Source organism: Hordeum vulgare, chromosome 3H, assembly GCF_904849725.1.
Source record: "Hordeum vulgare subsp. vulgare chromosome 3H, MorexV3_pseudomolecules_assembly, whole genome shotgun sequence".
Taxonomy (NCBI): Eukaryota; Viridiplantae; Streptophyta; class Magnoliopsida; order Poales; family Poaceae; genus Hordeum; species Hordeum vulgare.
The window spans coordinates 161,944,157-162,088,335 of record NC_058520.1 but is presented as its reverse complement, the minus strand read 5'-3'; the positions used below and the strand labels follow the sequence as shown (position 1 = coordinate 162,088,335).

At 43.0% G+C, this 144,179-nt stretch overlaps 1 protein-coding gene across 1 annotated transcript; it reads left to right on the top strand.

Annotated features, from left to right (window-relative positions):
* Window positions 1–39,825: 39,825 nt before the first annotated feature.
* LOC123439732 (expansin-A8-like) lies at window positions 39,826–41,092 on the top strand. Its single transcript, XM_045116417.1, has 2 exons — window positions 39,826–40,054; window positions 40,133–41,092. The coding sequence occupies exons 1-2, from the start codon at window positions 39,826–39,828 to the stop codon at window positions 40,759–40,761; spliced, it is 858 nt and encodes a 285-aa protein (XP_044972352.1). The 3' UTR covers window positions 40,762–41,092.
* The last annotated feature ends 103,087 nt before the right edge of the window (window positions 41,093–144,179 follow it).

Sequence of the window (144,179 nt, the reverse complement as noted above, 5' to 3'; positions counted from 1 at the left end):
GGCGGCGGCGGGCGGGGCGGCACCGAAAGCAGGGGAGAAAGTGGACATCCCGTCCATGGTGTTCTCGTGCTGGAGCAACGACGGATCTAAGAGGGAGAGGGAACAAGGTGAGGAAGAGAGGGAGGGATTTGACAATGATGAGTGGAGGGACTCCCCAGATCACTAGAAAAAAAGCCAGAGCCAAGCCCGTCACACCGAGGATGAGTGGTCGCAGGAGGATGCGCCCGTCGGATCCCTTCGACACCGTCGTCGTCCCGGTTGCCGGAGAGCTATGGCCAGCGTGGGGAAAGCCACCGCAAACCCTAGATAGCTCTCGATCTGTTGTGGGTCAGGAGGGGTGGCGTGGGAGGATGGAATTGGCTAGGGGCGATGGCTTCGGCAAGGTGTGAGAGGCGGCAGCATCGGCCTAGATCGAGGAGAAGGAGAGAAGGGGGAGGGGAGGGGGTTGCGTTCTCGACAAGGAAGGGGTCGAGGGAGGAGACAGAGGGAGGAGACAGAGGCGCTGCGCTAGGTTTAGGTAGGAGAGGTGAGTGTTTCGTGGGCCCGTGGGTTGGATGGACAGATGGATGGATGTTTGACACATCATCGATCCATGCCATAGCAAATTCTACCAATCAGAATTAAGTTGATATAAATTTTTTTTGTTTGTTTCTCTTATATTTTACCGTCTTATAGTTTGTTAAAACGACCCAATATTTGTCATCATGTGTGTATCTTGTTATGACAAGCAATGTTGTCAAAGAGATTTTACATTTTCTTTGCACAAAACAATCATTTTCCATTTTCGAAGTGCCAAAAAACAGATTTTTTATAAAGAACCTACCAAATCTTTGTTGTAAAAATGGAGCAATTCATTTATTTAAAAGATTAGACCATATATTATGTACAATTGATCAAATGGTTGCCACTCAAAACCTTTCTATCCACCTCTCCTCAAATTGACAAAATTCTACCGATTCAGCAGGAAAGGGGTCAAATTTGCACTAGAGGTGTCTCATAGTTTGTTCATGATTTTTCCCAAAAATCAATTTTAGGCACACAAGTAGTCATTTTATCAAAAATCCAAGAATTCTTTTGTAAGATTCCACCCATAGCTTTGAACGGTCATGACTACCGTTTGACATCACTTAAAAATTGACATACCAACTACAAAAAAAATCAAACAATTGGAAAACCTTTGCATTGTGTCATTATATGTGGTCACCTTCTCAGTAAAAACATTAAACATGTAATGCAATAATTATTTTTAAAAAGTGTTCTCATGACCTATCATGTGTGAAGATTTATGGCTTTCAAGCCAAATGATCAATCTTACGGGCACATTCATGGCATAGTTTGTTCAATTTATCTCTTATTATGTACAAAGGTGCATTTTGGAATGGAAAACAATGTTTCTTAAGGATGTTTTTATTTTCTTTGGACGAAAAATTCATTTTCCATTTATCGAGTGCCCAAAATGAGTTTATTTGTGAAGGACCTATCATATATTTGTTGCAAAATTGGACCACATAATTTTTCTAAAATACTAGGCCATATTTAATGTAAATTTGACCAAATGGTTGGGTGTCAAAAGATTTTATCCACCTATCGTGAAAAAGACAATTTTTTGTCGATTCAGTTGGAAGCGGGTCAAATTTAAACTTCACCTATATTATAGTTTGCTCTTTCTTTTTCCAAAAATCATTTATAGGTACAAAAGTATCTATTTTATCAAAGAAACACCAAAAAATTTCCAAGATTCAACCGCTAGCTAGGAACGGTAATACCCGCCGTTTTGACCGCATTCTGAAATGAGCATGAAAAAAAATGGAAAACCTTCGCATTGTGTCATTATATGTGACAAAGTTACCAGGTAACATAATAAACTTGTAGTATTGAAATTATTTGAAAAAGTGTTCTTAGAAATGAGCTATCATGTGTGAAGATTCATGGCTTTCAAGCCAAATGATTAATCTTATGGACCCATTCATGGTATAGTTGGTTCAAACGATCTCATATTGTGCACAATGGTGTGTATTGGAATGGAAAACAATGTTGCCTAAGGAAGTTTTCATTTTTTTGGACGGAAAATTCATTTTCCATTTTTCTAGTACCCAAAATGAGTTTTTTGTGAATGACCTACCATATATTTGTTGCAAAATTGGACGAAATAATTTTTCTAAAATACTAGGCCATATTTAATGTACACTCAACCAAATGGTTGGGTGTCAAAAGATTTTATCCGCCTCCCATGAAAAAGACAAATTTTCGTCGATTCAATTGGAAGCGGGTCAAATTTGAATTGTAGATGCATTATAGTTTGCTCTTTATTTTTTGCAAAAATCATTTATAGGTACAGAAGTATCTATTTTATCAGATAAACACGAAAGTTTTCCAAGATACAACCACTAACTAGGAACAGTCATACCCACGTTTTTGACCGCATTTTGAAATGGGCATGAAAAATTCAAAAAAATGGAAAACTTCACATTGTGTCATTATATGTGACAAAGTTACCAGGTAAAATAATAAACATGTAATACGGCAATTACTTTTAAAAAGTGTTCTAAAAAATGAGCTATCATGTGTGAAAATTCATGGCTTTCAAGCCAAATGATCAATCTTATGGCCACATTCATGGCATAGTTTGTTCACATGATCTAATATTGTGCGCAAGGGTGCATATTATAATGGAAAACAATGTTAATTAAGTAAGTTTTTATTTTCCTTGGATGAAAAATTCATTTTCCATTTTTCAAGTGCCCAAAATGAGTTTTTTTGTGAAGGATCTACCATATATTTGTTGCAAAACTGGACCAAATCATTTTTCCAAAATAGTAGGCCATATTTAATGTAAAATTGACAAAATAGTTGGGTGTGAAAAGCTTTTATCCACCTCTCATGAAAAAGACAAATTTCTTGCAATTCAGGTGGAAGCGGGTTAAATTTGAACTACAGCTACACTATAGTTTGCTCTTTATTTTTCCAAAAAATTATTTGTAGTTACATAAGTATGTATTTAATCTGAAATACATGGTGTGGTGGCAAGACACCGAGGTTTTAATGGTGGGCAAGGGGCCCAACTCCAGAGCGCGTAAACTGGCATGCCAGCCGCGTGGTCACCGCTTGATCGTGGTGTTGCCACGCGTTCTGGGTGGACTAGGCATGTCTAGTGGGTTGGACACTCCCTAGGTAGGTGTTAGGAAGAATAATACAATAGAAGAATATCACGAGTAGAAAGAAGTAAGCTCAAACATGAATTAGCAGCCAAGTGTTTTATTAGCGGTGAGGGAAATGCACATGGACAATGGGCCTAAATTTCGGTTGAGGATGATCACCTACTAAGGAGACTCTCTTCGCAAATTTTTAGCTCAAATGGATGATCGTGGAACTTGCTTTATAAAGTACCACACTATACAGACATATGGATGTTCAAGCTGGGATCACATGAATGACTGGATTAAGCAGAAACTTGGTGGAAGATGTTCATTTGGGCATATGAAGGCATTGTTCAAATTTTATACCTTTTTGACATGCCAAAGTGACACTTACTTCACAATGTGCCAATCTGGACACAAAATGGTAATTGAAACTGGGCTCACATAGATGATTGGATTGATCTGAACTTTGGAGGAGGATGATAATTTGGGCACATTAAGGCACAATAAAAATTTCATAAACTTTTGGTAAATAAAAATTGTACTTCCTTCACAATGCTCTCCACTGAACAGAACATTGGGAAAAATATTGAGGGAAACTTGCTAAATTAAATGAGCTAAAATTTGGTAGAGGGAGGTTCTATGGTTAGTTTGATGCCATGGTAAATTTCCATCAACTATAAAGCAATATAAAATGTAGCTGCTTCACAAACTGGAAATATTAGCACAAACAAAGATTGGGTGATGAGCTCACATGAATTGTTAGATGGGGCTAAACTTTTGTGGAAAGCTATGGTTTGGGGATATAGAAGAGGTGGCAAAAATTCAACTAATTAGGATATTCCTACCTAGTACTTCCTTCACAAAGTTGTTAGCTGAACATGAACTTTGGAAATTTGCTGATAAAGATTTACTAGGAAAATGGGGATAAAAATTTTCATAAGGAAATGATTTGGATAGGTAAGAGTGCCCAAAAATTTTGAGGGCAACCAATATAATAGAAATAGCACTTCCTTCACAAAGTGCTATTCTGAACAGAATAGGAAAATGAATATTGTTGAATTATTTTCGAACTATGGAAGGAAGGGTTTTCACATATTTGAGGAATATATGATCCAAAGGATTTATGAGAATCTTTGAAGAATTTTTGGAATTACAGAATAGTATTTTCTTCACAAACTAGGGCAAAAAATGACACATGGACATGACACGTAGGCAAAACTGATGATGTGATGCCTAGTCATAGCTATGACCATCTATATTGGTCGTAATTAGCTACAAATTAGGCAGCGGACCAGGGCTATCTACTTTACGACCATTTCTCGTAAGGAAATTACGGCCTTTTTTGACCAAATTGGTCATTATGGTTTGGGGTTGGAGCCTCCCGAACATCTTACGACCAATTGGTCTCAAATGGTCATAGATTTACGACCATTTCAGCGAGGGTCACTGCCAAAAGGTCACAAGTTGACATATTTCTTGTAGTGTCACCTAATGTTTATGAACAAAACAAAGCTTTCACTAAACGTATTACGGAAGCCATGATAAAAACTCATTAAGAGAATCTTGTAATAGAGGTTTCAATACATGGAAAATTGCATGATGAATGGGAACCTAATATTAAAATTAAGCTTCAAAATTATGAATGTAATGCTTTGTGTGATCTTGGTGCTAGCGTTTCTACTATACCTATATCTCGATGTGATGTGCTAGGACTCACTGATATAAATGAATGTTCCCTCAACTTGCACCGAGCAGATTCCACCATTAAGAAATCATTTGGTAGAATAAATGATGTGCTTATTTCGCTAATAGAACTTATGTGCATGTAGATTTTATTGTGCTTGATATAGATGCAATCCATCTTCTCCTATAATACTTGGTAGGTCTTTCCTACGAACTTTAATTGTTATCATTGATATGAATGAAGCAAACACAAGATTCCAATTCACGTTAAAGAAAGGGATGGAACACTTCAATATGAAGGTAATTTAACCACCTTATGAATCTATTATTAGGGCCACTTATGGAGTGAACATGAAGGATGATAACACTTGAAACAATGCATTATTCCCATCTAAGGCCATAAAACAATAGTGCTTGTTGGGAGGCAACCCAATAGTTATCTTAATTTTTTTGTTTCTACTTTTCGTTTTCGTGTGGTAACACAATTTCTTCTACTGTAGCAATTGTGTTTTTATGCTTTAATTAGTGTTTGTGGCAAGTAAAGCCTTTGAGATGATTAGGATGATAATAGAACTGATCTTGTGTAAAAACAGGATTTTTTGCGCCCAATAAAGAATTTCTGTGATATTACCAGAACATATTTTTATATAAACTTTTTTACACAATATTATTACAAAAATTTCACAGGGTTTCCTATGCTTTTAGTATTTTTAGAGTAACAATAGTATGGTATTCGTACATACCATTACATTGTTCAGTTTTAGACGGATTATGTTTTTGCTTGCATAGTTTGCTTGTTTTATGATGCTATGGATTCTATCGTGGGGTAAAATTCATGAAGAATTACAATAAGTGCCTAATATGCAATAATAATATATTAATCAATTTATAATAGTACCCTAAAGTTATGAAATGTTCATTATACTATTATACTAACATATCTTCTGAGGTTTGTGTTGAGTTTTGTGTGCTGGAGTTTTCAAATTTTGGGTGAGAGAACGATGGATAAAGGAATAAGGAGTGGTAAGACCCTAAGGTTGGGAATGTCCAATACACCCCAAGGTAATATTCGAGGAAGACCCAAGCGTCTAATCTTGGTCATCCCCTCTTTCGTCTACAACCTACGATTATGTCCCTTGAAGCTATACTTTTATTTACCACATGATATGAGTTTTGCTTGGAGCGCCATGTATTGTAGTTTGTTTTTATTTTAGTTTGTCACAATCATTGTTTTCTGGACACACTCCTATAGAGAGAGAGACATATTTTCATCATAATTTGCCAAAATAGTCTATGTGCTTCACTTATATCTTTTGAGCTAGACAGTTGGTCTAGTTCTTCACTTATTTCTTTTAGAGCATGGCGGTAGTTAAATTTTCAAGAAATAGTTGCAATATAATGCTTAACTTAAATATATTTGTGAGTCAAATAAATATGAATGGTAATTTGCACATGTTATAAGACTAATCCAAAAAGAGTACGCCCCACACCATTTTGTTGGGGTTGGATGAACATGCCACCATGGTAGGACATAGTAGTAGGCGATTGGCGCTAGATGAACATGATCCTGACCGATCAAGGAGTCCATGTTGGTTGGGGATTGATCAAAAAGACCCCGTGGAGGTCCTAGGCAGTTGGTGCTGGATGAATAGTAGACCACGGAGGCTGTAGGAAGTAGATGGTGGATGATGGGGTTATAGTCCTAGGGTAGGGTCATAGGTCTGCCCTATAGGTTCTACCCAAGGACTACCCTTCATAGGGGACAAGGCCCTTCGACAGTTCCGACTGAACTAAGGACGCCCCCATCATCGAGTCGGGGACGATCCACTCGGAGCATATCTAATGTACCGACTGGAATCCACTCTGCACATCGTAACCTCCCAGGAGGGCAACGGTCATACGTTTTCATACACCATAACTAGCATTTAAGGCTTACGTTACCAGTAACGCCAGCGTTTACTCGCCACTACTCCACCCCTGTCCATCGGACCATTATGAAGGGCAGCGCACTCTATATAAGCCGCCCTTCACCACTGGTACAGGGGTTGGCACTTGCTGTAATCCCTTAATACACTCGACACAAAGCTCCCAAGAGCACTGAGACGTAGGGCTTTTACCTCCACCGTAGAGGGGCCTGAACTCATACATCCTCGCCGTAGCTAAGGCCCTGCCCATATACTTTCGTACCCCGTACTTCTACTATCAGACTTATACCCACGAAAGTTGGCGCCCACCGTGGGGCAGGCGTCTAAGCGACTTCCGGCGAGTTTGCGATTTCATCTTTTCGTCATGTCATCCGGCGGAGATCTGTGCATGGGTCATGAGATCCTCTTCGGTGCACTCTCCTTCATCGTTGATCATTCGGCATGGCTTCAGGATGCGCCCCTCGACATCGAGACGCTTCCAAGTCATGGGGCTACGCACTTCCGTGCCAGTTCCTGCGGCGTTCTTCTTCTCCAGCCATCGACCCCGATGTCGATCTTCGCCCCCGTCACGCGCTGCAACAAGCGATCCGGTCGTTCGCGGCTCCAACGTTGGGTGCGACACGCCCTAGCGCGACAAAACATGTCCTCCCAAGTGGCGGTGCTCGAATCGGTTGTGGTCCCGCGGTCATCCCAGTGCTTGGAGTCAGTTCCGACTAAACTACCTTCCGAGTATCAAGGTCACGGGCCTGCAGCCGAAGTACTCATGGCCGATTACCACGAAAGTCCCTCCGGGACTGGTCGGAATGAGCGTGAGATCGGAGAATCATCCGGCGCTCGTCATCAGCACCCTCGTTCTTCCAGTCGACGCGCTCGCCAGAGCAACGTCGAGGTGTTCCGCACACCCATCCTCAACTTGGCTGCAGCCGCCAGGATCGCTGATTCTCTCCAGCCGACTGACTCGGAGGCTGGTAGAGGAATCGAGCAGATCCGTGCCTTGTTACATATGGCGCAGCAGCAAAACTCGGCGGTCTCCCAGTCGCACAACAAGATCCACAACAGTTCCGTTCAAGCGAACACACATTGGTCAGTTTTCAGTCCGGGCTCTCACCAGCGTCACAGAGGGGGCAGCCTCTGGAACGATCGTTCTAGGGACCAGAGCCGGAATCTGCTATCCATTCGGTCTCATCCCGAAGATCGTCGCCGTTCGCGTACTCCTCCGCGGAGTGGGCCTTACGGACCCCGGCATTATGATGATCATCGTTCGGGCGGTAACGCGCATTATCAAAGGCCTGATGCAAGAGGGTATATCACTCAGAAGAAGGTTGATAGAAGCCGAGCCCACCGTGATGGTCACGATAGAGATCATCCGAGTGGAAGCAGGACCGTTGTTTATGGTCCCGAGTGTTTCAGTCGGGCCATTCGCTCGCTGACATCCCTCCCAACTTCCGATTAGCGACGGGAATCAGCAAATTCATAGGAGAATCCAAACCAGAAACTTGGTTAGACGACTCCAGAGTGGCGGTCCAGATCGGTGGCGGAGATGACCATGTCGCCATGAAACATCTCCCACTGATGCTCGACGGTTCGGCTCGAGCTTGGCTAAACCAGTTAGCTCCATCAAGCATTTACAGTTGGGCAGATCTGTCCCGAGTCTTCATCAGGACCTTCGAGGGTACGTGCAAACGTCCTGCTGGTCTCACAGAGCTTCAGCACTGTGTCCAAAAGCAAAACGAGCCCTTGCGCGATTTCATCCAGCGCTGGACAACCCTCTACCACACGGTGGAGAATGTTACAGAACACCAAGCAGGCTGCGCCTTCAAGGCAGGCGTTCGGTACAGAGATCTATACCTGAAGTTTGGTCGGACAGGCGACATCTCCATGAGCAAGATGATGGAGATAGCCATGCACTATGCGAATGGCGAAGAGGAGGACCGCATACGTAGCGGCAAGCATAAGTCAGTCGCCGACGGAGATGGGAGCAGCAGTCGGAAGCAGAAACAGAAAGCCCAATCCACTCCACAAGCAGAGGCGGCAGTCGTTACAAACGCTAAGTTGAAAGGCAAGGGGAAACCACAGTACACCCCCAAGAAGAAATAGTCAGGAAATTCCATCCTAGATCAACCGTGTCCAATCCACACGAAGACAGATGAAGAAGGCAATGTCATATTGCCGAAACATACCACTCGGCAGTGTCGCCTCCTGATCCAAGGATTCGGTGAAGGACAGCCGAGTGAGAAAGACAAAGAGCAAGATGATGAGGACAAGGAGGATCCGTTCCCTCAAGTCCATGCAACGTTAATGATTTTTGCTGATGTAGAAAGCAAAAGTCGACTGAAGCTGGTCAACAGGGAGGTAAACATGGCAACCCCATCCACTCCCACGTTCCTCATGTGGTCACAGACTGCAATCACTTTTGATCAGTCAGACCACCCAACACACGTACCCACCCCAGGGAGGCAAGCTCTGGTCGTCGACCCGGTGGTGGAAGGAGTTAGGCTGCGCCAAGTCCTCATGGACGGCGGCAGCGGCTTGAATATCATGTACGCCGATACTCTCAAGGGAATGGGCATTACGATGTCCAAACTTAGCGAGAGCAGTATGCAATTCCATGGAGTCGTCCCAGGAAGAAAGGCCAAATCACTCGGCCAGATTGCGTTGGATGTCGTTTTCGGCTCTGACAAGAACTTCCGCAAAGAAAAGTTAACATTCGAGGTAGTAGACTTCGAGAGTGCATACCATGCCATTCTGGGCCGTCCGGCATACGTACGTTTCATGGCCCGTCCATGTTACGTATATTTGAAGCTGAAGATGCCTGGTCCCAAAGGCGTGATTACTGTCACAGGCAATCGGCAGCGAGCCGAGGAGTGTCTGCAGCAGAGGTCAAGAATTGCAGACCATCAGATGGTTGTACTCGAGTTGGATGAGTACAAGAAGATTGCCGACCCCGCCGACCTGATGCGTTCAAAGAAGCCAGCTTCCGAGTCCGCATTCTAGTTGGCGGGAGACACGAAGAAAGTAAGCATCCACCCGACGGATGCCACCGCCGCCCCAACAAACATCTCCACCACCCTTGATCCAAAATAGGAAGCCGAGCTCATCCAATTCCTCCGTGAGAACTGGGACATTTTCGCATGGAAGCCTGCTGACATGCCAGGTGTACCCAGGGAGTTGGCTGAGCACTGACTGTATGTGGATCCTGCCGCTCGGCCCGTCTGAGAACGCCTGCGTCGGTCCGCCGCGCACAAGAGAAAAGCAATCGGAGAGGAGGTAGCTAAACTTCTGGCAGCCAACTTCATTCGCGAGGTACACCACTCCGAGTGGCTCTCTAATGTTGTCATGGTGCCCAAGAAGGAGAAGTCTCTCCGTATGTGCATCGATTTCAAGCACCTTAATAAGGTATGTCCGAAAGACCACTTCCCGCTCCCCCGCATTGATCAAATCGTTGATTCGACTGTGGGTTGCGAGCGCTTATCCTTCCTTGATGCCTATTCGGGCTATCATCAGATCCGTCTGTATGGTCCAGATGAATTAAAAACATCTTTCATCACCCCATACGGGTGCTTCTGTTACATCACTATGCCATTCGGTTTGAAAAATGCAGGAGCGACTTTTATGCGAATGATCCAAAAATGCCTCGTAGACGAGATTGGTCGAAATGTGGAGGCATATATGGACGATATCGTAGTCAATTCATGCAAAGGTTCCGACCTGCTGACTGACTTGGCAGAAACATTCGCCAACCTACGTAGGTACGATATCAAGCTCAACCCAGCCAAGTGTTCATTCGGCGTTCCCAGCGGGAAGTTACTCGGTTTCTTCGTTTCTGAACGAGGGATCGATGTCAACGCCGAAAAGATCGGGACCGTTGTTCGAATGGAGCGGCCGGTAAGAGTACATGACGTACAAAAGCTCACAGGTTGCCTAGCGGCTTTGAACAGGTTTATCGCTCGACTCGGCAAGAAGGCGTTACCTCTGTACCGACTCATGAAGAAGTCGGATACCTTCGAGTGGACAGACGAAGCCCAAACTGCATTCGACGACCTCAAAGCCATGCTTTCCACCTAGCCGGTTCTTACTTCCCCACTTAGTAAAGAACCCCTTCTTCTGTACATCGCGGCTACAAATCAAGTCGTCAACACCGTTCTCACAGTCAAACGCAAAGAAGAAGGCAAAGCGTACAGGGTTCAGCGGCCAGTATATTATGTTTCCGAAGTCCTGACTCCTTCCAAGTAGAGGTATCCCCATTATGAGAAGCTTATTTATGGGATCTACATGACTGCAAAGAAGGTGGCTCATTATTTCCAACACCACTCGGTATCTGTCATATCTGATGCTCCGTTGTCGGAAATTCTCCACAATCGGGACGCATCAGGCCGAGTGGCAAAGTGGGCAATGGAGATGCTATACTGCGACATCAAGTTCGAAGCCAAGAAAGCTATAAAGTCTCAAGCTCTTGCTGACTTCATAGCAGAATGGGTAGAACAACAGCAACCGACTCACATCTACTCGGCTCATTGGACCATGTTCTTCGATGGGTCCAAGATGTTGAATGGCTCCGGCGCCGGCGTAGTGCTCATATCCCCGAAAGGTGATAAACTCAAGTATGTGTTCGAGATCCATTTTGATTCTTCCAACAACGAAGCAGAGTACGAAGCTCTCCTTTACGGGTTGCGCATGGCCATCACACTCGGCGTCCGTCACCTGATGGACTATGGCGACTCAGATCTAGTGGTTAATCAAGTGATGAAGGAGTGGGATGTAAGGAACCCCACCATGACTGCATACTGCAATGCAATAAGAAAGCTCGAAAAGAAGTTCGAAGGTCTGGAACTTCACCATGTTCCCCGACTGAAAAACCAAGCAGCAAATGAATTGGCAAAACTTGGATCCACACGGAGACCTGTCCCAAGTGATGTCTGCCTCGAGCACCTACACCTCCCCTCGGTAAAAGAAGATTCTTTTACACAGGAACCGGTGCAACCGAAAAGCTCAACAAATCAGACTGAAGTCGAGGTTCCCGCTATGGTTGACCTGATCATGGAGATTCTGGCTGTCATTCCCGAATGGACTGTGCCATTCATTGCGTACACCCTGAGGCAAGAGTTACCGGAAGATGAGGTCCAAGCTAGGCAGATCGTTCGCAGGTCGAAGTCCTTCACCATCGTTGATGACCGGTTATACAGAGAAAGTGTTTCAGGCGTCCTTCAGCGGTGTATCTCTCCTGAGGAGGGTCGGTTAATTTTGGAAGAAATTCACTCGGGAACCTGCGGCCATCATGCCTCCTCAATGGCAATCGTCGCCAAAGCATTCAAAGCTGGTTTCTTCTGGTTGCAGGCGAATGAAATGGCAAAAGATATAGTCGACCATTGTGAAGGTTGTCAGTTCTATTCAAACAAGTCCCACAAGCCAACGTCCGCGTAGAAGACAATTCCCCTTTCTTGGCCATTCGCCTTGTGGGGATTAGATACAGTCGGACCATTCAGAATAGGCCAAGGAGGATTCACCCATCTGCTGGTAGTAGTCGACAAGTTTACCAAGTGGATTGAAGCCAAGCCAATCAAGAAGCTTGATGCCCTTATGACCATCAAATTTATGAGACACATCATCACCAGATACGGGGTTCCACACAGCATAATCACCGACAATGGCACAAACTTTAACTCGGACGAGTTCAAAGGTTTTTACGCAGGCCAAGGTATCCGAATGGATTTTGCATCCGTTGCGCACCCCCAAACAAATGGACAAGCGGAGCGGGCGAATGGACTCATTCTTCAAGGGTTGAAGCCTCGACTCCTGCGGGAAGTTGGACATGCCGCCGGCGCATGGGTCACCTGTAGCGACCCGACTCAACGAGTCTAGCCTCAGGTGTTTCCGTACCATCCCAAGATCATGCTGGTACACACACAGTACATATTGTATATATTCAAGAGTGCAATCACACAACTTTATTAATCGAAATCTCATAAAGAGTACTTTATTACAATAAAGGAGTACAATAAAGTGGCTGAAGGCCATCTCATGAGATTATCTAACGAAGACTAAGCGGAAGCATCAGGTAGACGAGTCCATCCGACTCCAAGGGCATGTCGCTGAGCGTAGAACCGTAGCCTCACTCCTGGTCGGAAAAGTAATCTGCAACATGATACGTTGCAGCCGTGTAGGTCAGCATATTGAATATGCTGGCAAATCATCAAGAGAGGGAGTAAAATAATAATCATCTATCTCTACATGCATATTTGGCCGGTGGAGCTAAGTTTTGCATAAAGCTAGTTTTATCCTACAACAAAAGGGTTTGAAAGCAAAATTTACTACAATGTTTGTTGTTAACGAGATGGTTCCGCCAACCAGTTCTCGTACCCGAATAGTTGTTAACACCCACATCATTATTAAGTTGTGTCGAGAGTTCAGGGGAAATTCAATGCCTTCGGCTCAAGTTGTCCATGACCGTGAACACGGCTAATCGATTAGGTTGGGTACTCTGCAGAGTTTTGCACACGTTCCCCACAAGATTTGATCGCCTCCGGGTTTTTCCTCGCACTTCAGGGTGTTTGAAGACCGGATGATCAAAACATGGTCTTTCAACGGGTCCCTCTGAATCCCTGTCGGTGCCCATCCATTCCTATCGTTCGTCTACATCTACTAGCACCGCCTGTCCAGAGTGGCCGCGTTGTCCAACCAAGCCAGAGCCCATAATGACTTGTGGCTGTGCAGGTAAGCCTTGAGTCTTGAAGTCTCCGTCCGTCTCTTTGAGCCTGGGTGAAGCTTTCCGCAGGACGACATGGCCTCTCCAGCATCCCGGGCATCCACTCGGTTTTCCAGGGAGCTGGTCAACCGTCCTTCACCCAGTGTTGCATTGCATCCGAGGTCTTGAAAATCTTGTCTTAGTCCGGTCTTGGTTATTATATCAACCTTGCATCACTCGTGGAATACACTCAACTGAGAACCCGTCTACTTAAGCATAGCAACTATAACATTGTCGTCCCGGGGCCAAGTATCGGGGTGTTGGTGTTCCTACCACATGATACTACACCTATGACTAAAGTTTCCAAGTACCTAGGCAGCATGCAAATAGGGCAAAGAAGGTGATCTACTATGCATTGAAAACATAGGTAAAAATAACATGATCAAAGATGACTTGCCTTGACGATAGTTGTCCTGCTCGAGCGTCTCTAAGTAACACGCTTCGCACTCCGGATGATCTACCGATACAAACACAAAGCACACCATAAGCAATTCAATCATGCCACGAGTAAAAATAACATCACATGCAATGATTTGCAAAAGACTACGCAAAAGCATTTATCACGCGCCGGTATGGCAGAAACTTGTTTCTGTTGAAAACACCAGTAAAAATACTTTAAAAAAATCTGAAACTTCTACCACAGTAAGATTTTATCACTAGAAAACAGATTCAAAATGAATCAACTCAATATCATTTTTCAAACTCCTGGAATAAGCAAAACAGTGTTTAAACTAAATCTTCTCTAACTTATATTTAAAAATTTAAACATAGACAAATTATATGTTTTTAAAAAATAAAGGAAATTTGTGAGCTACTGGAAAAAGAATCAATGTCATTGGACGTAGGGATAAAAAGTTGTGGCCAAAACAAGATTGAAAGTTTCTGTTTTTGAAATCTGGACAGGAAGTTACAAAACTGCTAGTGCTAAAGAGAGGCACACGTGGCAAGTTTCTACTGGCTGTAGTGGCTGTTTGTTTCGTGACTTCGGGCAAACGGCCTAAGTCTAGCAAAGTCGTCGGTTAATTCATAAGTGACTAGAAAAACCTACTGGTTTTATGAGAATAACCGAAGGATTACTAGTGTTCTAATCCTAGCCATTGCATGGAGATCTAAAGGCTAGGAGGGATTGCATGCAATATAGAGAGAGAGGGGGGAGGTAGCTACCTGCTGCTGGAGGTGTTGCACCGGCGAGAGGAGAGTTGGCCGGCGGGGAAGGAGGGAGTAGCTCCGGCGGTGGAGACGTCGGGCGGCGGGGAGTGGTTCCTCCTCCGCGGGGAAGAGGCGGCGGTGGAGAGAGAGCTCGGGGAGGGCTCCTCCTCCTGGCGAGGCCGAAGTGCAGCAGCTTTCGGGCTGCTGCTGCTCGCGGCGGCGGCTAGGGCGGCGGCGGGGTGAGGTGGCGGCGGCGGCTAGGGTTGGGGAGGGGTGGCGGTGGGGAGGGGGTTTATATAGGCCTTGGGGAGGGGTGGCTATGGAAGGGGAGAGAGAGCTTCGTGAAGGAGATCACGGGAGAGTAGGGTCGGTCTCGGTCTTGGTGGAGAAAGGAAAGAGAAGGGGAGGGAGAAGAGGAAGGGGGACGTGGGGGAGAGGGGGTCGGGCAGGAGAAACAGAGAGAGAGGGAGGCGGTGGGGTGAGGTGGACAAGGAAGGAAAGGGAGCACGGGAAGGAAGAAATTGCTGGAGAGAGGAGATCGCGTGGGGGAGAGAGAGGAGAGAATAGAGAGAGGAAGGAAAGAGAGGAAAGAACAGGGAGAGAGAGGAGAGAGATTACGTGGGGAGAGAGAGGAGATTGGGACGTGGGGTTCGGTTGCATGCAGGCTTGCATGCTGGGATTGCATGGCTCGGGTGGCGGCTGGGCTGAGCCACTTTGGCTCGGCCTGGCAGGTTTCCTTTTTTTTTTGAAAAACAAACTAACAGCAGCAAAAAAGAAAAAAAAGAAAACAGTAAAATATATTTTCCTAGCTAACAAATACTAGAAAAAAATAGTATGTACTAATATATATATATACACTAGAATACTTAGGAGAAAAACTAAACAGGAATATATACAACTAATATATATATAATATATATAGGAACCCTAGTTCCACCTAATGCAAACTTTCGAAAATAGTTTTATGCAATAGGTCACACAACTCGATTGAAAACTCAACAAAAAAAAATACTTCGGAGTTTAGAAAATATGCAAAAACCAAATTGGTGACTTTAACTCACAGGGGAGAAGTCATATTATCTCCACTCCAATAAATTGCCCGTAGTCACATAACGATAAAATTTTCAGAAGAACACAATGATGCATAAAATATGAGATGCAAATGAATGATCTATTAACATCCGAATTTAAGAAAATTGGGATGTTACAAACCTACCCACCTTAAGATGAATCTCGCCCTCGAGATTCGGGTTGGCTAGAAAATAGGTGCGGGTGGTCTCGACGAAGATCCTCTTCTCATTCCCAGGTGGCTTCTTCCTCGGTGTGGTGGCTCCACAACACCTTGCAGAACTTGATGATCTTGCTGCGGGTAACTCTGTTGGCGGTCTCGAGAATCCAGACGGGTTTCTCCTCATACGTCAGATCACTGTCAAGTTGTATGGCCTCTAGGGGCACGGTATCTCTCAACGGAACATCGGCCATCTCAGCATGGAATTTCTTCAACTGGGAAACATGGAAGACATCATGAACTCCGGACAATCCTTCCGGCAGTTCCAGTTTGTATGCAACTTCGCCTCTACGTTCAAGAATTTTGTAGGGGCCAATGAATCGTGGGGCTAATTTTCCTTTCACACCGAATCTCTTGATTCCTCGAAGTGGAGACACCCGAAGATATGCTCGGTCTCCCACTTCGTACGTTACTTCCTTGCGTTTGCTGTCCGCATAACTCTTCTGCCTGGACTGAGCTATCTTGAGTCGGTCACGAATAAGCTTGACCTTCTCTTCAGAATCTCGGATGAGGTCGGGACCAAAAAGTTGTCGGTCTCCAACTCCATCCCACATCAACGGTGTTCTGCAGCTCCTTCCGTATAGAGCTTCGAAAGGGGCCATCTTCAGACTGGTCTCGTAGCTGTTGTTGTATGAGAACTCGGCATACGGTAAATTGTCATCCCAACTAGACCCATAGTCTAGTGCGCAAGCTCTCAACATGTCTTCCAGAATCTGATTAACTCTCTCGGTCTGTCCATCTGTTTGCGGGTGAAATGCTGTGCTGAACTCCAATCTTGTTCCCAAGGTTTCGTGCAGTTGGTGCCAAAATTTTGATGTGAACTGAGTCCCTCTATCGGACACAATGCTGTTTGGTACTCCGTGCAGACATACGATCCTCGTCATATAAAACTTGGCCAGCTTGGCACTCGTGTAGGTAGTCTTCACCGGAATGAAGTGAGCTACCTTGGTCAAACGATCGACCACAACCCAAATAGAATCATAGCCAGAACGGGTCCGAGGTAATCCTGTGATGAAGTCCATACCAAGCTTTTCCCATTTCCATTCGAGTATCGGCAGAGGTTGGAGCAAACCTGCTATCTTCTGATGCTCGGCTTTTACTCGCTGACAAATATCGCATATAGCTACGTACTCGGCAATGTCTTTCTTCAATCCTGTCCACCAGAAACTTTCTTTCAGATCCAGATACATCTTGGTGTTACCGGGGTTTATCGAGTACGGGGAATCATGAGCTTCCTGAAGTATCAACTTCCTGAGTTCGGGATCATTGGGCACATAGATGCGATCCTCAAACCATAAAGTTCCGTGTTCATCCTCACGAAAACCTTTAGCTTTCCCGTCTTCCATTTTCTGCTTAATCTCAGCTATCTCTTTGTCAGCTTTCTGTGCTTCGCGGATCTTTTCCGTCAAAGTAGACTGAATTTCCAGAGTGGCGACAAATCCTCTTGGAACTATCTCCAATTTGAGCTCTCGGAGATCGTCGACTAACTCCTGGGGTAATCCTCCTCTGTGAGCGTGTTCACATAACTCTTGCGGCTCAACGCATCGGCTACAACATTTGCCTTGCCTGGGTGATAATGCAATCTCATGTCATAGTCCTTGATCAACTCTAGCCATCGCCTCTGTCTGAGGTTCAACTCCTTCTGCGTGAAGATATACTTCAGGCTCTTGTGATCAGTGTAAACATCACAACTATTTCCGATCAGGAAATGTCTCCAGGTCTTGAGAGCGTGCACTACGGCTGCTAGTTCCAAGTCATGTGTGGCATAATTCAACTCATGAGGTCTGAGCTGCCTGGATGCATAGGCTACAACTTTGCCTTCTTGCATGAGCACTCCTCCGAGTCCTTGACGAGAAGCGTCACAGTAAACCTGGAAATCCTTCCGAATGTTCGGCAATATCAGCACTGGGGCTGTAACAAGACGTTTCTTCAGCTCTTGAAAACTGGTTTCACAATCCTCAGTCCAAATATACTTGGATTCCTTCTTCAACAACTCCGTCATGGGCTTGGCAATCTTTGAGAAATGCTCAATGAACCTCCGGTAGTATCCGGCAAGTCCGAGGAAACTGCGGATCTCCTTGACTGAAGTGGGTGCTACCCATTCGGTGACTGCTACGACCTTGGCAGGGTCCACTGCTATTCCTTCTCCTGAGATGACGTGTCCGAGAAATCCGACTTCCTTCAACCAAAACTCACATTTGCTGAACTTTGCATATAGCTTATGCTCTCGAAGCTTCTCCAGAACTAAACGCAGATGTTCCTTGTGTTCCTCTTCGTTCTTGGAGAATATCAGTATGTCATCGATGAACACCACGACAAACTTGTCCAAGTATTCCATAAATTCCTTGTTCATCAGATTCATAAAATATGCCGGAGCATTAGTCAGTCCAAATGACATGACCGTGTACTCATACAAGCCGTACCGAGTGGTGAAGGTTGTCTTGGGTATATCCTGTTCACGAATTTTCAACTGATGATACCCGGATCGAAGATCGATCTTTGAGAATACGCGAGCTCCTACTAACTGATCAAATAGATCATTGATCATCGGCAAGGGCTACTTGTTCTTGATGGTCACATCGTTCAATGCACGATAATCGACAACCATCCTCAGGGACTTGTCCTTCTTTTCAACCAAGAGCACTGGGGCTCCCCAAGGTGAAGAACTTGGGCGAATATACCCTTTGTCCAATAACTCCTTAATTTGCTTCTTGATTTCTATCAAGTCATTTGCGGGCATCCGATAAGGTCTCTTGGATATCGGGGCTGTTCCGGGTAATAGCTCAATCAAGAACTCAATCTCTCTATCGGGTGGCATGCCCGGCAATTCCTCCGGAAATACATCTGGGTACTCCGGTACGATCGGTACCTCCTCCTGGACTACTCCCGTGAGAGAGTTTACTCGCTTACTCCGTGTCGGGCGCTGTGACACGTACTTAATCCGTTTCTGCTCGGGGGTGGTGAGCAAAATAGACTTAAGGGCACAATCGATATTACCTTCATACTTGGCCAACCAATACATGCCTAGGATTCTATCCAATCCCTCGGACTCTAATACGATGAGGTCGGTGGGAAAATTATGGTTCCCTATGTTGAGACTCAAAGCATGGCATCCTATCCTAGCTGTCATCATGCCTCCTGGGGAACTGACCTTAATAGGTTGGCTGAGGGTTCTAGTTGGCAAACTATACTTTTCCACAACTACCCTTGATATGAATGAATGCGTTGCACCAGAATCAAAAAGTACCAATACTGGATGTGAATTTAGCAAAAACTTACCAACCACAGTATCGGGGTGATCATAGACCTCTTCCACATCAATGTGGTTCACCTGAGCTCGAGGAAAAGGATTGGGCTCCTTAGCTGCAGAGTTGCCATTGCCGTTGCCGTTTCCATTTCCCTGCTTGTTCTGGGGACAATCAGTGGCATAGTGTCCCTTCTTCTGACACTTGAAGCAAGTGATGTGAGTCAGATCCTTCTGAGCTGGAGCTTATTGCTGCTGAGTGCCAGTACCGCCATTCTTGAAGTTGATGTTGTTGCGGTGATTCCCATTTCCTCCATGGTTGTGACCTCCATGGTTGTGCACAGGGCGGTTATGCTGAACATGTCCACCAAACTTACCGGATCCAGTCCCGGTATTCCCTGAGTAGGGGGTGTAGCGAGGCTTCTGCTGAGTGCCGGAGTTGAACTTTCCAACCCCATACTTTCGCTTGCGGTTCTCCATCTGCTGATGTTTCCCCTCCAAGATGAGGGCCTTATCAACCAGCTCCTGGTAGTTGTTGAAGGTGGCTACCGTCAACTGAATGCTCAGCTCATCATTCCGTCCTTCCAAGAACTTCTCCTGCTTGGCCGCATCATCAGCCACATCTCCAGGTGCATAACGGGCGAGCATGCTGAAATCATCAACGTACTGGGCCACAGTGCGATTCCCCTGGCGTAAGTTGCGAAACTCATGCTTCTTCAGACTCATTGCACCAGCTGAGACATGTGCGGTACGGAAGGCTTGCTTGAATTGCTCCCAAGTGACTCCAGCAATGGGATAAGTGGTGGTGTAGTTCTCCCACCAAGCAGCTGCAGGGCCTTCAAGTTGATGCGCGGCAAAACGCACCTTCTCAGCTTCAGTACAACCAACAGTGATAAGTTCACGCTCCATCTTGCGGATCCAATCATCTTCCACAATGGGCTCAATGCTGCTGGAGAAAGTTGGAGGGTTCAACCTCAGAAAACGGGTAAGATTGTCAACCTGGGGTGGATGATGGTTGTTGTTGTTGTTTTGGTTCTGGATGATCAGCTGCATCAGGGTGTTTTGTTGTTGGATCAACTGGGTGAGTTCCGGCGGAAAGTTGGACCCAGGGGAGCGTCTCGGGGGCATCTGATGTTTGTAGAGGGGTGAGATTAGCATAGAACAATGGTCTAGAGGGAATTACACTACCCATATGAATGCAACACACAAGTATCACACCACACATTTCATTCAATCATCACAAAGGTTCACACGAGGATACAAAATCGATAATCCTAAACATCAGCCTAACACGTAAAACGATAAAGTAAATTTGGTGGTCTAGTCTAAGTGTCCTCCTCAGAATAGCATGGTGTCGGGTCCTTCGGTGAAGCTTTCTTCATAGTCTTCGTCGTTGCTGATCACGGGGGCTACGTCTCCTTCGGGATGAAGGTTCTCGCCCATGTCCAGTTCCTCCTCCAGGTATGCAACTCGAGTCTTCAGCTTCTCGATCCGCTCCAGAAAGTCCTTCACTTCTAGTTCATGTTCATAGTGGGCTTCCCGGGCTACATCTTCAAGCTCAAGCTCGCGGAGTGACACTTGCTTGATCTTCCTGGCGTCCTTGATCACGTGATATTCCAGAGTTCCGCTGTGCTTCTCCAAGGTCTGGGCATAAGACAAGAGAGCGTCATTGGTCTTGCTTGAGATGATGTCTCCGTCTTCATTTCTCCGAGATACAGCAAATAGGTCTGGAGAGATAGGGCAGCCTTTGTATTCATCCCTGATACGTCCGAGTGCACAATGGATCGCCATGTCCCTTCCGAGAATCCAGTTGGGTGCGATGAACTTGAAATCCATCGGCTCAGTGCGCGGCTGGAATGTCCTTCCGGGAATGTGCACCTCGATCTTGTAGCGTGAATCCTCCGGGTAAGACGAAGTTGGCTTCCCTATGATAGACGGCAGAGCAATCCTCAAATCCTTGGTGATCTGCACCAGCTCTTTTCCGAACGGCATAGTGGTGTCGGGCTGGCAAAACTCCGTGAACTTAACAGGGATGAAGGTGGCCATGTAAACATTGTAAAATCGGAGAGAAGTCAGAAATGATCAGAAGAGGAAATAGAAGATTTATAGACATAAGAGAAAATAGTTTTCTTCCTAAGGCTTTTCCATTCCTAGAGGTTACGTCCTAAGGTCAGCGTGTGCTCTGAATACCATTTCTGTAGCGACCCGACTCAACGAGTCTAGCCTCTGGTGTTTCCGTACCATCCCAAGATCATGCTGGTACACACACAGTACATAATGTATATATTCAAGAGTGCAATCACACAGCTTTATTAATCGAAATCTCATAAAGAGTACTTTATTACAATAAAGGAGTACAATAAAGTGGCTGAAGGCCATCTCATGAGATTATCTAACGAAGACTAAGCGGAAGCATCAGGTAGATGAGTACATCCGACTCCAAGGGCATGTCGCTGAGCGTAGAACCGTAGCCTCACTCTTGGTCGGAAAAGTACTCTGCAACATGATACGTTGCAGCCGTGTAGGTCAGCATATTGAATATGCTGGCAAATCATCAAGAGAGGGAGTAAAATAATAATCATCTATCTCTACATGCATATTTGGCCGGTGGAGCTAAGTTTTGCATAAAGCCAGTTTTATCCTACAACAAAAGGGTTTGAAAGCAAAATTTACTACAATGTTTGTTGTTAACGAGATGGTTCCGCCAACCAGTTCTCGTACCTGAATAGTTGTTAACACCCACATCATTATTAAGTTGTGTCGAGAGTTCAGGGGAAATTCAATGCCTTCGGCTCAAGTTGTCCATGACCGTGGACACGGCTAATCGATTAGGTTGGGTACTCTGCAGAGTTTTGCACACGTTCCCCACAAGATTTGATCGCCTCCGGGTTTGTCCTCGCACTTCAGGGTGTTTGAAGACCGGATGATCAAAACATGGTCTTTCAACGGGTCCCTCTGAATCCCTGTCGGTGCCCATCCATTCCTACCATTCGTCTACATCTGCTAGCACCGCCTGTCCAGAGTCGCCGCGTTGTCCAACCAAGCCAGAGCCCATAATGACTTGTGGCTGTGCAGGTAAGCCTTGAGTCTTGAAGTCTCCGTCCGTCTCTTTGACCTGGGTGAAGCTTTCCGCAGGATGACATGGCCTCTCCAGCATCCCGGGCATCCACTCGGTTTTCCAGGGAGCCGGTCAACCGTCCTTCACCCAGTGTTGCATTGCGTCCGAGGTCTTGAAAATCTTGTCTTAGTCCGGTCTTGGTTATTATATCAACCTCGCATCACTCGTGGAATACACTCAACCGAGAACCCGTCTACTTAAGCATAGCAACTATAACATTGTCGTCCCGGGGCCAAGTATCGGGGTGTTGGTGTTCCTACCACATGATACTACACCTATGACTAAAGTTTCCAAGTACCTAGGCAGCATGCAAATAGGGCAAAGAAGGTGATCTACTATGCATTGAAAACATAGGTAAAAATAACATGATCAAAGATGACTTGCCTTGACGATAGTTGTCCTGCTCGAGCGTCTCTAAGTAACACGCTTCGCACTCCGGATGATCTACCGATACAAACACAAATCACACCATAATCAATTCAATCATGCCACGAGTAAAAATAACATCACATGCAATGATTTGCAAAAGACAACGCAAAAGCATTTATCGCGCGCCGGTATGGCCGAAACTTGTTTCTGTTGAAAACACCAGTACAAATACTTTAAAAAATTCTGAAACTTCTACCACAGTAAGATTTTATCACTAGAAAACAGTAGCAAAAAGAATCAACTCAATATCATTTTAAAAACTCCTGGAATAAGAAAAACAGTGTTTAAACTAAATCTGCTCTAACTTATATTTAACAATTTCAAACAGAGACAAATTATATGTTTTTAAAAACTACAGGAAATTTTTGAGCTACTGGAAAAAGAATCAATGTCATTGGACGTAGGGATAAAAAGTTGTGGCCAAAACAAGATTGAAAGTTTCTGTTTTTGAAATCTGGATAGAAAGTTACAAAACTGCTAGTGCTAAAGAGAGGCACACGTGGCAAGTTTCTACTGGCTGTAGTGGCTGTTTGTTTCGTGACTTCGGGCAAACGGCCTAAGGCTAGCAAAGTCGCCGGTTAACTCATAAGTGACTATAAGAACCTACTGGTTTTCTGAGAATAACCGAAGGGTTACTAGTGTTCTAATCCTAGCCATTGCATGGAGATCTAAAGGCTAGGAGGGATTGCATGCAATATAGAGAGAGAGGGGAGGTAGCTACCTGCTGCTGGAGGTGTTGCACCGGCGAGAGGAGAGTTGGCCGGCGGGGAAGGAGGGAGTAGCTCCGGCGGTGGAGACGTCAGGCGGCGGGGAGTGGTTCCTCCTCCGCGGGGAAGAGGCGGCGGTGAAGAGAGAGCTCGGGGAGGGCTCCTCCTCCTGGCGAGGCCGAAGTGCAGCAGCTTTCGGGCTGCTGCTGCTGCTCGCGGCGGCGGCTAGAGCGGCGGCGGGGTGAGGTGGCGGCGGCGGCGGCTAGGGTTGGGGAGGGGTAGCGGTGGGGAGGGGGTTTATATAGGCCTTGGGGAGGGGTGGCTGTGGAAGGGGAGAGAGAGCTTCGGGAAGGAGATCACGGGAGAGTAGGGTCGGTCTCGGTCTTGGTGGAGAAAGGAAAGAGAAGGGGAGGGAGAAGAGGAAGGGGGACGTGGGGGAGAGGGGGTCGGGCAGGAGAAACAGAGAGAGAGGGAGGCGGTGGGGTGAGGTGGACAAGGAAGGAAAGGGAGCACGGGAAGGAAGAAATTGCTGGAGAGAGGAGATCGCGTGGGGGAGAGAGAGGAGAGAATAGAGAGAGGAAGGAAAGAGAGTAAAGAACGGGAAGAGAGAGGAGAGAGATTACGTGGGGAGAGAGAGGAGATTGGGACATGGGGTTCGGTTGCATGCAGGCTTGCATGCTGGGATTGCATGGCTCGGGTGGCGGCTGGGCTGAGCCACTTTGGCTCGGCCTGGCAGGTTTCCTTTTTTTTTGAAAAACAAACTAACAGCAGCAAAAAAGAAAAAAAAAACAGTAAAATATATTTTCCTAGCTAACAAATACTTGAAAAAAATAGTATGTACTAATATATATATATACACTAGAATACTTAGGAGAAAAACAAAACAGGAATATATACAACTAATATATATATTATATATATAGGAACCCTAGTTCCACCTAATGCAAACTTTTGAAAATAGTTTTATGCAATAGGTCACACAACTCGATTGAAAAACTCAACAAAAAAAATATTTCGGAGTTTAGAAAATTTGCAAAAACCAAATTGGTGACTTTAACTCACAGGGGAGAAGTCATATTATCTCCACTCCAATAAATTGCCCGTAGTCACATAACGATAAAATTTTCAGAAGAACACAATGATGCATAAAATATGAGATGCAAATGAATGATCTATTAACATCCGAATTTAAGAAAATTGGGATGTTACATCACCGAGCTGCCTTCGGTGCTGTGGGGCCTCCGAACAACTCCGAATAGATCGACAGAACGATCCCCGTTTTTCCTCGTTTATGGAGCAGAGGCAGTCCTTCCGAGTGACTTGCTTCACAACTCTCCACGAGTCGAACTATTCTCCGAAGCCGAAGCAGAGCAAGCCAGGCAAGACGGAGTAGACCTTTCAGAAGAGGAGCGCGAGATGGCATTGATCCGTTCAACAATTTATCAGCAAGATCTGCGGCGATTTCATGCGTGGCACGTCACGAGCCGCACGTTCCAAGCAGGCGACCTGGTGCCTCGAGTGGATCAACAGAGACCACACAAGTTGGCTTCCGCCTGGGAAGGACCGTTCATCATTTCTAAGGTGCTGAACAACGGAGCGTATCGACTCTACAACCTCGACAGGGAGACGGACAAGCCGCGAGCATGGAATGGAGATCTACTGAAGCGCTTCTACACATAACCGCCGACAGAGACAATGTAAAGAACAAATGTCATCGAAGTAATACAAAGCGGATTAATTTCTTGTCGATTCAAAATTCTTCCGCGTTTGCAGACTCCTGTCTAAAAAACTAACTCCGAGTGTGCACAAAAAGTTACAATCGGAGACTTAGCTGCGACCCAGAGTCGCCTAAGTAAACAACTTGCTCCGAGTGTGCACTAAAAGTCACACTCGGGGACTTAGCTGCGACCCAGAGTCGCCTAAGTAAACAACTCGCTCCGAGTGTGCACCAAAAGTCACACTCGGGGACTTAGCTACGACCCAGAGTCGCCTAAGTAAACAACTTGCTCCGAGTGTGCACCAAAAGTCAAACTCGGGGACTTAGCTGCGACCCAGAGTCGCCTAAGTAAACAACTCGCTCCGAGTGTGCACCAAAAGTCACACTTGGGGACTTAGCTGCGACCCAGAGTCGCCTAAGTAAACAACTTGCTCCGAGTGTGCACCAAAAGTCACACTCGGGGACTTAGCTGCGACCCAGAGTCGCCTAAGTAAACAACTCGCTCCGAGTGTGCACCAAAAGTCACACTCGGGGACTTAGGTGCGACCCAGAGTCGCCTAAGTAAACAACTTGCTCCGAGTGTGCACCAAAAGTCACACTCGGGGACTTAGCTGCGACCCACAGTCGCCTAAGTAAACAACTTGCTCCGAGTCTGCACTAAAAGTCACACTCGGGGACTTAGCTGTGACCTAGAGTCGCCTAAGTAAACAACTTGCTCCGAGTGTGCACCAAAAGTCACACTCGGGGACTTAGCTGCGACCCAGAGTCGCCTAAGTAAACAACTTGCTCCGAGTGTGCACCAAAAGTCACACTTGGGGACTTAGCTGCGACCCAGAGTCGCCTAAGTAAACAACTTGCTCCGAGTGTGCACAAAAAGTCACACTCAGGGACTTAGCTGCGACCCAGAGTCACCTAAGTAAACAACTTGCTCCGAGTGTGCACCAAAAGTCACACTCGGGGACTTAGCTGCGAACCAGAGTTGCCTAAGTAAAGAGTTTCCTCCGAGTGGGCACACAAGTTACACTCGGAGGCTTAGATGAGTCACCTAAACAAAAACCACGAGCCAAAATCGTGTCAAAAAAAACTCAGCGAAAGAAGAGCAAAAGATCCGGTTCGAATTCAAATTGAGTTCAACGATCAGTCAGCTTGTTGTGAATCAAGTTTATCCACACTGAGCCACGAATGTACCGGCCAACATCGGTGGCCAAAGTTTAATACAAACTCCACTCGGAAAACCGAGGTAAATGCGCGTTCAGCATAAAGTCAATCAAGCATCGCCAGGGTTGGCAGGCTCCACGAAGGTGTCGAGGTCGATTCCATCTGCAATCTGAGTGGCCGTGTCGAGGAAGGTCTCCATGAAGTCTTCAAATCGAAGCTTCTTGGTGTTGGCGACCTGCAACATCTTCAGCTTGTCTTCATGGGTTTCCTTACAATGCACTCGGACCAGAGACAACGCCACGTCCGCGCCACACCGAGCGGGAGACTTCTTCCATGCCTGCACTCTGCTTGGAACATCCTCCAGTCGAGTCATCAACCCCTCTATCTCATTCCGGGAGTCATCTTCAGGCCACAGCTCTTTGTCAATTCGGCCGACAACTTCTCTCAGGCGACCAACGAAAGGACCCACCTTGTTAAGGCGGGAATTCAGTCGGAACATGTCCCGGTTAGCTTCATCACCGAGTGGAACATTCGGTTGCCCAAGCGCCCGTTCAATTTCGGCGGTCTCGACTTCAACGTCCTGACAGAAATCTGCAAAGAAAAGACAGGGAGAAAATAAGCGCGGAGTGAACTCCAAAGTCAAAGAGCACTCGGCAAGCAACTTACCACCAAGCAGTGCGACCATCTTCTTCGCCCAGTCGCCGACGTATTTCTCCTGCGCTTTGCACGGAGCGTTCATTGACATCAGCTGGCCCACCCATTCAGATCTCTCCTTCTTCATATTTTCTAACTCGGCTAACAGTGCCTTGTTAGTCTCCCGAGATTCCTCCAAAGATTTTTCTAGTTCAGCAAGAGCCTTCTTCATGCCAGCCATATCATTCGCAGCTACCTCCAAGTCGGCAGCAAGTTGAGTCTTCTCGGCCATCAGAGCAGTATAGGCCGATCCCACTTCACAAGTCTTCTGTCAAAGAGACACAAAGGGAGGATCAGCCAGATTCAACAAGGAAAAAGTCTCGACAGATATGACAAAACAATCAAAACTCAAGATTCTTCAGACCCCTGCCGATGCACGCAATCGACAGCGGTCTCGGGGACTACACCCAGTGTGTTCACTGAGAGTGACCCCACTAGTATGAAGCTCGAACAGGTCGGTCCCATTGAGCTCCATAGCAAACCAACAACACTATGAGACTACTATTACTCGACCCGAGTAACACTACTCTCGGGGACTACACCCAGTGGGTGCACTCGGCGTGCCCCCACTGGTACCATTCGGGCAGATCAGCTCTGATATGTAGAGATTATGGAAAATACATATAAAGAAAACTGTCGGTGCAAACACTCGGCAGAAGTATCGGGGACTACACCCACTGGGTTCACTCAGAGTGAACCCACTGGAAAATTAACCTACTGTATCTGAGTATCTCGCCAAAACCCCCAGTGGGCACCAAGAGGAATGTAAACACTTACTAGCGCACTTACTCGGATATCATCCCGAAGCTCCAAGCTCTTCTTGTACAGGGACGCAATGGAGTCATATGCTCCCTTGGCTTCGCCCACCATCAGCTCCACTTGTACCATGGCGTCCTTGGCGGCTCCTACTTGATCTTCCGGGAGGCGTCGGTAGTGAACAGTCGACGGACCCGGCGTGGCAGAAGGCGCCCTAGGCATCCCGAGCTCCCTGGGCATCCCGAGCTCTGCTCCAGTCGGTTCCACCATGAAGGCCACCGTCTCAGTCGGCGGCACGCTCATGGTGGGGTTGGCAGCAGGTTGGATAATCCCAGGGACACGCGCCAAAGCTGGTTCCGACCCCCTTTGATCGTCGTCGTCCAGATGGATCACCTCCGAAGGAAGCCCGACTGAACAAAATAAAAATACAGAAAAAGATCAAGATCAATGACAGCACTCGCGAAACGGTAATACAGCTCTCGGAGTCGTGACAACGTACCTTGCTGGGACGTGGCGGCGTCATCAGTGTCCATGGGATTGTCACCCTCACGCGGCAGAGAGGTGGCGGAGGTAGCAGCTCTGTTGAGTGAAATCCATTCGACGGGTAAACATGAATTCCCAAAAAGAAGAGTCCAATCGGATATTGAAGGAAGATGGAAGAGCAAAGATACTTACGCTGAGGCGACCAGAACATCGATCCTCATCCGGGGCAAAGCTTTCTGAGGTTTAGACCCGCTGGGTTTAGCCACCTTGGATGGCTGATCCACGGGCTCGGCAGAAGAACCCCTGGTTCTCTTCACACTCCGAGCACTTGGGGCCACGGGAGGAGCCGACGGAACATCGGGGTCATGACGGTGCTTGGTTCGGCGTTCTGGTGGTGAGGGTGACGAGCTCTGCTCTTCACTCTCCTCCTCCTCATCTTCTGTTTCCTCCTCCGTCTCCCTACTGTCAAAGACGTACACGGCACTACCCGCGCTACCCTCCATGTTGCCTTCTTCTTCCTCGGCCGGATCCCCACCTGAGACTGCAGAATGCCAGTTCGTCCACTCCTGCACAAAACACAGTCGGCAACGCCAGTCGGCGAGACAAGAAAAGCAATAAAACTGAGAAGGTTAAAAGCACTCGACAACATGTACTCACCTCATTCGGAGGAGGATTTTGGGCGCGGAAGGCCTTCACCCGCCGAGCTCCCACGGGGTTATCACATGTGCCTGTGATGCTGCGGACCCACGCACCCACGGTCTCCTCGCTCACGTCTTCAGGATGGGACCGAGTGGTATCCGAAGGCCCCGTGTAATGTCACACTGCGTGGTCTCGGGCCTGGAGCGGCTGGATGCGTCGACCCAGAAAAGTCTCCAACAGGTCCATGCCGGTGACTCCCTTTCGGTCGACGGTTATCAGCGCATCGATCAAAGGCTGGATCTGGGTTTTTTCTCCCTTAGAGAGCGCTAGCTTCCTGGGAGGGCCCGGACAGTCTAAAGTGAAGGGTGGTAACCCACTCGGAGCATTCGGGCAGGCAATGTCCTGGCAATAGAACCAGGACGATTGCCAGTTCCTAACCGACTCGGATAGCTGAAGGGAGGGATAACTACTTTTCGCTTTCTTCTGAAAACCTAAACCCCCGCACAGCTGGAGGATGTGTGTCTTATCATCAGACTGGCTAAGTTTCTTAACCGTTTGAGATCTAGCAGAGAAAACATATTTGAAGAGCCCCCAGTGGGGAGGACATCCTATGAAACACTCGCAGAGGGTGATGAATGCGGAAAGATGAGCTATCGCATTCGGCAGAAAGTGATGGAGCTGCGCCCCGAAGTAGTTCATAATACCTCGGAAGAAAGGATGGGGAGGTAGGGCGAAACCTCTGGCCACGTGGCTGAGCAGAAGGACGCGCTCCCCCTCCCTCGGCGCTGGCTCCATCTCACCTTCCGGCAGCCTCCAAGACTTATTGAGGACCATGCCGTGCTCCACCAGCTCCAGCACGTCGGTCTCCCTCACCGTAGAGGGGAGGAAGTCCCCCTGGATCCAGCCCGTCGGCAACGCCCGCTTCTGCTGCTGAGTGGAGGCCGCCCCCTTCTTCTTCTTATTCGCCTCAAGCTTGCTGGTCTGCCCCTTCGTCATGGTGAGGGCGACGGATCCGCAAAGGAGGAGGGGAAGGAGGTGGCTAGAGGTGTGCAGGAAGTTGCGGGGGATGAGATCAATGGGAGGAAGACGAGCAGCGCAACAGGAAGGTCTGCCAGGAAGGCTTTAAAAGGCCTTCCGCTGAGTCACCTACAGGTGGGCCCAAGATCTTATCCTCCCAACCGGCCGCTCCAAGATTAGTGGAGAAGATCGCGGTGCGATAATCAAGGAGGCGAAATATACTCGATGGTGATGACATCATCCCCGCTGAGCGCGCGGCAACCGAAATTTGAGAATCTCGGAAAATCCGGCGCTGTCAGTATGACCGGTCACGTCGAAAGATTCCGCGGAAGCAATCGGTCCCTCACGGTTCGTTTCGCTTGCGCATTCACTCGGATCACTAGCCACAAAGATAAAATGGATCGAGGCAGACAACGCTAAGATCACCTCAATACCAGACGGCTCCAAACTCCGGACATCACTTCATCGTTCCAGCCCCGATCCATTCGGGGACTAATGATGGGGTTATAGTCCCAGGGTAGGGTCATAGGTCTTCCCTATAGGTCCTACCCAAGGACTACCCTTCATAGGGGACAAGGCCCTTAGACAGTTCCGACTGAACTAAGGACACCCCCATCATCCAGTCGGGGATGATCCACTCGGAGCATATCTAACGTACCGACTGGAATCCACTCTGCACATCGTAACCTCCCAGGAGGGCAACGGTCATACGTTTTCATACACCATAACTAGAATTTAAGGCTTACGTTACCAGTAACGCCAGCATTTACTCGCCACTACTCCACCCGTGTCCACCGGACCATTATGAAGGGCAGCGCACTCTATATAAGCCGCCCTTCACCACTGGTACAGGGGTTGGCACTTGCTGTAATCCCTTAATACACTCGACACAAAGCTCCCAAGAGCACTGAGACGTAGGGCTTTTACCTCCACCGTAGAGGGGCCTGAACTCATACATCCTCGTCGTAGCTAAGGCTCTGCCCATATACTTTCGTACCCCGTACTTCTACTATCAGACTTATACCCACGACACTGGATGAACACTATCCCATGGAGTCCGTTTGTTGTATGCCACACCCCAACACGATGAACATGACCCGTTTCGACCATACGTGATTAAAGAGAAGTATGTTTCATCCGTTTTGCGGTAGGCCACATCCCTCCTGATGAACATGCCCCCGTTTTGGTTGTAGGCATCTGAAAGGAAGTCCGTTCCGTTCATTTTATGGTACGCCACACCCCTCCCGATGAACATGACCCCATTCGGCCATAGATAGTTTGTTTTGGATGAACATGACTCCGTATTGGTTGTTTTATCTCAGCCGGTTGGCTCTCGATGAACAAGACACATTCCAACCCAGTCGCCTTTTTCCCGATGAACACAACGTTGTTTCCTCTATTTCTACCTAGCCGCTTAGATCCCAATGAAAATTCATAGGTTGTGCTGCAACAAGAAGCCAAAGCACTCAGGAAGTCAATATAGAATTTAGATCCACAGATTCTGGTGCAAAAACAAGTGTTGGAGGATTTTAGGGATAAACAAGAGAAAGCTAATAAGAGTTTTAAGCTTATTGCCAACATGGTGGGTAGCCATGTGATAACGTTTCCTGAGCTCTTCTAAGTGGTTTTAGTTCTGGACTTGTTGTGTTGCCGCGTTTATTTGCACTTGTGGCCAACTTTGACACCCAATGTATGTAATATGTTGCTATGTTGTTGTCTATATTTCCACTAGTGGAAAATTTTGTTTCCAACTGAATGTAATATGTGTAATAGCCATAATATCCTAGCTTCAATTGCTTGCCTATTCATTTCCTTGTAGTCTTTCTTATTTATTTGTGTATAGTCACTACAATTCTTTTTCTTCGGTTCGCTAGTGCGTGCACTAATCATGGGTCCACATATGCACCATGGTAACCATGTGCCTCCTACGGGGCGTAGAATCCATGGGCCACACTTAAGCTATACTATTCATGGTCCATACTCGTACCTCCATATGGTCCATAGACGGGCTAACAATGGAATGGTCCGTTGATGAGTGTACTACATAACAAGTCGTTAATAGGCAAGAAGACATGACATGATTAATACTATCTACAGATATAATGGGTCGTTAGTGGGATTAAATACATGATGACATGAAACGACCCAAAATATTAACAGGACACCAATAGGTCAAATGCAACCATGGGCTGATTTTGGCCTAGAAGGAGAACATGCGTGTAATAGACCGAAAGTAATCGAGGGCTGGAACTGAGTCCAAGAATATAGGGTCCCTTTAAAGGCCGAAAGGTAAACGGGCTAGAGACGTCTTAAGTGAATCATGGGCCATAAATGGGTCCAAAGAAATTTACAGTTCTTTGTGGGTTAAAATAACTATGACTGTTAAAAGAGCCAAGATATACAAAAGGCTTCATATGGCCCAAAATACGTCATGAGCCACACATGGGCTAAATGTATCAACAAATTCGAATCATATTGAATGGCCCACATGAACCTAATGGGACGAATTTGGACAGTCCATAGCGGGTCGTGCATACCCGGATCGTAAATGAGCTATGTGTAAACATGTGATTAACATGCTTTTAATGGGCGGGCACACTAACTTTTGACCGAGTCAACTGGGTCGACCTTTTTAACTTAATGTGTCGATGTAGTGCCATGTCACGTGTCGACGTTCCATAGGAGCATCTCCTGCATTGGATGAGTGAATTTTTTTGCAACAAATATTTGACATGCGGTGCCCTCGGGGAATGAGGATTTGACACGTTGAAAATTATCATTTGTTGTGGCTGTTAACGAGTATCAGATCCAAAACTGGCTACCGATAGCTTAATGACGTCCTGCTATGGTGGCTGCCACATGTCGGTTATCCTTGACAAAAACACTTTCATGACGCACCATTTATCATCATGGAAGTGGATACTTCAATGACAATAAATGGAGTGTTGGCATACAACACTTTTGCGACAACACATGTATGACAATAAATGGATGTACTTGCATAGCAGAAAACATGACCCAGTGTTACAAACATGTATTAAGAGAGAAGTTTTTTTATAGTGACGCGACCATCTAGTGTTAGGAAACCAATATATTTCTCCTCAGACACCAAGATTGTGAAATTCAGCACCGGGCAAATGCTCACGAATCACCACATGACAAGACTCATGAAACAAAACAGAGCATTTATTAGGGTTCAAGGATCGTCTTGTAGCTGTCTCATATAATGCGAGAACTAGTTGAACGTTCACTGATTGGTCATGTGACACTTTAAAAATAACATTGGTTTGTCCATGAACAAAACATAGATATGCCCAGAGCTCTTCGACGGCTTCTCAAAGGAGTAATATTACTAGTCGAGATCGTATGCTTTAGAACTGTAGATAAGCCATCAACAACGAATAGGAACTAAAAGGATGAGAGGGGTTCCCATTGTCGAAGCCCACATCACGCTGCAAAAATATCCAAGTGGGCCGCATTTAATTTAATAGACTACCTCACCATGTGACATCATCCATAATCCAAGCAACCCAACGGCGAGCAAAAGCCAACTTTTGCAACATTTGCTTCAAGAACACCGAATCAACCCTAAGATATGCTTTTGAAAAATCCAATTTGTAAGCACAAAGGTCTTAGTTGGATATGTTTTTACTTGATATGGTGCAAGTACTCAAGGGCAACCAAGGTATTATCTGTGATCATCCTCACCGGAATGAAAGCACTCTATTTCAGAGAGATGATATCTTCCAACAAAGGTCGCAGTCTATTCATAAGGCATTTGGAGATGACCTTGTAAATTACATTTATAAAGATTAATAGGCATATAATGAGTAATTTAAACATGATTTGAAATCTTCGGAATAAAGACAATGGTGGTCGAGTTAACCCCTTCGGGAATGTTACTTGTGGAAAAAAGTTCTTGACTACAGAAACAATAGGTTCTTAGATAAAAAGCCAATTCTCGTTAAAGAATCTAGACGGAAATTCATTCGGCCTTGGCGCCTTTAATTGGCCAATCTGAAATAAAGCATGTGAAATGTCTTTCTTAGTAAACGGAGCACAAAGGCAATCATTATTCACATCATAGACTAAGGAATTAAAAAGTTTGAGTGTCACTGAAGCATTCATAGTGAGGTCAACTATAAAAATATCTTGAAAATAAGTATTTGCCACCCTGCCCACAGCAATAGGATCTGAATGTGCAAATCCATTGGTGCCGTTGAGTTTACGAATGCTATTCTTATGTGCCCTCCAAACAACTTTGCTCTCGAAATATTTTGTATTTATATTGGCCTTGTATAGTGAACAAATACGCTACCTCCGCAACTTTTCCCACATGAGATATCGATTCTCGGGCCTTGGTTCTCCATACACACATGTTAACCTTTATTGTTCGGGCATGAACATGCACTAAGGCATCAACATATCTTTATCATCCTTATCACAGATAAAAACAGCCCAACTCATGTCAAGACAAAGCGAGACCTCTGCTTACTCCATTGGTATCAACAGAAAAGACCTTGGGGCCCAGCCGCCCCATCAATCTTCTCATCATCTCCTCTTTCGGCCTAGTTTCACACAAGAAAAGCATCATGGGCGAATGCGACTATATTAACGTCGCTAGCTCATGAACTGTCCGAAAGTTCCCCCTCCCCGATGTTCTAACTTAACAAACTCATTGATCCCGACGAAAGCTTGTACATACCAAATCCGCCCCTGGACAACAACTGAAGCTTGCATGTACTCAGTGAGACCAAAGCCGACCACATCCATGGGATTACTCCAACGCACACGGTCTTGACGATCCATGACGCATAAATTGACATGCGACCTGACGGAACAAGTCGACTAGAGACCAGACGACACATCGTCCATAAAGCAAGGCGCACGGAGTGGTCATACAAGAAAGAACACAACCTGACTTAGCAAGTCGGTTGATAACAACAACCTAATTGCCGCAATGCGGAGAGGTGAGACTGAACATCGACGACGCATGCCGTCAAGGTGGCGACTAGCGACGACCGCGAGACCTAGATCACTTTTGCATGTAGCCGAAAAAACCCTTCAAGTTGATAGGCAAATCATTTTAATCTATATTATTAAAGGGGAGTGGGTAGGTCGTCTTTCGCACGCAACCATTAATTCAAAAGTAATTTGAAAACCGAGCATGAAATCAATTTGAAAATTAGGCCATCGATGATGATTTTTCGCGCCCAATTAATTTGGAAACTAGGTCAATGGTCTATCACTTATACTAATTAAAAATAATGTAATGTTCCACCTTTCACATTTCTTCCGACCACCCCCTTATCCAACTTTTCCTGTATGATAATCAAATCATCTTAATTTATATACCTTCTAAAACAACTAGATGATGCCCCGGCGCGTTGTTGCGGAAAACTTGTTAAAAGAATCATGAAAGTTGCTAAAAACATCTATAATTTCTGGAAAGTGAATGTAAGCTTATAAATGAAAACGAAATATAAAGAGTGTGAAAAGAGAAAAAAATGCATTTTTAACAAAAATGTGAATGTGAACTATATATGTATGGTAAATGCGATCAACATATATATTGCCAATACAAAATCTAATGCAAAAAATAACTTAAGAGTAACATGCATTAATTAATGATGTGATGCTTGCATGCATAAAGTAATGAAAAACAATGTAATTTATGACTTACATGCATTAGTTGCTCATGTGCCATACTTGCATGCCTACAAAAAATAGCTAGTATCCTGTCGCTATTTAGAAATAGAAAATTCCAATTTAATTTACTTATCAAACTTCTCATCAAACTATAAAGTAAATTACGTGCATAATTTAAATTTACATCATCACATTAATACTGGCAAGTAAAATCATAAGTTAACATACTAGATATTTATATGGCATTACATGCGGGCATTGTAAATGCTATCTCACCGCGGCATTGGCAATCATCCCAAGTTTTCAACCAATGGTGGTTGTCAAATAGCATCAGCTACGATATAACGTGCATATGAAATCTCTCATGATTGACCTTGATTTATGTAAGGGATGAGCTGCTTGATCCAAGTCGTACGTATACCTACAGAATTATTCGGTGTCTCAGGACTTCGTAATCGTTAGCCGGGCGGGTTTTCCGCTTGAGCATGTGCTACTATACCTGTACGTACCTAACTGAGAAACATAGGCATAGCGTGTCGTGCATAAAGAATTGCGTGAACCGCGACGGTTCCGGATGGTACTACCAGGTACGGCCCTGAAATCATGCATGGCAACTTATTCTACGGCACGGAGCATGTTCTGTCCTCGATCGTCGGCACAGAATTTGTCAACCGTCGAGTGTCAACCCGCTCGCACTGCACTTGTTTTTCTCTTCTTTTCCGGGCACTCTTGCACCGTACTACTATTACTACACTGCACTACGCGAGAATACAACGCACTTTGGCATGGAAGCTCACCGTGTAGTATCACGTTTTGACTTTGGGTGCAAGTTGCCATTGAGCCGTGCGATCGCAAAAACGGAGAGGATCGATCGGTATGTAGAAAGTCAGCTAGAGTAAAATACTGTCTTCCGCAGTAGCCGTAGTAATCAGCCGTATTTTCGTTGCTGGGTTTGTTGTATCAGGGACTCAATGGCATGGGTCCAAAAATATTTTCCCATCGTCCGGTATCGATCCATCAATCCGTTCAAACGCATTTGTTTTCGTAAACCCAAGGTACATTAAAGATAAGGAGTTTACGGAGTCTCGAACGCTGTCATGCCATTGTCACACTAACCTAGCCCATCAAAAAGTAGACTTCCTCGCCCGCGTGCTTTCCTTCCCGATACTCGTCAGTGTCGTTTACGGTGTTAACGTCGAATTCATGCCGGCTCAGCGCGATTTATCACTAAATCCGAAGCAAAGGCATCGGCCGAGAGCGCCGCCGAGCGGCTCCCCGGCCGATGCACAAGCCACGTCTCTCCTCCTTCAAACGACATCAGTCCGTATGCCTGTCTACATTAAATGTAGGCGATTGCCGAGGAACCTACCCCGACGTCACTTGTTCGTCAGTTTGCCGCCCACCATTAAGGAGCTAGCCGTCTGGTCTGCCCTTCACCTATAATTTAACCCAGCCGACGACACAACTGCACCCATCCACCTTTCTCCCATGTTGGGGGGATAACCCCAGGTAGGCTCAAGTACACTTGTCCTCTTTTCAAAACAACGGGGCTGGCTACGCCCATCAAGGCCGGCTCACTTGTGCTGCCTCGCGCCTACGGCCCCTGGTCTAGTTCACCCTGGGCCGGCTCCCAAGACACGGTCCGGCTTGACGGCTGGCACACCATGGGCCAGCTTTGGGCGACCCGCCAACCGGCGAGTCAGCGTCCATCCCATCAACTCTGTACGGCAAGACTTCACCACGACGGCGAGGAGTGGTAATAGTGCCCCTGGCATCACTGATCGAAGCGTGTGTGGCTACACTGAAGGCGGCCATACCACCAACCTAGGCCGACTTTGATCGGACAAGGCGGCACTATGGCTGCAGGGCCTCAACCACTCTGTCATACCGTTGGCGCGTGGCTACAGTGGGGCTGGCCGTACTGTCTAAATATAATGAATTTTCTTAGGTTTAGATGAGAAGGATCGGGTTTTATGTCAAAGTTATCCAAAGTATGAAGCAACATCGTCCGATATGTTAAATATACATGAAATTTGTTCATTTTTCGACAATACAAGGTTCCCCTTTATATTATAAAGAAACCATCCAAACATACAACGGGACATATAAAAAAAGAGTAAGAACGTAAAGATACAAGACACCGAAAGAGTCGCTAACGAGCATCGGCAGCCACAAGTGCAAGCCTGAGCACCAAGGCCCTCCGCAAACACAATCCTGCACATGACACGACTAAGACAGGTTAGTGAGCCGCAGCTAGAGGAGGCCATGCTCCATCAGCTTCATCGAGGCCAATCATAGTCGATCCACCAGCCGTCTCTACCTCCGAAGAAGGCCCCCTACCCTCTTGCCCCAGATTGTATGACACCACGACGTTGGTAGGTAAAGCCGATCACCCTAAGCGGAAGGCCGGTGTCAACTGGATGACGGGGAGAAGACACATGCACGACCACCCTCTGCTCGCAACGCCACATCCCATACATCGCCACCGCCGTAGTCGGATTATATTCAACTGTAAGCAACCGGGTACGAATATCACTGAAGAAGGACAACCCACCTCCTGCACCGAAGCCTCGACCACCCCTCCGCCGACCAAAGGTGGCGCCTTCAAGAAGGACAACGATGTCGGAGCGTCATCACCACCCAACCGGAGAGTTTAGGCCTTCACCCAGGTTGCAGAGGTAGACGGTGAGAGAAGGACATCGATGTTGCGAGCAGAGGAGAACGAGTCAAGAGAGCCATCGGCATCGTGGCCAACGCATCCAGCCAATGGTTTCTCCCGGTCCAAACCCACCAACCCTTCCATCCCCATCGGTCGCATGAGCCAGACATAGAGATGTCGGTAACGCAAACCGGCAAAGCGGGAAGAGGAACAAGGGAGGAGGCCACCGCTCCAGATCTTCTCAAGGGGCCAACGAGAAGACCCTCGGAGCCGGCTCCATGCCCGTCGCCGGCCCGCCACCCACGCGGCCAGGCACACCGTCCTTCTGCATCACCATCGGTCACCCACCGCGGGGGAGCCAGTGTGCCTCCCGACAGTGGCCGCCGCTGCAGATCCGGTGCACCCTGCACAGGCATGCCACATGCCGCACACCCACAGGCCACCAGCACACGCCCTCCGCGCGGTCCTCGCCGCCCGCCACCGCACCAGCGCACCCACTGCTAGTGTTGCGCCGCCAGTCAATCTCGTCGGCCCGTGCGAGCATCGTTGGAGCAGGGGAAGACATGCCCCACCACCCCCAACGCAGAAAGGGCTTCGCCCTTCCGCGCGAGCCGGCGGCGGCGAGGGGAGAGGTGGAGAGGGAGGGCTCGGGGGCCAGTGGCTAGGGTTTCCCCTCTGCGCCACTGGCGGGAGCGACCAGGAGGGGGGGACGATTGGTCCGATCACCACCAATTCTTACTGTAACTGGTCCAGTGGAAAGTGTTCAAATTTGTTCATTTTCGCAAAATTCTTTCAAACTGTAACTAGACATATGGGACTAGCTTTGTATGGTCGCCTCTCGCATCCGTCTTCACTGTCTGGTCCCCCTATCCTCGAACCGTCTGATTTGTCGCATGTCTCTTACTATCAACGTGCATGTATACAAATATTCTCATTTTGACAGAAAACAATAATTTTCATAGTATTAGTGATTTTTAACGATAAAATTTTCAAAAAGTGAACTTGGTTCAGTTTAGCTAGAACGACATGGTATGGCTGTGGCAGTGAAGCCAATGTGGCGTCTTAAAGTGTATATGTGAGCATTTGCATTTGTACCGCGTTAAAAAAACACTGTCTTGACCATGCATTTTGCAGTGATCAAACCACAAGAGTAACTCCACCGTTGGTGCTGAAAACTCAAAGGACGGCGGGGGCCAGTTATGACATGCTCATCACCTCATAGTCACAGGTGACTTCATCCGCTCATAAGCAGCCGGGAGAACGCATATGCCACATGAACACCGGTTAACCGGAATCTCATATACTAGTAATAAGCAGCACAAAATTTTGCTCCGCGAGATATTAGCGTTCAATCCAATCCAATCCAATCATGAACTCAACGTGCAACTGCGCGAAAAGTCAAGAGCAGCCTACCATGCACGCAGCCGAGATACTCGCTTCTCAAAGAAAACACCGACGCGGCAAGCACGCTTGCTTTCACACCGCAAATCTTCCCTTGCAACATGAGAGGGCAATATCCCTCTCGTGGCCCCGTCAGCCGGTCGGTAGCGACCGAATGATGAATGCTCGTACCGTAGTTACAACTGCAGTTGTTTGCACCAAAGGCAGTATATATAGGCGTGCCGGCACATGCTTCTGCAGAACACAAGACGCACAGTTAAGCAAGACACATTCCGAGCAGAGTACGATCTTGCATTAGTACCATCTTGCTCGGCGGGATCGAACGCGGTCATGGCGGTCATCAAGATGCTCGTGCTCCCGGCGCTCTGCGCATTGCTGCTCAGAGCAGCATCGGCGGCTCAATGGACGCCCGCCCACGCGACGTTCTACGGCGGCGGCGACGCGTCCGGCACGATGGGTGAGTCAATTCGGCTCTTCTCTCGACATCTTGTTCGCCAAATTTAGTTAGCTCCATGGCTTACGCTGATCTCATCAGGCGGCGCCTGCGGGTACGGCAACCTGTACGGCGCGGGGTACGGCACGCAGACGACGGCGCTGAGCACCGCCCTCTTCAACAACGGCGCGTCGTGCGGGGCGTGCTTCACCATCGCGTGCGACACGCGCAAGTCGCGGATGTGCAAGCCGGGGACCTCCATCACCGTCACGGCCACCAACTTCTGCCCGCCCAACTACGCGCTCGCCAGCGACAATGGTGGCTGGTGTAACCCGCCGCGGCAGCACTTCGACATGGCCCAGCCGGCGTGGGAGACCATCGCCGTGTACAAGGCCGGCATCGTCCCCGTCAACTACAGGAGGGTGCGCTGCCAGAGGAGCGGCGGGATCAGGTTCACCATCAACGGGCACAGCTACTTCGAGCTGGTGCTGGTGACCAACGTGGGCGGCAGCGGTGGCGTGGCGCAGATGTGGATCAAGGGCTCCCGCACCAATTGGATGGAGATGAGCCGGAACTGGGGCGCAAACTGGCAGAGCAACGCCAACCTCGACGGGCAGAGCCTCTCGTTCCGCCTCAAATCCGACGACGGCCGCCTCGTCACGGCCAACAACGTCGCGCCGTCCGGGTGGTGGTTCGGCGGCACGTACACGTCTGGGGCTCAGTTGTACTGACCGATCCCTGTGCATCCTTGCATGAAACCAAATTTAAACGGCATTCGTGTAATCCCTCTTTACCGGTCCCAAATTAACCACACGATCGATCGAGAAGACCACACTCGCTGCACGAACGATGTTTCATGTTTATGTGTTGTGTGTTTAATTTGTGTGTGTTGTTCCGTTGATCAGTGTATTTGACTAGCCGGCAAGCACTGCATCCTCACGCACGAATGCGCTTTTTGTACAAAGTATATGTTTCTGCCTATAAGCTTATGGCATTGTGAGCATAAAATATGTAGGATACCCTAGAATCATGCAAAAATAATACTAGAAATAATTTGCTACCCATGATGATAGCTGCGCAGCCCCAATTTTTCTCTCTAATTAGTTTGATAAATTATTTTTGAGTTTGAAAAATAACTCTATCCAGGCAAGCAATCATGCCAAAAGGCAAGCAAAAAGATTAAGAGAAGTGAGAAAACACCCTTTCTACACAACGGAAAGGTACTTGTGTCAGAAAAGAGACAGAGAGAAGTGAGAAAATGTCATTTATATACAACAAAAGTGCATTGGTGTCAATGCCATAAGAAATCCAACACCTCATATATATATATATATATATATATATATATATATATATATATATATATATATATATAAGACATTTATGTCAAAAGATGTGTAGCTGCCATCATGTATAGAAAATCGCCTCTAAAAAATCATTTTGCTGAATCGAGATTGTCTAGATATTTTTCTATGTCCAAGTTGACATGCACCCACGTGTCAGTACTCTATCGGCGAGCATCATCCATGAGCCCATGTGTCCATCATTCACTGACACACGACAACGAATGTCCATCAAGATTAAAAGTCCGGTACTAAATTCAGGTGACTTAGAGTCCACGACCCTAGGGTAATTTCTAATCATCTAAGCCCAATAGGCCCAGGTCGTACTTCCCATTTGCGGCCTTGGAACATTTGTTCCAATAACGATGTTGGTTCGTTTGATCAATTAATATCATATGCACATATGACGCATTAACGGTTCGGGTTTGTCCAACCCGTTATTGTCCTTGTTCGTCCGGCCCATTAAGAGCCCACATTCGACTAGCCCGTCATTGGCAACCAATATTAATGAAGTGGGTGCAATAAATTATCTCAAGAAATGTAATCATTTCGTACATATCTGAAAAACAAATAATTTGTGTTACATCTCTATATTGCTTACATACATAAATCTCATTATTCTTTTAACACAATACCCACGCTCATACGTACGCGCACATCTGGTAGTCTATGCATACACATCCTACAATATGTTGTGTATACTAACATAATAACCATTGGAACAGTGATCTCTATAAGACATGGATTTGTTCTAGGACCAAGACAGTGGGAACCGCAGAATCTGCTCTGTCTTTGCTTGCTTCTTTCGTAGTTTCTCTATCTCTTGTCAGGACTTAATGAGCAACACATTTAATTTTTGTAGTTTATTTCTTTTCAAGTCGTGACCGTAATCCTTACAATTGAAGAAGACTCGAATACTTCTCAAATCAGTGTATGGACACTCCCAAGAAAAGAGACGAGTCATCGAGAAGGAAGAGTACAAGAGCCGAGTCAACTCGTAGAGAGAGGAGTAGAGAGATCTATGTGAGTGAAGACCTTTTCGGAGAAGCTAGGATTCAATAAGAGAGAGAAGTTCACCAAGAGTTATTCAAGAAGAAGACCCCAAGCACATGTTGGTGAATGGATATCCGGCTCCGACCCCGCCAACCAATTCGAGAGAAGCTATCGCTATGACTTTGACTATAGTAAAGATGAAGGTCTTGTCGGACTAGCTCTTGTATCCTCCAAGTCCTATGGTTTATTTGATTCACGGAATGAAGGAATTGGAACATGCTTCATGAAAAATGGTCGCAAGGTAACTCACCTCAAATTCATTGACTTTAGTAGTGATGGGGATAACTTGCTAGGTGATGATGACTTGCTCAATGATAAAAGTAGTGATGTTAGCTTTAATGAACTTGCTAGTAATCATAATAGTCAAGATAAGACGATTGTCAATGCAACGAGGGCAATTGGGTGTCTAACTCAAGAACTAAATGCTCTTAAGTTAGCTCATGAAACTCAACAAGAAGATCACAGAGATTGCCTAAGAACTCATGAGAATCTATGCTTTGAGAAGCTAAATTTAGAGCAAGAGCATGATTTTCTAAAAGCTATGAATGGCGATCTTCAAAAGAAGAGTTCTTTATACATTGCCAAATGACTCCTCTTGTATACTTCTATACCACAAGTTAAATCTAAGCAATCTAATAGCAAGAGCAAGAACTAGTAGTAACAATAATAAGGCTAAATCTCATGACGTTTCTTCTCCTAGTTCTATTAATTCCACTAATAATTCTCACTTGAGGAAGAAAACGATTTATTGAAAGGAATCATAGAGAAAGGTGTCTACAGAAGTCTTGTCAGGAGTAAGCAATTTGAGTAATTGTACACAAACAAGGATGGCAAACAAATGATAGAGAAATGTATCTACAAAAGTCTTGTCGGGAGAAGCAATTTGAGGAAATTGTACGCAAGCAAGCATGTCACTCGAAGAATCAAGGTATTGCTTTTGAACGATAGTTCAATGCGAGTGGAGTTGAGTGCGAAGAAGTGAATTCCCGAAGACGAAGTTTGTTCCCCAAAACAAGAAGTATGATCCTACGTACTTCAATGGAACTGAAGCTCAAGATGATCTTCCACCAAAAGATGACAAGCTAAAAGGGAAGGGCAAGTTATAAGATGAGATAGACTCAAATGAAGAACTTCCTCAAGCTTTGGTCAAGTGGGTTCCCATGACTGCATCAAGTGCTACTATAACTACACGGATTCCCATCAAGTTGATGTGGGTCCCAAAGAACAATAACTCAAGAGTTCTTGAGGGTGACCCCGCCAAAAAAATTCATACATATTCATTCATGGCAAGAATTTGTGCAAACAACTTCAACATCATGCACTAGTTCATGGAGTCACAAACCCTCTTGTTGGTAAGTCAAGGAACAAGGTAATCAATGCATTCATGGACATCATCATATGTGTACTTCACTCTATGTCTATTGATACCTTTGTTGTTCCTTGTGGGACTAACCCATGTATGTTAAAAGTGCTACAAATACCATGGAAAGCTCCCCACTCTCGATTATCATCATCAACATTGACCTTCCAGAACTGAAACCACATGAAGTTTTCAATGAAAAAACCCAAGGTTATTTCATCCCTCTCAGGGGTTCTCACATATGGGGGGGTATTTTCTTTGAGACTTGATATAAAGCAACTCTTGTGACGTGAACACATTAATCCTTTATGTAAAGATGGTAACCCCGTTGTGCTTAAGCGATAAGTATGACCTATGATCAAATGTTTTCATTCGGCTCCCAAGTCAATATAGTCTTACATAGATGATTTTGTCAGTGACCATTGTCTTGATAGACCAAGAGAGAAATTGACAACTGTCACTTGAGAGCAACCCATCCTCTGAGGACTTTGAGAGAAAATCATCTGTGAGGAAAAACCCAAAATCCCAACACATAAAACCCAAAGTGATTGAGCATGATAGAAGAGATTGTTCCTGTGTGGAACTGATGCTTGTTACCTTTGAAGATTGTGCATCTTCCATATAGTTAGGCGTCATGGTCTAGTGCATCTAAGAGGAAATTGTGGATTCTCGGGTGACCGAGATTGTGAAGATTTGGCAGTCTACCTTAAATAGTTAGCACGAGTGATTGGGTGAGGTCTGTTTGACCTTAGCTCGAGGAGAATACAATAAGGCTTGTGTATCCTCGGGCTGTGTGTCTTTTGGTTTAAATACGAAACCGCTCCAAACCATACATGCGACTGTCACAACAGTTGGAACTGAGTTACCAAATCATTGTCCTCACCGAGCAACTTGTTCTATTTCCTCAACCTTTGCATTTCATCGAGTACTTGTTGATGAAATTGATCATTATTGTTTGAATACTTTGACTAAACACTTTCTCAATTTTCTTAATCCAAATTCTTTAGTCACCTTGTATATCTCCTTCCTATATTGTTTACATGCTACTTGTACTCTCTGTATGTTTCATCTCATCATGATGACTATGCTTTTGTCGTTTTATGCATGCTCTTGAGTACTTTATCCGCTGCTAGTATTTCGTTATTTAGCAAATTCCTCAAGAAGTAATTCCTCAGTGACGAATTTGTAGAAATTTCCTATCCCCCTCTAGTCGATATAAGACACTTTCACATAGTTCATCACACATTTTCTAAACTTGTAACTCAAATATCCTTTTCTACAATAAATTTGTAGAAACATATTTTTTCTTGTTACAATAATTCTTACTTCATTCTAAAAATTTACGAAACATTCCAAAAGATCCATATTTATGTCTCAAACATCTTTGAGTCATCTTTGAAGACAGATAAATCCACGGCTTGTAACATCACTTATTGGACTACTTATCAATATGCATGTTTCCAGTTATTCTTTTGCTCGTTCGTTATGGCTTGTGAACGATATTTTAGTACTTCACTATTTGGATGAGCATTGCAAGTATCACATGATTCGTAATCAGATTACTTCAAAATCCGTCACTATGGAATTTGTCCATGCGGGTCTCTCTAGTGTGACTAAATGTAGTCCCACACATATGTGGTATTCTGCTAGTCTCGCAACATTTAGTGTCAGTGTTATGGATGTTTAGTTATATTATCAATATTCATAACATATATCCTATTCACAAATAGGAGTATGGTCTTATTTTCATAACATTGAACACCTATTTCTCTCTCATTAACAACCTCCTTGCAAATTTACATGCAATGGGCTAGAGTGTACAAAATTCTAAAATGATTTATGACAATATATTACAAAGGTAATATGTTGACTGAACATACTATAACTTTTATATAATTTCCATTAGATATATAACCTCATTATTTGATCATTTAGGTCGTAGTAGTTCTCGCATCGATTTGCAACATCATGCAATCGAGTCTGTATCCTTGTGAGCAACTTTTTAATGATAATACTGAAGAATTTACTGGTCAACAACTTAATCAGAATTCCCAAGATTTACTATTACTTGATCAATTTGTTATCTAATAATTTGTATGACATTGATACCTAAGCTGGACATTCCAACCTTCTTTGCTTTTTGTCATTTAACTTCTTATAGTTTTACTGCCAATATATCTCCTACTCACATAAGAGGCATCCAACTTTAAGAGTGGCATGTACCCCGAGCTGTGTGAGGCATGTAAGTATCAATACATCCTTTGGGTTTGTTATTTCTCTCCAAGTTCTCACCATCAATAACTGCTCTTCTTCCGAATCATATACATTTCAGTCTTATACATAGTTGAACACTTCACTATAACTTGCAAACAAAACACCTATTTGGATATCTCATATCCTTAGGTCTTTGTTTGTTTCTGAGAACAGATTTTTAGTTCCAAGAATATCACATAACTATCCCAAACATTTTGTATTTCAGGTTTATCAGAAGCAAGTAGATCATAATGCAATCCTATGCATTTGGATCGATGGGCATGAGTCTCGTCATCCATAGTATTAGCACGAGAGTATTCTAAGCATGCAACAAAAACAATCTTTCTCGACACTATAGAGGATGATCCTCTCATTACATTTACCAATCGTAAATATTCAACGAGATAAATATAAGCTAATAAATTCAACAACATAGGTGGAACCGTGAGCTATATTCTACAACTATAATGCGAACTATACATATGCATTGTTCATAATTAATTTAACTAGTGATTATACTTACTTAGTACAAAATAGTGCTCCCACTGAAATCAATATCTTTGATAATTCATTTTAACTGATTCAAGACCTTGATCTTATTCACAACCATTGATGTGGACATCACTGATGACGTGAACTCAAAGGGTAGGCAATATTTTGCCAACCATATCTCCATATGACTCTTGTTCATTTTTCGATAATTTGTTCTCCGAGCTCAGAATGAGTATGCAAGAACTTCATGATAACTGAGTGTTATCTGCTTTCTCGTATGACCTCGCCGGCCTTACACCTCATGATTCGTTTGTACTCATGTGTACATGACGCACTCCGAAAAGCTACGTGTTATAGACGGTTGCAACACCAGGAAGAGCACATTTTAACTTGAAATTTTAGTGAGATATCACCCTAATAATTGTCTACTGTGCAATAAAAGGGTGCAAATAACAAAGGGATAAACATCTCAGGCATTTCATAAAAGCATGATATGGTATAGCCCTGTGCACCGGGTATCCTTCATGGCGATCTTCAATCTTTAGTTGAAGTGTCGTGACGGTCAATATTTCGTTGTCTGGCAGGTGTTTCAAAAATGTTGTCATGGCAGCATTTTCAAAACATGATAACCATTTTAGAATACGTTGTCATAGCAGCAAATTAAGAAATTTTGTCTTAGCACAAAATTATAGCTCCTCGTCCCGTGCCTAGTACACCTTCTCCACGGTAGGGTCTTCCGTGTATGATTGCCATCGTCACATGTAACATGTAGGCTATCTCTATGATATTAACATTAACATGGCAATCTTGTGGCTCCAGCCATCATATTGTGGCGCGCAGGCTACTTAACATTACAACCTGATGAAGGATATAGCACATCACATGCACTCCTACAAAACCAAGTTAGACGTCCTCTAATCAGTTTGGCGAATTTTAATTACGTGGTTTCTAGGGTTTCATGATAACGTTCGATACCTACATCCACCATTAAGGTGATAATCCTTGTTGTTAGATTAAATTTCGGTGTGTGTGAGGGAAAAGACTTATTTAAAAATCTCTAGCCCCATAGTAAACTTTGTCAATACATGTCACCTCCTAGAAGATTAATCATCTTCATCGCCCTCTTGTGTATGTAATAGTTCATTATTATTGACTATGATGGGGCCCAAAGAACTCTTAGTAGATTGCTGATAGCTAGAGCCGATCGATTGTGAGAACTTTGTACAAACCCAAATCATGACGTCAATGAACTGAACCGAAGCAACACTCAAGGGAAACATAAAAAGAATATCAATTCCTCACATCCATATGTGATCTAGATCGCAACATGTATCTACTCATAGAACCGCTCGTGATGCCACTATGGCGCAACATAGTAGAAAACAAAACAATTTGCCCTACGATCAATTAGGAATACTATGAAGATGCAGTTACGATTGGGATTGTGATCGTTACTCTCACCGAGTAGCGGCGGAAGAAGAGCATGATCATGATGACCGAGCTTGGATTCCATCGAACCTTAGGTGAACGATCCTGCAAACTGCCCATGAATAGTCGCTCGGGCGTAAGACTGAAAGCACGACCTCTCTACAGATTGCAAGCGTATAGTCTTCATGATTCGGCAGTGCTTCCCCGTCAAGAGCAATTCACCGCCACAAAATTAGAGGGATGATATTAGAACCACACTCAGCTTCAAATTACAAGGATTAAAGGAACCAAACCTAGCTCTAATTAGTCAACTAGGACTAACTCGAACGAGAGAACTAGAGGAGGCTCCAAAGCTTGTGTATTTGAAAGTGCCAAAACATCTAGTATATATGGGTTGGAGGGGAAGGGAGGGGCTACCACCAAGGAGGGAAACCTTCCTTGGGGTGCCACACAAGGGGGAGGAGTTGGACTCCTCCCTTACCCAAATTCGCCCTCCCCCACACGGAAAGGGGGCGCCTCCTGCACTTAGGCCCTTGTGGCCCAAGTTGCCTTCCACATCTTGGCCTTTATAGTCCCATTGATATTTTATTAAATATAAAATTGTTCTAAATAATTTCAGAGCATTTTTTTAGATAATTTAACATCCCCAAAAACATTTTCCACATATATATATTTATCGGTAATGCCCGGTATAACTCAATACTTCTTTGAAACCCTTCCGACGACCCCGGAACGCTTCCGGATCCTCTCGAAACCACTTCGAATATTAATGAATCAATTCCACAAATAAATCCTGGATACTCTCATCCTACTAACACTCGGCAGATCATGATTACCTTAATCTTGTGACCCCGTATGTTTGGTAACTCATAGACATGAACCAAAAATCCTTCTTTCAATGACCCGTAGCGGAACCATGGACATCCATATCGATCCCTATGAGTACTTGAATGATATGTGAGAGAAACTTTGGTTATCATGCGACATTCCCTTTGCTTTGAGTTACTTTACAAAACCCAAGAATCTTTAGTATCCTCTTCAGTCACTCTCATGTTCATTATACTATTATTCTTTTTGCCGATTTTGTTCTTCTTTCTCGTTGATATTTTCCTCAACTCCGTAACATAGTCACATGTGCTGTCGAGAAGATGATGGATGCTATCACATTGAGAGGGACCTAAGAATATCTCTCCATCGCCGGAGGAGCAAATCCCGCTCTCGAGCTATCTTGTCCCTTCTCAAACTTTTTGATGAACCATTTAGTTATTGTTATTATTGGAAATATGCCCTACAAGCAATAATAAAGTGATTATTATTATATTTCTTGGTTCATTATAATCGTCTATTATCCATGTGAGAATTGTATTGATTGGAAACTCAAATACATGTGTGGGTACATAGACAACAGTCTGTCCCTAGTGAGCCTCTAATGAACTAGCTCGTTGATCAAAGATGGTCAAGATTTCCTAGCGATAGATATGAGTTGTCATTTGAAAATGGTATCACATCATTAAGAGAATGATGTGATGGACAAGACCCAAACTATGAATGGAGCATATGATCGTGTCAGTTTATTGCTATTGTTTTCTGTATGTCAAGTATCTGTTCCTATGACCATGAGATCATGCAACTCACTGACACCGTAGGAGTGCCTTGTGTGTATCAAACACCACAACATTACTGGATGACTATAAAGGTGCTCTACAGTTATCTCCAAGGGTGTTTGTTGGGTTGTCACGGATCAAGACTGGGATTTGTTACTCCGTGTGACAGAGAGGTATGTCAGGGCCCATACGGTAATACAACATCGCGATGAGCTTGCAAGCAATGTGACTAAAGAGTTATCCATGGGATCTTGTATTACTGAACGAGTAAAGAGACTTTCTGGTAACGAGATTGAACTAGGTATGGAGATATCGATGATCGAATCTCGGGAAAGTAACATACTCATGGACAAAGGGAACGGTATGCGGGATTGATTGAATCTTTGACATCGTGGTTCGACCGACAAAGATCTTCGTAGAATATGTAGGAGCTAGTATGGGCATCTATGTCCCGCTATTGGTTATTGATCGGAGAGTGTCTCGGTCGTGTCTGCATAGTTCTCGAACCCGTAGGGTGTGCACACTTAAGGTTCGGTGACGATTTGGTATTAATGTGTTATGTGTGATGGTAACCAAAAGTTGTTCAGAGTCCGAGATTAGATCACAGACATCACGAGGAGCTCCAGAATTGTCTAGAGGTAAAGATTGATATATAGGAAGTTGGTATTCGATGTCCCGAAAAGTTTCAGAACATGCCTGTTTTGTGAAAGGAGTGCCGGAAGTGTTCCGGGGGTCCACCTGCCCCAAAGGGGCCCATGGGCTGTGAGAGGGGGCACACCATCCCCTGGTAGGCTGGCCGCCCCTCCTACCAAGGCCCATGCGATAGGAGGTGGAGGGCTAAGCCCACAAGGGGTCGGCCACCCTTACCTTGGGTGGCAAGGCACCCCTAGGGCTGCCGCCCACCCCTTCGCCGTCGCCCCCCTAAGGGGGGAACCCTAGGACAACCGACCCCCTCCTATCCTCCTATATATATGAGAGAGGAGGGAGGGTTGTAGCAACACAAGCCATGACAGAACCTCTCCCTCTCCCTCTAGATCAGTTTCTCCTCTAAATTTCTCGGTAGTGCTTGGCGAAGCCCTGCCGGGACAGCTACACCACCACCATTGTCATGTCGTCCCTCTGTTGAGGTACTCATCTACCACTCCCCCCTCGCTTATCAGATCGAGGAGGTGGAGACATCATTGAGTTGTACATGTGCTGAACGTGGAGGTGTCGTCCGTTCGGCCCTTGATCGGGAGTTCGCGAGACAGATCGTGATTGGATCGCGAAGACGTTCCACTACATCAACCGCGTTCTTTAACGCTTCTGCTTAGCGATCTACAAGGGTATGTAGATACAATATCTCCTCTCGTAGATGTGCATCTCCTAGATTGATCTTGGTGAGCGTATGAAATTTTTTGTTTCCCATGCAACGTTCCCCAACCGTTATGATCACCTAGTTACAAATTAGGTTTGAGGAACCCCAAAGATCATCGTACGATAAAAAGTGACTATGATATTTTCATGGTCAAAGGAACATAAAACAAATGTTAACACTTCATGTTATAACAATGGATTTCAGGCGTTATTATCACAAACTCCGAGAAACAAGTATTTGGATTGATTCAATATGATCATTCTTGTAACTTCATAATCTCATTGTTGTTTGAGGATCATCATTAGACTTAACATTATCCTAACATCCGGAAAACATGATCACCAACAACACTTGAGCCGATCTTAGAGGCACGACTCAGAATCTCTATTTAACCGTTTATCATTCACACGTGCATATGAGTTTTCTACTGAATCTCATATTCCAGGATCATAGTTGTTATAGCATAGAACATAAACTCTTAATTTATGAATATGGTAATATAATAATACAATATTACTGCCTCTAGGGAAAATTTCCAATAGTATCTCGCAAACAGGTTACTCGGATTAACTATTTGCGATAAGCCAAAATAACACAAATGATTCATTGTACGAGGATGTGTGTGATACCAGGCAAACAGGTCACTCAGATTAACTGTTTGCGATGAGCCAAAATAACACAAATGATTCGGTGTAAGATGATGTGTGTGGTACACGACAAATAGGTCGGTAATCATAATTGGGTGGGAATACCGATAGTGGATCACACAATTACTGCTAATAAGTTGTGTGTGGTGTGGGAAAACGCTTGCTGGTAAAAGAATCGCATGTGATTATTGAAATCATCATTGACGTGTTCTTTCATTTAATCATATGCGATGTGATTTACTTTGTAAGCACAATGTCTATGCCATGTCTAAAGAACAACAACAACATATATACTTTTAAGAACATGATTACATAATCAAATTAGACATCCAATTATAGAAGTGACTACAGACATAACATTTGCACACCTGTAGGATCGGAAGTTTGTCTAGAGGGGGTGATTGGACTACTTGACAGGGTAACAAATGTGAGAGTCCAGGGAGGGCTCCACGCACAAGGGGTCCATGAAGAAGCGGCCTTGTCTATTCCACCATGGATTCCGCCCACGAAGGACTAGCCTTACTCACGGTAGATCTTCACGAAGTTGGCGATCTCATTGCCCTTACAAACATCTTGGTTCCACTCCACAACAGGAAGTAGGAGGATCCCAAGAGACACATAACCATCTAGGAGGCACCACCCTCCAAAAGGTAATAGATGTGGTAGATCAATGAACTCCTTGCTCTTGTGCTTCTAAAGATAGTCTCCTCAACACAAAATCACTCTCTCACAGAATATGCATGGGTAGGAGAGATTGATTTGGTGGAAAGCTGTTTGGGGAGGCTAGAGATCAAGTTTCAAATGGTTGGATTGGAATATCTTGGTCTCAACACATGAGTAGGTGATTCTCTCTCAGAAAATGAATTTTCCAATGAAGTGTGCATTTAGAGTGCTTCCCCCACGAGTGAGAGGTGGGTGAAGGGGTTGTTGGAAATATGCCCTAGAGGCAATGATAAATAGTTATTATTATATTTCCTGTTACAAGATAATCGTTTATTATCCATGCTATAATTGTATTGAATGAAAACATAGATACATGTGTGGACATATAGACAAAACAATGTCCCTAGCAAGCCTCTAGTTGGCTAGCCAGTTGATCAAGGATAGTCAAGGTTTTCTCACTATGTGCAAGTGTTGTTGCTTAATAACTGGATCACGTCATTAGGAGAATCATGTGATGGACTAGACCCAAACTATGAACGTAGCATATTGATCATGTCGTTTTATTGCTATTGTTTTCTGTGTGTCAAGTATTTATTCCTATGACCATGAGATCATATAACTCACTCGCACCGGAGGAATACCTTGTGTGCATCAAACGTCGGGTGACTATAAAGGTGCTCTACAGGTATCTCCGAAGGTGTCCGTTGAGTTAGTATGGACCAAGACTGGGATTTGTCACTCCGTGTGGCGGAGAGGTATCTCGGGGCCCACTCGGTAATATAACATCACACACAAGCCTTGCAAGAAATGTGACTAAGTGTAAGTCACAGGATGTTGTATTACGGAACGAGTAAAGAGACTTGCCGGTAACGAGATTGAAATAGGTATGCGGATACCGACCATCGAATCTCGGGCAAGTAACATACCGAAGGACAAAGGGAATGACATACGGGATTATATGAATCCTTGACACTGAGGTTCAACCGATAAGATCTTCGGAGAATATGTAGGATCCAATATGGGCATCCAGGTACCGCTATTGGATATTGACCGAGGAGTCTCTCGGGTCATGTCTGCATAGTTCTCGAACCCGTAGGGTCTGCACACTTAAGGTTTGATAATGTTTTAATATAGTTGAGTTATATGTGTGGTTACCAAATGTTGTTAGGAGTCCCAGATGAGATCACGGACGTCACGAGGGTTTCTGGAATGGTCCAGAAACGAAGATTGATATATAGGATGGTTTGATTTGGTCACCGTAAAGTTTTGGGCAATTCCGAAAGTGTACCGGAAGTGACGAATGGGTTCCGGGTGTTTACCGGGAGGAGCCCACCCACCCGGGAGTGAGCCCAAGACCCTAGGGTGGCGCCATAAGTCCTTAGTGGGCTGGTGGAGTCAGCCCAAGAGGGCTATGGTGCCACATAAAGAAAATACCAAAAGAAAAGAAAAAGAAAAAGGAAAGAGGGAGATGGGAAGGAAGAGGACTCCTCCTCCTTCCCAAACCGAATTGGAGGAGGAGTCCTCCTCCTCCTGGCGGCCGGCGCACCTTGAGGGCCTTGTCCCTCAAGGCTAGCCCCTCGCCCTCCCAACTTTGCCACGTGCAACTCTAGCCTATTCCACATAGTTTTACCTCTAGATCAGATTTCTGCGGAGCTCGGGCGAAGCCCTGCAGGAGTAGATCATCACCACCACCGGAGCGTCGTCATGCTGCCGGAGAACTGATCTACTTCTACGTCTTGCTTGCTGGATCAAGAAGGCCGAGATCATCGTCGAGTTGTACGTGTGCTTAACGCGGAGGTGTCGTCCGTTCGACGCTAGATCGGAACGGATCGTGGGACGGATCACGGGATAGTTCGTGGGACGGTTCGAGGGTCGTGAAGACGTGCCACTACATCAACCGTGTTTCTTAACGCTTCCTGCTGTGCGATATACAAGGGTACGTAGATCTAATCTCCACTCGTAGATGGACATCACCATGATAGGTCTTCGTGTGCGTAGGAATTTTTTTCCCATGCAACGTTCCCCAATAGTGGCATCATGAGCTAGGTTCATGCGTAGATGTTATCTCGAGTAGAACACAAAAGGTATTGTGGACGGTGATGTTCGATTTGCTGCCCTCTTTAGTCGTTTCTCGATTCAGCGGTATTATTGGATTGAAGTGGCCTGGACCGACATAACTCGTACGCTTACGAGAGACTGGTTTCATCGATTGACATGCAACCTCGTTGCATAAAGATGACTGGCGGGTGCCTGTTTCTTCAACTTTTGTTGAATTGGTTTTGACCGAGGCGGTCCTTGGAGAGGTTAAATAGCAATTTTGACATTTCCGTTGTGGTTTTTGCGTAAGTAACATGCGATCATACTAGATACCCATAACAACCACGTAAAACATGCAACAAAAAAATTAGAGGACGTCTAACTTGTTTTTGCAGGGTATGCTTGTGATATGATATGGTCAATGACGTGATGTGATATATTGGATGTATGAGCTGATCATGTTGTAATAGTTAATATCGACTTGCAAGTCGATGCTATGGCAACCAGCAGGAGCCATAGGGTTGTCTTTAAACTAACGTTTGTGTTTGTAGATGAGTTTACTATATTGCTAGATCGTAGCTTTAGTAGTAATAGCATAGATAGCACGACAACCTTGATGGCAACACGTTGATGAAGATCATGTCGGTGCTTCGGTGATGGAGATCAAGAAGCACAAGATGATGGCCATATCATGTCGCTTATGAATTGCATGTGATGTTAATCCTTTCATGCACCTTATTTTTCTTAGAACGATGGTAGCATTATAAGGTGATCTCTCACTAAAATTTCAAGACGAAATTGTGTTCTCCCCGACTGTGCACCGTTGCGACAGTTCGTCGTTTCGAGACACCATGTGATGATCGGGTGTGATAGACTCAACGTTCACATACAACGGGTGCAAAACAGTTGCACGTGCGGAACACTCGGGTTAAACTTGACGAGCCTAACGTGTGCAGACATGGCCTCGTAACACATGAGATCGAAAATTCGAGCATGAATCGTATAGTTGATATGATTAGCATACAGATGCTTACCACTGAGACTATTCTCAACTCACGTGATGATCGGACTTGAGTTAGTGAATTTGGATCATGTACCACTCAAATGACTAGAGAGATGTAATTTTTGAGTGGGAGTTTATTAGTAATTTGATTAATTAAACTCTAATTATCTTAAACATAGTCTAAGTCTGCTTTACAATATTTGGGTTGTAGATCAATGGCTCACGCAACTGTCACCCTAAATTTTAATACGTTCCTAGAGAAAGCTAAGTTGAAAGATGATGGAAGCAACTTTGTATACTGGGCTCGTAATCTTAAGTTGTTCGTGCAAGCTGGGAAGAAGGATTATGTCCTTAATGCTGCACTAGGAGATGAACCACCCGCTACGGCTGACCAAGATGTTAAGAACGCCTGGTTAACACGTAAGGAGGACTACTCAGTAGTTCAATGTGCAGTCTTGTATGGCTTAGAGTCAGGACTTCAACATCGCTTTGAGCGTCATGGAGCATACGAGATGTTCCAGGAGTTGAAGTTTATCTTTCAGAAGAACGCCCGGATCGAGAGGTATGAGACCTCCGATAAATTCTATGCTTGCAAGATGGAGGAGAATTCGTGTGTCAGTGAACATGTGCTCAAACTGTCTGGGTACTCAAACCATCTAGCTGAGCTGGGGATTGAACTCCCGCAAGAGGCTATCACTGCAGAATTCTTCAATCACTGCCACCAAGCTACAAGAGCTTTGTGTTGAACTATAACATGCAAGGGATGAACAAGTCAACCAGCGAGTTATTCGCGATGCTGAAAGTCGCAGAGTCAGACCTCCGGAAAGAGCATCAAGTGTTGATGGTCAATAAGACCACTAGTTTCAAGAGCAACGGCAAAGTCAAGAAGGCTAACTCCAAGAAGAGCGGCAAGCCTGTTGCCAATCCGATGAAGAAACCCAAGGCTGGACCTAAGCCTGAAACAGAGCGTTATTATTGCAAGGGACTGGGTCACTGGAAGCGCAACTGCCCCAAGTATTTGGCTGATAAGAAGGCGGCCAAGGAAAAATCAGGTATATTCGATATACATGTTATTCATGTGTACTTAACCAGCTCTCATAGTAGTGCCTGGGTATTCAATACTGATTCTGTTGCTCATATTTGCAACTCGAAACAGGAACTACGGAATAAACGAAGGCTGGCGAAGGATGAAGTGACGATGCGCGTGGGAAATGGTTCCAAGGTTGATGCAATCTCCGTTGTCATAGTTTCACTTCAGTTACCATCATTATTAGTTTTTAACTTAAATAATTGTTATTTAGTGAGTGCGTTAAGCATGAACATTATATCTGGATCTTGTTTATTGCGAGACGGTTACTCGTTTAAGTCAGAGAATAATGGTTATTCTATTTCTATCACTAATATCTTTTATGGTCATGCACCCAATGTGAGAGGATTGTTCATATTGAATCTTGATAGCGATGATACACATATACATAACATTGAGACCAAAAGAGTTAGAGTTAACAATGATAGCGCCATGTTTTTGTGGCACTGCCCCTTAGGTTATATTGGTGTAAAGCGCATGAAGAAACTCCATTCCGATGGACTTTTGGAGTCACTTGACACGTGCGATCCATGCCTCATGGGCAAGATGACTAAGACTCCGTTCTCTGGAACAATGGAGCATGCAAGTGACTTGTTGGAAATCATACATACCGATGTGTGCGGTCCGATGAGTGTGGAGGCGCGCGGCGGATATCGCTATTTTCTCACCTTCACTGACGATTTGAGTAGGCATGGATATATCTACTTGATGATGCACAAGTATGCAACATTTGAGAAGTTCAAGCAATTTCAGAGTGAAGTTGAAAATCATCGTAACAAGAAGATCAAGTTCCTACGGTCTGATCGTGGGGGTGAATATCTGGGTTTCGAGTTTGGTGCTCACTTAAGACAATGTGGAATTGTTTCACAGTTGACACCGCGTGGAACGCCACAGCGTAATGGTGTGTTCCAATGTCATAATCATACTTTGTTAGAAATGGTGTGATCTCTGATGTCTCTTACCGATTTACCATTATCGTTTTGGGGTTATGCATTAGAGACAGTTGCATTCACTTTAAATAGGGCACCATCAAAATCCGTTGAGATGACACCATACGAACTCTGGTATGGCAAAAAACCGAAGTTGTCGTTTCTTAAAGTTTGGGGATGTGATGCTTATGTCAAAAAGCTTCAGCCTGAAAAGCTGGAAGCCAAAGCAGAAAAGTGCGTCTTCATAGGTTACCCAAAGGAGACAGTTGGGTACACCTTCTATCTCAAATATGAGGGCAAAGTGTTTGTTACTAAAAACAGAGATTTTCTAGAGAAGGAGTTTGATGACCCACAAGTATAGGGATCTATCGTAGTCCTTTCGATAAGTAAGACTGTCGAACCCAACGAGCAGCAGAAGGATCTGACAAGTGGTTTCCAGCAAGGTATTCTCTGCAAGCACTGAAATTATCGGTAACAAGTAGTTGTGAGATAAGATGATTCGTAGCAAGTAGCAAGTAACAAAAGTAACAACGGTGCAGCAAAGTGGCCCAATCCCTTTTGTAGCAAGGGACAAGCCTGGACAAACTCTTATAGGAGGTAAAGCGCTCCCAAGGACACATGGGAAATTCTGTCAAGCTATTTTTCATCATGTTCATATGATTCACGTTCGCTACTTTCATAGTTTGATATGTGGGTGGACCGGCGCTTGGGTACTGCACTTACTTGGACAAGCATCCCACTTATGATTAACTCCTCTCGCAAGCATCCACAACTACGAAAGAAGAATTAAGACAAAGTCTAACCATAGCATTAAACTAGTGGATCCAAATCAGCCCCTTACGAAGCAACACATAAACTAGGGTTTAAGCTTTTGTCACTCTAGCAACCCATCATCTTCTTACTACTTCCCAATGCCTTCCTCTAGGCCCAAATAATGGTGAAGTGTTATGTAGTCGACGTTCACATAACACCACTAGAAGAGAGACAACATACAACACATCAAAATATCGAACGAATACCAAATTCACATGACTACTTATAGCATGACTTATCCCATGTCCTCAGGAACAAAAGTGACTACTCACAAAGCATAATAATACTCATGACCAGAGAGGTATTGAATAGCATCAAGGATCTGAACATATAATCTTCCACCGAGTAATCAAACTAGCATCAACTACAAAGAGTAATTAGCACTACTAGCAACCTTACAAGTACCAATCGGAGTCGCGAGACGGAGATTGGTTACAAGAGATGAACTAGGGTTTGGAGATGAGATGGTGCTGATGAAGATGTTGATGCTGATGAGTCCCCTCCGATGAGAGGAGTGTTGGTGATGACGATGGCAACGATTTCCCTCTCCGGGAGGGAAGTTTCCCCGGCAGGACGACCCTGCCGGAGCTCTAGATTGGTTCTGCTCAAGTTCTGCCTCGTGGCGGTGGCGTATCCTCCCGAAAACCTCCTCTTGATTTTTTTTCGGAACGAAACCCTCCTTATAGCAAAAGAGGGGAGCCAGAGGGCCAGCAGGGAGCCCACAAGCCCCCTAGGCGCGGCCAGGGGGTAGGACGCGCCTAGCAGGCTTGTGGCCTCCTGCTGGCTCCCCTCTGGTACTTCTTCGGCCCAGTATTTTTTATAAATTCCAAAATAATTCCTCGTTGATTTTCACGGCTTTTGGAGTTGCGCAGAATAGGTATCTCAAACTTGCTCCTTTTTCAGGCCAGAATTCCAGCTGCCGGCATTCTCCCTCTTCATGTAAACATTGCAAAATAAGAGAGAAAAGGCATCAGTATTGCACCGTGAAGTGTAATAACAACCCATAAAGCGATAAATATCAACATGAAAGCATGGTGCAAAATGGACGTATCAAAGTTTCTCTCGAAAGAATTGAGTGGGAGGAAGATTGAACTTGATGAGGTTGTCGAACCTCTAACCCCTCTAGATGGTGGCACAGGGCAAGGGGAAACCCGTGTCATTGCGACGCCGGTTGAGGAGGAATTTAATGATGATGATCATGAAACTTCGGATCAAGTTCCTATCAGACCTCGCAGGTCGACAAGATCACGTACTACTCCTGAGTGGTACAGGAATCCTGTCTTATTAATTATGTTGTTGGACAACAATGAACCTGCGAATTATGAAGAAGCAATGGTGGGCCCGGATTCCAAAAAATAGCTGGAGGCCATGAAGTCCAAGAGAGGATCTATGTACGAAAGCAAAGTGTGGACTTTGGAAGTACTACCTGAAGGCTGCAAGGCTATTCAAAACAAATGGATCTTTAAGAAGAACACTGACGCACACGGTAATGTGACCGTTTATAAAGGTTGACTTGTGTCAAAGGGTTTTTCACAAGTTCAAGGAGTTGACTACGATGAGACGTTCTCACCGGTAGTGATGCTTAAGTCCGTCCGAATCATGTTAGCAATAGTTGCATTTTTCGATTATGAAATCTGGCAGATGGATGTCAAAACGGCGTTCCTTAACGGTTTTCTTAAGGAAGAGTTGTATATGATGCAACCCGAAGGTTTTGTTGATCCAAAGAATGCTAACAAAGTGTGCAAGCTCCAGCGATCCATTTATGGACTGGTGCAAGCATCTCGGAGTTGGAATAAGCGCTTTGATGAGGTGATCAAAGCATTTGGGTTTAGACAAGTGGTTGGAGAATCTTGTATTTACAAGAAAGTGAGTGGGAGCTCTGTGGCGTTTCTAATATTATATGTGGATGACATATTGCTGATTGGAAACAACGTGGAGTTTTTGGAGAGCGTAAAGGATTACTTGAATAAAAGTTTCTCTATGAAGGACCTAGGAGAAGCTGCTTACATTCTAGGCATTAAGATCTATAGGGATAGATCGAGACGCGTGATAGGACTTTCACAAAGTACATACCTTGATAAAGTTTTGAAGAAGTTCAAAATGGAATAGTCCAAGAAAAGGTTCTTGCCAGTGTTGCAAGGTATAAAATTGAGTAAGACTCAGTGCCCAGCAACTGCGGAAGATAGAGAACAAATTAGTTCCGTCCCCTATGCTTCAGCCATAGGTTCTATCATGTATGCAATGATGTTCACTAGACCAGACGTCAGCTTAGCCATAAGTATGGCAGGCAGATTTCAGAGTAATCCAGGAGTGGATCACTGGACGGCGGTCAATAATATTCTGAAGTACCTGAAAAGGACTAAGGAAATGTTTCTCGTTTATGGAGGTGACGAGGAGCTCGTCGTAAAGGGTTACGTCGGTGCAAGCTTTGACACCGATCCGGATGATTCTAAGTCGCAAACCGGATACGTGTTTATTCCTAATGGGGGTGCGGTAAGCTGGTGCAGTTCCAAGCAAAGTGTCGTAGCAGATTCTACATGTGAAGCGGAGTACATGGCTGCCTCGGAGGCAGCAAAGGAAGGTGTCTGGATGAAGCAGTTCATGACGGATCTTGGAATTGTGCCAACCGCGCTAAATCCAATAACTCTGTTCTATGACAACACTGGTGCCATTGCTCTAGCAAAGGAACCAAGGTTTCACAAGAAGACCACACACATTAAATGACGCTTCAACCTCATCCGCGACTATGTCAAAGGAGAGGACGTGAATATTTGCAAAGTGCACACGGATCTGAATGTAGCAGACCCGCTGACTAAACCTCTTCCACGGGCAAGACATGATCAACACCAGAACTGTATGGGTGTTAGATTTATTACAATGTAAATCGCATGGCGATGTGAGGACTAGATTATTGACTCTAGTGCAAGTGGGAGACTGTTGGAAATATGCCCTAGAGGCAATGATAAATAGTTATTATTATATTTCCTCTTACAAGATAATCATTTATTATCCATGCTATAATTGTATTGAATAAAAACATAGATACATGTGTGGATATATAGACAAAACAATGTCCCTAGCAAGCCTCTAGTTGGCGAGCCAGTTGATTGAGGATAGTCAAGGTTATCTAACTATGTGCAAGTGTTGTTGCTTGATAACTGGATCACATCATTAGGAGAATCATGTGATGGACTAGACCCAAACTATGAATGTAGCATATTGATCGTGTCGCTTTATTGCTATTGTTTTCTGCGTGTCAAGTATTTATTCCTATGACCATGAGATCATATAACTCACTGGCACTAGAGGAACGCCTTGTGTGCATCAAACGTCGCAACATAACTGGGTGACTATAAAGGTGCTCTACAGGTATCTATGAAGGTGTCCATTGAGTTAGTATGGATCAAGACTGGGATTTGTCACTCCGTGTGATGGAGAGGTATGTCAGGGCCCACTCGGTAATACAAAATCACACACAAGCCTTGCAAGCAATGTGACGAAGTGTAAGTCACGGGATCTTGTATTATGGAACGAGTAAGGAGACTTGTCGGTAATGAGATTGAAATAGGTATGCGGATACCGACGATCGAATCTCGGGCAAGTAACATACCGAATGACAAAGGGAATGACATACGGGATTATATAAATCCTTGACACCGAGGTTCAACCAATAAGATCTTAGGAGAATATGTAGGATCCAATATGGGCATCCAGGTCCCACTATTGTTATTGACCGAGGAGTCTCTCGGGTCATGTCTGCATAGTTCTCGAACCCGCAGGGTCTGCACACTTAAGGTTCGATGATGTTTTAGTATAGTTGAGTTATATGTGTGGTTGCCGAATGTTGTTCAGAGTCCCGAATGATATCACAGACATCACGAGGGTTTCCGGAATGGTCCATAAATGAAGATTGATATATAGGATGGTTTCATTTGGTCACCGAAAAGTTTCGGGCAATTTCGACAGTGTACCGGGAGTGACGAATGGGTTCTGGGTGTTCATCGGGAGGGGCCCACCCACCCGGGAGTGAGCCCAAGGCCCTAGGGTGGCGCCACAAGTCCTTAGTGGGCTGGTGGAGTCATCCCAATAGGGCTATGGCGCCACATAAAGTAAATACCAAAAGAAAAGAAAAAGAAAAAGGAAAGAGGGAGGTGGGACGGAAGAGGAGGACTCCTCCTTCCCGAACCGAATTGGAGGAGGACTCCTCCTCCTGGAGGCCGGCGCACCTTGAGGGCCTTGTCCCTCAAGGCTAGCCCCTCCCCCTCCCTCCTATATATAGTGGTGGTTTAGGGCTCTTTGAGACACAACTTTGACACGTGAAACTCTAGCCTATTGCACATAGTTTTACCTCTAGATCAGATTTCTGAGGAGCTCGGGCGGAGCCGTGCAGGAGTAGATCATCCCAACCTCACGATGTCGGAGAACTCATCTACTTCTCTGTCTTACTTGCTGGATCAAGAAGGTTGAGATCGTCGTCGAGCTGTACGTGTGCTGAACGCGGAGGTGCCATCCGTTCGGCGCTAGATCGGAACGGGTCATGGGACGGATCGCGGGACGGTTCGAGGGACGTGAAGACGTTCCACTACGTCAACCGCGTTTCTTAACGCTTCCCGTTGTGTGATCTACAAGGGTACGTAGATCTAATCTAAATGTGGAAGTTGGTGACACCGAATTTGAGTATGTGGAATTTGACAGAATGGATATGTGGGAAAATGACTGAGTATTTTGGTGGCTAACTTTGAGCACTTTGAGCAATCATTTCATTTTACTACCTCACCCCCTTTTAATAGTATTGGCTTTCCTATGGACTCAAACGTGATTTTTCACAAATATAAAATGAAGAGTATTCTAGCTTGAGGCTTGAACCAATCTTATTCCTTTCTTGCATCAAGGGGCATTTCCACATAAGCCTTTAGCCATAGCATCTTTTGAACTTTTCTGAAATATACTTGGAAAACATATTAGTCCAATGATGCATATGTTGTGATCAATTATCAAAACCACCTTAGGGAGCAATTGTGCTTTCAATCTCCCCATTTTTGGTAATTGATAACAACATATAGACCAAAGCTTCGACAAAAGATATAATCAATGATTAGCATCGACGCTTTGAGAAGTATGTGAAAAGCAAGAGCTCCCCCTAAATTTGTGCATTATTTCAAATTTGCATTTGAATGCAAATGCACAATCGATTAGGATCATGGGTTACTATTCCATGTCACACACATCTTGGTGGTGCACATACAAGATAAGAATAAATAGCAATGCACATGACACGAACAAGATAAGTGAATGATCATCACATAGATAGCTAAAAGGATAATAACATAGCATCAACCAAGTAAAGTGTATGATCAAACACAGATAATGGGATAAAGTCATCCAAAAGACCAAAGTTTTTGAAACCAAATGAGCACAAATAAAGTCGAAAGCTCTCTCTCTCTCTCTCTCCCTCTCTTGAAGTCTATGATATATACATTTCTCCCCCTTTGGCAACAAGTTACCAAAAAGTTCAAAAGGTATAGAACTACTCGTCTCCCTGGGGAGCTGATGATGGAGTCGACAGAAGAGCATCCACGAAGGCATCTGCTGAGTGTCGTGGAGCTGGAGGAGTTGATACTGGAGGTTCTTGAGCTGGAGATTGTGTTGAAGATGCTGAGGCTTGAGCTGAAGATGTATGTATTGTCTCTTGAGCATGAGCAGCACCTGATCCAGGCTAAGTGCTGAACCATGTGGTAGTGAGAGGAGGTGACTCTTCTTCATCATCATCTTCATCATCTCAGCGTGGGATCTCCACTGAGTCAACTTCAGGTTGAAGCTGTTTGACTATAGTGGTCAACTCAGTAACCTTCACATCCATATCATGAAACTTAGTTTCCACGAGTCACTCAAGGCTTTCATAACTTTGTAGTATCTCGTCGATGTTCTTCTCCATGCCTTGGATCGAGCTAACTAGAAATGCCATTTGCTCAGCTTATGTTCTCAACTGTGGAACTCGTGGTGGCCTATTTGTAGCAGCCTCATCATGTGCTGCATGTGCTGCCATTCTTGCTGCAGTTGTGCTAGGATCATTTTCATCCATCACCACAACATTGTCTTCAAATTCTGGCTGAAGGGGTAGATGGGGATGGTCAAGGAGATATACATGCTTTCCTAGCTTGGCAATGATAAGCATTTGAATGTAAGGGGCATATCCACATGATCTTTTCTGACCAGCAGTGCTACTTCTTGAGTTTGTGTTGGTTTCCCTTAAAGAGGAAAGGGTGATGCAGCAAAGTAGGTAAGTATTTCTCTTAGCTTGTTAAGAACCAAGATATCAATCCAGTAGGAGGAACAAGCAAGGCCCCAATATTAGCACCTACACAAAAAATCAAACACTTGCACCCAATGCAACAAAGGGGTTGTCAATCCCTTCACGGTTATTTGCAAGTATGAGATCTGATATAGATAGGTGTAAAAGATTGCGGAAGCAAAAAGTAGAACAAAAGTAAATAAATGGCAGAAATATATTTTTGGTATTTTTGTTTATAGATCTGAAATATAATATGGAAAATAGACCCAGGGGCCATAGGTTTCACTAGAGCCTTCTCTCATGAAGGGAAATAATACGATGGGTGAACAAATTACTCTAGATCAATTGATAGAAAAGTGAATAATTATGAAGATATCTAAGGCAATGATTATGCATATATGCATCATGTCCGTGTCAAGTAGACCAAACGATTCCGCATCTACTACTATTAATGCACACATCGACCGACTCTTGCCTGCATCTAGAGTATTAAGTTCATGAAGAACAGAGTAACACATTAGGTAAGATGGCATAATGTAGAGGGATAAACTCAAACAATATGATGAAAATTCCATCTTTTTATCCTTGATGGCAACAATGCAATACATGCCTTGCTAACCCTACTTTGTCAATGGGTGAGGACACCGCAAGTTTTAACCCAAAACTAAGCACTTCTCCCATTGCCAGAATTACCAATCTAGTTGGCTAAACCAAACCAATAACTTGAAGAGCTTGCAAAGATATGAAATCATGCATATAAGAATTCCGAGAAGATTAAAATAATATTCATAGATAATCTGAACATAAACCCACAATTCATCGGATCTCGACAAACACACCGCAAAAGAGTATTACATTGAATAGATCTCCATGAAGATCATGAAGAACATGGTATTGCGGAACAAAGAGAGAAAACAAGCCCTCTAGCTACTTGCCATGGACCCATAGGTGTGTGGTGAACTACCCACGTATCATCGGAGGGGCAATGGAGTTGATGTAGATGCCCTTTGTAATCAATTCCCTCTCCGACAAATTACTCGAAAAGGCTCCCAGATTGGATCTCACGGGAACAGAGGCTCCCGGCGGTGGAAAAGTATTTTTGTGGCTCTTTCTCGTATTGGGGGAATATTTGGGAATTTATAGGCCAATGATTAGGGTTAGGAGAGCTGCACGGGGGCCACAAGCCAGGGGCGCCCCCCCTAGGGCGCATCATCCGGGCTTGTCGCCTCCCGGTAGATCTCCTTCCCCTTCTCCAAGTAAGGCAGGTGTCTTCTGGTCCGAGAAAAATCATTCCGGAGATTTTATTCCTGTGGGGACCCCGACTGGCAAGTCGAGATCGCCGTGCCTAGTGATCCCAAGGATCAATGCTCACTGAACACAGATACTGAATAATAGAGTCTTACATCCATACATACCGTTTGATACAATAAATGACCTCTTCGGACGAGTCTTACATACATAGGGCCTTAAAGGCCAAAGCACCAAACTAGACCAATAGCGGAATTATTGGTTGAAAGCGTGAACCCATGCCATCAGCCTTAACCTACAGGCATTCTGACTGGGAAGCATCCTAGCTTGCAAGAATGTCACCGAGTTAATCTTCACCGTATCCTGCCTTTCACACCTGGTCAATGAAATAACCAGTGGCAAGCCAATGAGTACTTTGAATGTACTCGCAAACAACCCATGATACGAACAATGAAAGTGAAGGATAACAGTATCATGCTTCTTTAGTGTAACTCATCTAGTGGAATGATCATGTATATACATTAGGTTAAAGAATTACTTCTGAAGAACAGGTTACAGATATCAACATATCTGCTAAGGGCGGAACCATCCGGGTTCACCCTATATGCCAAGTCATCAGGCTTGTCATAACCTCAATGTATCAACTGAGAGCTATTTATTTATTGCAACAGAAATAAGTCACACAAAAATGTTGACCATGGCTCCAAAAATGGAGAGGGATTTTAGAAATATCTGGAAGTTGGAATCACTCCATTTGGAGTTGAAATGAACCCTATAGGATTTTACAAAGGTGGGCTAAATATATTCAAATCTGCATTTGAATAATAATACCACAGAAAGTTTTCTTGGAAAAATGTGCAAGGCACATATTCAGATAGAGCTTGATTTTAGGAACCTGCAGAATTTTGAATCAACAGATTTGGAGTTAGAATGATTTTATAATGGAATTTATAAGTTAAGGAGAAAATGAAAAGGGAAGGGCTTAGCCTCTAGGGGGAGTTATCTTGCGCCACTGGCGCTAGATATGCCTCCAGGCCGGCCCAGCCACGCTAGCTAGCCAGCTAGGTGGCCACGTCAATGGCGCCTTTCTTGGGGCGCTTTCCCCACATGGGAGCGGGATCTGAGAGGGGCGCCTCCATCACAAGGTGGCGCATCCCAGGAGGGCGTGGCCACTTAACCCCACGGGGCCCGGGCCATAGCCACTTACAGGCGGGGCCCTCCTGCCAGGTCCATCTCCTTCCTCCCGTTCGAACGGCAGGAGGCCAGGGAAGCAGGACCCGATGGCAGGTGCGCACCCCGCTGCCCTAGCCACTACCACGGCGGTGCTCTGGACGTCTGAGGCTCCGGGAAAGAGCTGCCGCATCGGCTTGGGGTCCCGTTCCCGTCGGCAGCACGAAGGCGAGCAGCGAGGCAGGGCCGGCCGACGTAGGGCCGGCTCCGGCGGCGCTCTGGTCACCCCCAGCCGAGGTAAGCGCACCGGCAAGCTCGGGGAACCGCACCGCCCCCATCCCGAAGCTCGGCGCCCGCGGGGAGGGCCGCAAGGGAGGCCGGCGATGGAGGTTGCGGGGGTGTCGTCTACCCCTTCTGGACTCAGCTCCAGGAGCAAAGGGAAGGAGTTGGAGGCGTCGGGGAGGAGCTGCGCCGCCTAGGAGAGACCCCAGGGAGTTAGAGGCAAGGGGAGATCCCCTGGTTGGCCATGCTCGAGTGGTGACCTCCGGTGAGCCTTGGCCATGGCGGGGTATGAGGAAGAGGAGAGCTTGGGAGAGATGGGGAGGAGGTCATGAGGTTGCTGGGAGGGTGGAGAACCCGAGTGGCGAACCAGAGAGTCTCGAGGAGGGGAGATAAGAGGGGGAGAGGGAGGGACAGAGTTCGAGAGCTCTCGGGTGCTCCTGGTGCATGGATGCCATGCACCAGAGGAGGGCTTTGGAGGCTAGCTCGTGGATGGAGGTGCTTGGAATGGTCAAGGGGAGCGTCTGAGACACTCTAGGGCACACTGGCTCGGCTTGGTGTGGTCAGGAGGAGGAAGACAAGGCGTAGAGCGCCCATACTACAGGCCTGGTTGGTGGTCACCACGGCATCTCGTGCCCAAAGGATTCAAATGACCAGTAAAACCTGTCCAGCACTTAAGGCACACACGCAAGAGAGTGAGTCTGGAGTTTGGAAGCATTTGAGGTTGTTTAACAATGTGTTTGACTGCTGTTAAGTTTGCAACAGCAAACTTAAGGTGGGTAGATAGGGCACTAACTTTAGAGATACTGGAATAAAAACATGTCTAGTACTCTTGTTTAAAGAAGGACTACAAGACTGCAAAGTTGCAGCTCAAGAAAACAAGTGTAGCTAGTACTTGCTGCACAAAGCCACATTTCAGCCAGAAATGAACTTGAGGAGGTGCTGCTCATTTTCTCCACATGAGAATACCATAACTTGGTTCTAAATGAAGCCTTGGCACACAAGGGAGGCTCTGGAAAGAATTGGGGGTCTTGGGTTAAGCAGAAGAATGGAAAGAGAGGTAAAACAGTGCTGCCAAGGGTGAAAATGAGAGAAAGTTACAAAGGGACCTTCTCCAATAATTGACCAGTGGCCATGGGAATGTTACTGGAGGTGAAATGTAACTATGTGAGGCTGTGCTAGAAAGTTGAGCTCAAGGGTAAAAGTAGAAGGGGCAATAGAAGCCAAATTAGTGAGTGCACACAAGGTGTTTGATCTGTGGTTGGGCCACCAGATGAATTCCAATGGCTATCAAACTTAACAGGATCATATAATAGATGAAAATAGGCTTGCACACCAAATTTGGGATTTGCTGGATAAGTTTTCCAATGTAGACTTGGAAAACCCTAGAAATGGGCAGAAATGGGTTTCTGCTTAGAACCCTATTCAAACAAATTCCCACAAATCCAATATTTGGTGTAGGGGCATTATTTGAGCATTAAGGCATGCACAAAAAGTTTTAGGTTAATTGGACAAACTTTACAATGTAAGGTTTGTCAAAGTCAGAAATCAATAGAGAGGGTTTTGAGGGTTTTAGGACAAGTTCCTCTATTCTCCTTGGTGCACCACTTGGTGTGGATGCCTCATTGGAGTACTGGAACATTTCCACCAAATTTGAGCACAATTGGAGACACTTCACAATGTAGAGTTGCTCAAATTTGATTCTGGACAGATAGGGTTTTAGAGTGATTAGGGGAGCCAAATCAACTTGGATTGAAATGAAACTTGGCAAGATCATCAATAATATCATAGATGACATGCTAGAATTTTACTGGAATTTATTGATAATATTTCTTATAGAAATATTCCAAAAGCTTGAAATAGACAGGAATGGTTTTGGTGGGTTTTGCCCAATATTTTGAACATGACCATGTGTTGAAACTCATAAATATGGAATAAATATATCCACTGAGTTTCCCTAAGTCTTCTTAAATATTTTGAAAGCAATAAAAATAACTTTCCTTCATAAGAGACCATTTCTGGCCTTATAGAAGGGCTTTTAAATGAAATACTAAAATAACTTTTAAAATAATAATATGATGGTTTTTGGAAGTCATTTTGATAATGGTTTTAAATAAAACAATTTGTGCAAAAAGAAACTCCCTAATTTGAGGACTTGTAGTGCAAACCTCATCTCAGGGGTTTAAAAGTTTAATTCAAAGAAAAGCTTTTGGTGAAAACAATATTCGGTAAAACAGATATTTTTCCTAAACACATGGCATGATCATTAGCCAGGAGATCATGGGCTGAGAAGATGATTAGGAGAGTGGCAAGAATAAATGGGGATCAGTCACATGCAAAACAATTAGACAGACAATAGTCACTCCAAGCATCACAAGCATTCACAATTTTTTTTTGGTCCTAAATTTTGAAACAAGTTACTTAATCAGGAAAGCCAAAATTTGGGGTGTGACAGACCTTACCCCCTTAAGAGAATCTCGTCCCCGAGATTCCTGGGCTAGGGGTTGGTGAGATACAGAATCTTGAGTTGGAGGTAGTCTTCATGTCCCCAGGTTGCTGTGGTGGTCTTGAGGTGCTTGATGATACGACTTCGATTGTTCACAAGTCCTCGACTGATCGTGAGCGGAATCTGTCAATAAGTTAGACTTGACCGAGGTCAAGGGCTTGGTAAGCTAAGTCCGTGCAAGGTTCTGGCTTGCGAGTGTATTCCAAATGAGAATACGTGGCAAGATAGTGTGTCTAGGATATGGTCCTGGGGTTTCGCCTGCCGGTTAGTGACATCAAGATGTCTCGTGCTAGAACGTACTACCAAAGTCTTCGCATGGCTTCTTGCTTATGGGGAAGTCCTTGACTTCCTTTCAGCAGTCAAGCTATGGTCGCAAAAAGTCTTCGCAGGCTTCTCGCGGAAGGGTCCGGGTTGGGTTTCACCTACGAGTCTAAACTCGAAGGCTCAGGTCCCGAACAGGTCCTGCCATCTTGGGAGTTGCGAGGGTTTCTGGATGAGCTGGCTACCCAAGAGTATAGACCAGTCATCCATTCCCAAAGTATGCGACTCGGCAAGCGGAAATTGCCTTTAGCAGGTTTCCATCACGACTCTCTAGTACTCTCGTCCTTGATTTGGACCAAGGAGAGGTCATCTGATTCTTTCGCTTGTCGAAGGGCTTCATTATCTTGAGCCATCGAGGTTACTTGACGTCGTTGATGTAGTCGGTGCGCGGTCGGGGGTTGACTCGTGTTGCTTCATCGTCATTGTTGTGGCTTCCTCGTCACGGCGGTTCTTCGTCTTGACTTCAGTAGGATAGACTTCCGTCGTCTTGGGACTGCTTCGAGAAGTCCACCCTCTCGAGATAACATTGTACCCTCAAGAGGCATAACAATCGGCGTTCCCGGGGTTCGTCCAAACAGGACTAAGGTGTTCTTCCTCCTACTGGGTGAGTAAGTATGTCATCAGTGAGGATGACATCATACCTTCCCAATCACGACATAAGCATAGTGCTCATGGGTCAGGCGAGGAGAACGGGACTTGCTATGGGCGGGTACTGGCCACATTTCAACGACTTAGAGTCATCTTCTATGGTCGTAGTCCATCCATCTTGTGGCTCAGCGAAGCTTTAGGGTCTTATGGAACTTAGGATGTGGGCGAACGGTTATCATCTTATCTCTAAGCACATTCCTTATATGCCAATAGTTCGACCGCTAACTTGAGACAACATCATCTCATCTCATCAAGGGTACCATCCTACACGGGTCAACTCCACACCGCTCATGCTAGTCAACCCCAGGTTGAGGGAAGAACTAAACCCAAACACTTACAAGTATGGCGTAGCCCCAACTGTACATGCATTACTATGCAAGGACCTTGGGGAGACACGCGGCTACCACGATTGAATCTGAGGCACAATAGATCCAGTTGTCCACCTAAGTCATCCAACGGACAGGGTACTACACTACTATACTAAGGAAACACATAGTAGACCAATCCAATTATTTTGTTTCCTTCCTATGAATCCGATCAAGTAATCCATCAATCCGATCAATCAAGACTAGACTCACCACTCCTACAAATCCAACATTGACAAGGTTCCACATAAACTCTTAGGGTCCTCGTAACTCACATAATACTGCAAGAATTACGTCATAGTATATCCACCAACTTCAATAATCATGGCCATCTAATCTCCAAGGCCAAACTAACTAGGTTGTAAATCTATTTGACAACTCCAAGTATACGTACTCTATATCCACCGAGAAACATGGTATCATGATCGAGATTAACGAGCTAAATCCAATTTACTCCGAACCATGTGGTTTTTGTCATGCTCAATACTCTATTAAGATTACCTATTTAAATCCAAGACTCAACCCAAGAAGTCTACTTGATACTCCAAGTCATCATGGTAATTATCTCCAAACCATGCCAACTACTAGCTAAAGTCATGTATACCACCAAGAATAAAGTTCACGATCATAATCATCCTACTAAATCCAATCTTACTCCAGATTATGTAGGTTATACTACTGTATCAACTCGTTCCACCAAATTCACCTACCTTATAAGCGTCTCATGATCCACCAAAGTAGTCTAGCTGTATCCTCAAAACAACTATCATCATCACAACAATCTTAGTCTAATGCTCTCACATCGGAGATCGGTCCTATTATGGCATCAAGGTTACAGTGCTAGCTTAAGATGAAGGGTACTTGTTCACGGTGATCGCTTGTTTCATTAAGAACCCGGTGCTCAGCGGGGTTTATCGGGGACCTACACGTGTTCTGGCAAGTACGTGTACTAGACACATGACCAGAAAATTTGAGCCGAAAAGGCTTGTGCATGCGAGTCTGATCTAGTGTGGTTTTCCAATCTCGAGGGGAAAACACTCTCCTATGGGTTGCGTGTGGTTAAGCGTAGCATAGTCAGTGTCTTCAACGTCAGCCGTCCTTCGAAGTGGATTCCTTGGCGTGTCTCGGCTTGCTATCTTCAGTTGCCGAGAGAGGTGAGAGAAAGAGAGAGAGCACAGAGGGGGGTGTCTAAGGGTCTAAGTGCAATCAAACAAGCGTTGGAAAATCAACTCAAACAAGTGCAAAAATTATTTTGAACATCAAAATAAGACAAGTGATATAACCGCATGCTTGTTGCCTAAGCAAAAAGTGCGACTTATATCAAAGCACAAACAACAAAAACAAACAACACACAACATGGTCCATCTGAACCATTCCACGGACTCGACTTCGCATAGGGGATTCACGACTCGCCCTATCCTAGGTTCTGGGACTCGACTGTCGTGCTTGCTTCTTGCTCTGGAGAGGAGTCCGCTAAGTCTTCTGGACCTTCTCAGGGTGTTGTCACGTCTCTTGTTGTAGCTTGCTGAAGCAATTCGCTTGAGTTGTAAGGAACTCTGGTTGTCTTCTCGTCTCGGAAGTTGTTGACGAAGGTGGTTCTTCATAGCTGTCACTGACAGGGTCTTCTGTTGTCTTCATGATCTTGTCAGTGTCTTCTTGTCTTCTGAGGCTTCGAGAGTCTCAGGTGGACACCTTCATGCACCGATATTTGTATGACATGATAGAGTTCTGATCTGTCAATCATACTAATTGCGATATCGACACCTAGAGCGAGGGATGAAGAGAACCGTTTTCCTGCTCACTAAGGTGAGGCGGACCAAATGGCAAGATTCTCATCCACCGGTGGTGGTTGAACAATTATTTATAACTGACACGGTCGCTCTATTAGTGATGCAGATCAAGGTTTGCACATATTATGTCCAGATTATCGCAGGCGAAAGTGGCATCACTCTGGAACAGTGCCTAGGGTTTCACCATTTTCTAAGCCTCGATGTGCTCGTTCCTCTTAGAGGTACTACTGTTGGTGTCGTCTGGTCGTGGAGTGGTCTTCTCTGTCCTCCAGCACAGGTGTTTGCCTGGGAAGGTTACTTCCTTCTGGGCTGCCCACGAGGATTTAAATTTATCCCGTGGTCAGAGGGCATAGGGTACTAGCGACTATTAGCAAGTTTTGAAAAAGTAGACGAGGAGTGTCAAAAAAAATAAGACTGGAAGGCTAGAGCATAACCTTCAATTTCTTTGAAGTTTTTGTTGGGTAACGTAGCATAAATTCAAAATTTTCCTACGCTTATTCAGATCTTCCTATGGAGAGACCAGCAACGAGAGAGGGGTAAGAGCATCTTCATACCTTTGAAGATCGCTAAGCGGAAGCGTTTGCTAGAACACGGTTGATGGAGTCGTACTCGCGGCGATTCCGATCTAGTGCCGAACAACGGCACCTCCGCGTTCAACACACGTGCAGCCCGGTGACGTCTCCTGCACCTTGATCCAGCAAGGAGGAGGGAGAGGTTGGGGAAGAAGACCAGCAACACGACGGCGTGGTGTTGGTGGAGAGACGAGGTCTCCCGGCAAGGCTTTGCCAAGCGCCGGCAGCGAGGAGGAGGGAGAGGAGCAGGGCTGCGAGAGAGAGAGAGAGATTAAACCGTGTCTCAATCAGCCCCGAACCTCATCTATATATAGGGGGAGAGGGAGGGGGCGCAGCCCTTAGGGTTCCCACCCCTAAGGGGTGCGGCAGCCCTCAGATGGGGAAGGGGTGGCGGCCAGGGCAAGGGGGAGGGGTGGCGCACCCCTCTGGTGGGCCTAAGGCCCACCTGAGTTAGGGTTCCCCCCTCTTTTCCTTTCCCCTGCGCCATGGGCTGAGTGGGGAGGCGCACCAGCCCAACTAGGGGCTGGTTCCCACCCCCACTTAGCCCATCTTACCTCTTGGGGTCGCAGCCCCCCTTCGGTGGTCCCGGTGGTCCCGGTACGTTACCGGTGATGCCCGAAACACTTCCGGTCTCCGAAACCATCCGTCCTATATATCAATCTTTACCTCCGGACCATTCCGGAGCTCCTCGTGACGTCCTGGATCTCATCTGGGACTCCGAACAACTTTCGGTAATCTCGTATAACAATTCCCTATAACCCTAGCGTCATCGAACCTTAAGTGTGTAGACCCTACGGGTTCGGGAGACAGGCAGACATGACCGAGACACCTCTCTGGCCAATAACCATCAGCGGGGTCTGGATACCCATGGTGTCTCCCACTAGCTCCACGATGATCTTATCGGATGAACCACGATGTCAAGGATTCAATCAATCCCGTATACGATTCCCTTTGTCTGTCGGTATAGAACTTGCCCGAGATTCGATCGTCGGTATACCTATACCTTGTTCAATCTCGTTACTGGTAAGTCTCTTTACTCGTTCCGTAGCACGTCATCGTGTGACTAACTCCTTAGTCACATTGAGCTCATGATGATGTTCTACCGAGTGGGCCCAGATATACCTCTCCGTCACACGGAGTGACAAATCCCGATCTCGATTCGTGCCAACCCAACAGACACTTTCGGAGGTACCCGTAGTGCACCTTTATAGTCACCCAGTTACGTTGTGACGTTTGATACACCCAAAGCACTCCTACGGTATCCGGGAGTTGCACAATCTCACGGTCGAAGGAAAAGATACTTGACATTAGAAAAGCATTAGCATACGAACAATACGATCTAGTGCTAGGCTTAGGATTGGGTCTTGTCCACCACATCATTCTCCCAATGATGTGATCCCGTTATCAATGACATCCAATGTCCATGATCAGGAAATCATGATCATCTATTGACTAACGAGCTAGCTAACTAGAGGCTTGCTAGGGACACATTGTGATCTATTCATTCACACATGTATTACTGTTTCCTGTTAATACAATTATAGCATGAACAATAGACGATTATCATGAACAAGGAAATATGATAATAACCATTTTATTATTGCCTCTAGGGCATATTTCCAACAGTCTCCCACTTGCACTAGAGACAATAATCTAGTTACATTGTGATGTATCGAACACCCATAGCATTATGGTGCTGATCATGTTTTGCTCGTGGAAGAGGTTTAGTCAACGGGTCTGCAATATTCAGATCCGTGTGTACTTTACAAATATCTATCACTCCAGTTTGGACATGGTCCTGGATGGAGTTGTAGCGGCGCTTGATGTGCTTCGTCTTCCGGTGAAACCTGGGCTCTTTGGCTATGGCAATGGCTCCAGTGTTATCACAGAAGAGTGTCATAGGACCCGACGCGCTTGGAACCACTCCAAGGTCGGTGATGAGCTCCTTCATCCAAATTCCTTCATGAGCCGCTTCTGAAGCAGCTATGTACTCCGCTTCACATGTAGATGCTGCCACGACTTCTTGCTTGCTGCTGCACCAGCTCACTGCCCCACCATTCAACACATATACGTATCCGGTTTGTGACTTAGAGTCATCCGGATCTGTGTCGAAGCTAGCATCGACGTAACCCTTTACGACGAGCTCTTCGTCACCTCCATAAACGAGAAACATTTCCTTAGTCCTTTTCAGGTACTTAAGGATATTCTTGACCGCTGTCCAGTGTTCCGCACCGGGATTACTTTGGTACCTCCCTACCAAGCTTATCGCAAGGTTTATATCAGGTCTGGTACACAGCATGGCATACATTAGAGAGCCCACGGCTGAAGCGTAGGGGACAGAACTCATCTTCTCTCTATCTGCTGCCGTGGTCGGCGACTGAGTCTTACTCAATCTCATACCTTGCAAAACTGGCAAGAACCCTTTCTTTGAGTTTTCCATATTAAATTTCTTCAATATCTTTTCAAGGTATGTACTTTGCGAAAGACCTATGAGGCGTCTCGATCTATCTCTATAGATCTTGATGCCTAATATGTATGCAGCTTCTCCAAGGTCCTTCATTGAAAAACTCTTGTTCAAGTAGGCCTTTATGCTCTCCAACGTCTCTATATCATTCCCCATCAATAATATGTCATCCACATATAGTACGAGGAAAGCTACAGAGCTCCCACTCACTTTCTTGTACAGACAAGCTTCTCCGTAAACCTGTATGAACCCAAACGCTTTAATCACCTCATTAAAGCGAATGTTCCAACTCCGAGATGCTTGCACCAGCCCATAGATGGAGCGCTGGAGCTTGCATACTTTGTTAGCACCTTTAGGATCGACAAAACCTTCTGGTTGCATCATATACAACTCTTCCTTAAGATTCCCGTTAAGGAATGCTGTTTTGACGTCCATTTGCCAAATTTCATAATCATAAAAGGCGGCAATTGCTAACATGATTCGGACTGATTTCAGCTTCGCTACGGGAGAGAAAGTCTCTTCGTAGTCAACTCCTTGAATCTGTCGAAAACCCTTTGCGACAAGTCGAGCTTTGTAAACGGTTACATTACCGTTTGCATCAGTCTTCTTCTTGAAGATCCATTTATTTTCTATGGCTCGCCGGTCATCGGGCAAGTCCATCAAAGTCCATACTTTGTTCTCACACATGGATCCTATCTCGGATTTCATGGCCTCAAGCCATTTGTTGGAATCCGGGCCCGCCATCGCTTCTTCATAGTTCGAAGGTTCACCGTTGTCTAACAACATGATTTCCATCACAGGGTTGCCGTACCATTCTGGTGCGGAGCGTACCCTTGTGGACCTTCGTGGTTCAGTAGTAACTTGATCCGAAGCTTCATGATCATCATCATTAACTTCCTCTTCAGTTGGTGTAGGCATCACAGGAACAACTTCTTGCGTTGCGCTACTTTCCTGTTCGAGAGGGGGTGTAATTACCTCATCAAGTTCTACCTTCCTCCCACTTACTTCTTTCGAGAGAAACTCTTTCTCTAGAAAGGATCCGTTCTTGGCAACAAAGGTTTTACCTTCGGATCTAAGATAGAAGGTATACCCAATAGTTTCCTTAGGGTATCCTATGAATACGCATTTCTCCACTTTGGGTTCGAGCTTTTCTGGTTGAAGTTTCTTCACATAAGCATCGCAGCCCCAAACTTTAAGAAACGACAACTTAGGTTTCTTGCCAAACCACAGTTCATACGGTGTCGTCTCAACGGATTTAGACGGTGCCCTATTTAAAGTGAATGTTGCAGTTTCTAATGCATATCCCCAAAATGATAGCGGTAAGTCGGTGAGAGACATCATAGATCGTACCATATCTAATAAGGTGCGATTACGACGTTCAGACACTCCGTTGCGTTGCGGTGTGCCAGGCGGCGTTAGTTTTGAAACGATTCCACACTTTCTTAGGTGTGTGCCAAACTCGTGACTCAAATATTCTCCTCCACGATCAGATCGTAGACATTTTATTTTTCTGTCACGTTGATTCTCAACCTCACTCTGAAATTCCTTGAACTTTTCAAACGTCTCAGATTTGTGCTTCATCAAGTAGATATACCCATACCTACTCAAATCATCGGTGAGAGTGAGAACATAACGATAACCACCGCGAGCTTCAACGTTCATTGGGCCACACACATCAGTATATATTATTTCCAATAAGTCGGAGGCTCTCTCCATTATTCCTGAGAATGGAGTCTTAGTCATCTTGCCCATGAGGCACGGTTCGCATGTGTCAAATGATTCAAAGTCAAGAGACTCTAGCAGTCCATCAGTATGGAGCTTCGTCATGCGCTTAACGCCGATATGACCAAGGCGGTAGTGCCACAAGTATGTGGGACTATCATTATCAACTTTGCATCTTTTGGTACTCACACTATGAATATGTGTAACATCGCGATCGAGATTCATCAAGAATAAACCATTCACCAGCGGAGCATGACCATAAAACATATCACTCATATAAATAGAACAACCATTATTCTCTGACTTAAATGAGTAGCCGTCTCGCATTAAGCAAGACCCTGATACAATGTTCATGCTTAAAGCTGGTACTAAATAACAATTATTAAGGTTTAAAACTAATCCCGACGGTAGATGTAGAGGTAGCGTGCCGACGGCGATCACATCGACCTTTGAACCATTCCCGACGCGCATCGTCACCTCGTCCTTGGCCAGTCTCCGCTTATTCCGCAGTTCCTGCTTTGAGTTGCAAATGTGAGCAACAGCACCGGTATCAAATACCCAGGAGCTACTACGAGCGCTGGTAAGGTACACATCAATAACATGTATATCACATATACCTTTAACGTTGCCGGCCTTCTTGTCCGCTAAGTATTTGGGGCAGTTGCGCTTCCAGTGACCTTTTCCCCTGCAGTAGAAGCACTCAGTCTCAGGCTTGGGTCCGTTCTTTTTCTTCTTCCCGGCATCTGGTTTACCGGGCGCGGCAACAGCTTTGCCGTCTTTCTTGAAGTTCTTCTTACCCCTGCCTTTCTTGAAACTAGTGGTCTTGTTGACCATCAACACTTGATGCTCCTTCTTGATTTCTACTTCTGCAGACTTGAGCATCAAGTACAACTCGGGAATGGTTTTCTCCATCCCTTGCATGTTGTAGTTAAGCACAAAGCCTTTGTAGCTTGGTGGGAGAGACTGGAGGATTCTGTCAATGATAGCATCATCCGGAAGTTCGACTCCAAGTGAAGTCAGACGACCGTGTAACCCAGACATTTTGAGTATGTGCTCACTGACAGAACTGTTCTCCTCCATCTTACAGCTGAAGAACTTGTCGGAGACTTCATATCTCTCGACACGGGCATGAGCTTGAAAAACTAGCTTCAGCTCTTGGAACATCTCATATGCCCCGTGTTGCTCAAAACGTCTTTGGATCCCCGTTTCTAGACTGTATAACATGCCACACCTGACCAGAGAGTAGTCATCACTTCGCGCTTGCCAGACATTTAGAACGTCCTACGCTGCTGCGGGAGCGGGAGGGTCACCTAGCAGCGCATTAAGGACATAAGCCTTTTTAGCTGCTTCAAGGATGAGCTTCAGGGTGCGAACCCAGTCCGCATAGTTGCTACCATCATCTTTCAGCTTGTTTTTCTCTAGGAATGCGTTGAAGTTGAGGTTGACGTTGGACATCTACAATATTTATATAGACAACTTTTAGACTAAGTTCATGACAATTAAGTTCATTTAATCAAATTAAGTATGAACTCCCACTTAAATCGACATCCCTCTAGTCATCTAAGTGTTACATGATCCATGTTGACTAACCCGTGTCCGATCATCACGTGAGACGGACTAGTCACCATGGTGAGCAACTCATGCTGATCGTATTCAACCATACGACTCATGTTCGACCTTTCGGTCTCTTGTATTCGAGGTCATGTATGTACATGCTAAGCTCGTCGAGTCAACCTAGGTGTTTTGCGTGTGTAAATCTGGCTTACACCCATTGTATGCGAACGTTAGAATCTATCACACCCGATCATCACGTGGTGCTTCGAGACAACGAACCTTCGCAACGGTGCACACTTAGGGGAATACGTTCTCGAAATTTTAGGAGGGATCATCTTATTATGCTACCGTCATTTTAAGCAATAAGATGTAAAACATGATAAACATCACAATGCAATCATATAGTGACATGATATGGCCATTATCATCTTTGCTCATTCGATCTCCATCTTCAGGCATCGCATGATTATCATCGTCACCGGCGTGACACCATGATCTCCATCATCGTGTCTCCGTGAAGTCGTCACGCCAACTACTACTATCACTACTACTATGGCTAACCGTTAGCAATGAAGTAAAAGTAGCAAGCACATGGCGTTGCATCTCATACAATAAATTAAGACAACTCCTATGGCTCCTGTCGGTTGTCATACTCATCGACATGCAAGTCGTGAAACCTATTACAATAACATGATCATCTCATACATCATACATGCAACATCACAACTTTGGCCATATCACATCACATGTCAAACCCTGCAAAAACAAGTTAGACGTCCTCTAATTGTTGTTGCAAGTTCTACGTGGCTGATTTGGGTTTCTAGCAAGAACGCCTTCTTACCTACGTGACAGCCACAACGATGATAGGCCAAAGCTATTTACCCTTCATAAGGACCCTTTTCATCAAATCCAATCCGACTAGAGTAGGAGAGACAGACACCCGCTAGCCACCTTTATGCACGATGTGCATGTCTGTCGGTGGAACCAGTCTCACGTAAGCGTACGTGTAAGGTCGGTCCGGGCCGCTTCATCCCACAATACCGCCGAAAAATAATAAGACTAGTAACGGCAAGCAAATTGACAAACCATCGCCCACAACTTTTGTGTTCTACTCGTGCATGGAATCTACGCATAGAAAACTTGGCTCTGATACCACTGTTGGGTAACGTAGCATAAATTCAAAATTTTCCTACGCTTATTCAGATCTTCCTATGGAGAGACCAGCAACGAGAGAGGGGTAAGAGCATCTTCATACCTTTGAAGATCGCTAAGCGGAAGCGTTTGCTAGAACACGGTTGATGGAGTCGTACTCGCGGCGATTCCGATCTAGTGCCGAACAACGGCACCTCCGCGTTCAACACACGTGCAGCCCGGTGACGTCTCCTGCACCTTGATCCAGCAAGGAGGAGGGAGAGGTTGGGGAAGAAGACCAGCAACACGACGGCATGGTGTTGGTGGAGAGACGAGGTCTCCCGGCAAGGCTTTGCCAAGCGCCGGCAGCGAGGAGGAGGGAGAGGAGCAGGGCTGCGAGAGAGAGAGAGATTAAACCGTGTCTCAATCAGCCCCGAACCTCATCTATATATAGGGGGAGAGGGAGGGGGCGCAGCCCTTAGGGTTCCCACCCCTAAGGGGTGCGGCAGCCCTCAGATGGGGAAGGGGTGGCGGCCAGGGCAAGGGGGAGGGGTGGCGCACCCCTCTGGTGGGCCTAAGGCGCACCTGAGTTAGGGTTCCCCCCTCTTTTCCTTTCCCCTGCGCCATGGGCTGAGTGGGGAGGCGCACCAGCCCAACTAGGGGCTGGTTCCCACCCCCACTTAGCCCATCTTACCTCTTGGGGTCGCAGCCCCCCTTCGGTGGTCCCGGTGGTCCCGGTACGTTACCGGTGATGCCCGAAACACTTCCGGTCTCCGAAACCATCCGTCCTATATATCAATCTTTACCTCCGGACCATTCCGGAGCTCCTCGTGACGTCCTGGATCTCATCTGGGACTCCGAACAACTTTCGGTAATCTCGTATAACAATTCCCTATAACCCTAGCGTCATCGAACCTTAAGTGTGTAGACCCTACGGGTTCGGGAGACAGGCAGACATGACCGAGACACCTCTCTGGCCAATAACCATCAGCGGGGTCTGGATACCCATGGTGTCTCCCACTAGCTCCACGATGATCTTATCGGATGAACCACGATGTCAAGGATTCAATCAATCCCGTATACGATTCCCTTTGTCTGTCGGTATAGAACTTGCCCGAGATTCGATCGTCGGTATACCTATACCTTGTTCAATCTCGTTACTGGTAAGTCTCTTTACTCGTTCCGTAGCACGTCATCGTGTGACTAACTCCTTAGTCACATTGAGCTCATGATGATGTTCTACCGAGTGGGCCCAGATATACCTCTCCGTCACACGGAGTGACAAATCCCGATCTCGATTCGTGCCAACCCAACAGACACTTTCGGAGGTACCCGTAGTGCACCTTTATAGTCACCCAGTTACGTTGTGACGTTTGATACACCCAAAGCACTCCTACGGTATCCGGGAGTTGCACAATCTCACGGTCGAAGGAAAAGATACTTGACATTAGAAAAGCATTAGCATACGAACAATACGATCTAGTGCTAGGCTTAGGATTGGGTCTTGTCCACCACATCATTCTCCCAATGATGTGATCCCGTTATCAATGACATCCAATGTCCATGATCAGGAAATCATGATCATCTATTGACTAACGAGCTAGCTAACTAGAGGCTTGCTAGGGACACATTGTGATCTATTCATTCACACATGTATTACTGTTTCCTGTTAATACAATTATAGCATGAACGATAGATGATTATCATGAACAAGGAAATATGATAATAACCATTTTATTATTGCCTCTAGGGCATATTTCCAACAGTTTTAGGAGAGCTGAGAAAATATATAAGTTTTCTAAATATTTGAAGGATTTGGAAAGCAGTTTTATCCTAACTAACGTCCATGCTAACTAAGGGCTTCCTACAGTCAGGATGGCTCTGATACCAGTTCTGTGGGGACCCCGACTGGCAAGTCGAGATCGCCGTGCCCAGTGATCCCAAGGATCAATGCTCACTGAACATAGATACTGAATAATAGAGTCTTACATCCATACATACCGTTTGATACAATAAATGACCTCTTCGGTCGAGTCTTACATACATAGGGCCTTAAATGCCAAACCACCAAACTAGACCAATAGCGGAATTATTGGTTGAAAGCGTGAACCCATGCCATCAGCCTTAACCTATAGGCATTCTGACTGGGAAGCATCCTAGCTCGCAAGAACGTCACCGAGTTAATCTTCACCGTATCCTGCCTTTCACACCTGGTCAATGAAATAACCAGTGGCAAGCCAATGAGTACTTTGAATGTACTCGCAAACAACCCATGATACGAACAATGAAAGTGAAGGATAACAGTATCATGCTTCTTTAGTGTAACTCATCTGGTGGAATGATCATGTATATGCATCAGGTTAAAGAATTACTTCTGAAGAACATGTTACAGATATCAACATATCTGCTAAGGGCGGAACCATCCGGGTTCACCCTATATGCCAAGTCATCGGGCTTGTCATAACCTCAATGTATCAACTGAGGGCTAAACCATCCGGGTTTACCCTATATGCCAAGTCATCGGACTTGTCATAATCTCAAGGAATTAGTGAGGGATAAACCATCCGGGTTTACCCTATATGTCAAGTCACCGAACTTGATCATATTATTGTGATTATCATGATTATAACAACACCTTTTTAACACCACGCACACACACTTGGTTTATTCGAATAGTTTACACTCTGCAGAGGTAGTACGCTGGACCCACGAGAAACGGAATACTTTCGTGTCATCCACGACTCGCGGTATATCACATATACCCGAGGTAAGTATCCGATCATCATCTTTCCCCTGACGATACTAGACAAAGAGATCCACTCGATTGGTACCCAGCCCACATGTTGTACGTCTTACGAGCACCGACTCTGGACTGTATCAACCATGCAGGGACCAACGGTGTGCCTGGAACTTATAATAATGGCATAGTCGTCCTACCTGGCACGACCCCATCACGAGAGTGACACCGATCACTCCCGCCACTAGTAATGTGGCTCTTTGCTAGCACCGACCAGAGTAATCAACAAAGCCCCGTCCCATAAAGGGGTATCATGGTCGTACTGGTTAAGGTTGGGACGGTCGACACATCATAAATCTAATCCATTTCCGAAACCATACTCACACCAAAATCACCGGTGCATCACTTCACCAAAGTGATCACCAACTCATCATCACCCTCGGGCATTAGTGGAACCCGACGGGGTTTTCATAAACTCTTTATTTAACTCATCCTTATGCTTGAGATGATATGCCTATTACTTGTCAACATGATAATATCATGACCCTCACAGGGTAGGGTCAAGCTCAATGCAGTGATTCTACTCTACTAGCCAACATGACAGTAGCATGATCCTCGTAGATGGTAGGATCAAGCTTATCATTTTTGTGCTCCGAGGAGCTATGTGAATATCACTACTATAATGCAAGTGCTTTGAAGAAGCCTTCGGTACAATCACATCAATGATGTACCGGCATCGTGATCACATGCAACGGAAAATACTTGCTATTCTAGCATGCATCATTTTATTTACTTAAGTCATGGCAAAAGGGCATGCTTGCCTTGCTCACGTAAGTCCTCGTGGTCTTCGAGGTCTTCCGCTCCGTCCCCGAGTACTCCGTCTATCGTCAACTACGTCGGAAATAACCATAGTAAGCCACACATCCGGCAGAATAAAAGTGTTCTATAAATAGAAGTTATATTTTTCTTGGACCTCTCTGGTCATAAAAAAATACCTGAGGCTTGATATAGGATATTTGGGTCATCAATGATTTTTGAATGGATGGAAAGAGCAATAGATGGCCATTGAATAAGCCAACAGAAATCTTTCTGTTAAAAATGAGTGGAGGCACCCATTTAACAGAGAATGATTTTAGAAATATTTAGGAAGTGGTTTCACTGGATTTGGAGTTGAAATGATTATCCTAGAGATTTTACAATGAGGAATAAATAGCAAAGAGAGCTATTTATTTATTGCAACAGAAAGAAGTCACACAAAAATGTTGACCATGGCTCCAAAAATGGAGAGGGATTTTAGAAATCTCTGGAAGTTGGAATCACTCCATTTGGAGTTGAAATGAACCCTATAGGATTTTACAAAGGTGGGCTAAATATATTCAAATCTGTATTTGAATAATAATACAACAGAAAGTTTTCTTGGAAAAATGTGCAAGGCACATATTCAGATAGAGCTTGATTTTAGGAACCTGCAGAATTTTGAATCAACAGATTTGGAGTTAGAATGATTTTATAATGTAATTTATAAGTTAAGGAGAAAATGAAAAGGGAAGGGCTCAGCCTCTAGGGGGAGTTATCTTGCGCCACTGGCGCTAGATAGGCCTCCAGGCCGGCCGAGCTGCGCTAGCTAGCCAGCTAGGTGGCCACGTCGATGGCGCCTTTCTTGGGGCGCTTTCCCCACATGGGAGCGGGATCTGAGAGGGGCGCCTCCATCACAGGGTGGCGCATCCCAGGAGGGCGTGGCCACTTAACCCCACGGGGCCCGGGCCATAGCCACTTACAGGCGGGGCCCTCCTGCCAGGTCCATCTCCTTCCTCCCGTTCGAACGGCAAGAGGCCAGGGAAGCAGGACCCGACGACAGGTGCCCACCCCGCCGCCCTAGCCACTGCCACGGCGGTGCTCTGGACGTCTGAGGCTCGGGGGAAGAGCTGTCGCATCGGCTTGGGGTCCCGTTCCCGCCGGCAACACGAAGGCGAGCAGCGAGGCAGGGCCGGCCGACGTAGGGCCGGCTCCGGCGGTGCTCTGGTCACCCCCAGCCGAGGTAAGCGCACCGGCGAGCTCGGGGAGCCGCACCGCCCCCATCCCGAAGCTCGGCACCCGCAGGGAGGGCCGCAAGGGAGCCGGCGATGGAGGTTGCGGGGGTGCCATCTACCCCTTCTCGACTCAGCTCCAGGAGCAAAGGGAAGGAGTTGGAGGCGTCGGGGAGGAGCTGCGCCGCCTAGGAGAGACCCCAGGGAGTTAAAGGCAAGGGGAGATCCCCTGGTTGGCCATGCTCGAGTGGCGACCTCCGGTGAGCCTCGGCCATGGCAGGGTATGAGAAAGAGGAGGGCTTGGGAGAGATGGGGAGGAGGTCATGAGGTTGCTGGGAGGGTGGAGAACCCAAGTGGCGAACCAGAGAGTCTCGAGGAGGGGAGATAAGAGGGGGAGAGGGAGGAAGAGAGTTCGAGAGCTCTCGGGTGCTCCTGGTGCATGGATGCCACGCACCACAGGAGGGCTTTGGAGGCTAGCTCGTGGATGGAGGTGCTTGGAATGGTCAAGGGGAGCATCTGAGACACTCTGGGGCACACTGGCTCGGCTTGGTTTGGTCGGGAGGAGGAAGACAAGGCACAGAGCGCCCATACTGCAGGCCAGGGTGGTGGTCACCATGGCATCTCGTGCCCACAGGATTCAAATGACCAGCAAAACATGTCCAGCACTTAAGGCACACACGCAGGAGAGTGACTCTGGAGTTTGGAAGCATTTGAGGCTGTTTAACAATGTGTTTGACTGCTGTTAAGTTTGCAACAGAAAACTTAAGGTGGGTAGAGAGGGCACTAACTTGAGAGATACTGGAATAAAAACATGTCTAGCACTCTTGTTTACAGAAGCACTACAAGACTGCAAAGTTGCAGCTCAAGAAAACAAGTGTAGCTAGTACTTGCTGTACAAAGCCACATTTCAGCCAGAAATGAACTTGAGGAGGTGCTGCTCATTTTCTCCACATGAGCATACCATAACTTGGTTCTAAATGAAGCCTTGGCACACAAGGGAGGCTCTGGAAAGAATTGGGGGTCTTGGGTTAAGTAGAAGAATGGAAAGAGAGGTAAAACAGTGCTGCCAAGGGTGAAAATGAGAGAAAGTTACAAAGGGACCTTCTCCAATAATTGACCAGTGGCCATGGGAATGTTACTGGAGGTGAAATGTAACTATGTGAGGCTGTGCTAGAAAGTTGAGCTCAAGGGTAAAAGTAGAAGGGGCAATAGAAGCCAAATTAGTGAGTGCACACAAGGTGTTTGATCTGTGGTTGGGCTACCAGATGAATTCCAATGGCTATCAAACTTAACAGGATCATATAATAGATGAAAATAGGCTTGCACACCAAATTTGGGATTTGCTGGATAAGTTTTCCAATGTAGACTTGGAAAACCCTAGAAATGGGCAGAAATGGGTTTCTGCTTAGAACCCTATTCAAACAAATTCCCACAAATCCAATATTTGGTGTAGGGGCATTATTTGAGCATTAAGGCATGCACAAAAAGTTTTAGGTTAATTGGACAAACTTTACAATGTAAGGTTTGTCAAAGTCAGAAATCAATAGAGAGGGTTTTGAGGGTTTTAGGACAAGTTCCTCTATTCTCCTTGGTGCACCACTTGGTGTGGATGCCTCATTGGAGTACTGGAACATGTCCACCAAATTTGAGCACAATTGGAGACACTTCACAATGTAGAGTTGCTCAAATTTGATTCTGGACAGATAGGGTTTTAGAGTGATTAGGGGAGCCAAATCAACTTGGATTGAAATGAAACTTGGCAAGATCATCAATAATATCATATATGACATGCTAGAATTTTACTGGAATTTATTGAGAATATTTCTTATGGAAATATTCCAAAAGCTTGAAACAGACAGGAATGGTTTTGGTGGGTTTTGCCCAATATTTTGAACATGACCATGTGTTGAAACTCATAAATATGGAATAAATATATCCATTGAGTTTCCCTAAGTTTTCTCAAATATTTTGAAAGCAATAAAAATAACTTTCTTTCATAAGAGACCATTTCTGGCCTTATAGAAGGGCTTTTAAATGAAATACTAAAATAACTTTTAAAATAATAATATAATGGTTTTTGGAAGTCATTTTGATAATGGTTTTAAATAAAACAATTGGTGCAAAAAGAAACTCCCTAATTTGAGGACTTGTAGTGCAAACCTCATCTCAGGGGTTTAAAAGTTTAGTTCAAAGAAAAACTTTTGATGAAAACAATATTTGGTAAAACAGATATTTTTCCTAAACACATGGCATGATCATTAGGCAGGAGATCATGGGATGAGAAGACGATTAGGAGTGTGGCAAGAATAAATGGGCATCAGTCACATGCAAAACAATCAGAGAGACAATAGTCACTCCAAGCATCACAAGCATTCACAATTTTTTTTGGTCCTAAATTTTGAAACAAGTTACTTAATCAGGAAAGCCAAAATTTGGGGTGTGACAATTCCGTTTGGACTCTGTTTAATATTCCTTATCTTCAATGCTCAAAAACATGGAAAAAACAGAAATTGACACTAGGCTCTAGATTAATAGATTAGTCCCAAAAATAATATAAAATAGCATATTAATGCATATACAACATCCAAAACAGATAATATAGTAGCATGATACAATCAAACATTATAGATACATTGGAGACGTATCAAGCATCCCCAAGATTAATTCCTGCTCATCCTCGAGTAGGTAAATGATAGAAACAGAATTTTGCATGTGGAATCCTACCTAACATATTTATCCATGTAATATTCTTTATTGTGGCATGAATATTCAGATCCATAAGATTCAAAACAAAAGTCTAATATTGACATAAAAACAATAATACTTCAAGCATGCTAACAAGGCAATTGCTTCCTTTCGAAATATCATTGTCTTAGAAAGTTATCCCTACAAAATCATATGGTGTGGCCATGCTCCATCTTCCCCACACGAAGTATCTAAATCATGCACAATCCCAATGAAAGTCAAGCAATTGTTTCACACTTTTTATGTTCTCAAACCTTTTCAATTCTCATGCAATACATGACCGTGAGCCATGGATATAGAACTATAGGTGAAAATAGAATATGGTGGAGGTTGCAAAAATAAAGTGGAGAAGATAGTCTCACATCAATTAGGCGTATCAATGGGCTATGGAGATGCTCATCAATAGATATCAATGTGAGTGAGTAGGGATTTCCATGCAACATATGCACGAGAGCTATAAGTGTATGAAAGCTCAAAAAGAAAACTAAGTGGTCCTGCAATAGATGAAATTCCACTAGTTATATGAAAGTGACAAAATAGGAGACTCTTTATGAAGAACATGGTGCTAGTTTGAAGCACAAGTGTGGAAAAGGATAGTAGTATTGTCCCTTCTCTCTTTCTCTCATTTTTCTTGTGGGAATCTTTGGCCTCTTTTATTTTTTGTGGGTTTCGCTAACCCCTTTTATTTTTTGTAAAGTCCGGATACTCATCCCAACTTGTGAGGGAATCATAGCTTCCATCATCCTTTTCTCACACGGGACAATGCTCTAACAATGCAAATCAACACACTTTTATTTATTTACAACTCGAAGATTAGAACTCGATACCTATAACAAAATATGACTCTATATGAATGCCCCCAGTGGTGTTATGGAATGTGCAATGATCTAGCATAGCAATGACATAAAAAACGGACAAGCCATGAAAACATCATGCTAGCTATCTTACGATCATGCAAAGCAATATGACAATAATGGTGCGTGTCATAAAAACGGAACGGTGGTGTTGCATGGAAATATATCTTGGAATGGCTATGAAAATGCCATAATAGGTTGGTATGGTGGTTGTTTTGAGGAAAGTATATGGTGGTTGTTTTGAGGAAGGTGGGTTTAATGTACCGGGGAAAGTTGCACGGTACTAGAGAGGCTAGCAAAGGTGGAAGGGTGGGAGTGCGTATAATCCATGAATTCAACATTAGTCATAAAGAACTCACATACTTATTGCAAAAGCCTATTAGTTATCGCAGCAAAGTATTAGACGCATGCTCCTAGTAGAAGGGTTGGTAGGAGTTAACCATCATGCGATCCCGACTTCCACACAAAGGTTGACAATCATTAAACAAATCGTGCTCCGACTTCATCACATAACGGTTCACCATACGTGCATGCTACAGGAATCACAAACTTTAACACAAGTAGTTCTTACAATTCACAATTACTTACTATCATGACTCTCATATTACCATCTTCATATCTCAAAACTATATGCAAGGAATCAAACTTCTCATCATATTCAATGCACTTAATATGAAAGTTTTGATTATATCCCTCTTGGATGCCATTATATTAGGACTAAATTCATAACCTAAACCAATTACCATGATGTTTAAAGACTCTCAAAATAATATAAGTGAGGTACCAGAGCTTAATAATTTCTATAAAATAAAACACCACCGTGCTCTAAAAGATATAATTGAAGCACTAGAGCAACATTGCCTAGCTCAAAAGATATAATTGAAGCACGTAGAGTATTATAATGAATTCACAATTCAGCGTGTCTCTCCCAAAGGATGTGTTCAGAAAGGATGATTGTGTCAAACTAAAAAGTAAAGACTCATATCATACAAGACGCTCCAAGCAAAACACATATCATGTGGTGAATAAAAATATAGTCTCAAGTAAATTTACCGATGGATTGAAGACGAAAGAGGGGATGCCTTCCAGGGCATCGTCAAGCTTAGGATCTTGCCACTCCTTATTACATATTCCATCAAATCTTTACCCAAATCTTGAAAACTTCACAACACAAAACTCAATAGAAAACTCATCAGATCCGTTAGTATAAGAAAAATAAATCACCACTTTAGTTACTGTTGTAAACTCATTATTTATTTATGTTGATGTAATATTTACTGTATTCCAAGCTCTACATGGTTCATACTGCCCGATACAACCCATAAATTCATCAAAATAAGCAAACAACACAAAGAAAACAGAATTTGTCAAAAACATAACAGTCTGTAGCAATCTGTAAACTTAGAATACTTCTGTAGCTCCAAAAATTCTTAAAAAATAGGAAAATCTGGGAAATTGTATATAAATCTTGTGTGAAACATTCAGATCAAAATCAAGTTCCAGTGAATTTAAAAAATTCCTGGACTGAGAGCGAAAGTTTCTATTTTTCAACAAAATCAACTTGCAAACACCATAGACCATCCCAAAGGTTTTACTTGGCTCAAACACTAATTAAAACAATAAAACAAAATTATTACAGAGGTAATAATGTGTTCAACACTCAAAAACATAAGCAAAAACAAAAACGTAAAAATAAAATTGGGTTGCCTCCCAACAAGCGCTATTGTTTAACGCCCCTAGCTAGGCATAATGCAATAGATCTAGGTATTGTCATCTTTGGTATGCAATCCATAAGTAGCTCTCACAATAGATTCATAAGGTAATTTTATTTTCTTTCTAGGAAAGTGCTCCATGCCTTTCCTTAATGGAAATTGGAATCTAATATTTCCTTCTTTCATGTCAATAATTGTACCAATCGTTCTAAGGAAAGGTCTACTAAGAATAATAGGACGTGTAGGATTGCTATCTATATCAAGAACAATGAAACCTACGGGCACATAATTCCTATTTGCAACAATAAGAACATTATTAATCCTTGCCGTAGGTTTCTTAATTGTAGAATCCGCTAGATGCAAATTTAAAGAGCAATCATCCAATTCACGGAATCCTAGCACATCACATAAAGTTTTTTGGTATCGTGGAAATGCTAGCACCCGAATCACACAAAGCATGGCACTCGTAATCTTTAATTTCAATCTTAATAGTAGGTTCCCACTGATCATAAAGCTTTCTAGGTATAGAAACTTCCAAGTCATGTTTTTCTTCAAAAGATTTCATTATAGCATCCACAATATGTTTAGTAAAAGCTTTATTTTGATTATAAGCATGCGGAGAATTCAACATGAATTTCAACAAGGAAACACAATCAATCAAAGAAAACTATCATAATTAATGTCCTTGAAATCCAAAAGAGTGGGTTCATTGCTATTTAAAGTTTTGACCTCTTCAATCCCACTTTTATCAATCTTAGCATTAAGATCTATAAGCTCTGAATCATTGGGACGCCTTTTAACTAAAGTTGACTCATCTCTAGTCCCATCTTTTTTAAGATTTATACTAGAAAACAAATATTCAATAGGAGTCACATCAATCACTTTAAGATCTTCATCATTATTATCACGAGGGAACTCCTTTTCAAGCCATTCACGCTTAGCGCGTATTCTAGCGGTTCTTTTCTTACACTCATCAATAGAAATTCTCATATCTTTTATAGACTCATTAATATCATGCTTGCGTGGAATAGATCTAATTTTCAAAGAATCAATCTCAAGATAAATTCTATCAATGTTCCTAGCCAAATCATCAATCTTGAGCAATTTTTCTTTAATCATAGCATTGAAACCTTTTTGCGAGCTAATGAATTATTTAATATTATTCTCAAGATCAGAGGGAATCTTATTATAATTTCCATAAGAATTGTTGTAGGAATTACCATAATTGTTAGAGGAATTAGCCTAGGATTTGAATTACCTCTATACGCGTTATTGCCAAAATTGTTCCTACCAACAAAATTCACATCCATAGATTCATTATTATTTCCAATAAAAGAAGACAAAGGCATATCATTGGGATCAATAGGAGCACCCCTACTAGAAAACAATTTCATCAGTTCATCCATCTTTTCACTAAAAGTATTTATTCCTTCAATAGCGTGCACTTTTTTACTAGTAGGAGATCTTTCGGTATGCCATTGAGAGTAATTTGCCATGATATTATCTAGGAGTTTAGTAGCTTATCCTAATGTGATTTCCATAAAAGTACCACCCGCGGCAGAATATTAAAGATTTCTAGAAGGAAAATTCATCCTTCATAAAAAAATCGTATAATCATCCATAAACTCAAACCATGTGCGGGGCAATTTCTAATCATTAGTTTCATCATCTCCCAAGATTGTGCAACATGCTCATGATCAAGTTGCTTAAAATTCATTATATCGTTCCTAAGAGAGATAATCTTAGCGGGCGGAATATACTTGGAAATAAAAGCATCTTTACACTTATTCCATGAATCAATACTATTTTTAGGCAAAGATGAAAACCAAGTATTTCATTATCCACATATTTCTTCTTTTGCATATCACACAGCTCAACGAAAGTATTTAGATGGGGTGCGACATCTTCACTAGGAAGGCGAGAAAATTATTCTTTCATAACAAGATTGAGCAAAGCGGCATTAATTTCACAAGATTCCGCACTAGTGGCGGGAGCAATCAGGGTACTAATGAAATCATCATTATTAGTAGTGGAAAAATCACATAACTTGGTGTTCTCTTGAGTCATCATGACAAAGTAAGCAATCTAACACACAAGCAAGCAAACGAAAAGACGAGCGAAAGAAGGGCGAATAAAAAGGCAAATCTTTTTGGTATTTTCTGAAAATCGTTTTAGAAGTGGGGGAGAGGAAAACTAGAGGCATATGGCAAATAAAATAAGTGCAAGAGATGAGTTTGTGATGGGTACTTGGTAAGCTTGATCTTGCTATTATCCTCCCCGACAACGGTGCTAGAAATCCTTCTTGCAACTTCTTGAGCTTGCGTTGGTTTGCCCTTGAAGAGGAAAGGGTGATGCAACAAAGTAGATAAGTATTTCCCTCAGTTTCTTGAGAACCAAGGTATCAATCCAGTAGGAGGAACAAGCAAGGCCCCAATATTAGCACCTACACAAACAATCAAACACTTGCACCCAATGCAACAAAAGGGTTGTCAATCCCTTCACGATTGTTTGCAAGGATGAGATCTGATAGAGCTAGGTATAAAAGATTGCGGAAACGAAAAGTAGAATAAAAGTAAATAAATGGCAGCAATATATTTTTGGTATTTTTGGTTTATAGATCTGAAATATAATATGGAAAATAGACCCGGGGGCCATAGGTTTCACTAGAGGCTTCACTCATGAAGGAAAATAATATGGTGGGTGAACAAATTACTGTCGAGCAATTGATAGAAAAGCGAATAATTATGAAGATATCTAAGGAAATGATTATTCATATAGGCATCATGTCTGTGTCAGGTAGACCAAAACGATTCTGCATCTACTACTATTACTCCACACATCAACCGACTCCTGCGTGCATCTAGAGTATTAAGTTCATGAAGAACAGAGTAACGCATTAGGTAAGATGACATGATGTAGAGGGATAAACTCAAGCAATATGATGAAAACTACATCTTTTTATCCTTGATGGAAACAATGCAATATGTGTCTCGCTACCCCTACTTTGTCAGTGGGTGAATACACCAAAAGATTGAAACCAAAACTAAGCACTTCTCCCATTGCAAGAATTACCAATCTAGTTGGCCAAACCAAACCAATAACTCGAAGAGACTTGCAAAGATATGAAATCATGCATATAAGAATTCAGAGAAGATTCAAATACTATTCATAGATAATCTGAACATAAACCCACAATTCATCGGATCTCGACAAACACACCGCAAAAGAGTATTACATCGGATAGATCTCCATGAAGATCATGAAGAACATGGTATTGAAGAACAAAGTGAGAGAATAAGAAAGCTTGCTACTAGCCGTGGGCCCGTAGGTCTGTGGTGAACTACTCACGCATCATCGGAGGGGCAATGGAGTTGATGTAGATGCCCTCCATGATCAACTCCCTCCCCGGCACATTACCAGAAAAGGCTCCAGATTGAATCTCACGGGAACAAAACCTCTCGGCGGCACAAAAGTATTTTTGTGGCTCTTTCTGGTATTGGGAGAATATTTGGGAATTTATAGGCCAAGCATTAGGATTAGGAGAGCTGTAGGGGGCCCACAAGCCAGCCCCCCCCCCCCGGGTGCGCCCTGCAGGCTTGTCGCCTCCTGGCAGATCTCCTGCCCCCTTCTCCAAGTCTGGCAGGTGTCTTCTGGTCCAAGAAAAATCATTCCGGAGATTTTATTCTATTTGGACTCTGTTTAATATTCCTTATCTGCAATTATAGTGGCCCACTCATCAATCGTAGACTCATATATGTGACCATCAGTCATCCAGACCAAAGAACCATCTCCATAGAAATGAACAATTGAGTAAAATTGCATGATCAGCTCATCATTCCATGGGGTCATCTCTTTTCCAACAAAGTCTTCAATGTCCACTAGCTTGAAATTTTCTTGGACATTGGGAAAGAAATTCTCATTCTCCTTGATATATTCCCAATCAACATAACTCATATCACTGACAGCAGGACTCTTGTCAAACCGGACAGTCTCATAAAAATCTTGTTGTTCCTTGGTCTGACACCTTGGATCAACAGCAGTTCTTCTTCTAACAACATATGGGTCATCAGCTCTCCACTTCCTCAAACCTGCATCTTTCCTCTTCCTCATATCTTCTGCTACTAGAGGAGCAGCATTGTGTACTTGTAGGGTTGGTCGGAGCTTCCTTAGAATAGGTGCATGCTCATCTTCTACCTCCTCTACAACAGGGGCACTGGAAACAGAACCTTTCTCCTTAGCAGTTGCAGGAATATCCTTTGTAGTCTTTCGATGAGCTACATCCTTCTTTGCCCTGGCAGGAGGCTTAGGAGCAGATTTCATGGCATCAGCCATGAGCTTCTTCTTCTTGGGAGTAGCTAGGATCTCATCTTCACCAGCATCTTCTACATGGTCCTCATACATGGAAGATTGTCTCCCCACAAGATGAACTGTCCGCTTCCTCGGTCTCTTCACACCAGCCTTCTTAGCAAGCTTGTTACTAGAAAGTGCAGTGCTCTGCCTGGCATATTTAGGTGCTCTAAGATCACCATGTTTAGTGTATTCTTTCGTGACATTATTCCTTGGAGCATTTGGGGGAGCTGAAGTTTCCTCCGGCACAAAATTTAAGTCTTCTTCATCAGAATTCAGTTTCTTCCTCTGTCTGGTGGCTGCCTTGGGCAAGCCATGGGAGCTGTAGGATCCAGGGTCAGAGTCAAACTTCTCTGGACCATTGCCTCAGTCCATCTCACCACTTGGCTCTCTGAAATCATTCTGGCTATCATCTGATCCAGACATCTTGGCAGACAAGAAGAAACTCAGCAGCAAACAACAAAACCTGTGAAGTAGATATAGGAAAGACAGAAGGGTTGAGCATCACAAAATTCAAATGTTTTTGAAAATTTGAACACAGAAATCCTTAATTTTAGCTTTCTGGAGATCACATTTCGGTAGCACCGAGTTTGAATTTTCGAAATCACCGAGACAAATGAACTCCTTAACAAAACCTTGGTCATCACTTTCGGTGGCACCGAAAGTGAAAACTCGGTCTCACCGAGTCCGTTCTTAGTAACCCAAGATTCAAATCGGTGGAACCGAGTTTTGCAACTCGGAGGCATCGAGATGGGTTATGCGGATGGCTGAACCTAAAAACTTCTCGTTCGCTAATCTACATGAGCATCAGATGGATCGAGATATTTGCACACTATGACTTGTGGATAATAATTCTGATGTGCACAAAAAATATTAGGGAAGCACCAAAGAATGGGAGGATCCGTACCCTAACTCAGCGATGGTCCGGCTACAGTGGTGACGACGGTGAAGAATCCATCGACGACGGCGATTCCGTGCGGCGGAGATGCGCGGGGAGTCAAGGGCGACGACCAGGGATCTAGGGGGCACCTTAGGGCTTGAGGGGGCACCTTAGGGCTTGAGGCGAAACGGGTTTGACAATATGAAATCAAAGATCCGATCAACTGGAATATATACCCTTTCGTTATCGGTGTCACCGAGATTACGAAATCAGTGTCGCCGAGTTCCTCTACTGCCAGTTGACACGGAAACTCGGTGTAACCGAGTTCGTGATTTCGATGGTGCCGAGATGGGAAAACCATACCACCTTTGGAAATTCGGTGGTACCGATTTTGTGAAGTTGGTCTCACCGAGATTTTCAAAGAGGTTTTGGAAGGAAGCCTTTGATGATACGGAACTCCGAGTGCACCTTCACACAGAGGGATTGACAAGTGCTTGTTCAAGTTTTGTAATGAAGCATGAATAGAACTTGAGGTGAGATAGCATAGATAGCTAGAGAAGGGTCCTAGGCATTCTTGTCCATCCAATTGGCAAAAGATAAATCAAGAGCCAAATAACAACAATTGGATGTCCTCGAATGAGCATACACATGTAGACCAGCATGACCACACAATAAGAATGATAGATAAAACATGGTGAACATGCACAAACATCCTAGCGGCTATCAAGCACTTGGGCGATGACAAAGTCATCTATATATGAGTATATTGACTTAGGAGCCAAGTAAGAATACTTGATCATCGGTCATACTCATCATTAAGCACAAGTGGGGTTACCACTTTTACATAAGCATTAATGTGTTCATATCCTTAGGAGATGCTTATACTCAATATTTAGAGTAAAGCTCTCCCTTGATATGACAACCCCCCAAAGAGGGATCAACTAACCTTGGGTTTTGTCGTAGAAGACTTTAAGTAGGTGAAGTAGTGGTGGATGCTCAATGTTGATGAAGATCATCTTGACTTGGGAGCAATCCTTGTTGTTTCTTACTCTTCTCACCTACATGGGTTCGTCCCAAAGCAAAAGGAACATATGCAAGAATATCTATGGACATGGAGTGAAACACACATGGGATGATGTCCAAAGATGCATTAATTACCTTGTCCCTTTCTTAACTTTGAGGGAATGTGTGACTCCTTGAGCTAATGCATATGGTTGAGGTTGAATGCATATAGTTCTTACCAAAATGAATAAGAGTGAATTTCATTGGCGGAGTCACCCCTCAAGAAATTTCTAGTTCTTCCTCTTGGGGATCCACATCAAATTGATGGTAATCCTTGGATTTGTGGTAGCACTAGTTCAGGTAGAGCTAGTAGTGTCCTTGGGAATCCACTTGCCCTTGACTTGGGGTTCTTCTTCAAATAGGTCAATGTCATATTGAAGCTTTCCCTTGCCTTTGTGATCTTGTGGTAGAAGGCCATCTTGTGAGCTTGTTCCTTCGGGAGGAGTAGGATCATACTTCTCCTCTTGGGGAACAAAATTAGGAATGGGGTATGGACCTTCTTCCCAATCATATCCGTTGACGTTGAAGTAGCCAACACCTTGCTTCTTTCGATGTCCTCCTTGCTTGCACACAATTTCCTCAAATTGCTTACTTCTGGCAAGACTCTTGAACACACATCTCTCTGTAATCCCTTTCAATAAATCATTTTCTTGCTCAACTGTAACTTGGCTAAGAGAATCATTAGTGGAATCAATAGAGCTACTAGCAACAACATTATTGGATTTAGCTTTAGCATTGTTGTTACTAGATGAAGAAACCTTCTTGCCTTTGTTACTAGTGTTCCTAGGTTTAGCTTGTGGAACAAAATTAGACAAGAGTAATCGTTTCGATAGATAAGAAGAACTATTCTTCCGAAGATCCTCACTGGTCACTTTTACAAACTCATGCTCTTGCTCCAAGTTGAGCTTCTCGAAGCGTAGCTTCTCATGGGTTCTTGCAAGCTCCCTATGATCTTCTAGAGTAGTCTCATGACCTAATTTAAGAGTTTTTAATTCTTGAGTTAGTCGTTCAATTTCTTTCTTATCATCATCACTCGATTTCTCTTGACTAGCATGATTATTAGCAAGTTCATTTTCATTGCAATCACTAGTTTTATCAAAGATCAAGTCATCGTCATCACTATTAAAATCAAGATACTCGGGGTGTGACACCTTGGGGCCTTTAGCCATGAAGCAGTTTTCGAACCCCTCATTTGGTGATTCAAATAGGTCGTAGGAGTTGGAGGAAACAAGTGCCATGTCGGCAACACCTCTATCTTGACTATAGTCGGAGTTGGAGTGATAGCTTCTCTCAAAGTGGTGGTCAGACTCGGAGCCAAAAACCCATTCACCAACATAAGCTTGATCTCTTCTTCTTGAGCTTCTCTTGGTGTATTTTTCCTTCTTCTATGATTCCTTGCCTCTCCATGAGTGTATTCATTCATAGTGATCTTCTCTACTCCTTCTCTCCCTGCGAGGTGACTCATCTCTTGAGCTGCGTCTTCGAGGTGACTCTCCTCTTCGTTTGTAGGGAGCCTAGCACTCATTGGAGTAGTGTCCGGGCTTCCCACAATTATAGCAGTTTCGGTCACGACTGGACGAACGCTTTTCATCATGTCTTGAGCTTGAGCTTCTCTCTTTGCATCTACTCTTGTAGAACTTGTTGAATTTTATGACCATAAGGCTTATCTCCCACGAGTGACAAGATTGTCCTTTGAAGTAGCGGGAGCATCACATGAAGCTTTATAAGCACTGCTTGACTTGTTGTGCAGCTCATCTTTGTCCTTGAGTGACAGCTCATGAGCAACTATCCTACCGATGACTTCAATTGGCTTTAGATCTTTGTAGTTTGGCATCATTTGGATCAATGTGCACATTGTGTCATACTTTCCATCAAGAGCTCTAAGTATCTTCTTGATGATACATTTGTCGGTCATCTCTTCGCTTCCTAATCCGGCAATCTCATTGGTGATGAGAGCTAGCCTAGAGTACATTTCAGCAACACCTTCACCATCCTTCATCTTGAACTTCTCAAGGTGACTTTGAAGCACATCCAACTTAGATTCTCTGACAGAATTAGTACCTTCGTGCATATCAACCAAAGTATCCCAAATTTCTTTTGCATTCTAAAGACGACTGATTTTATTGAATTCTTCGGGGCATGGACAATTGAAGATGATGTCACACGCTTGAGCATTGAGTTGCAACATCTTCACTTCATGAGCTGCCGCATCACGATCAGGTTCATGTCCTTCTCCAAAGAAGTTACCTTGCACACCAACACGAATAATAGACCAAACATGAGGATGAAAGCCAAGAATATGCATTTTCATCTTATGCTTCCAACTAGCAAAATTGGTGCCATAGAAATATGGACCTCTATAATGATAATTTCCCTCACAAGATGCCATACTCTCCTAGGTTGTGAAACCAATGCAATGGAGACCAAAGCTCTGATACCACTTGTAGGATTGAAAGTATGTCTAGAGGGGGTGATTATACTACTTGACAAGATCATTTTTTTGCCTTTTCCCAATTTTAGTTGAGAGGCAGCTTTGGCAGTTCTAGCAAGTCAAGTACACCCTACACATGCAGTTCTAAGAGTATAGCAGCGGAAAGTAAAACATGCAAGTGTAAAGTAAAGGAGTAAGACAGGGAGATCAAACGCATGAGGTTGACACGCTGAGTTTTGGCATGGTTCCGATAGGTGGTGCTATTGTATGTCCATGTTAGTGGAGACTTCAACCCACAGAGGGTAACAGCTGCGAGAGTCCACAGAGGGCTCCACCCACAAGGGGTCCACGAAGAAGCAGCCTTGTCTATTCCACCATGGCTTCCGCACATGAAGAAGTAGCCTTACTCACAGTAGATCTTCACAAAGTAGGCGATCTCCTTGCCTTTACAAACATATTGGTTCCACTCGACAACACGAAGTAGGAGGCTCCCAAGCGACACCTAACCAATCTAGGAGGCACCACCCTCCAAAAGGTAATACATGTGGTAGATTAATGAACTCCTTGATCTTGTGCTTCTAAAGATTGTCTCCTCAACACAAAATCACTCTTTCACAGAATATGCATGGGTAGGAGAGATTGATTTGGTGGAAAGTTGTTTGGGGAAGCTAGAGATCAAGTTTCAAATGGTTGGATTGTAATATCTTGGTCTCAACACATGAGTAGGTGGTTCTCTCTCAGAAAATGAATTTGGCAATGAAGTGTGTGCTCTGAGTGCTTCCCCCACGAGTGAGAGGTGGGTGATGGGGTATATATAGGCAACACACAAAATCCAACCATTGCACCTAAAGTGGCAAACTCGGTGACACCAAAGTTAAAAACTCGGTGGTTCCGATTAGCACAAAAGGAAGAACTTTTGAATTTCGGTGGGACCGATATACACAACTCGGTGGCACCGGAACGGTGGCTAACGGTCAGATGCCCAAACTAGGTGGCACCGATACGGAAACTCGGAAATTTCGATTTTGTGTACCGAGGCAACAAAATGTTGGTCACACTGAACTCGGTAGCACCGATAGGGATTCAGTTTTACCGAATTGGTGGGAATGGCTAGGGTTTCTGTGTGGGGTCAAACTCGTTGGGTGCTAAATGTGGAAGTCGGTGACACCGAATTTCAGTATGTGAAATTTGACAGAATGGATATGTGGGAAAATGACTGAGTATTTTGGTGGTTAACTTTGAGCACTTTGAGCAATCAGTTCATTTTACTATCTCACCCCCTTTTAATAGTATTGGCTTACCTATGGACTCAAACGTGATTTCTCACAAATATAAAAGAATAGTCTTCTAGCTTCAAGCTTGAGCCAATCTTATTCCTTTCTTGCATCAACGGGCATCTCCACATAACCCTTTAGCCATAGCATATTTTGAACTTTTCTGAAATATACTTGGAAAACATATTAGTCCAATGATGCATATGTTGTGACCAATTATCAAAACCACCCTAGGGACCAATTGTGCTTTCAACACCTCAATAAAAAATTACATTCATAATAAACTAGAAGAAACGATCACCAAATTCACATATTCTTCTTGTGAAGTGTGCCGCTACTTCTCTGCTTGTGGCTCGATCCCTTGTTGTCTTCAGTGAGGAGGCACTTCCTTATGTCGATGATCCGCCTATGCATCTCGTAGCATGTGTACGCTCCTTTCTTGCGTGCTTGATGTGATTTTTACTCAATCTCTTCACCCAGGCCTTGTACCAGTGACACTTGTCCTTGTTGCACTTAGCATGTGTGTCTTTGTAGTAGGGGTCAACGAAGGTCATAGAACGGTCAACCAGGGAGTCCTCCTGCTTCTTGTTCTCGCCACCCTAGACCGTGTACTAGCCTTGGATGGTGACAAGCTTTTGGAAGGCCAAGCCCAAAGTCTTGATCACCTTTAGCTCGTTGGTGGTGTCCACCATAGCGAACCTAGGAGTTGTAGCCAAGCAGTAGTGGAAGACAAGGACGTGATGGCATAGGAACAATTGGATGATGACAACCTTCTCATCATACCTGGCATGACTGCCGGTGTACTCGAGGTCGAAGCTGAACACTTTGTACTTGTCATCCTCAGCAAAAAACCGATGTTGAAAATATGCCCTAGAGGCAATAATATTGTATTATTTTATTTCCATATTCATAATTAAGAGTTTATATTCTATGCTATAACTACTATGATACTGTAATATGTGATACAATGGAAAACTCATATGCACGTGTGGAACGATAAACAATAAAATATAAGGTTCCTAATCTTGCCTCTAAGACTGACTCAATTGTTGTTGGTGATCATTTTTTCTGGGCCTTTGGATATCGTTAAGTGTAACGGTAATCCTAAAACAACATAGAGATTATGACGTTAGAAGAACGATCATATTGAATCAACCCAAAAAATTGTTTGTTATACTTTGACATAATGTTGTCTAAAATCGATTGTTATAACATCGAGCGTTAAGATATGTTTTCTGTTCCTTTGACCATGATGGGGTCGTTGTCACTTTTTCCCGTACGATGAGCTTTGGGTTGGTCAAATGTCACATGTAACTAGGTGATCATTGATGACGAGTTGATGGATATACTTCTCGCCCCTCGTTGGTTACCCCAAGTGGAAGGTTTAGATGTAGTCAGCAGCAGATTTCCCTTACACGAGGACTGTAAGGTTTATCAAACCAGGAGGACTCCGAGGATCAACAAGTAGGTGTCCGTTGCTCTGGCTCTAGCAGAAGACGTGGACCTGCACACACAACAAATAACTTTGCTCCCAACGAGTTCAGAGAGGTTGTCAATCTCTCCAGCCTTGTAGTTTTCAAAGGATCAAAACACAAGCGGGAATAGTGATAGTGATTGCAACGGAAAAGTAAATAAAAGCAGTAAATGGTGGAGGTGTAAACAATGATGGTAATATGGACCAGAGTCCCATGATGTTCACTAGTGATGTCTCTCTCCCAAAAGACGATAAACAACTATGTTGGGTAAAAAAATTATAGATGGGCAATTGAGAGAATTATAGACGCACCGCAATGCTAATCATGCTACTAGAAAGTTAGAGGCTCAAAAGTAATGGGCAGTACGCCAAGACAAGTAGACTGTTTATCCATCAGCATCTACTCTCTAATCATCCACCTTGAGATATCTATCCAGAACATCTCGCTGGTATTAAGTTGTGAGCCCCACCCAAAGTGTAAACTCAAAGCAACGGACAACTGCATTAACGAACTTTGCGTAAGGTAACCAAACCTTCCAACTGTGGTCACAAGCACCGTTCTTTTCTCCCTGGTGGCAACAGCACATCCCCTAGTCTCATGTTTGTGTCACTCAAGCTAGACATCAGGGGGCATGAACCCACAATCATGCATAACGCTCCCTCTTGGAGTTACAATCTACTACTCGGCCAAAGCAATAAAAAGCAACGGAGAACATGCATGAATTACTGAAGAACATAATATAAAAGGAGAACCAAATATATAACTCATCACAATCTGAACATAATCTCATAATCCATCGGATCCCAGCAAACGCAGGATAGCAAGAGAAGGTAAATTACATAGATGCCTTGATCATGTAGGGCAGCTCACAAGGGCTAAGCATTGATGCACATGATTGGAGAGAATACATCACATAGCTATTGGTCATGGACTCATGGTCCAAGGAGGACTACTCACAGCACGTCTGGGGAGCATCCATGGTGGTGGAGAAGCTCCCGGAGCCCAATCCTCCCTCCTGCAGGGTGCCGGGAAGAGGTCTTCTGGCGCTCCCGATCTCGGAAGCGCTATGGCGGCGTAACGGTGGAGAAGTTCGTGATTCTGGATTTATCTTCAGGGTTTCCCGTCTAAGGGGTAAATATAGGCCAAAGGAGGGGTCGGGGTGGACCAGACGCCCAGGCGACCTGGTGGCACGGCTAGGAGGGGGCCCGCGCCAGGTGACCGCCTGGGTGAGGCCTGGCTCCCCTCTGGCCCATCTTGGTGCTTCATGAAGCTTCCGTCACGCTGATTTTTATATATTTTTCTCGAGATTTATGGGGCTCTGAAAATTGGGGTAAAGTCCCTGCAATTAAAAGACATCAGCAGACAGAAACTGGCACTGGGTGCACTGAGTTAGTAGGTTAGTCGAAATATGTGTAAAAAGGTATGAAAGTGTAGCAAAACATATAACAATGTCACCCAAAAGAGCATGGAACGAACAAAAATTATAGATACATTTGGGACGTATCAATCATAACGACACCTTATAGGTTCATAGGAAAGTTTGAGAAGCTACTATATAACTCGAGAGTGGGATTTGCTCATCCGACGATGGAGAGATATTCTTCGGGGCCTCTCGGTGTGATGACATCAATACCATCATATGGCCAGACACAGGTGGCTTGGTTACGGGGATGTCGGAACACGAATATGACAAAGAAGAACAAAACCGGTAATGAGGATAACGATATATTAAGCATGTGATAACTTAGGAGGATGCCGATGCATCCCGGGTTTTGTAAAGTATCGTGAAGCAAAGGGAATTTCACATGGTAACCAAAGGTTCACTCCAGTATAAATTGTGTGCTCATAGGGATTGATATGGACATCCATCGTTTCGTAATCGGTCACTCAATGAAGGGGTTTCGTTCATGTCTATGAGTTACCGAACCTACAGGATCACAAGCTTAAGGCAATCCCAATCTGCTGAGTGTTAGTAGGAAGAGAGTAATGAGAACATATTTGTGAAAATGTTTTATTAATATTCAAAATAGTTTCGAGAGGATCCAAAAGAGTTTTGCGGTCATCGGAAGAGTTTCGGAGAGTATCGGGTATTACTAGGTATTACAGATAAATAATATATAGGTGGAAAATATTTCCCGAGATGTATGTAAAATGGTCTATAAGTATTTAGAACAATTTTATATTTAATTTAATATCAGCGGGCCTTAAAAGGCCAAGAGGTGGAATGCAACTTGGGCCATAAGAGCCGAAGTGGGACGCACCTCCCTTCCATAAGAAAGGAGGCCAAATTAGAGTGGGGACGTGATACGTCTCCAACTTATCGATAATTTATGAAGTATTCATGCCATAATTACCTATGTTTCTATGTTTACAATACTTTTATATGGTTTTGATGCACTTTCCATGATTTTATTAGAACTAACCCGGACTGGCGTTGTTTTTCGCATAATTACCGTGGTATTGTTTTTTGTGGAGAAAATAAAAGTTCTCGGAATTTCCCTAAACTTTTTGACGATTTTTTCTAGACAATATGAGAAATATTGGACTGAATAACCAGTGTAGGAGGAGCACATATGGCCACGAGCCAACAGGGTGCGCCCACCCCCTGGAGCCCATGTGGCTCCGGTTGACATGATTGCAACACTGAAAATTCCTATAAATCCAGAAACCCCCAAAAGTCAACCTAGAAATTCCACTCCGCCACCACAACTCTATGTATCGAAGGAAAACCCATCTCGAGCATTTCTGATACCCTGTCGGATGGGGAAATCATCACAGGTGGCCATCTTCATCATCACGGGAGAGGCCATGACAAGGAAGGAGTAGTTCACCCTCGAAGCTGAGAATATATACCACTAGTTGTGTGTTTGATCTATCTATCTATCTATCTATCTTGTGTTCTTGAGATGTCATGATCTTGAAGAATCATGGGGCCTTGTTAATATAGTTACATCATATGGTGTTCTTCCCTTGCTATTTTTTGTGATGAATTGAATCTTTCGCTTTGAGATTTTTTATGCCGGATTGAATGTTGGATTTGAGATCACTTGATGTATGTCTTGGTACTCAACTTGCGGATTCCCTTTGTGACAATGGGGCGATATATACATAGGGGTTGATACACGTTCTTGTCCTACTTTCTCCAATAGAAGTCTTGGGGTAGTCTTTGAAGTTCCTTGTGTTGGATTAAATATGATGAATCTGAAATTGTTTGATGCATGTCGAATAATTAACCGATGTATACTCTTGGTGACATTGGAGTATCTATGTGACATTAGTTTTGATTGATATGTATCATTGGTGTTATTTTCGTACGAACTCTAGAGCTGTTTGTGACACATATAGGAATTACTCAATAGATTGATTGGAATGGGTAACTTTGAGGTGATTCTACTAACTACAAAAATTTCATCTCATGTTCTCCACTAGATATAAACTTTGGAGTGATTCTTTGTTTGCACATTGGGGGATGATCGTGTGATTCTATTATATTAGCAATGTTGAGAGATTGCAATAGTGAAAGTATGAACCATTGGCCTTATTTCAAAGCATTTATACAACATTTTGTTTGCTGTTTGTCACTTGCTACCTTGCTATTTTTATTTATTCATATTATAAAAATCTGTTTCTACTATCGATACTACACTTGTATCACCATCTCCTCGTCGAACTAGTGCACCTATACAATTTTCCATTGTATTGGGTGTGTAGGGCACACACGAGATTTCTTCTATTTGATTGTAGGGTTGCTTTAGACAGACCATCTTCATCCTACACCTCCCAAGAATTGATAAACCTTAGGTCATCCACTTGAGAGAAAATTGTTGTTGGCCAAAAAAACTCTACACTTGAAGGACCAACAATGTCTACAAGAATAAAGTTGTGTAGTAGGCGTCAAGCCCTTTTCGCACGCCGTAGCCAAGGGGTGAGTGCTTGAAGGTATATATTTAGATATTTCAATTAAATCTTTTAGTTCCTTGTTTTATTGGTTTTATAAAAGAAAACTACAAAACGATGGAATTGAGGTTGCCGCAATTGCTTCGCCTTTTTAATGTCTTTCGTGAAAATGATGGTTTGGAAAATTGTGCTCAATTGTTAGAGGAAGAATTTATAAAAATGTTTAATGTGAAATCCTTGATGGGCATGATATAAATATTATTAGTATGAATTCTATGAATATCCATGATGATAATGATATGCAAAGCCACAAGCTTGGGGATGCTATGTTTGATGAAGATGATATTTTTAGTCTCCCAGTTTTTGATGAGCAAATTTATTGTGATGAAAGCATGCCTCCTATTTATGATGATTATATTGATGAAAGTGGGTTTGTAAGAGTTTCAACTCTAGGTAATAATTATCCCACTATTTTGGAGGGTATTGAATCTTATTGGAAATATGATGAAAGTGGATTTGGAGTGGTCCTGACTTTATTTTATGATGAGTCCACTATTTTGGAAGAGATTTCAATTGATTATGACAACAAAGTTGATATATATGATTATTGTGGTGATGACATGTATGCTATAAAGAGTAATAATAACCATACAACTTGTAATCATGATTTTAATGATCAATTGGATTATGTCAATCAAGTATGACATGATAGTTATTTTGTTGAGTTTTCTCCCACCACTATTATGAAGGAACTTTTTTTATTATGTGGAGAGTGATATATTTTCTATGCTTATGAATCTTGAAGATAATGATTTATGTGATAAATATATTGTTGAATTCCTTCATGATGCTACTGAAAATTATTATGAGAGAGGAACATCTTCTTGTGGGTATTGCAATAATATCAAGTTTTCTCCCTATGTGTTCAAAGTTTTGAAGTCGTGCTTGTTTAACTTGCTATGCAAGTTGATTCTTGATAAAATAAATTGTTTGCCTACAAAATCACTATGCATAGGAAGTGGTTTAGACTTAAATGTGCTTTTTATATGCTTCATTATGCTCCCATTGTGTTTCAATCATTACTTTTATATGAGCATCATTGAAATCATCATGCCTAGCTAAAAGCCATTAAAGGAAGCGCTTGTTGGGAGATAACCCAATATTTATCCTTTATGTTTTTGTGCGTTCACATGATTAATATAATGTATTAATCATGTTTTGTATTTTATTTCAATAAGCTGCCAAGTAAATCCTTTGAGATTGTGTGGATACTTGTTAGCTTGATTTTGTGCAAAAACGGAAACTTTTACGTCCAGTGCAAAATTTATCTGACTTTACTGGGCACTCAAAAAATCTGAAAATTTTACATAGTTATAGTATGTAAATTCTCTTTTTGTGTTAAGTTTTCGGAATTTTCAGAGTCACGAAAGTATGATGTTCATTCAGATCTTCACACACTATTCTGTTTTTGACAGATTCTGTTTTGCATGCCTAGTTTGCTTGTTTTAGTGTTCCCATAGCTTATATTTAGTGATATAAATTATGGGAATGTTATAATACATTAGGTATTATGTGAGAACACTTATTAATCTTGTCTTGACAGTACCTAAGTGAACGATCTAAATTTATTATACTAACCCATCTCACGAAATTCCATTAAGTTTTGTGTGATTGAAGTTTTCAAGTTTTGGGTGAGATACCAATATGAGGAGAATAAAGAGAATAAATAACATAAGCTTCGGGATTCCCAAGGAACTACCAAGTTAACATCCAAGCAAGACTCAAGCGTCTAAGCTTGCGTATGCCCAGGAAGGCATCCCCTCTTTCGTCCCCAACACTATCGGTATATCTTACATTCTTACTTGGAGCTATATTTTTATTCGTCACAAGATATGTGTTTTGCTTGGAGCGTCATTCTATTTAGTTATTATTTGCTTGTTGTCATTCATAATCTTGTTTTTTAATAACAAGTTCCAAGAATTGCCATTAGAATGCTTGAATTGCATGTGTGATGTGTGCTATACAAAAATAGAAACTTTTGTTATAGTATTTGAAATATCATGTTTTACTAGAACGTGGAAGGTTTGTGAAATTTTTATACAGTACTTTCATACAAAATCTTTATCATGTCCAAAAGTTCCATAATTTTTGGAGATACACAAGTACACTTTTTAAATTGATTGCTATAGACTGTTCTCTTTGGACAGATTGTTGTCATAGTTTTGTTATGTACTTATCCTAGACTTCATGGCTTATATTGGTAGATACAAATTGTGGAAGTGGTAGTATACACTACCTAATGTTTGAAAATTATTATGTAACTTGTCTTGGCAGTACATGAAGTGTTGATTTAACCTTATATGTACTAACCTATCTCACGAGTTCTTTTCAAGTTTTGTGTGGATGAAGCTTTGAGGATTTAGGAAATCGTGATATGAGTGGAATTAACGAGACACAAAAGCTCAAGCTTTGGGATTCCCGAGGCTCCCTAATTAAATAGTACAACAAGTCTTGATACGTCTCTATCGTATATACTTTTCCAAACTCTTTTGCCCTTGTTTTGGACTCTAATTTGCATGATTTGAATGGAACTAACCCGGACTAACGCTGTTTTCAGGAGAATTGCCATGGTGTTGTTTTTGCGCAGAAATAAAAGTTCTCGGAACGACCTAGAAATTTACGAGGATTTTTTGTGGAATATATAAAAAATACTGGCGCAAGAATCAACCGAAGAAGTGGAGCGTGGAGCGTGGAGCCCACAAGCCCACCAGGCGCCCCCCTGGCCGCGCCAGGCAGGCTTGTGGGGCCCATGTTGCTCCACCGCCTCCAATTCCAGCTCTATTTAGTCCCTTTCGTTTGGAAAAAATCAAGGAGAAGAGTTCATCGCATTTTATGATACGGAGGCGCCGCCACCTCCTATTCTTCCTCTAGAAGGCAGATCTGGAGTCCGTTCTGGGCTCCGGAGAGGGGAGATCGTCGCCATCGTCATCACCAACCTTCCTTCATCACCAATTCCATGATGCTCTTCACCGTTCGTGAGTAATCTCATCATAGGCTTGTTGGACAGTGATGGGTTGGATGAGTTCTATCATGTAATCGAGTTAGTTCTGACGGGGATTGATCCCTAGTATCCACTATGTTCTGAGATTGATGTTGCTACTACTTTGCAATGCTTAATGCTTGTCACTAGGGCCCGAGTGCCATGATTTCAGATCTGAACATATTATGTTGTCGCCAATATATGTGTGTTCTTGATCCTATCTTGCAAGTTGTAGTCACCTACTATGTGTTATGACCCGACAACCCCGGAGTGACGATAGTCGGAACCACTCCCGGAGATGACCATAGTATGAGGAGTTCATGTATTCACTAAGTGTTAATGTGTTGGTTCGGTTCTCTATTAAAAGGAGAACCTTAATATCCCTTAGTTTCCATTAGGACCCTGCTGCCACGGGAGGGATGGACAATAGATGTCATGCAAGTTCTTTTCCCTAAGCACGTATGACTATATACGAAATACGTGCCTACATTACATTGACGAACTGGAGCTAGTTACATATCTCTCCATGTTATAAATGTTGCATGATGAATAACATCCGGCATAATCATCCATCACCGATCCAATGCCTACGAGCTTGTCCTACTGGTCCTTGCTATGTTACTTTGCTGCTACTGCTGTCACTGCTGCTACTGTTACTCTGTTGCTACTGTTGTCACTTTGCTGCTAATGGTTACTGTTGCTACTGTTGCCATCATACTACTCTGCTACTGATACTTTGCTGCAGATACTAAGTCTTTCAGTTGTGGTTGAATTGAGAACTCAACTGCTAATACTTGAGAATATTCTTTGGCTTCCCCTTGTGTTGAATCAACAAATGTGGGTTGAATACTCTACCCCCAAAAACTGTTGTGATCCCTATACTTGTGGGTTATCAAGACCTTTTCTCTGGCGCCGTTGCCGGGGAAGCATAGCTATATTCTCTGAGTCACTTGGGATTTACGTCTGCTGATCACTATGAGGAATCTGAAAGATCCAAGAACTAAAGTCTTGCCCTCAACTACGAGGACAGGTAAGGAACTGCCATCTAGCTCTGCACTTGATTCACCTTCAGTTATGAGTAAGTTTGCGACACCACCTCCTGCTAGAAATTTTGATGTGTCGCCTGTGCTTGATGATGCTACTTCTGTTGTCCATGATACTTGTGATGATGCTATGCTTGATACTGATTTGCCACTAGGTGCATTCCTTGATGCACAAATTGCTAGAGTTGCTACTAGATGTGATGATACTTCTGAAACTGCTGAGATTATTGAAGTAGAACCTGCTATTTCGCCTGTTAGAACTAGCTCTCCTAGATATGAAGTGCGTGATATGCCTGAGGGTTATGTTATGGAGAGAGAGATAGCTGAGGACTTTCTTGCTTGTAAGGATAGCTATGACATTGAGAATTTACTATGCAAGTGGAAAGAAAAATCCTTGAACGCTAGGATGAAATACGACCCGAAGTTTGGTACTTCGCCTATCTTTGTGACCGATAAGGATTATGAATTCTCTGTCGACCCTGAGTAAATCACTTTGGTCGAATCTGATCCTTTTCATGGTTATGAGTCTAAAACAGTTGTAGCCCATCTTACTAAGGTGCACGATATAGCCACCCTATTCACGATTGAGGAAAAGATCCACCACTACTATATCCTCAAGTTGTTTCCTTTCTCGCTAAAGGATGATGCTAAGACTTGGTTCACTTATCTTGCTCCTGGTTGTGTGTGTAGCCCCCAGGATATGATCTACTACTTCTCTGAGAAATATTTCCCTGTCCATAAGAAGCAAGCTGCCTTGCAGGAAATATACAACTTTGCGCAAGTTGAAGAAGAGAGGCTCCCACAAGCTTGGGGGAGGCTCGTCCAGCTACTGAATGCTTTGCCTGATCACCCACTTGAGAAGAATGAAATACTTGATATCTTCTATAATGGACTAACCGATGCTTCTAGAGACCACCTAGATAGTTGTGCTGGTTGTGTTTTTAGGGAACGAACCATAGAACAAGCTGAGATCCTATTGAATATATCTTGTGCAATGAGAATGCTTGGACTATTCCTGAACCACCTCCAAAGCCAACCCCCAAGAAAAGAGGTATCCTATTCCTTAGTCCTGAAGATATGCAAGAAGCTAAGAAATCTATGAAAGAGAAAGGCATTAAATCTGAAGATGTCAAAAATCTACCACCTATCGAAGAGATCCATGGTCTTGATAACCCGATACAGGTAGTAGAGGTAAATTCTCTTCGTAGATTCAATGAGAGTGATATTCCTTTTGATAAACCTGCTAGCTTATGCCTGGATGAATTTGAGAACTTTGTTACCAAACAACAAAGTTTCAATGATTACGTTAGCAGACAATTGGAACAGAATGCTCGTATGCTTAGCCATTTAAGTGCTTGTGTGGACAGAAATGTCAATGATCTTAAGCTTCTGAGTAAACATGCCTCTATGGTAACTACTCAGGTAGAACAAGTACTTAAGGCTCAAAATGACTTGCTCAATGAGTTGAATGACAATTCTGTCAGAGTCGTCACTAGAGACGGTAGAATGACCCAGGAACCTTTGTATCCTGAGGGTCATCCTAAGAGAATTGAACAAGATTCTCAAGGAGTTAGCACTGATGCACCTAGTCATCCTAGGAAGAAAAATAAAGATGATAGGAACTTTCATGCTAGCAACCCTGTTGCTGTTACACCTGAGAGTCCAAACGATGTCTCTGTCTCTAATGCCGAAACGCAATCTGGTGATGAACATGAGCCTAATGATAATATGGATAGTGATGTTCATGAAGATGCTCAACCTAGCAATGATAAGGATGTGGAGATTGAACCTGTTGATCTTGATAACCCACAGCTTAAGAATAAGAGATACGAGAAGAATGACTTTGCTGCTAGGAAGCATGGTAAAGAAAGGGAACAATGGGTTCAGAAACTTATGCCCTTTCCTTCCAAACCATCCAAGAAAAAAGGATGATGAGGATTTTGAGCGATTTGTTGAAATGATTAGGCCTGTATTTCTGCAAATGTGTTTGACACATATGCTCAAAATGTCTCTGTATGCTAAGTACATGAAGGATATTGTGACTAATAAGAGGAGGATACCTGAGGTTGAGATTTCCACCATGCTCGCTAATTATACCTTCAAGGGTGGAACTCCTAAGAAACTAGGTGATCCCGGAGTGCCCACTATACCTTGCTCCATTAAAGGAAACTATGTTAGAACTGCTTTATGCGACCTTGGAGCCGGTGTTAGTGTCATGCCTCTTTCTCTTTATCGTAGGCTTGACCTGGATAAGTTGACACCCACTGAAATCTCTCTGCAAATGGCCGACAAATCAACTGCTTTCCCTATCGGCATTTGCGAGGACGTGCCTGTTGTGGTTGCCAATGTCACTATCTTAACAGACTTTGTTATCCTGGATATTCCCGAGTATGATGCCATGGCGGTCATCCTTGGAAGACCCTTTTTAAACACTGCAGAGGCTGTTATTAATTGCAACATAGGCAATGTCACTTTCTATGTCAACGGTAATGAGCATACGGTGCACTTTCCGAAGAAACAATATCGAGTACATTGCATCAATGCTATCGAAAAAACTTCATAGATTCTTATTGGGAGATTTGAATGCCCTATACCTACTATTAAGATGAAGTATGATTTGCTTGTTGGGGATATGCACATCCCCATTGAGGTAAGCTAGTGACTATTCGAAAATTCTCCGTTTCCTTTTGCGATTCGAAAAGGATTGTCAAGGAGACTTGATCAACCTCATTGACGGATTTCTTTCGATAACCATGGGATGGATGAATCGAGGAGTCACAAACCTCTGCTCCAAGCTTTCACCTTTGGTTTCTTAGAAGAAAAATGATAGATTTAGTTTAGTTGTCCCTGTTTTCTGCTTTTAGCGTCCCGTAGAAAAGTACCCCAAAAATAAAAGTTCTCCGAATGTCCTGAAAATCAAGTATGATGTTTTCTGGAATTTTTGAAAAATTCTAAGACGGAGAGCTAGTCATGGGGCTGCACTAGTGGGCCACAAGCCCACCAGGCGCGGGCACCCCTGGTCGCGCCTACCAGCCTTGTGGGGCCCACGTGTACCCCCCTCCACTCATTCTAGCTCCCATCTTCTTCTCCTACCTCCAAAAAAATCGTTTCGCAACTCAAACCCATGTTCTTGCTCTTCTTGCGGTGATTTTCGATCTCCTTGTGCAAAGCACCATTCACCAAGCTGTTTTGGGGAAATTGCTCCTTGGTATGTGACTCCTCCATTGGTCCAATTAGTTTTTGCTCTAGTGCCTTATTCGTTGCGTATTTTTGCTGCCTTGATGACCCTGTTCTTGAGCTTTGCATGCTAATTTTAGCTGGTCTCAAGTAGTTTTGATGTGTGATATGGCCTCTAGGCACTTGTCGGAGTAGTTTCTATGAGTTTCGTTGAGCCTTGTTCACTTTTCCTTTGAGTCACTGAAAATTTCAGAAAAGGAAGATGTTCAGGAGAAATTATCATGGTGGTTCCTCAAGCAAGAGGGGTCCCCGTCTCGCGATTTGCGAGCCCGATCTTTACCAACAGAGGAACGCACAGGTACAACCATGTGAATGGCCTTTTGATGAATTCATGATTGAGGCGGGTTTCAAAGACGAGTTTGGTACACTTGTTCACAACGTCGGACTTGAAGAATTCATCTCCGATAAATGTGAACGGTATGCTACTCTCACTGCCTCTTTTGTTCGTAGATTCAAATTTTTAGCTGTCCGTGACACATCTGTACTGTTTGATCTCTATGACAAATCGTATACTATGGATTTAGAGGATTTCAATGGAATTTGCAAGATACCTGTTTGGGGTAGTCTCAATGATCCTCCTAAATCTTTGGTTAGAGATTTTTCTTTTCTCTAGTATAACTGTTGGAGAAACAAGAGATATTACGCAGGCTACCATGGGGAGCATTCATTTTCCTCCCTTGCATTACTTTGCCCACTTCATAGGTAGATGTATTAATGGCAAGATTGAGCATTGTCACCTCTGGGCACCTGACCTTAGTATTCTTAAGAGCGCAGTAACGGGTGATAGAAGTTTCAACATGGGAGCTATAATAGCAAGGAGGCTCAATAATGATGCTAATGAAGGGGATTTCTTTGGTGGGATCTATGCCACTCGCATAGCAAATTTTCTTGGAGTACCCATCCGCGAAGGAGATCCCCCGCTCCATACAGCCTTCCTTGATCGCGCCGCTATGACACGCTATCAGTTCCTTGAGAGGGATAATGAATCCCTCCTATACCTGTTAATATTTAACCGACGACATGTTTTCCATATTACCCTTCCTGCTCCTGCCTTCTTTGACTTTCAGGTAAAACGGAGATATTACATAACCAGAGGAGAGGCTGAGGAGTATGAGAGGGAGGCAAAGGTTGCTCGCCTCCGTGAGGCAGCTATTCAAGCAGTGGCTGCCGCGCTCCCGTACAACCCCCATTATGATTTCGGATATCACCCGGACCAGCCATGGGAGTATACCAATTTAGGCCAAAAGCCTAAGCTTGGGGGAGTACGTGTTTCTCACCAACTTTATATTCTTGCTTACACTTTCACTTTGTTAGTCGGTGTTCACACTTTTCCACTGTATCATCCATGCTAGTTTATTTCTTTTTCTCGTTTTCTTCTCGTGTGTTTGTCTAGTTTGAGAAAACCCAAAAAGATTTGCTTTTCTTATTTTGCTTGTTGGGAGCTTTCCCGTGTAAATAGTTTTCTTTTTCTTTGGGTCAAGGTAGAAGACCATGGTTACAATGTTTAGTGGCTCTCGCATGAATATCTGTTTATTTGTTAAAGAGTCATATTACTTTGTCTTCTCCTTTGTGTTTGCTTGCAGATTCCAGCTTAGTCCAATGCACAAGCACTCTTATTATTGTTCACATCATTTGGTCGTGCAAGTGAAAGGCAGTAATGACGATATATGGTGAAGTGACTGAGCCTGGAAAAGCTCGTATGAACTCAATCTATTTTGTTTTTGTAAATATGACTAGCTCATCGTTCCAAATTCAGCTTTGTTGTGAGAGAAACATGTTTGCAATGACAACTTAGAGATCATAGTTTCTGATGCCATGCTTAATTAGCTAGGAGCTTATAATGGTTTGTCTTGGATGCCAACATGAATCTTGAGATGATTATGATGTAGTGTGATAGGATGGTATCCTCCTTTGAATGATTCAAGTGGCTTGACTTGGCGCATGTCTACGCATGTAGTTGAAACAAAATCAACATAGCCTCTATGATATTCATGGTAATGGTGATTTATGTCCTACTCATGCTTGCACTCAATGATGGTTAATCTCAATGCATTTTGATGATTGTTGTCGCTCTCTAGTTGGTCGCTTCCCAGTCTTCTGCTAGCCTTCACTTGTACTAAGCGGGAATACTGCTTGTGCATCCACTTCCATAAACCCAAGTTGTTCCATATGAGTCCACCATACCTATCTATATGCGGTATCTACCGGCCGTTCCAAGTAAATTTGCATGTGCCACTCTCCAAATCTTCAAGAAATAATCTGTTTTGCATGCCCGAACCGCTCATGTGGTGACAGGGGGCTATCAGTATCTTCCGTGCTAGGCGTGTTATCCTCGATATGTGTTTATTCACTATCACTCATGAGAAAGGGGCCGGTAATTGGAATGCCCAGTTCCATGCTCAAATCAAAAAGATAATTGCAAACAAAACTCCCCCTGGATTGATGTTGGTATGGACGGCACCCGAGTATTCGACTAGTCGTGGAGTGTGATTGATCGGTGGTGGGGGAGTCAAAACTTTACTTTTCTGTTTGGGAACCGCCTATAGCATGTGTAGCATGGAAGATGGTGAAAACTCTTGGTCATTGTGTTGACAATGAAAGCATGCCACCCAAAAATATTATCTTTGTTTTCAAAGCTTGAGCTCTGGCACCTTTGAAAATCAATGCTTCCCTCTGCGAAGGGCCTATCTATTTATGTTCCCGTTGAGTCATCCTCTTCTTATAAAAGCACCAATTAGAGAGCACCTCTGTCATTTTTATGCTTTGCTTTTGACTGATATTGAGTATGACTGTGACTGTATCTTCTTTGCCATGAATTACAATGTTTAGTCAGCCCTTGGTCTTTGAAGGTGCTCTGCATTTATGTTTTGGGGTCTCAGAAAGAGCTAGCGAGATACCATCTGTTCACACTGCTTCATGATTGTTTTGATTGAAGTGTTGACCTTTGAAACTTATTATTATTGCTCGCTAGTTGATTGTGCCATTGGTATGAGTTTACCGTGACACCTAGATGTCATTTGCTTGTGTGGTTAGCTTGTGATCTTGCTGAAAATCTGGATATGAGTTAGACATAGTTGCAATAACAAGATCAAACACAGTTCATAAAAGTTTTTCTTTTGTCTCTTTCAGTTTGTCAACTGAATTGCTTGAGGACAAGCAAGGTTTTAAGCTTGGGGGATTTGATACATCTCCGTCGTATCTACTTTACCAAACTCGTTTGCCCTTGTTTTGGACTCTAATTTGCATGATTTCAATGGAACTAACCCGGACTAATGTTGTTTTTACCAGAATTGACATGGTGTTGTTTTTGCGCAGAAATAAAAGTTCTCGGAATGACCTGGAAATTTACGAGGATTTTTTGTGGAATATATAAAAAATACTGGTGCAAGAATCATCCGAAGAAGTGGAGTGTGGAGCCCACAAGCCCAACAAGCGCGGGCCCCCTGGCCGCACTTGGCAGGCTTGTGGGGCCCATGTTGCTCCACCGCCTCCAATTCCAGCTCTATTTAGTCCCTTTCGTCCGGAAAAAAATCAAGGAGAAGAGTTCATCATGTTTTACGATACGGAGGCGCCACCACCTCCTGTTCTTCCTCTGGAGGGCAGATCTCGAGTCCGTTCTGGGCTCCAGAGAGGGGAGATCGTCGCCATCGTCATCACCAACCTTCCTTCATAGCCAATTCCATGATGCTCTTCACCGTTCGGGAGTAATCTCATCGTAGGCTTGCTGGACGGTGATGGTTTGGATGAGATCTATCATGGAATCGAATTAGTTTTGACGGTATCCACTATGTTCTGAGATTGATGTTTCTACTACTTTGCCATGCATAATGCTTGTCACTAGTGCCCGAGTGCCATGATTTCAGATTTGAACCTATTATGTTGTCGCCAATATATGTGTGTTCTTGATCCTATCTTGCAAGTTGTAGTCACCTACTATGTGTTATGACCCGGCAACCCCAGAGTGACAATAGCCGGAACCACTCCCGGAGATGACCATAGTATGAGGAGTTCATGTATTCACTAAGTGTTAATGCGTTGGTCCGGTTCTCTATTAAAAGGAGAACCTTAATATCCCGTAGTTTCCATTAGGACCCCGCTGCCATGGGATGGATGGACAATAGATGTCATGCAAGTTCTTTTCCCTAAGCACGTATGACTATATACGGAATACATGCCTACATTACATTGACGAACTGGAGCTACTTACATATCTCTCCGTGTTATAACTGTTGCATGATGAATAACATCCGGCATAATCATCCATCACCGATCCAATGCCTACGAGTTTTTCCTATTGGTCCTAGCTACGTTACTTTGTTGCTACTGTTGCTACTGTTACTCTGTTGCTACTGCTGTCACTTTGCTGCTACTGGTTACTGTTACTAATGTTGCTATCATACTACTCTGCTACTGATACTTTGCTGCAGATACTAAGTCTTTCAGGTGTGGTTGAATTGACAACTCAACTGCTAATACTTGAGAATATTCTTTGGCTTCCCCTTGTGTCGAATCAACAAATTTGTGTTGAATACTCTACCCTCGAAAACTGTTGCGATCCCCTATACTTGTGGGTTATCAAGTCTCAAGCATCTAAGCTTGGGGATGTGATGACCCACAAGTATAGAGGATCAATTGTAGTCCTTTCGATAAGTAGAGTGTCGAACTCAACAAAGAGCAGAAGGAAATGATAAGCAGTTTTTAGCAAGGTATTCTCTGCAAATGTTGTGAATAACAATGATAGATAGTTTTGTAGAAATATAATTCTTAATAAATAACAAGTGACAGTAGTAGCAAAGGTGCAGCAAGGTAGCCCAATCTTTTTTGTAGGAAAGGAAAAGCCTCAAAGTACTCTTATATTAAGCAAGCGCTCCCAAGAACACATGGGAATTTCTTTCTAGTCATGTTCATCATGTGGAATTTACTCACGTTTGCTACTTTGATAATTTGATACGTGGGTGGACCGGTGCTAAGGTGGTGTTCTTACTTGAACAAACAACCAACTTATGATTACCCTCTCTCACAAGCATCCTCAACTATGAAAGAAGAATTAAGATAAATCCAATCATAGCGTTAAACGTGTGGATCCAAATCACCCCCTTATGAAGCAACACAAAAACTCGGGTCTAAGATTCGGTCACTCTCGCAACCCATCATCTACTTGTTACTCTAGAATGACTTCCCTTAGGCCCGTAACATGGTGAAGTGACATGCAGTCGATGTTCACATGACACCACTAAGAGAAGTAACAACATACACATCATCAAAATATCTAACGAATACCAACTTCACATGATTACTTATAACAAGACTTCTCCCATGTCCTCAGGAACAATGGTAACTACTCACACCTCATATACATGTTCAAGGTCAGAGGTATAATAATAATGATAAAGGATCTGAACATAATATCTTCCACCAAGTAATCCAACAAGCATTAACTACAAGATGTAATCAACACAACTAGTAATCCACAGGTACCAATCTGAGGTTTTATGACCTAGATTGAATACAAGAGATGAACTAGGGATGGAGATGAGATGGTGTTGGTGAATATGTTGATGAAGATCGATCCTACCATGAAGGAGGAGGTGTTGGTGATGACGATGGCTTTGATATCCCCCTCCCGGAGAGGAATTCCATCGGCAAAATGTGACTCTCGAAGTGCAAAAGGGCCTGTGCCAAGTTTTCGCCTCGATACGGCAACGCTTCATCCCGAAAGGTTTCTTATGATTTTTTAGGATAAAACACACCATATAGGAGAAGAGGTGGGTTGGGAGACCTGTTGGGGCCTCACAAGCCAGCGGGGCGCGCCTAGGGGGTGGGTGCGCCTTGTTGGCTTGTGGCCAGTAGGTGGCCTCCGTCTAGTATAATTTTGGCCCAATAATTCTTACATATTTCATAAAACTTCTCCATGAAGTTTTGGGTCATTTGGAGTTTGGTGATTTTTCCGCCTTTTTCTTGGTTTCCCGGTCCAAAACTCCACTATCCAGAAATTTCCCTCATTGTGATGTACCTTGCATATTCAGAGATAAAGGGCATAATAATTGTATAATAATAGGGAATAATGGACAGGAATAACACAAATATCAATAATAAATCATGATGCAATATGGGTGTATCAGGATGCTACGCATCCCACATCTCATCGTCAACAAATATCGGTTAGCCTATGTTGATCTTAAGTTTTCGTTTGTTCACATGATATGTGCTATTCTAGGAGTGTATTTTTGTTTTCTTTAATATTTTAAATAAATCCTAGATCTGAAAATATTTATTGAGAAAGAGTCCTCACATAGGTACTTAATTGTTTGACTACTCACTGATCTTTACTTATACCTTTTGAGAGCAGTTTGATGTTTACTCATGTGCTCCACTTATATACTAAGACTAAATTGTGAATGAATGAAATATCATAAATATGAAATTATGAATGTGCTATATTATTAGTAGTAGTTTCACATTTGGTTTCGAAAGTGAAATCTATTGAAGTTTGACAATCATATTATTGGTCATATGAGCAATTCATGAATGATTAGTATAAGAAAGATAACTTTCACATATCAATACATTATCTTGGACATATTTTATGATTGTGAATACCCATTAATTATTTTTAACCTTTATCAAATAGTTGAAGTTGTACAATGAAGACAATGTAATCGTTATGTTTGGGTATATTGGCATAGAAGTTATATTGTTATGGATCCTCCTACATGTGTTGCTTGTTAAGAACCTTTTGCTAGCCAAAACATCGTACTAAGTAGAAATACTACTTGTGCATCCAAATCCTTGAGAAAAGTTTCTTCCATGAGAGTACACCATACCTACCTATATATGGTATTTCATTGCCATTCCAAGTAAATTTGCATGTGTCACCTCTAAAACCTCCAAATAAACTTCCCTTTTGTGTGCTCATACCGCTCAAGGAGCGATCGATGCAGTCAATATCTTCCATGATAAGCAGGTTATTCACATGATGAGTGTTTATTCACTTGTCACTGAACGAGAGAGGCTGGTAAAAGAATGCCCAGACATGCATAAATACAAAAAATAAATAAACAAGAACTCTCCCTAGAAAGTTGATTGTTTGAAGAGCACATGTGGATACGACTAGCCATGTAATGTAAGGTGATTGAATGGTTGCAGGGGGGTAAATTTTCAATTCTGTTTGGGAACCGCCAATAATGTGATTAGCATGGAAGTTATTGAAATCCCTTGTTGTAACATTCACAAGAAAGGCACAACACCCAAAATATATTCATCTCTCTTTTTAAGCAATGAGATTTTCCACCTATGCAAATCCCTGCTTCCTTGTGCAAAGGGGAAATCTATCTACTTTTATGTTATTTATTTTCATGTTATTTACTTTTCATGTTGAGTCAACTTCTTATTCCAACCTTAATCTATTAGTTGGCAAGAACCATGTGGTAGGGAAAGATCCAATCACATATATCCAGTCAAATATATTTCATCATGATTCATTATTTTTGACAATTTTCTTCATGATAAGTATGTTGGGAGGCGAAACATTGAGCCCCTATCTTTCTCTGTGTTGGATGGATATTGTTTGTTCTAAAAATATGCTTTGAGTATTAACAATCATAGAAGACTATATGCTAATTGAGTATGTGGAGCTCTTAATTAGACTTTCCTCATAGTAAGATGCTTTGAAATTGTTTGATGACTAAGAACATAAGTTGTTAAGTTTCAAGAGAATGCATTGTTTGAACTATAATATGTGAATTGGTTGCTACTTGATCATTAGAAATTTTATGAGAAAAGAGTTTTTGTTTATGATGCTAGAAAAAGTGATTGGAATTATTATTGATCTAACTCATATACTATACTAGCATTCAGTGTTCATAAAATATTTCATTTATCATTTACCTACTCGAGGACGAGTAGGAATTAAGCTTGGGGATGCCGATACGTCTCCAACGTATCGATAATTTATGAAGTGTTCATGCCATATTCATCTATGTTTACAATACTTTTATATAGTTTTGATGCACTTTCTATGATTTTATTAGAACTAACCCGGACTGATGTTGTTTTCAACAGAATTACCTTGGTGTTGTTTTTTTGTGTAGAAAATAAAGTTCCCGCAATCGCCCAAAACTTTTTGCCGATATTTTCTGGAAAATATGAGAAATACCGGAGAGAAGAACCGTCAAAGGGGGCCACCTGTGGGACACAAGCCAATAGGGCAAGCCCACCCCTTGTGGGGCCCATGTGGATCCGCTTGACGTGATTCCAACGCTCTAAATTCCTATAAATTCAGAAACCCCCGAAAGTTAACCTAGAACTTCCGCTCTGCCGCCGCAACTATCTGTATCAAAGAAAAATCCATCTAGAGCCTTTTCGGTACCCTACCGGAGGGGGAAATGATCATCAGTGGCCATCTTCATCATTCTGGCACAGGCCATGACAAGGAGGGAGTAGTTCACCCTCGGGGCTGAGGGTATGTAGTAGTAGCTATGTGTTTGATCTCTCTCTCTCCCTCTCTCTCTCTCTCATGTTCTTGACATGTCATGATCTTCATTTATCATGGGGCTTTATTAATATAGTTGGATCATATGGTGTTCTTCCCTTGTTATCTTGTTGTGGTGAGTTGAATCTTTCCCTTTGATATTTTGTTATGTCGGATTGAATATTGGATATGAGATCACTTGCTGTATTTATTGGTACTCAACTTGTGGATTTCCGTGGTGAAAATGTGGTAATCTATGCATAGGGGTTGATACACGTTCTTGTCCTACTTTCTTCGATAGAAATATTGGGCTACTATTTGAAGTGTTTTTTGTTGGATTGGATGTGATGAATCTGAAATTGTTTGATGCATGTCGAATAATTAACCCATGGATACTCCTCGTGACATTGGAGTATCTAGGTGACATTAGGATTGATTGATATGTATCATTGGTGTTATTTTAGTACGAACTCTCGAGATGTTTGTGACACCTTTAGGAATAGCTCAATAGATTGATCGGAAAGGGTAATTTTGAGGTGGTTCTACTTCCTACAATTTTTTTTATCTCATGTTCTCCGTTAGATATAAAATTTGGAGTGATTCTTTGTTTCACGTTGAGGGATGATCATATGATTCTATTATGTTAGCATTGTTGAGAGGTTGGACTAGTGAAAGTATGAACCCTATGCCTTATTTCCAAGCTTTTATACAAGGTTTTGCTCGCTGTTTGCCACTTGCTACCTTGCTGTTTTTATTTTTTCAGATTATAAAATCTATTTGTACTATCCATACTACACTTGCATCACTATCTCTTCGATGAACTAGTGCACCTATACAATTTTCCATTATATTGGGTGTGTTGGGGACATAAGAGATTTCTTGTATTTGATTGCAGGGTTGCTTGAGAGAGACCATCTTCATCCTACACCTCCCGCGAAGTGATAAACCTTAGGTCATCCACTTGAGGGGAATTTTTTATTGTCCTACAAAACTCTGCACTTCAAGGCCCAACAACGTCTATAAAAATAAAGTTACGTAGTAGACATCAGGGAGGAGTCCAACTCCTCCTCCTAGGCCGGCCAATGAGGGAAGTCATTCCCTCCTTGTGTGGCGCCCTTCCTCTCCCATACAACCTATATATACTACAACATTTCCACCTTATTATGACTCTAGTTCTTATATTTCTACTTTTAATTGGTCCTAGTTAACTAATTAGAGCTAGGTCTAGTTCCTCTAACCCTCAAAATTAGAAGCCCTGTGTGGATATAATCTCCTCCCTATAATTCTCCTGTGATGGTTAGCTCTCGGTGACGAAACGGTGTCAGATCATGAAGATTGCATGCTTGCAACCAAGTAGAGAGGTTGTGCTTTCGGTCTTTAGTTCGAGGGATTATGCGTGGGCGATTCGCGGGATTGTTCATCTTCGGTTTGAGGGACTCCAAGAACGATGTATATCATCACGTTCTTCTTTTGCTGCAACTCGATGATGGTAACGATCATCATCTCAGCCATTATTATATCTTCATAGTATTCCTGGTTGATCGTAGGACAACTTTTATTGTTTTATACAACGTTTTCCAACAACTGCTTCATAGCACTAGTAGGAAAAACCTTATAGGTAGGAGCCTATTAGTAGCGCTGGAAAATAGCACGCGCTGCTGCTACTTAGTAGTAGCGCTGGAAATAAAAAGTGTTGCTGCTAATGTCCTTAGCAGTAGCGTTGGCTCTGTTTTCAGCACTACTGATAAACAGGGCCCAACGAGGCCACCCGTAGTAGCTATAGTAGCAGCGCTATCATGGTAAAAGTGCTACTACTAATGTCCAAAGTAGTAGCGTTGCACCCCATCCAGCACTACTACTAAAAGGGGCCCAACAAGGCCACCGACAGTAGCTGTAGCAGCAGCGCTGGCATGGTAAAAGCGCTACTACTAAGTGCAATAGTAGTAGCTCCTCCGGAACCAGCGCTACTGCTACACGTCTCCCTCTCTCTGTTCGATCCCCTCTCTCCCTCTCATCACTCCCTCTCCCCCGATCGAGCGCCGTCGTCGCCATCGTCTCACCGCCGCCGCCATCGCAATCTACGAAGGTCGCCTCCCTCATCGTTGCCAACCCCGACGTTGTGCCGCCTCCATTCCTGTCGCCGACCCCGACACCATGTTGCCTCCCTCGCTGTCGCGACCCCGACGATGTGCCCCCTCCCTCGTTGTCGTGCCCCCATTCCCACAGGTTTGCTTCTCCCCTCCCCCTCCTAGCCACCTCTCCCCTCTGCAACTTCGAGGATCCAGCGAGAACCTTGCCTATCCATGTCGGCGTATTCATCAGCTCCCTCATCTTCCTCCTCCTCCTCACCATGCATCAATCCTCTCATCATTCTCTTCCTCTTGTTTCTGCTTCTTAATCGTGGTGGTGGATAAGCCCTCTCACCTGATTTGTAGTGTAACAACATTCCTAGGTTTGTGATTTTTCTATAAGAAAGTGTTTATGGTGTAGCGCTGGGAGCATATGGGCATGTGATTTGCAATGGTTCTTGTATCCAGTGTAGCAACATTCGGTGGTGGGAGACATAAATCTCGCTCATGTGATGTCTGATAGCTACGGAGTAGTTTGTGAAGGTTACATGTGTTCTCCAGCTTCGATTTTCCGGACCTAGAGTATCTTCACAAATAGAAAAATGTCCTATCACATTGCTCTTCTAAGATTAAATTTTATGGACTTGTACTCGTGCTTGGGCATATTAATTGTTGATGTAGATCTTACCACCCTTGAGCATTTGATGGCTCAATAGTGTCTTGATATGCTTTGGGACGGGGATGGAGTATGAGTAGACCATTGTGTTCCACCAAACCTCCACCCTCATCCAGCACGCGATTCTGCTTACTCGATTGTCCCTGCTATAGACACACAAGTCAAATAGGTTATGTTGGCCCATAGTGTTCAACCACCACCATTTGGACCCGTCCCTCTTTGGAAGGACAAATCGGCCGATAGACGCCATTGCACCGGCAAGCAAACTCCACATCACCTACTTTGTCCCTCGTCATCATAAAAGCCAGACTCCCTAGTAACACACTTTGCCATCCACCCCACACACCCCATCCCGAATCCCACAATTAATGTAGCATTTAGTTTTCATTTAGTTTCACTTTTAATTTGGTTTTCATTGATGTTCAATGTTGCTATATGTTCATTTGCATATTCCACTTTTTAGGAATGTAGTATGATATATGTTCATTGTTGCCATATGATATATGATATATGTTCATTTGTTATATGATATATGTCATTGATGTTCATTGTTGCTATATTTTCATGTGCATACTCCTCTCATCTCCGTTGCTATATAAACTTGGTTAAAGTAATTTTTTTACGAATGTCCGAGTGGCCTATGTTTTGATGGAATATTGATTCATTTCCGTTCTAGCAAATTTCAAGCGGTCAATATGTCCACTTTTTAGCAAAGGTCATGCCGAAATATTTTGTGAATTTCGGCATGACTAGTGCTAGAAACTAGGATATATGGAGTGCCCGGGAATTGCCGAAAAGGGGGATGAATCAACATTCCGACCAAATATACGTCCCTTTTTATTATTCATGCTTCTTTTTATATATAGATGTTCAATTCTTTCGATATAGTGTCACGGTTGTTGTTTACGCATTTACAAAAATGTTCCACGGATTATAAGTTAAATTACCATATTAAAACTGGAAATGTCTAACGATGAATATTGGGAGTGTGAATATTGCGGCAACTATCGGGGTATGTGCGACACGCCTCGCGTGTGAGACGACAGGGTCTTCAGCATGAAGCTTGACGAGACCTTCACAAGTGTTTTTTGTAATTAAGCATGCATGACTTCTGTTTCTTTGCTTCAACGTGTAATTTTTGTGTTATACAATTCGACTAGTTCCTCCCTTGCCATGCAAGAAGATATGTGTTAGAGAGGCTCGGTTTCGAAGACCACGAGAGTATGGAGAGGAGGAGAGCTAACATGAGACTATACATGGTCACACATTTGTGATCAAAGTAATGAATTCAATTTTTAACACAGAAATAGGGTGCCCAAATTCGGAAGCTCTTTGCAAGGCATATGAATTTCACGAGGGTATGGAAATAACCTCCGATCTTCGTCCTGAAGATAATATGCTAGGCAACATCGATATGCTTCCTATTTTACCTCCATGTGAGTTCCTCAACCATATTTGTCAAGTAATTTTCATTCTATATTTAGAAATAGTTGGTGTTCATCCATATACTAAATTTGTTAAATTATAGTTTACCACTTATTTCGTTTCTTCGAGTGAATTACGGAAATTAATTGACACGACACACTACACGTATGGATCACATCTAACTTGGGAGGAGAAGTATGTTCTTCTCTAATTTCTTGTTGGTGTCCTAGTTTGTAGGGATAACTTCCCGTATAATTTGGGAATTGGCCAAAATTATGCATTTTACATGCCTCTAGTGCATAGGTTGAGGGCGGATGACATTCGCCGAAATATCTTGGTAAGAGTTTCCTAATTAAGTACGCTCTACTATTGCATAAATGGTGTTGATTACATTACTAACTAGGTTATTATTATGTTCTTGAACAACAACTGCCAAATGATGTAGTGCCTCTGTTCATGCACCCAGAAGGTCATATGAAAATTAAAAGCCCGCTAAGGGTTGAGTTCGATGCTCCATACTCGAGTAACCGCAAATAAAAAAGGGCTCCAAATTGAAGCACGGAGAGAAATAAAGAAGGATCGCAAGCCACAAGTTGGAGACCGTTGAATCTCTCTGCTTCATCACACAGACATAGGTGTTATTCTGTTTTATGACATTATACGCAGAAGCGAGGACTAGGTCTTATATGAGACAAGTTTTTCTGGTTTATATTAACTTGGCATGATGATTAGGATGCATGCATATGATGACTATTATGATGTTTTTCTGATTTATGAGATTTTAACTTGATATATGATTAAGATGATGATGAGTTGTTACATGAGTACGTAAGATGATCATGAGTTATATGACATGATACTTTATGTGAATGATATGATGAGAATAATGCATGTTTATTATGATACGATAAAACTATTATTTAAAGCATCATGCACAAATACGTAGAGGGGGCATAAAAACAACATGAATTAAAAATTAAAAGTAGGAATATTAGCAGTAGCGTTGGAATAATAACAGTAGCGTTGGCTTAGCAGTAGCATTTTATTTATTCCAGCGCTACTGCTAATGTGTATACGAGTAGCGCTTTATATTCAGTGCTACTTCCAGCAATAGCGCGTTAGCAGTAGCACTGGCCCTAGCGCTACTAGTAAGGGAAAAACCAGCGCTACTGGTAGCCTTTCTTCTACCAGTGTAGTGTTGATGAAGTTCTCCACCACACCGGGTTGTTGGTGTACACCACCAAGAGGTATGTCTTCTTGATATGGGTGTCCACAGGATACAAGTTGAACTCCATTGGTGTGCCGCTAGACATCCTCTATGTATGTGTCGTACATTGTGGGTGTGCTTATTGTGTTGTGGGCACGATCGAAAGGTTGAAGGGGCTAAGATTAATGGCTGCAGGGATAAATGTGGGCTAGAGGGCCTGCGATATTGATCACCATGTCTGGATGACAGTTTTTGAAGTGGGTAACTCCATCAATGTCGTACGTAACTATATTGTGACGACGCGCGCGGCATATAACCACATGCATATGACACCCGAAACTTATGTGATCGTTTGCAGGCATCAACCGCCAGCAGAGCACGCCGCAGCCGCCTTTACCTATCGACCGACATGTCCGGATGGCAGTTTTTGTATTATTTTTCAATATATTATGAAATGTTAATCAATCATTCAAGAAATATGTATAGAAAATGGTTTCTCATGTATAGGAAACTAAAATATACCATGGAAAATATAAAATGTTGTCATGTACTTCAAAAATGGTGAATGTGTAAAAAAATATTTTTGAAGTATACTGAAAATGTACAAATATGTGTGGAAGAAGCAGAAAAATGTGCATATGTTTGAAAAAAATGTTAATCGGACATTTAAAAATATATATGCATCATTTGTTACCTATAAAATTTGTATGATGTGTAAATGAAAAAGATGACGATGTATTCAAAACAAAATCATAACACATTTATATGAAAAATGTACATCATGTTCTTGAGAAATATATTACATGTATAAAAAAAGGTTTCACGTGTACACTGAAAAATATACACCGAGCACTGAAAAAAATAAACATGTGTTGAAGAAAAGTGAAAAAACATGAAAACAAAAAATAAACATACTGAAATCAGTGAAAAAATAGAACCAAAGCATAATTATTAGAAAAGAAGACAAATAAGAAACAAATGAAAAAAAGAAATACAAGAGAACTGAAGAAAACCTGTGCAAAAAATACAAGAAAAGAAGGCAATAAAAACAAATCCAGTCAATTTAAAGAAAGAAAGAAACAAAGAAACCAATGGAAAAACCAGTAATAAACAAGAAAAAAATCATAAAAAAGTACTGACCAAAATCCAGCGCCCTAAAAAACGGGAGCATAGCTGGCGCCCATGCGCCCCCACGTCATGGTCGAGCAGGAACATACATCGCGAGGAACAGATAGAAACGCGAAAAAGAGCCCAAAAAAAGCCATCTTCATAATTCAAACTCACGTAATTATGTTGAAGTTGGAGTTCAGCTAACTATTGTTGTGAAAATATATAGCTCTAACATTATAAGAAAAATGTGGAATTGCTATTTATTGCATAGTTTCATCTACTCTATCATTGAGTTTTTTTGGACTTATTTGAATAAAAAATGAGAATTTGAAAAAATTAGCCTCTACCTTTTTTATTTTAATAATAAAGCACGAAGTGCTTCCGTCTGTTCACTGTCATTTAAATTACTTTTGAAGTTGGTAAGAATTATCCACCAATATCATCTATAAGTGACAAAAACAATTCAGTTTCCTCTTAAATTCGTCGGCGTCGTGTTTCGATCATGTACAACGTTATTCCTTTAGCTCACACAAGTACCCCCGAGCAGCGAACTGGCTCGAGCCTTGTGCTTTCACTCGGGAGACCCAAATTCAAACCCTCCTTTTTCACCCTTTTCTGCATTTTCTCCTTTATTTCAGGAAGGCGTAACATAGAGCTACTTTGGCCAAGCGCCATCTTAAAAGATGAGCTAAACATTGTTACAATTTCCGGTTCGGCTATTTTCTTTTTAATCCTTTTTTGGTAGATTCAAATGTTTTTCTAAAATATTTATATCTTTCAACCCCTAACTTCATTAGAATGTTATATACGGAAATAACTCACAAAAATGTGTAGATTTCAAATATGATATTATCTTTCATGTTAATCATGTCTAAAATTATGTTTATGTTGGACCCTAAATTAATACTTTTTATATGGTTATTTTGAAAATGCTTATTCGTTATGCATGTCTTTACAGATTGGTTGTTTTTGCTGGAGGTACCTAATATGTTTGCAATCAAATTAAGTCTTGATTTGCATTACAGTTGCGAACGCATATATCAACAAAGCAGAAATAATGCTCTAACGCACATGTTATTATTGACTACTCAAGTGTATTTTCTATTTTTTTAGTATAATGCACTATTCTTTGGGTATGGCTGAGGGAAAATGCAGCATGGACGTGAATTGATACCGGCAACTAGATTTCAGGAAGGCGTAACATAGAGCTACTTCGTCCAAGTGGCATCTTTGAAGATGAGCTACACATTGTTACAATTTACGATGAGGCTATTTTCTTTTTAATCTTTTTTTGGCAGATTCAAATATTTTAAAATATTTATATCTTTCAAACCCTAACTTCAAATTTAGAATGTTATATACAGAAATAGCTCAGAAAAATGTGTAGATTCTAAATATGATATTATCTTCATGTTAATCATGTCTAGAATTATGTTTATGTTGCACCCTTTATCAATGCTTTTTTATATGAGGTATTTTGAAAATGACTATTCATTATGCATGTCCTTACAAATTGATTGTTTCCGCTGGAGATACCTAATATGTTTGCAACCAAATTTAGTCTTGATTTGCATTACAGTTGCAAACACATATATCAACAAGGCCGAAATAATGTTCTAATACACATGTTATTATTCAGTACTAAAGTGTATTTTTCTATTTTTAGTATAATGCACTATTCTTTGGGTACGGCTGAGGGAGAAGGCATCAAGGACGTGAATTGATACCGGTAAGTAGGTAGATATTTTTTTGTCTAATAAACTGGGCACATCAGTAGTACACTTAAAAAATCTTTTCACTTCTATTTTTGTGCACAACACCATACCATCTTGTTTCTCGTATGGCACCATGAAAGATTTCAAATGATTTGCTGGTGTCGTCGAGTGTGTGTAAGAGGGTCGATTTTTTTTCTCCCATCGCAACATGCGGACATATTTGCTATAATTTTTAAAAAAATTCACAAACTTTAAAATTGTTCACCGATTTTTTTAAAAAAAAATCATGAAAATGGGAAAAAATTCATGATTTTTTTAAAAAAGTTCAAATTTTTTGAAAGAAAAGTTCATCCATTTCAAAAAAAGTTCAACAATTTTGAAAGAAAGTTCATCGCATGTGCAATAAAAATAATGAATTTGAAAGAAGTTCTAAATGGTTCGTCGATTCTGAAAAAGAGTTTATCGATTTTGAAAAAAAGTTTCTTGCTTTTGAATTTTTTTATCTATTTGAAAAAGTTCATGGATTTTAAAAATAACTTCATTGAATTTGACATAAAGTCCATAAATTGAAAAAATTTAATCAAAAATTGAGAAAAAATTCTTGGATTTTGGAGAAAAAGGCCACAAAAATGGAAAAATTTCATGTTATTTGAAAAGTTTGTCCAATTTGAACAAAAGTTCATAGATTTGAAGGAGAAGTTCACCAAAAACAATCACTGAACCAGGTCCAAGAGAAAAGAAAAAACAGAAAAGAAAAAGTAAAAAAATGAGAAACAAAGAATAAGAGAAGGAAAAGGTTGTAATATACTAGAAGCTGCTTGGTGATGGGGTGGTTGCGGCAGCATGTTTCTATAGTGGATATTCCAGATTCGAATCGCAACCAACTTGAGCATTTTTTGAATTAAAGCATAGGGAGGAAAACTTACATGGACGCAGGGATGTTGCAGGTGCCCGTTTGCAAATCTTGTATATCTAAAAAAACTAGCCCTCATTAACTAGTTCTCTCAACATGCACACATGCCATGTCATCCCATAATACGCATGAGGAAAGGCCAACCCCAATATCATATATCTCTTAACATGCAAGCATGTCATTTCATCATTAAACATGTATGAAAAAAAGTCTCATCTCAACATACAAACACACATAATAATTTTCATTTTATTATGCTACTCATATTTAACAAACGTTTTACAACTATATAGAAATCAAACATCATAAATTATATCTATTTTCAGTTTTAGCTTTTATAGCATTACTTGAAATATTCACATTTCATACAGCGAATCAGATTGAATATATTGCAAAATATTCTCGCAACAACATGCGAGGTATCATCTAGTTACATAATAACGGACTCGTGTAGCATCAAATAGGAATCGCTCTACAAAAACCACCCCGCGATTGATCGAAAAAAGCAAACTAAAATGATCTGCCCAATAGGTATAGGTCAGGAAATGCTTTAGGATGAAAAAAAAGAGAATCCACTTTATTGGGGCATATACGAACCGAAACACACACGGGTGACCGAGAGACCACTTTATTTTTTTTACGTTTTCCTTCTTTTTTCTGTTTATCGGCTGTTTTTTCCTATTTCTTGTTTTCATCAATTTAACATTTCAGAAGATATTTGGAATTCCAATTTTGTTCAACCATTTGAATTTAAATTATTATTTTTCACATTTTTTTAGACAGTTTAATTTTCAAAAACAGTACAATTTTTTTAGAAAGTTCTTAAAAAATAGATAATGTTCAGAATTTTATATTTTGTGCAATATTTTCAACACATATTCAAAATTTAACTAATGTTCATAACTTTAAAACTTCGTCCATTTTTTAGAAATTTCTACCTTTTGCATCAAAGGTGAATGTTTAAAAAAAATTCTTAGTATTTTCAAAAGAAACATTGCTTTTAAATAATATTTGTGCTTAAAAACTGTTTGGGGGATTCAGAAATTGTTCTCATTTTCAAATTTTGTAGATGTTTTGGGAAAATGAGAAATTTTAAATAGTGTTTTGAATTCAATAAATTGTCACATATTTTATGAGATGCTTTGATTTATAAAAAATATTCCAAAAATATTTGAAATTTCAAAAAAGTTAACACTTTCTCAATATCGATACTGAAGTGCGTTCTTAACTATTTTGTGGTTCCTATCAATTGCCATGAACCATGTGTTCTAGGGTCCACTAGCGGTGTTCAGAATAAAATATTTTTCATTTTGAGTAATTTCACGCCGAGCGCTAAAAAATCACTTGCTTGGGTCCCACTTGGTTGGCCATGTCGCAAGAACTCCTTTCCATTGCACTCCCATATGACACAGTATTGCGAGACATCTTGGGCGTTTGGATACCCTTATCCGCTACCTGAATCCGAACCAAACCGAATTACCCAAATTGTCGGGTGATTCACGTATCGGGATAGGGTTCGGTTATCATTTCTTGACTATTCAGTTTTTTTGTTGGGGTTCGGGTTCCAGTCTGAAAACCCGAAATATCCATACTATCTTAATTATTTATACTAACCAAGTTATTCATGCTATTATCATGTTGCCATGTTACCCGTATTAACTAAAATACCCAGACTATCTGAAGTACCCATACTATCCTAATTATTCATAGCCAAAGCTGATATGTGCTCCGAATATTTTGGGTTTTAGGGTATCCGAATCTTCCGAACTGGAATTTTGGGTAATTTGGGTTCATCTATTTTTGTGGCACAAAAAAATTCGGTTTCCATTTTTGGCTACCCGATTTCCCATAAACCATACTACCCGAACAGAAATAATAAAAATACCCAAACGTCGAGAGTGAGTTGTGAGTACTTTCTGAAAATGTGAAAACCGCTTCTTATAGGAGGTCCGCATTTCCTATGTGTTGCTCTCTGCGGAAAATTCTTGTAGCTCCCACTATCCCGCGAACGATCGAAGCCCAAAAATGAGATTGTATGCCCCATTTTTATTTATTCACCTGCGACCTACTCGGTTTTGGGAACCTTCCCAATTGTTCGCTGGTCTTCGGAAACATCCAGAATGTTTCTGAATTGTTTTCTTTGTATCCCGTTTTCTGATTTCCTTTTCATTTTTTCTTTTTCTTTTGGTTGTTGTCATTGCTATGTCTATCTATTTGTTTTTGTAATAAAAAAGTAATTGGCAAAAACTTTTTAAATTTTGAAACACTGTCCTAAATTTTAGAAAAATGATCGGTATTTCTTAATTAATTTATGTTGTTCACAAAGAAAGTTTGAATGCTTTTTAAAACTAGAAATTAACAAATTATTCATGGTTTTTTAGTTCAGAAGTGCAAAAAACGATTGTGTTGTTAGAAATTTGTTCAGAATTTTAGAAATTATTCACATTTGATATAATGTTTGGAATATTGAATATTATTCACAATTTCAAATTTTATTCTTTATGTTCAATGAATACTTTGATTCCATACATCATTCGCCTTTTAAAAATTTATTCACAATTTACATGGAATTTCGAAATTTTGCAAAAAATGCTCCGATCTTTGTGTGCAGTTAATTTCCGTGGTGCCCATTAATTAATTATTTACACTCCTTATCTCCAATGTCTAGCAACACTCCTTGACTTCCGAGAGGTTAGGAGTTAGATTCCTTGCAACTAGACTACTTTATGCGTATTTTGCATCGGTCCGTTGCGCTACAATAACAGTGTGGGGCGAACCGCTTGCTACTATGGGGCGGCCAAGCCGGCTCCGTGTGTGCGCCGCGAGCCAATTTGATGCAAAAATTGTGTCAAATAGGAAGTCACCCCGGAAGGATGGTGAGGAAGAAAATTGCCTTTTAGTGCTTCCACATTGCTACATAGTGTATTACTAGATCATTATTGGTGCGTGTTGCTGCGTCCGTCTATTTTGAAGATATGGACAACCGTGGGTACTGCAACACACTTACCTGATTAATTGGACGAACTCGACATTTTGTCTGTAGCGCTATCGTTTTGTTGGAAGAGTACATAAAGTTTTCAGGAAGAGCCAAAGACCTCATAAAAACATTTCTTTCTTGTTGTAGAGTGCAGGAAAGCAATGATGGGATGCTATGAAACAAAGACTTTCTATAGTCCGGTAAAAGGAAGACTTGTTATTTTCCTCCGGATAAACATGTAGTAACCAAAGCAATGTCCTGAAAACAAAGGCTTGCTATAGTCCTGCCAAAAAAGCACGTGCTCTAGTTCTCCGGATAAAGTATGTAGTAACCAAAGGCAATGTGAAACAAACACTTGTTGTTGTCATCTGGATAAGTATGGAGTAACCAAAGAGGTGTCCCAAATACATCCAGTTGTTCCACATAAACATTGAAGTAAAAAACGCAAGTTATTTTTTTATGCATAGATAGGTAATTGACACACTATGAATTCTAATATTAACATTTCATTTTTTATTCCACTCCATTCAGTTATTTCTATACGAAATAACAAATTCATTCTAATAATACTAAAAAAATAGTGGGTTCTCAAATACTGGGAAGTATCTATATCATTATGCTTTATTTTTTCTAAAACCAAAGAGTTACATATAATCAATCAACGATTTACGTGTGGACTATAGAAATCTGCAACTTCTTCGCGTTGTAAATGGAAGAAAGAGAAGAATAATTAAATAATACATCTGAAAACACTGGTTATAGTAAAGATCAAATACCACAGTTGACGACAATGCTGGCAACTTCAGTAAGTATTCCTTCTACTCGATTGTTGCAAGCATATTTCAGAGTGCACACCACAAATAGATGTTATGGAACCATAAATAAATCACATTGTTGTAATGTATGAAGATTATTTTGAATAATATTCATCGATATAACCTAGCATGCCCGGTTATATATGGCTAGAGCAATGGATAATACCGAGTGAGCGAATCCTTGTTGTTGTGTTAGCCGATGTAGCAAAGGTCCTTACCCATTCAAGTTCTCTCAATTCTGCCTCTCGGGTGCAATATTTTGTACTAAAGAATAGTGCACAAGACAGAGAAAGCATCCTTAGTCATCTCCATGGCGAAAATTTAGACTACCGACCTATCTAATATATAGAAACTGAAGTCAACACATGCACGACAACCATCGCAAGATCATGTGACACGAGATTTGTTAGAGAGACGGAAGATCACACAGCGTAGCAGTACCTTAGTTTTACGCGTTTCTCTCCAGGAACATAATTGAAGACTGGAATGATATTCAAATAATTGAGGGGATCTAGTGCGGAAGGGAGACGATCAATGAAAAAATTAATGCGCTATACAAAATAACGTCGCCCCTGAAAATTTGCTATTAGCGTGCTATTAACGAGATATTGTACACTGATCAATTTAGCGAGCCAATTCTATATAGGCTATAGCGTGCTATTAGCGGCAGTATAGCGTGCTATTTTTTTCAATGGAGACGACACACTCGAGGAGATTCATCTATGGCAAGGCACCCGAAGGATTCCAGCACTTGATGGTATCCAGTCAATCAAGCCGAGGCACGGGATGCACGTGAATCGGGGGCCGGTCAATCCAGTCGACAATGGTAATCTGCTTGCGAGGTAGAGGGTCACCTCGAGAAGCGATCAGATGCCGGAAATCAAGGAGGTACATAACCATCACAATATGACCTTAATGGCGACTGATGTGCGCCACTCGCCGGCAACGGATAATTGCAGGGTAGTTGTACATCAAGTATGATGGATAGGATATAACTCATCCACTTAAACTTCCTTCACATCTCCTAATAATCGACATAAGGAAGAAAGTTATCAGCTCGTTTGCAACATTTATCCACTTCCTTAAACTACACAATTGTGTGCCGGAAAGGACACAGGAAATGGATATTTCTATTATAGATTAACAGAAAGGAACTTTGCGAGATACAAATAATTGTTTGTGAGGCCAACTACATATACATAGTAAAAAAGGAGCTACTATAATGTTCTTGGATTTGAATGGATTCATAAATCCATACCTCTTAATCCTTAAGTACTATCATCTCCATCACAAATTTGTATTCTTGACAATAGTCAGCTTAGATGTATTCTTCAGTTATTAATCGGCAGGAATAAACATTGTTCTTTCAGATCGTACAACTCCACCAAATGTACCAATTTAATTATTTGCTTCAAGAAACTGGGAGCAATGAATACGGATTGTCATAATATATAGAACTGCAAGTGATAATATTTTCAGTCCAACAATCATTTTTGATGGATAAAATGATAGGAGAGCGGCTGAACTTTTGCCAATAACCTGCAGTGCCAGAGTGGAATCAAGCTGACAGAAACACATGTCATCGGTGTTCCAAGCCTCGGCCTCCTCCAAATCTCCCTTGAGGCTAGTGGTGATGTGAAGGAAGTTAGACGGTCTCTCATATACAGAAGAGAATGAACTAAACCTGGCGGCGACCCGCACGAACAGTGACGGGGAAGAGGAGACGTCGCACATCTGCTACCACCGGGATCCTGTCGAGCACCGCATCCTCGCACGCATCGCCTCGGGTTGAACCCCTCCTGTGCTGGATCACTCGCAAGCCCCGCTTCGGATTGATCCCCGCCCGCGCTGGAATCCCTTGCGAGGCTCGACTTAGGTTGGATGGAAGAATAACGCCCGAATGATTTTGTTGATGAAGGAGATGTCGTTCGGGCCTCGTGGGCGGCGGCGGAGGAGGAGGGGCATCGTGAGCAGGGAAGGGAGGTGCTCGTTCGCTGTGTTTTTATATTTTCTTAAAGGATGAAGCGGCTTTGTTGAGCGGGCTTCGCTGCCTTGGGCCGAGTAAGGAAACTGATCCGATTAACCCCAGGGCTCCAAAATAGTTACGGGAGTAGCTGCCCTTGCGACTTTAGGTCCAGTTCGCGGCTAACGAAGCTCTAATTCTAGATCGGATGGTCAGAAACATTTAATAAACAAAATCAGACGGCCGGATATACCTAATTCATGAGAGGGCAGGGATTAGGTTCGCCCTTCTATTTTCCACTTATAATAAGGATAGAAATATGCACAATTATAATATCTCTAAACAATATTTTTCTAAAATATACGATGGCATGATATATGAAAGCTAAATACGAATTGTATTTTCTTTTGTGTTTTAAGCACATTAATGAACTAAATTGTCCATGTTTTTAGAAGAATACTTCCTATGATCCATATTAATTGTACTAAATCAGGCACAACTAATATGGATCAGAGGGAATAGATGAATAAAATCGTAGGGGGTAAATATGTTTACTTCAGCTGCTCCATCAGCACATAGTATCCTCAAAAACTTTAACACATAATATCCTCGCAAATTTCCCAATGTTTAACACAACTAAAATTATATTTGATTCACAAAAAGAACTCAAGATTTTAATTAAAGAGATTACCCAACTACACGATCTATCTTTTGTCTTTGCTTGTTGCGTGTATCCTCATATTTGAAATATAATTAAAAGCCACATATTTAATTTGTCATGATAATTTGCTTAAATCAACAAATTAAACATGCATGTACATACATGTATTATTCTCTAACTAAGATCATAGATGTGCAATTAGCAAATGGAGCAACCAATTTAGTGTACATTTATCTTGATTTGCATCTTCTGGTCACACCTAGCTAGGAACTTAACTTTGGCAATCTAATTTTCATTTTGAAACACAAATAATCAATTACTCCGCTATATAGTGATGAATGTAATACACACAACCCAATAGAAATGCTTATTCATACACGTATTGATAGCACAAGTAAGAAGTACGAACTGAATGGGTATGTATTAAAACTTTCTGTTTACAACAAAACCAATAACCGTTTACATCCTCAGCTACAAGAGGTACAATACAACATGGGGAATCCTCCGCCCGGATGCAGGCTGATGTTCTCTCGCCAACACAACAACTTCATGGACAACTGCATTATCTTGATGGGATAATGGTCAAAGACTATCTTGACAAAATATGTGAATAAGTTGTAGTAGTCATCTTACACTGGTGCCGCTGGGCGATATCACATCACTGACACCCTCCTTCATATTTATGTCTGCCTCCATCACAATGTAGTCAGATTCAAGACCAAGCCAGTTACATCCCAGCGAGAGAGCTAGCATTAAGCCATGTCTTTGCAATGACCTTCTGTCATCTGAGCATCCTGGACAGTAGTCAGTTTCATAATTGAGGCAACTATAAAAAATATTACTAACTCGGATGATTGCTCGAGCAGAATTACATAAATGATCATCATCAAAGGAGGCACCTCACGCAATCGTTTTTAGTTTTGTTGTATGCACATGAGCCTCAGAAATATTAGATGCCAATGCATTTAGGGGCATCACTGTCCAGGTCGGGAGTGAACTGAAACTAATACATGAGACCACCTACATATGTAACTCCTCGGTTCAATAGTTGTTCTCTATTCTTTTGTTTCTCTTTTATTTTTCTCATCAAGACTAAATTAGAAAATATATAAATACACGATGCTTAATTGCTACCTTACATGATTTTAAGTACATGTGTGGCTTTTTCGATATTTGCTTAGCCAAGACAACTTATCTTATCATCTTCAGTTTCCTTAAAACAACATGACACAAGACACTAAGCATGTCCCAAGAAGTGGTATTACCCATATGAAAAGAACAATGAACCTACAGAAAGTATTGAGATGTATTTCTTCTTTAAGCTTCAAAATCATTTAAAACAGTAAGTGTTGTATGTGCGCGCTCACACACACGGTATTTTACAATTGATTCGTGCACACACACACACATCATTTTAGATTGATGACAAGCTTAAAGGGAAGGCAACCCCTATTCGCACAACAATGCAGATCATGCCAAAATCTTGCATGAAGAATGCAATGTCTTTTTCAAGAACTTTTTATCTAACAAAAAATAATTATGAGAATATTTATTCATGGTCAAGCTTTTGGTATGGATCCAATCCGTCATATACTTAACTTTCTTTGGCACGGATACTTCATATATGCCTCTGTACGTGTACCTAATTCAAAAATTCTTCAAATTCAACAAGAAGCAATGCTGAAATTCACTTTGCATGTCATACAAATGGACGGCTACCTTCAGTAGTTTAGTAGAGGCTCTGGAAGCATGTCAATTTGTTGTCCAACAAGATAAACAGAGGGGATTCCATCATTATATAGAGCTATGTTTCTCTTAGATTCCTATTAAAGTTTCCTTGACAGAATAGTCGATCAGCATAACTAAGTCCCAAAGCAAAAGATAAGGTGTGGAGTAATTACCTACCCAAAATCGATTTGAGATTATAACTTGTAAATCCACATCATAAAGCTCGAGAATTTGCCCAAATTAATCGACCACACTTAACATGAACATCACCTGGACATCAATTTTTTTGGTATATGAGAGGATATGAGGATCTTTTCTCCGAAAGGATATGAGGAAAATGTAATTGTTTGATGCAATTTACAGGAAACATACCTGTGAATGTTGCTGAAAAAGATGTTGCTACCGGAGTGTACAGGGTGGGGGAGGAAGCATTATATAGTACCACTGGGGATAGGAAAGGATTACGAGCCATGAGTAGGTCATGATTGCGAGCTTGAAGAGAGAGCGAATCAGTTTCCAAAAGATGAGGCATCTCCCATTATCGTCATCGCCCCCACCTATATTCAGCCGCATCGTGCGCCTCCGCAGATCTCCTCGCGCACTGGACTGCATCGGCTAGACCGGATTCCGCTCCTCTGGTCGATCCCAGGTAGCGCACGCAACGACCTGCCTCCCACACCTCCGGTGGATCCAATCGAGCGAAGCACACCGGCCGGTCCTCGACGCATCCCAACTGGATGGATGAGGTCGCTAATCTCTCTATCCCTCGCGTGTGTTGCATCGGTACTGGGTCGAACCGGTCGCTCCTCTGTCCGTCCGGCATCGATGGGCAGTAATGGGCTCCTTTAGTGAACGCTGTAATGGGCTGGCCGAGGGCCCAGTTTATCACGTACCTGCGTTTCGGCCTGCGGAGCAGCAGCCCACAAGACAGTCGGCCCAGATGCTACACAGTGCGGCATAGATGACTCTACACACGAGATCTGACCGCCAGCAACGGCTAGATCATGAAAACGAACGGCTGAAAATACACCAGGTGCGCTTATACTGTTCTTAATATCAGTAGAAAGCGCTCACACATTCTAAAGTAGCACTTTCTAATGGGCTAATCTGTTAGCTTTCACCCGGTTCCAGTTTTGGGAGGCTTCAGAAGCTTTTTGGATTTGTTTTTCTGTTTTGTTGTTTATAACTTGTTTGATTGTTTTTTTTTACTTTGTATTTTTTAAATCATACAAATTATTTATATTTATAGTAATTCTTCAATTTATGAATTTTAAAAACAATTGTACATTTTCATAATTTAGGATATTATTCACATTAATAAACTTTGATGAAAAATTGTTGTTAGGGCATATTTATGTCTAAGTAATTTTGGTGATTGATGATAGTACTTTAGTGGACTAATCGTGTGCATTGAGCATTTCAGATAATACATGACAAAGGCACAAGACGATTCGGCACCCTCCGTGGAATAGAAGCACGGTGTCTTCTACGATTCTCTTTGGTGGTTTTGAATCGTATGAACGCCGTACTATTAAGAGGGGATCCATATTGCGAAGGGTTGGGTGGAATCAATTTTACAAGCACACACTTTTTCTCCATCTCCTTTTGTTGGGGAATGTCGCATGGGAAACAAAAATTTTCCTACGCGCACGAAGACCTATCATGGTGATGTCCATCTACGAGAGGGGATGAGTGATCTACGTACCCTTGTAGATCGTACAGCAGAAGCGATTAGAGATCGCGGTTGATGTAGTGGAACGTCCTCACGTCCCTCGATCCGCCCCGCGAACAATCCCGCGATCAGTCCCACGATCTAGTACCGAACGGACGGCACCTCCGCGTTCAGCACACGTACAGCTCGACGATGATCTCGGCCTTCTTGATCCAGCAAGAGAGACGGAGAGGTAGAAGAGTTCTCCGGCAGCGTGACGGCGCTCCGGAGGTTGGTGATGATCTTGTCTCAGCAGGGCTCCGCCCGAGCTCCGCAGAAACGCGATCTAGAGGAAAAACTATGGAGGTATGTGGTCGGACAGCCGTGAGAAAGTCGTCTCAAATCTGCCCTAAAAGCCCCATATATATAGGAGGAGGGAGGGGGACCTTGCCTTGGGGTCCAAGGGAACCCCAAGGGGTCGGCCGAGCCAGGGGGGAGGACTCTCCCCCCCCCCAAACCGAGTCCTACTTGGTTTGGTGGGAGGGAGTCCTTCCCCCTTCCCACTTCTCCCTTTTTTTTCTTTTCCTTTGATTTTTTTTCTTCCTTGGTGCATAGGATTTGGTGGGCTGTCCCACCAGCCCACTAAGGGCTGGTGTGACCCCCCCAAATGCCTATGGGCTTCCCCGGAGTGGGTTGCCCCCCTCCGGTGAACTCCCGGAACCCATTCGTCATTCCCGGTACATTCCCGGTAACTCCGGAAACCTTCCGGTAATCAAATGAGGTCATCCTATATATCAATCTTCGTTTCCGGACCATTCCGGAAACCCTCGTGACGTCCGTGATCTCATCCGGGACTCCGAACAACATTCGGTAACCAACCATATAACTCAAATACGCATAAAACAACGTCAAACCTTAAGTGTGCAGACCCTGCGGGTTCGAGAACTATGTAGACATGACCCGAGAGACTCCTCGGTCAATATCCAATAGCGGGACCTGGATGCCCATATTGGATCCTACATATTCTACGAAGATCTTATCGTTTGAACCTTAGTGCCAAGGATTCGTATAATCCCGTATGTCATTCCCTTTGTCCTTCGGTATGTTACTTGCCCGAGATTCGATCGTCAGTATCCGCATACCTATTTCAATCTCGTTTACTGGCAAGTCTCTTTACTCGTTCCATAATACAAGATCCCGCAACTTACACTAAGTTACTTTGCTTGCAAGGCTTGTGTGTGATGTTGTATTACCGAGTGGGCCCCGAGATACCTCTCCGTCATACGGAGTGACAAATCCCAGTCTTGATCCATACTAACTCAACGAACACCTTCGGAGATACCTGTAGAGCATCTTTATAGTCACCCAGTTACGTTGCGACGTTTGATACACACAAAGCATTCCTCCGGTGTCCGTGAGTTATATGATCTCATGGTCATAGGAACAAATACTTGACACGCAGAAAACAGTAGCAACAAAATGACACGATCAACATGCTACGTCTATTAGTTTGGGTCTAGTCCATCACATGATTCTCCTAATGATGTGATCCCTTTATCAAGTGACAACACTTGCCTATGGCCAGGAAACCTTGACCATCTTTGATCAACGAGCTAGTCAACTAGAGGCTTACTAGGGACAGTGTTTTGTCTATGTATCCACACAAGCATTGTGTTTCCAATCAATACAATTATAGCATGGATAATAAACAATTATCATGAACTAAGAAATATAATAATAACTAATTTATTATTGCCTCTAGGGCATATTTCCAACAGTCTCCCACTTGCACTAGAGTCAATAATCTAGTTCACATCACCATGTGATTCCAATAAATCCAACACCCATATAGTTATGGGGTCTGATCACGTCTTGCTCGTGAGAGAGGTTTTAGTCAACGGTTATGAAAACCTTCAGATCCGTGCGTTCTTTACAAATCTTTATGTCATCTTATAGATGCTGCTACTACGTGCTATTTGGAAATGCTCCAAATATCTACTCTACTATATGAATCCGTTTCACTACTCATAGTTATTCGGATTAGTGTCAAAGCTTGCATCGACGTAACCCTTTACGACGAACTCTTTAACCAGCTCCATAATCGAGAAAAATTCCTTAGTCCATTTGTTACTAAGGATAAATTTTGACCGCTGCAAGTGATTCAATCATGGATCACTCTCTGTACCTCTCAACAGACTTTGAGTCAAGGCACACATCAGGTGCGGTACACAGCATGGCATACTTTAGATTCTACGGCTAAGGCCTAGAAGACGACCTTCGTCTATTCTCTTTATTCTGCCGTGGTCGGGTTTTGAGTCTTACTCAAATTCACACCTCACAACGCAACCAAGAACTCCTTCTTCGCTGATCTATTTTGAACTCCTTCAAAAACTTGTCAAGGCATGCATCTTGTTGAAACTTCTACTAAGCGCTTTCGATCCATCTCCATAGATCTTTGATGCTCAACGTTCAAGTAGCGCAATCCAGGTTTTCCTTTGAAAAACTCCTTTCAAACAACCTTGTATGCTTTACAGAAATTCTACATTACTTCTGATCCACAATATGTCAACCACATATACCTATCAGAAATTCTATAGTGCTCCCACTCACTTCTTTGGAAATACAAGTTTCTTATAAACCTTGTACAAACCCAAAATCTTTGATCATCTCATCAAAGTATATATATTCCAACTCCGAGATGCTTGCACCAGTCCATTGAAGGATCGCTGGAGCTTGCATACTTGCTAGTATCTTTAGGATCGACAAAACCTCCTGGTTGTATCACATACAATGTTTGCTCAAGGAAACCGTCGAGGAAACAATGTTTTGACATCCTACGTGCAATATTTCATAAATAATGCAACAACTACTAACATAATTCTAACAGACCTTTAGCATCGCTACGAGTGAGAAAGTCTCATCATAGTCAACTGTTTGATCTTGCCGAAAACATCTTTGCGACAAGTCGAACTTTTCTTAATAGTGACTTTTCACCATCATCGTCTGTTTTCCTTTAAAGATCCATCTTTACTCAATAGTCCTATGACCATCAAGTAGTACTTTCAAAGTCTACACTTTGTTTTCATACATGGATCCTCTCTCGGATTTCATGACTTCCAGCCATTTGTCGGAATCTGGGCCCACCATCGCTTTCTCCATAACTCGTAGGTTCACTGTTGCTCAACAACATGACCTCCAAGACAGGGTTACCGTACTACTCTGCAGCAGTACGCGACCTTGTCGACCTACGAGGTTTGTAGTAACTTGATTCGAAGCTCAATGATCACCATCATCAGCTCCCACTTCAATTGGTGTAGGCGCCACAGGAACAACTTCCTGCGCCCTACTACACACTGGTTGAAGTGATGGTTCAATAACCTCATCAAGTTCTACTACCCTCCCACTCAATTCTTTCGAGAGAAACCTTTCCTCGAGAAAGGATCTGTTTCTAGAAACAAACACTTTGCTTTTGGATCTGAGATAGGAGATGTACCCAACTGTTTTGGATATCCTATGAAGATGCATTTATCCGCTTTGGGTTCGAGCTTATCAGACTGAAACTTTTTCACATAAGTGTCGAAACCCCAAACTTTCAAGAAACGACAGTTTAGATTTCTCTAAACCTCAGTCTATACTGTGTCATCTCAACGGAAATACGCGGTGCCCTATTTAAAGTGAGTGCGGTTGTCTCTAATGCATAACCCATAAACGATAGTGGTAATTCGATAAGAGACATCATAGTATGCATCATACCAAATAGTGCGTGGCTATGATGTTCAGACACATCATCACACTATGATGTTCCAGGTGGCATGAACTATGAAATAACTTCCACATTGTCTTAACTGCGTACCAAAACTCGTAACTCATATATTCA

Excerpts from the sequence above, each read along its gene's own strand:
- LOC123439732 (XM_045116417.1), top strand. The coding sequence starts at position 39,826 with ATGCTTCTGCAGAACACAAGACGCACAGTTAAGCAAGACACATTCCGA. Across the intron at positions 40,055-40,132 it reads CGACGCGTCCGGCACGATGG|GCGGCGCCTGCGGGTACGGC; the intron begins GTGAGTCAATTC and ends TGATCTCATCAG.